Source organism: Mesoplodon bidens (assembly GCF_964165515.1).
Source record: "Mesoplodon bidens genome assembly, chromosome: 19".
NCBI lineage: Eukaryota > Metazoa > Chordata > Mammalia > Artiodactyla > Ziphiidae > Mesoplodon > Mesoplodon bidens.
This window is the reverse complement of record NC_138179.1, coordinates 49,075,368-49,184,954: the sequence shown is the minus strand read 5'-3', so window position 1 is coordinate 49,184,954 and position 109,587 is coordinate 49,075,368. Positions and strand designations below refer to the sequence as shown.

General features: G+C 53.0%; 3 protein-coding genes and 1 pseudogene across 8 annotated transcripts; 1 reads left to right on the top strand and 3 right to left on the bottom strand.

The window, feature by feature from the left end:
• The first annotated feature begins 21,088 nt into the window (after positions 1–21,088).
• Positions 21,089–47,259, top strand: FMNL1 (formin like 1). Of its 5 annotated transcripts, XM_081218860.1 has the most exons (27): positions 21,089–21,425; positions 30,928–31,011; positions 32,612–32,725; positions 33,478–33,551; positions 33,915–33,998; positions 34,335–34,472; positions 36,305–36,413; positions 37,406–37,482; positions 37,694–37,787; positions 38,662–38,736; positions 39,049–39,159; positions 40,269–40,418; positions 40,929–41,030; positions 41,210–41,462; positions 41,716–42,027; positions 42,229–42,353; positions 43,029–43,231; positions 43,690–43,924; positions 44,085–44,153; positions 44,706–44,786; positions 44,870–44,999; positions 45,135–45,298; positions 45,553–45,654; positions 45,804–45,899; positions 46,169–46,289; positions 46,450–46,548; positions 46,802–46,899. In XM_081218860.1, the coding sequence occupies exons 1-26, from the start codon at positions 21,297–21,299 to the stop codon at positions 46,539–46,541; spliced, it is 3,324 nt and encodes a 1,107-aa protein (XP_081074986.1). In that variant the 5' UTR covers positions 21,089–21,296; the 3' UTR covers positions 46,542–46,548; positions 46,802–46,899. The 5 variants fall into 5 exon arrangements, with proteins under 5 accessions (XP_081074986.1, XP_081074987.1, XP_081074985.1 ...); XM_081218861.1 differs by lacking the exon at positions 46,450–46,548 and having other exon boundaries at positions 32,612–32,695; positions 46,802–47,259; XM_081218859.1 differs by lacking the exon at positions 46,450–46,548 and having other exon boundaries at positions 46,802–47,259.
• An 80-nt stretch (positions 47,260–47,339) lies between these two features.
• LOC308607067 (EF-hand calcium-binding domain-containing protein 3-like) lies at positions 47,340–51,566 on the bottom strand (annotated as a pseudogene). Its single transcript has 9 exons — positions 51,505–51,566; positions 51,231–51,316; positions 50,932–51,015; positions 49,171–49,313; positions 48,724–48,811; positions 48,535–48,639; positions 48,115–48,293; positions 47,851–48,009; positions 47,340–47,476 (listed from the first exon to the last, which is right to left on the bottom strand). The product of its transcript is annotated as an EF-hand calcium-binding domain-containing protein 3-like (transcript).
• A 1,471-nt stretch (positions 51,567–53,037) lies between these two features.
• SPATA32 (spermatogenesis associated 32) lies at positions 53,038–65,111 on the bottom strand (the record flags this gene model as incomplete). The annotated part of the gene is made up of 6 exons (XM_081218657.1): positions 53,038–53,215; positions 53,828–54,951; positions 55,141–55,195; positions 56,008–56,062; positions 64,826–64,902; positions 65,020–65,111. The coding sequence occupies 6 exons, from the start codon at positions 65,109–65,111 to the stop codon at positions 53,131–53,133; spliced, it is 1,488 nt and encodes a 495-aa protein (XP_081074783.1). The 3' UTR covers positions 53,038–53,130.
• Positions 65,112–65,911: 800 nt separating this feature from the next.
• On the bottom strand, positions 65,912–108,561 carry MAP3K14 (mitogen-activated protein kinase kinase kinase 14). The gene is made up of 16 exons (XM_081219488.1): positions 108,431–108,561; positions 84,989–85,264; positions 83,696–83,765; positions 82,358–82,568; positions 81,616–82,236; positions 80,909–81,046; positions 75,213–75,342; positions 74,852–74,983; positions 74,302–74,406; positions 72,820–72,983; positions 72,187–72,337; positions 70,026–70,415; positions 69,757–69,863; positions 69,178–69,322; positions 67,904–68,004; positions 65,912–67,541 (listed from the first exon to the last, which is right to left on the bottom strand). Exons 2-16 carry the CDS (start codon positions 85,242–85,244, stop codon positions 67,377–67,379), a joined length of 2,886 nt encoding a protein of 961 aa, XP_081075614.1. The 5' UTR covers positions 85,245–85,264; positions 108,431–108,561; the 3' UTR covers positions 65,912–67,376.
• Between the last annotated feature and the right edge of the window lie 1,026 nt (positions 108,562–109,587).

The window sequence follows — 109,587 nt, the reverse complement described above, 5'->3', positions numbered from 1 at the left end:
GCTTGTCAAAAACTACCTTCACAAATACATTTGTGAGTTTTCTATTCCACTAATTTTATTTTATTTATTTATTTATTTATTTATCTGCGGTACGCGGGCCTCTCACTGTTGTGGCTTCTCCCGTTGCGGAGCACAGGCTCCGGACGCGCAGGCTCAGCGGCCATGGCTCACGGGCCCAGCCGCTCCGCGGCATGTGGGATCTTCCTGGACCGGGGCACGAACCGGTGTCCCCTGCATCGGCAGGCGGACTCTCAACCACTGCGCCACCAAGGAAGCCCCTCCACTAATTTTAAATGTATCTCATTTATTGATAAACTTATCACATTAAAAAATTCTTATCGCTACTTAATACGCTTTAATATCTGATAGCTCTATTGTCTCTCCTTACCCTTCTTTTACTAAAGATTCCTGGATATTCTTAGATTTTAAATTTTTCTAGAGTACATTTAAAAACAGTATGTCCAGATCCCCTCCCCAAAGCATATCTTTATGTATCTATATATAAAGATATAGATAGATAGATATACAGATATAGACACAGATACAGGTATCATGGAAGGAAGCATGTGAGAGAGTTCTAGATGTTACCTAGTTCAATATCCTGTCTTTAGGCTGAATTAAATATCTTTCTAAATCTGTGACTCTCTCTTACATTCTTTTTATATATATAAATTTATTTATTTATTTTTGGCTGCTTTGGGTCTTTGTTGCTGTGCGTGGGGGCTACTCTTCGTTGTGGTGCGCAGGCTTCTCATTGCGGTGGCTTCTCTTGTTGCAGAGCCCGGGCTCTAGGTGCATGGGCTTCAGTATTGTGGGTCGTGGGCTCTAGAGTGCGGGCTCAGTAGTTGTGGCGCATGGGCTTAGTTGCTCCACTGCACGTGGGATCTTCCCGGATCAGGGCTCGAATCTGTGTCCCCTGCATTGGCAGGTGGATTCTTAACCACTGTGCCACCAGGGAAGTCCCTCTCTTATGTTCTTTAACCTTTTTTTTTTTTTTTTTTTGGCCGCACCACGTGGTTTGTAGAATCTTAGATCCTGGGATCCCATCAAACTGCGCCCCCTGCAGTGGATGCGCTGTGCCTTAACCACTGGACCCCCTAGGGAACTCCCAGTCATTGGAATTTTTAAGCCTGGGTGCTGGGGTGGGGGGTGGGCGTGATGTGCAGGTTCAGACAGGGCTGAGAAGTAGAGTTCTAAGAGTTCCGAATGTTCTCTCTGCCCAGCTTGCCTTGGCCAGGTGTGTGGGTGCCTGGCATCTGTCCACATCCCTAGGGGACTCCAAGATGGCATGACCTCCAGTGAGCAGACGCCAGCAGGAGTCAGGGTGTCAGGGTGTTTGGGGAGCCTTGAAGGGCAGACCAGGGGATGGGCAGAGCTCAGGTTAAAGAGCAAGGAGGAATTTCCACCAATCAGTGGAGGGTCCAAGCTGTCCCTGGAGACTCGCAGCCTCCATCACTGGATGTGCCAGGACTCATGAGGAAAGGCAGGAAGTGAGACCAGAAAACATGCTGAGGGGCCCTTCAGCAATCAGATTCTGAAATTCTGCCTGGCAAAGAATCATTGCCTCATGGCCACAGCAGCACCACCACTTGTGGTTTGGGTGCGATGACGATTCTGCCCCATCTGGGCGGGGGTGGGGTGGGAGCTCTGGACTGGGGATTACCCGGCCTCCTGCTACTGGCATCCATCTGTGAGCAAGTGTTGTGTATGGGTCTGCCTGAAGTTTCAGGATCATATGCTATCCTTGCTTCCCTTTTTAGTGCCTTCTTGATTATCTCCTGTCCCATTTTTCCTTGCTTACCCAGAGCAGAGGTAGGGAGGGAGGAGGCCACTAGGAGGCTGGGCAAGGAGGGTTCTCTAGGGCCAGCCGGGCTTCTCCAGTGCAGAGGTGAAGAGCACAGACTCTGGTATTGAACTACTTGGGTTCAATTCTGCCTTATTCTGTCCACTGCTGCTCCCCACCCACTGCAGAATAGGAGAGGCACCTTCCCCATCACCTCTCTGGACACATACGTCCTCCTCTGCTGGTGAAGAGATGCCATGTCTCACCAGAGCACCATTTTTTCGTCCAACAGATATTTACTGGCTGCATTAGTCTTCTAGGGCTGCCATAACAAAGTACCATGAACTGAGTGGCTTGAGACTGTATCGTCTCACAGTTCTGGAGGTTAGCAGTCTGAAACCAAGGTGTGGGCAGGCCGTGCTCCCTCTGAGACCTGTAGGGTAGCTGTCCCCAACCTTTTTGGCACCAGGGACTGGTTTCGTGGAAGACAATTCTTGCATGGTCGGGGCGCATGGTTCAGGTGGTGATGCAAGCAATGAGGAGCGGCAGATGAAACTTCGCTCACTTGCCCACCCCTCACTTCCTGCTGTGCAGCCTGGTTCCTAATAGGCCTCCGACCGGTATGGGGTTGGGGGCGGGGGTGTAGTTGGGGACCACTGCTGCAGGGGAAGAAGCTTTCCTTGCGTCTTCTTAGGTTCTGGAGGTTTGCTGGCAATCTTTGGCATTCCTTGGCTTGTAGATGCATCCCTCCGATTCTTTGTCTTCCCTTTCTGTGTCCAAATTTCCTTTTTTTTTTTTTTTTTTTTTTTGTGGTACGCGGGCATCTCACTGGTGTGGCCTCTCCGGTTGCAGAGTACAGGCTCCGGATGCGCAGGCTCAGCGGCTATGGCTCACGGGCCCAGCCACTCTGTGGCATGTGGGATCTTCCCGGACCGGGGCACGAACCCGTGTCCCCTGCATCGGCAGGCGGACTCCCAACCACTGCGCCACCAGGGAAGCCCCAGATTTCCCCTTTTTATAAGGACACTAGTCTTGTTGGATTAGAGCTCACCCTGATAACCTCATTTTAACTTGATTTACCTATGTAAAGGCCCTATTTCCAAATAAGGTTACATTTTGAGGTATTGGGGTTCGGACTTCAGCATATAGTTTTTGTAGGTGGGGACACAAGTCAGTTCATAACAGTAGGTGTCTGTGCTGTGCCAGGCACTGTGCCAGGCACTGGGGGGTAGCACAGTGATGGACACAGCTCCTGCCCTCATGGAGCTTACCTTCTCTTGTTGTCTTTTTTCCCCTATAGCGTCTTATTTATTACTAACTCTTGTTGATGAATCACACTGGAGTGTTCAAAGCGCTTTCATTCACATGAGTTTCTTTGGGCGATGTGACAAGGTCCCCACTTCACAGATGGGGAGACTGAGGTTTGGAGTGACTTGTTCAGGGTCACGTGACTAAGCAGTCGTAACGCAAATAATGACAATATTCAGCAATTGCTAGATTCCAACCAGTGCAAGTGTCACCCACTACATCACACACTTGATCCCCTCAAGCATTTTTCAAGATGAGGAAATTGAAGTCAGTTACCCAATGTCATGGGCTGATAAGAGGTTGCACTGGGACTTAAACCCAGATGGTCCAGTTCCAGCATGCATGCTCTTAGCCACCACCACATGGCTCACTACAGCGAGATGCAGCCTTGTGCCTTTTTCACTGCCCTCTGCTCCACACCAGCAGGTCAAACCTGATTACTCAATGTGCCCTCCATGCCTAGCAGAGAACAAGTCACCTCTGCTCTTTCTTTCTTTCTATCTTTTTTTTTTTTTGCAGTACGCGGGCCTCTCACTGTGTGGCCTCTCCCGTTGCGGAGCACAGGCTCCGGACGCGCAGGCTCAGTGGCCATGGCTCACGGGCCCAGCCGCTCTGCAGCATGTGGGATCCTCTCGGACTGGGGCACGAACCCATGTCCCCTGCATCGGCAGGCGGACTCTCAACCACTGCGCCACCAGGGAAGCCCACCTCTGCTCTTCCTTATTGAACTTCTCTAAAGCTCTTTCTCCCTTCCTGCTTCCTTCTTGTCCATCTCACTCTGGACACAGTTGCTCTTTTAAATGTTTAAGTTATTACATAATATTTTAGACATAAAACAAACACTTCACTACCCAGTTAAGGAAATAGCAGTATTGCTATTATTGTTGAAGCCCCAGCAGCAATCACTCCTCAACTGCATTCCATACCCTAAAGGGAACCAGGATCCTAGATTGATGACAGTCATTTCCACACATCTTTAGAAACACAACGTTGCTTTTGACTGACAGTAAGGGATTTTTGAGTTTGATTCTTGACAAGGAAACATAGCAGGAATTGGGGATCAAGGTGGAGGTGTAGCTTGAACTGACTCTTTAAAAATAAATAAATAAATAAATGTGTTTGTTTGTTTGTTTGTTTTTAACTGTGTTGGGTCTTCGTTGCTGCACGCGGGTTTTCTCTAGTTGTGGCAAATGGGGGCTACTCTTCGTCGCGGTGCGCGGGCTTCTCATTGCGGTGGCTTCTCTTGTTGAGGAGCTTGGGCTCTAAGCACGCGGGCTTCAGTAGCTGTGGCTCGCGGGCTCCAGAGCACAGACTCAGTAGTTGTGGCGCACGGGCTTAGTTGCTCCGCGGTATGTGGGATCTTCCCGGACCAGGGCTCGAACCCGTGTCCCCTTCACTGGCTAGCGAATTCTTTTATTTATTTATTTATCTATTTATTTATTTATTAACATCTTTATTGGAGTATAATTGCTTTACAGTGGTGTGTTAGTTTCTGCTGTATAACAAAATGAGTCAGCTATACATAAACATATATCCCCATATCTCCTCCCTCTTGCATCTCCCACCCTCCCTATCCCACCCCTCTAGGTGGTTACAAAGCACTGAGCTGGTCTCCCTAGGCTATGCGGCTGCTTCCCACCAGCTATCTATTTTACCTTTGGTAGTATTTATAAGTCCATGCCACTCTCTCACTTCGTCCCAGTTTACCCTTCCCCCTCCCCGTGTCCTCAAGTCCACTCTCTACCTCTGCGTCTTTATTCCTGTTCTGCCTCTTTATTCCTGCTAGGTGGATTCTTAACCACTGTGCCACCAGGGAAGTCCCTGAACTGACTCTCTTTTGAAAATACATTCCGGGGCTTCCCTGGTGGTGCAGTGGTTGAGAATCCGCCTGCCAGTGCAGGGGACACGGGTTGGAGCCCTGGTCCGGGAAGATCCCACATGCCGCGGAGCAACTAAGCCCGTGAGCCACAACTACTGAGCTCGCGTGCTGCAACTACTGAAGCCCATGCGCCTAAAGCCCGTGCTCCGCAGCAAGAGAAGCCACCGCGATGAGAAGCCTGCGCACCACAACGAAGAGTAGCCCCACTCGCCACAACTAGAGAAAGCCGCGCGCAGCAACGAAGACCCAACACAACCAAAAATAAATACATAAAGTAAATGTGTTAAAAAAAAGAAAATACATTGCGATGAAATATTTTAGACACAGAAAGGCACATAGGATGGTAGACTTAACCTCCTCCTTAGGAAATAAAACATTAAAAAGAATCCCCAGGGTTTTCCTGCCTGATCGCATCCTCCCAGATGAACCACCCGCCTGAATTTAGGGCTTATTTTGAGCTGAATCCTGGGGGAGGAGCAGGGGCTTGCAGTCAGGTGGGGGTGGGAAAGGGCATCACTATCAGAGAGAACGGCAGGGCAAAGGCTCGGAGGAAGGAGTTTGGGAAGCGGGTGCTGGGCGCGATGGCAAGCTGGGTACGGGTGGGGGAGGAGGGAGTTTGGGAGGTAGCAGACAGCCCCGCCCTCCTCAGGGACCTCACTTCCGTAATTCCCTCTGTCATTGCCCTAATTACATGGACTCACAGTGAGCTGTTAGCTTCACTCTGAGATCCTAAGGGTAGTGAGCCTCTTAGTCATCTTTGTCACCCCTGCATCTAACACGGTGGCTGGCACAAATGGGGATTTTATTAAATGTATTAATTTATTTATTTGGTGGCGCCGCACATCTCGCGAGATCTCGTTTCCCCGACCAGGGATTGAACCCAGGCCACAGAAGTGAAAGCCCCAAATTCTAACCACTAGGCCACCAGGGAATTCCTTATTAATTTGTTTTCTTTCTCTCTCTCTTTTTGTTTTTTTAGCCCACCGCCTGGCACGTGGGATCTTAATTCCCAAACCAGGGATGGAACCCGTGCTCCCTGCAGTGGAAGCATGGAGTCTGAACCACTGGACCGCCAGGGAAGTCCCCCTATTACATTTAAATTGGTAACTGAGTGAATGAATACCTGTTTAACTGATCGCAACCTGCCTCGGTAAGGGGTGCAGGTGGCAAGAAGAAAGTCTGAATGAGAGTTTTTGAAGAGAATCGTCATCTTCTTCCCCATCAAGAACAGCGTGGCACTGCCTTCATCTATGTTACCAAGCAGAGACCTTGCTGGAAGGCACATCAGTGAGGGGGAGACATCTGCTGTGCAGACAGGTGTGTGATGATGTGATGGATGACCAGACGGGCTTCTCCCAGCTCTGGCCACCACCAGTGTCACTCACAACCCTTCAAAAACTGTTAGCTCTGGAGGTAAGTGAATAATCAGTCTCCCACAGGAGTAGGTAGGACCTATTTCTCTTCCTTAAAAATAACCCCCTCCCCTGTGTTCATCAGGCAGTTAAACTGCTGATTGCTGTAGAGACAGCCGCTTGTTTGCATTCCTAGAAGCCCCTCTCAGGGCTGGGCATGCTTCGGTGGGTTTTGAGTGGTGAGAAGTGCTTTTCTCTAGAGTCTGCATTCCACAAGGGGCCTAACAAACAGATAAAAAGCATCTGCAATTAGTGGCATCTCTTCACACACAAAGAATTAATGTGCTGAAGGCTGTTTGTTTATTCTCTTGCATGCGTCAAATATGCCCCACAATCCTGTTTTGGTCAAACCTTGGCTTAGAAAGCCCCCTTTTTCTGTTCCATGGAGAGATGAAATGCACTAATACAAAAAAAAAAAAAAAAAAAAAAGAATTGAGCAACCGTATAGATAAATCTTAAAAGGTTTTGGATAAACAGCAAGTTATTAAAAGATTTTGGCAGTATGATTCGCAGAAATTTAGGCCATCAGATTCTGAATTTGCAGAGTTCTGATTAATGAAGCCATTTTGTTCCTTCTCTGTACCCTGTAATTCAGTAATTCTGTAATTCATCTCAGATACAGAGAGTGCTGAGTGAGGCTGGGGCCTGCATTATGGCTGTTCCCTCCCAGCCTCCCCGGACTTGAGGGCTGGGGAACAGTGTGTGGGGTGTGCCCTGGACTTGGATTTGGCTTGGGGAGACCTGACATTGAACTTTGGCTCTGATGATTTTACTGGCCAGGTGATCTTTCATTCACCAACATTTGTTGAGGCCAGGCACTAGATTGTCAGCAGAAAGACAAAGATAAATAAGACACAATTCCGCCCCCCCAACTTTTGTTTTCGTTTTTGTTTTTTGTTTTTTTTGCTGTACGCGGGCCTCTCACTGTTGTGGCCTCTCCCGTTGCGGAGCACAGGCTCCAGGCACGCAGGCTCAGCGGCCATGGCTCACGGGCCCAGCCACTCCGTGGCATGTGGGATCTTCCCGGACCGGGGCATGAACCCGTGTCCCCTACCTCGGCAGGCAGACTCTCAACCACTGCGCCACCAGGGAAGCCCTGTTTTCATTTTTTAACGCTGAGGAGTACTTTTAAATATGTCAGGCAATCCGAAAAGTATAAAGGATACAGAATAATAAAATGAACACCCATGATAAGAACAACCTAGCTTCTGAAAGAAAGCTAGAAAAACATTTGAAGTCCCTTGTGCATAACTGAGTCCCCTCTCTCCCCCTAAAATGGAGCCTCTGTTCTGCATTTGGGGTTTATCATCCCACTGCATGTCTGTTATTTGTACAACCTGGGTATGTATGCTTAAACAAAATGTAGTGTTAGGTACTTAAAAAATTTCTATGAATCATATGACCCAAATCTTTTCATAATGTGAACTTTGCACAAAAATGTTTTCAGATTTATTGATGTGATACAAGTAGCTCAATTCATTTGTCTTTTCTTAGCGTATACTTTTTTTTTTTTTTTTTTTTTTTTGCGGTACATGGGCCTCTCACTGTTGTGGCTTCTCCCATTGCAGAGCACAGGCTCCGGACGCGCAGGCTCAGCGGCCATGGCTCACAGGCGCAGCCACTCCGTGGCATGTGGGATCTTCCCGGACCAGGGCACGAGCCCGTGTCCCCTGCATCAGCAGGCAGACTCTCAACCACTGCACCACCAGGGAAGCCCCTTAGTGTATACTTTTTATTGAAGTATAATATTTATACAAACAGGTGCATAAATCATTTGTACAGCTTAATGAATTTTCATAAGGTCAACACACCTGTGTAACCACACCCAATAAAGAAACAGAACACTACCAGCACCCCAGATCTCCCCAAGCCTCGCTTTTAATCACCAAGGGCAACCTCTATCCTGACCTCTAACCTAGACAAGTTGGCTGTTTTGGGACCTTCTGTGAAAATAAACATGCTATATGTACCTCTTCTGTGCTCAGTTTCTTTCCACCAACATTATGTCCGTGAGATTTATCTATGTTGCTCTGAGGAGCAGGTGATCATTTTTCATTGCTGTATAGTATTCCATTGCATGAATATCCTAAAATGCATGAATTCATTCTGCTGCTGCTGTACCTTTGGGTTGTTTCCAGTTTTGCATGGATTATGATGAGTGCTGCTATGGAAATTATTTTACATATCTTTTAGTGCCCATGTGCACACATTCCTCTGGGGCATATATCTAGGAGTGAAAGTGCTGGGTCGTACTGTATGCATATAATTAGCTTTGACAGGAACTGCTAAATGGTTTTCCACTTCTACCAACTGAGTATGAGAGTTCCTTTGCTCCACATGCTTGGCCAACACTTGGTGTCTGCTCTTTTCATTTTAGCCATTCTGGTGGTGCAGGGCTTCCTTTTTTAAGTGAAATTTACTGTGCTGAGCACTTTCTATGCATCTTCTTATTTTACTGTCACATAACCTCATGCGGAGGGTACTGCCATTAGCCCTGTTGTAAAGATGAGAAAACTGAACTTGAAGAAATTAAGGAACTTCCTTAAGGCCACACAGTGAGGACTAGAGCAGGGCTCCCAGGTTTCACTGTCTCCCATCAAGTGGTCTGGAACCCAGTCTGGCACGTGTGGGGGGACCCAGGAAGACAACTGCAGTAACTGAGACATCATGTGAGGTGCAGGGGTCACCCCAAAGCTGAATGAGATCAACCCCACTGGGAGAGTCAGGAAGAGTCACGGTGGAGCACTGGATTGACGTGGATCCCTGGACAAGCCAACTTAGAGTAATAGTGCCCGTCTCCAGTGGTCTTAGTGAGGACTTTTTTTGGTTGTGAGGGCGGATTTAAAGTGCTGGCATTAGCTAAGACTCCTTGTACCTCGCACAGAGCTGGTGCTCAGTGAAGGGCTCTTGTAGGCCTTAGTGATCACACAGGATTCAGAGGACTTCACACAGTTAAATGTTCCTCCCTGCAGCCAGAGGGATGGACCAAATGACCTCTCTAGACCCCTTTCACCCCGAGTCTGGGAGTGCCAGGGAAGAGTGGGAGTAAAGGGCCAGCTCCACCTCCCAGGCAGAGGAGACCTCCGCACGCCCACCCCAGCCCCCTCTACTGCAGAAGGGCTGTGAGAGCAACTCCCTTCCACACAGGAAAAAATAACCTCACTGGGCATCAGGGCATCTCTCCACCCCCCCTCAGCATCCTGTCACCCCCTCTCCATCTCCATCCTGATCCCTGGACCCAGCAGAAGGAGCTGGAGTCTAGGAAAAACAACTCCTGGAGAAAGGCCCAGGGAGGCTGGGGGTGGGCTGACGGGGCGCGCAAGTTTTGAAAGCCCTGGGGCCGCTCTAATGGGAAAAGGAGGAAGAGGAGGGGAGTGAAGGGGGTGGGGAAGAGGAGGAGGAGAGGGAGATGGGGCAGAGAAAAGGGGAGGATTAATTTGCTGCTCGGATTCTAGGGCCAAGGACTGAAGCCTGTTCCTGCTTATCCCCTCCCCTCCTCCACCGGGCGTCATCCAAGAGAGTTGCCTTAGGACATCCAAGGTGGGGGAGGGGGTGCGGGGAAGCTGAGGCCCCGGGAGTGGGAAGTGCAAGGATGTAGGGAGAGCAAGGGTGTGCGAGGCTGCTTACAGACCCCAGTGGGCTGGGTTCTGGAAAACACCCCAAGGCTGACCCTCTCCAGGTGCCGCCTGAGCCCCTGCCAGGTTCTGCCAGCGCTGGCTCAACAGCGACACCTGCTGGCCGGGCCCCTCCCTGCGGGGCGGGGCTTCCCCTCCGCCCAGGGAGCCCAGCGGGTGAGTCACTCCTGGCTGGATTGGCGACCGAGCGTACCAGCTGTCGGGTCAGAAAATGTCGCGGCCGAGGCGTGTCCCCCGGCACCGGCCTCGTCCCTTTGGGTCGCCGTCCCCGGCCCTAATGCTGCCCTGTACACCCAGGACACCGACCGAGGGTCCGCCCTGGGCCAGCCCAAGGTCAGCGTTGGAGCAAAAGAGCAGGATAAAGGGCCCTAACTTCAGGAGGCTCCTGGTTTGGGTAGAGTTTTTTTGTTTTCTAAAAGTTTTTATTTGGAAAAATTTTAAGCTTACAGAAGAGCTGCAATAAGATACAAAGATCCTTCATATACGCCTTACTCAGATTCACCAGTTGTTAAAATTTTGTCCCAATTGCTCCCTCCCTTATTCTCTGTGAAATATGTATTTAATATTTATTTATTTATTGACTTACTTACTTACTTATTCCCTGAACCGAGAGTAGTAAGTGGCAACCGTCATGCCCATTTACCTGTACATACTTTAGCGGGTATTTCCTAAGAACAAGGACATTCTCTTGCATAAGCACTCTTTTCAACTTTGGGAAATTTCAGGTTGATACAATACTTTCATCTAATTTATTGTTCATATTCCAATTTTACCAATGGATTCAATAGGGTCCTTTAGACTATTTGTTTCCCTCTAGTGTACGATCCAAACCAGGATTACAGATTGCATACAATTGTCGTATTTCTTAAGCTTCTTTAATCTGGAACAATTCCTTATCTTTTTTCATCTTTCGTGACCTTTTTTCAGAGTAGACCGCCCTGCCTTTTCTTCTTTTAACTGAGTGTTCCTCATTTGGGGTTTGTCTGCTGTTTCCTTAGGGGTAGATTCAGTCTACACACCCTGAGAGGGAATACTAGGTAAGCAATATCTTATGTTCTTGAGGTGGGATTCTCCACCTTAAGGAGTTCGTGGAACTCCTGAACCTCTAAGGATTAACCCATGAGTTATCTGTGAAAACTTGAACCAGATTTTCAACACAAGTTAAGAATGGCACCATTAATTATGTGTGTGTGTTTTCTGTCTGCTGGTGGCTGGCTTAGATTTTGACCCTCTCTTCTCCCCTCATCTCCCTCCTGCTGCCAAACTTGCCCTTGAAATTCAGAGCTCCCATGGGAGGCATTATTCTTTTTGAAGGCTACTAGGGACCCCTGATTGCCCAACTCAATCGTCTTCATAGTCCTTACCCTCTTGACCTCCTCCCAGGGCTGGAATCTAACCCTCCTCCCTGAAACCTCCCAGGCCCTGCTTCCCCAGTCTCTGCCCATCCTCCCTCCTCAACAAATGATGGAGTGCTGGCTGGGCCTGCTGGCTTCTCTGGGAGTCATCCTTGCAAGTGTGGTTTATCTGGGGAAATCTGCAGGTTCTGGTCTTTGTTGTAGCCTCCCCACACCCCAGTGGGGACATCCTCCCAGTTCTTGTCCTCAGATGGGTCTCTGGACTCATTCACCTCCCTGCGAGAGCTCAGCCTTCTCACGGCGTCCACATCCCCTCTCTTCTTCACTAACATAGGAGGGCAGGACTGGTCCAGTGTCCACCCCCTCAGTCTGGACTGGCCCAGTGGATGCCCCTCAGATTCTAGGAATCCCAAATGGAACTGTTTATTTCTCTCCCAATATGTGACTCCTCCTTCGTCCTTGTCCCTGTTGTGACCCACCATCTCCCCATCATCTCCTCCCCAAACATGAGCTGTTTTTCACCCTTACATCAAAGCCATGTCTTCCCTCTGAAAGATCTCTCCCTCCCCACCCCTCTGCTTCTCTCTCCTGGTCTGTTGTTCTGTTTTGTTTTGAAATCCCTAACTGGTCTTCAGTTCTTCCTTCTCTTTCTGATGTGCCCAGCTGGCCATGTCTCTCTTGCCCCTCCTGCCCCCATCAGCCACCAGCTCAAGTCTCATATCCTTAGCATGTCCTCCAGGACCTTGAGGATTGGGCCTGTGGATCCTTCCAGACTCCCACCCTCCCCCCTCTAATCCCATGCCCCTCATTCCAGTGGCCACTGGACCTTTGCATATGCACATGCTGTTCTCTCTGTTTGAATGGCCATTCACATTCCTTTTCCACCCCCTCCCACTAATTTGGTCAAGTGCTCAAATGACACCATCTTTGTGAAGACTTCCTGACATCCTCAGGCTGTGCAGCCTTTACATCTGGGCAAGAGGGGTGCAGCTCTGACTTCTTCCAGGTGAGGAGCTCACTGGGAGGCCTGCCTCACCGTCTAGACCAGCGCTGTTCAGTAGAATTTTCCGTGGTCATAGAAATATTCTCTACCTGTGCTGTCCAGTGTGGTGGCCACCAGCCACATGTGGTTATTGAGCACTTGATATGTGGTTCAGTGGGACCACATAATTTTAATAGTGGGACCTATTTAATTTTAAATAGTTTAAATCAAAATGTAAGTAGCTACATGTGGCTAGTGGCTACCATATTGGATCACCCAGGGCTAGCACATGCCTTAGGAACCTTTGGTTCCCTACCCAGAGGGTCCCAAGCCTGCTTCCAGGGCCTACACAGGCCACCCTCCAGGTTTATTGTCCTAAGGGCAGACTGTACAGCTGGTGTGCACAGCTCTAGTTGTACAGGTGGGTCAGGGTGCGCGGGCTTCTCATTGCAGTGGCTTCTCCTGCTGCGGAGCACGGGCTCTAGGCGTGCGGGCTTCAGTAGTTGTGGCACACGGGCTTAGTTGCTCCGCGGCATGTGGGATCCTCCCGGACCAGGGCTCGAACCTGTGTCCCCCACATTGGCAGGCGGATTCTTAACCACTGCGCCACCAGGGAAGTCCCTGGTTTGGATCTTAGTTGAGGCATGCAGGATCTTTGTTGCCGCCTACAGGATCTTTGTTGTGGCATGTGGGGTCTTTAGTTGCGGCATGCGGGATCTTTAGTTGTGGCATGTGAACTCTTAGTTGCGGCATGTGGGATCTAGTTCCCTGACCAGGGATTGAACCTGGGCCCCCTGCATTGGAAGCATGGAGTCTTAGCCACTGGACCACCAGGGAAGTCCCTGGGTTGGCTTGCTTTATAACTGTTAAACATTTAGATGAATTGTAAGTGGGCTCCAGTTGACTTCTTGTCCTGGACCCACAAGCGTCAGGAGTGGGGCTGGGGTTAATTTCCTCCTCTGTGGCCCCTGGGGCACACAGAACCCCCCTCACGCCCCCCACTCTCAGCTGTGAGCTCTTCTGAGTCAGGCCCAGTGTTAATTCTTCTCTCTTCCCCGGCGCCTGGCAGGCTGTGGGCTCACCAGACAGGCTGTTGGCTCACCAGAGATTGTTATCGAGTAAAGCGGTTCAGCTGCTTGCCCAAGGCCTTGCCCTGATCTTGGCTTTCATCACAGTGACCTCTGGGTCAGTGGACTGGCTGAGAGGGAGACCTTTGAAAAGCAGCTGTCCCTGGACTGGGGGACATGGTAGGGAAAGCAGGGCCCCCAAACCTGGATTCTTGTCTCGGCTCTGCCACTTTCTTGACCTTGAACAAGTCACATAATCTCTCTGAGCCCTAGTCCCCTCATCTGTAAAAAACTGGGGGTAATAACACCAACCTTAGCATGTTACCATGAGAATCAAACTAAACTAAATAAGACCTTTTCACAGACACTGTGGCTGTATGCAGCAGGTCTTCCATAAATGTCCCTCAGTCAGCATTCATTAAACAATTATTGTGTGCCAGGCAAAAGGCTTTGTTCCCCATCATAGGTGAGGTGACCTCTAGCCTGGAGGGTGGGTCTGGGTGCTCCCTGCGGCTCCCTCAGGCCACCCTCGCCTCTCAGCTCGGCAGCTCTGGGCACCTGTGTGACCCACTTCATTTGGCCACTGGTCGAATGGGGCCCCATCTGCCCTGGTTTGTGTGAACTTCAGGGCCCTGCATGAAAGACCACGTTTTTCACTTCTGGCTGGGCTAGCAGAGCTGGTTGAGACAGACCAACCGACAGACAGACCTATGACGGCTGTGGTTTGTGGCCTCTCGGCTCAGCCAGAGAGCTTGGAGCTTGAGAGGCGAGCAAATGCCTCCGTGGCAGACTATTTCGAAGGTTAAGACGTTGATCTGAGATTAAGATTTATTGTTAACTGACAAGCCCATCCCCGCCTCCCTCAGCTGTCCTTTCAGGGGCACTGTGAAAGTGAGAGGGCCAACCTGAGTCTGCATCCCGGCTGTGCCATTTTCTACTAGGTGACTTGGGCTCCCTCACCATTAGCAGCCTCAGTGGCCTCATTAGGAAAATGGGACCAGAATAATCCCCAACTCACAGGGTTGTTGTTTGTAACTCATCCTTTGGGTCTTCCCTTCCCAGACTCAGTGGTTACCTTCAAACTCAAGTCTTTCACACTTTCTCCTCTCCTCTGACCTCAAGACTGACTAATGAGGACTTCCCTGGTGGCACAGTGGTTAAGAATCTGCCTGCCAGTACAGGGGACACAGGTTTGAGCCCTGGTCCGGGAAGATCCCACATGCCGCGGAGCAACTAGGCCCGTGAGCCACAACTACTGAGCCTGCGCTCTAGAGCCCGTGAGCCGCAACTACTGAGCCCACGTGCCACAGTTACTGAAGCCCGTGCGCCCTACCTCTCATGCTCCGCAACAAAGACAAGCCACCACAATGAGAAGCCCGTGCACCGCAATGAAGAGTAGCCCCTGCTCACGCAGCTAGAGGAAGTCCGCGTGCAGCAATGAACACCCAACGCAGCCAAAAAAAAAAAAGACTGACTACTGCCAAGTTTGTTTTACAGAACCTCCCCAAATATTCTAGATAATTTCTAATTTCTTGTATGAGTTCTTCAACGCATAATTATTTAGAAGTGCATTTTGACATTTTCAAATTCATGGGGCTGCCTTTGATTTTTTTTTTTTTTTTTTTTGCAGTACGCGGGCCTCTCACTGTTGTGGCCTATCCCGTTGCAGAGCACAGGCTCTGAACGCGCCCATGGCTCACGGGCGCAGCTGCTCCGCGGCACGTGGGATCTTCCCGGACTGGGGCACGAACCCGTGTCCCCTGCATCAGCAGGCGGACTCCCAACCACCGCGCCACCAGGGAAGCCCTGCCTTTGATTATTGATTTCCTTTCTTTTGGCCGCCATGGCTTATGGCATCTTAGTTCCCCCACCAGGAATTGAACCTGGGCCCCCTGCAGTGGAAGCAGGGAGTCCTAACAACTGGACCACCAGGGAATTCCCAATTGATTTCTAATTTAATTACATTGCTGTCAGATAATGAGGTCTGAATGATTTTTTTGAATTAGTGGAGACTTGCCTTATGATCTGATCTGTGGTCACTTTTGTAAATGTGTGACTGAAATCAACAGTGTGTTCTCCAGTAGTCAACTAGAGTATTCAAAATATTCAATTAGGGACTTCCCTGGTGGCTCAGTGGTTGGGAGTCTGCCTGCTGATGCAGGGGACACGGGTTCGAGCCTTGGTCTGGGAAGATCCCACATGCCGCGGAGCAACTAAGCCCACGTGCCACAGCTACTGAGCCTGCGCTCTAGAGCCGGTGAGCCACAACTACTGAAGCCTGCACACCTAGAGCCCGTGCTCTGCAACAAGGGAAGACACCACAATGAGAAGGCCATGCACTGCAATAAAGAGTAGCCCCTGCTCGCTGCAACTAGAGAAAGCCCGCGTGCAGAAATGAAGACCCAACGCAGCCAAAATAAAGAAAGAAAAAAAAAAAAGAAATGCATTGAGAAGTCTTGCTCCCACCTCTGCCTTGTCCACCCTGTTTCCCCAGAACCTTATAGGTTACCACTTTTATTACCTTCCCTACGTAAATTCAAGCAAATGCAAACATTTATTCTTATTTCCACCTCTCTTTCTTATACAAAAGTTAACAAGCTATATATACTGTTCTGCACCATATTTTTGCTTCAAAATATATCCTGAGGATCTTTCCATATCAGTCATTCTCTCTTTTTTTTTTTTTTTTTTTTTTTTTTTTACAGCGGCATAGTTTTCCACTGGGGGGATATACCATTTTACCACAGTTTATTAAACCCTTCACCATCCAATATAGTAGCCACATGTGGCTATTTACACTGAAAATTGCAATTAAGTAAAATTTGAAATTCATTTCCTCAGTTGCACTTAGTAGCTACATGTAGCTAGTAGCTACCATATTGTACAGCACAGAGAACATTTCCATCATCGCAGAAAGTTCTCTTGAGTTGCTGGTTGAACTGATCCCCTATAGCTGAACATCTGGCTTACTTCCAGTCTTTAAGAGCTGAGGGATGATGAGTCCCATCCCTGGGATGCAAGAGAGCTAAGTGAGAACTGCCTAGGGAATGCTGGACCTTCAACCTCAGATCTCGAAATCTTGGAGGCTCCTGCAAGAGAAGCACTTTTATTTGGCTTTTTTTGGTCACACAGTGTGGCTTGAGGGATCTTAGTTCCCTGACCAGGGATCGAACCTGTGCCCCCTGCAATGGAAGCACAGAGTCCTAACCACTGGACCGCCGGGGAATTCTCAAGATGAGGGCTTTTGGGTTCGAAGCACAGGCTTGACCAGGGCCTGGAAACAAGAGTGACCCTTAAGGACAGGCTTCATGCTTAACCCTAACCCTCTACTCCCCTCTCCAGTCCTACCAAAATGCAGTCCTATTTTCTTTCATTTAATATTTAAGTCCTGTGCTGGGGAGACAGGTTCAGAAAAGACACAGTCTCTGTCTTGAAGAAAGAGAAAGATCATCACCTGCCTTGTGACAAAGACTTTCAAAGAGGCCTCATCAAAAACCAAAAGGCCTGAAGATATCCTTTGTTAGTTAGGATGGTTGAAACAGGTGATCTCATCCATTGCTGGAGGTTGCAAATTGGTGCAACTTTTTGGAAGTCAATTCCAAATCTATCCAAATTCCAGTGAAAATCTATCTGAAATTTAAGAGCACATAACCTTTGACCCAGCAATGTCATATTTATAAATTTGTCTTACAGATAGACACATAAGTGCAAAACAATGATATGTACCAAGATATTTCCTGAAGGAACCATTGTTTATAGTAACAAAAGGCTGACATGCCCTAGATATCCACTAGGTAGAGAATAGCAAAATAAATTGGGACACAAGCAACCTAAGTGTCCATTGACAGATGAATGCATAAAGAAGATGTGGCACATATATACAATGGAATATTACTCAGCCATAAAAAGAAACAAAACTGAGTTATTTGTAGTGAGGTGGATGGACCTAGAGTCTGTCATACGGAGTGAAGTAAGTCAGAAAGAGAAAAACAAATACCGTATGCTAACACATATATATGGAATCTAAAAGAAAAAGGTTCTGATGAATCTAGGGGCAGGATAGGAATAAAGACGCAGACGTAGAGAATGGACTTGAGGACACGGGGAGGGGGAAGGGTAAGCTGGGATGAAGTGAGAGAGCGGCATGGACATATATACACGACCAAATGTAAAATAGAGAGCTAGTGGGAAGCAGCCACATAACACAGGGAGATCATCTCGGTGCTTTGTGACCCCCTGGAGGGGTGGGAGGGCGTTGCAAGAGGGAAGAGATATGGGGATGTATGCAAAAGTATAGCTGATTCACTTTGTTATACAGCAGAAGCTAACACAACACTGTAAAGCAACTATACTCCAATAAATATGTTAAAAAATTATTGAAAAAATAATAAATTGTGACACATTCCATACGCTGGAAGATTATATAGATTTTGTGGAGGCAGATGTATTATTAAGTGAAAATAGCAAGGTGTCAAGCAGTGTGGAATGTGTGCTATCATTTGTGTCAAACACACACACACACATACACAAACATACTGTTTGTATATATCCAAAGTATCTCTGGAAAGATACATTAAAATTGTTTTTCTTTTAAACTGTACACATGTATTACCTTAAAAAAAAATGAGGCACCAACTGAGTAACGGTGAGCAGGGATGGGGAGGGAGGAGATTCCTGGGGAAACCTGCTCAGTCACCTGAGCTCCGAGTGTGCCCAGTGACTGCACAATCATTCCATCGGAGGTGACAAGGCGACAACAATTCAGAAATGTCACCCATGCTGTGACTCCATCTCTATCACCTCTGGAGGCCTCGCCCTGTCTTGGCTGTCATACCGCCTATGCCCAGCAGGGGGAAGCACAGACCCACCAAAGTATTGGTCCCAAACTTCAAGCATCCCTTCTAGGATTTCCTCCTCTGTGGACCACGATTGGAAAGACACTTCCTGCCAAGCCAACCAAATCTATTAGGTAATAATTGATTAAAATTCCTCCCCCCGCCACCGTTTTTTTGGACCTTACAGTTCTGATCAGCATGAGAGAGAGATAATGTAGGCTTGCTGGGCTGATCATTTTCCACACAACAGGTCCTACTTAGCCCAGGCTTATTTCCATCAGGCCTTGGGTGGGCAGTGGTTGGCAATGGCCTGAGCAACCCCAGGGACCGAGGGTGCAGGCTGGCAACTATTAAGTCATTAGAGGCTCCCCACCCCACTGGGATTATCAGCTGTGGGGCACAACTCCCACTCTTGTCCTACCCATTCAAAGAAGTAGTTCTGAGCAAGAGTAAGCATGAACACCTGGCACCACAGGCTGACTCTCCCAGTCACTCTCCCAGATGTGTTTAGAGTGTGTCCCAAGGACAGAGACTCTTCTCATCTGCCACAGAATCTTCAGGAGTGAGCACAGTCCCGGGCACAGAGCTAGTGCTAAGCAAAGCCTTGTTAAATGGAAAGAGACAGTCACTGAGGAGAACAGGGACTAAATTCTTTAAATAAAAAAGAAGGAAAGAAAGAAAGGGAGAGAGAGAGAGGTCTTAGCTAATCTCAAGGGCAAGAATCCAAGGGCAAGACTGTGGTCTGCTCTAGGCTGGAAGTGAGGGCAGTGGGCACAGAATGGATCACCTTCTTAGCACACCCAAGGAATATCCTGCTTTGTCTTAATTTGTGGGTCCCTGCCTGGGACATGAAATAAGTGATGACATCTCTCACCCACCAGAGGTGCTGGTGACCTTGGCAGAAGAAAGGCTTAAATCAGGTCAGCCTGGGGGAAGGGACTGGCTCATTCCAGGGCCTTCCTTAAGATTAGATAAATTCCCAGCTCCTGCTTAAACTTCGGTGGTTCTGAATTTGAGAGGGAGGGCAGAAGGAAGAGGAAGCTATGGTGGAGGGGATATTTATGGCCCCTGCCTGGCCTAGAGAAAATCCAGGGCTCATTAATGGGCCCCTGGTCCTCAGTGCCTTGGTGGTGCAAGGAAGGACCAGCTGGGGATCCCCACAAATTATAATAGATGGGGGCTTCCCTGGCGGTGCAGTGGTTGCGAGTCCGCCTGCCGATGCAGGGGACACGGGTTCGTGCCCCGGTCCGGGAAGATCCCACATGCCGCGGAGCGGCTGGGCCCGTGAGCCATGGCCGCTGAGCCTGCGCGTCCGGAGCCTGTGCTCCGCAAGGGGAGAGGCCGCAAGAGTGAGAGGCCCGCGTACCGCAAAAAACAAAAACAAACAAACAAAAATCTATATCTACATGTACCTATCTATCTGTCTATCTATCTATATCTATATCTCTATATCTCTATAGATATATAATAGATGGGAGTGGGAAGAGCAACTGAAAGAGAAAAGCCTCAAATTCAGGCTGGAGATTGTGCCCAGACCTGGGGTTCTAACCGCCCCACCCCTGACCCCACCGCAATACTCTCTCATCCTCTGGTCCATCCTGAATGAGAGGGCCGATGGGAGGAAGGGGCAGCAGCTCCAAGGCATCGTAGATTTTGGAGGTGGAGAGAACGGAGGCCTGTTTCTGCCCTTTATTAGCTGTGTGCCCTTCGGCAAGTCACTTAACCACTCTGAGCCTCGTTTTCCCCCTCTAAAATGAGGATATCAATACCTACCTTCCCTGGTCATTGTCAGGATGAATGAAAGAAGACCTCTGGAAGTATTTCTGTAATTGCCAGACATCAGAGATTGTTATTCGTCAAGGCAAGGGAGAGGCCACCGTAGGTCTCTGGAGGCGACAGCGTCAAGATTTTTTCCCCCTCTGCGGTTCCTGCTCCTTTCCCAGCGCGGATGCTGGCTTTAGTCCTCCCCGTTCCCCAGTACCCGCGCTTCCCCTTGACAGCGCCTTGGTGGTCCCCAGATTTTCGCAGCCTGCCTTTTTCCTTGGGCGCCCCCATTCTAAAAGCATTGGGGATGCCGGCACAGGCGCAGAGTTGGTCCAGAGTGGACAGGTCGCGGGCGTCTCCGCTGGCCTGGATCTGCGCCCCCCGCCCTGCTTTGGGATTCTTATTTGCAGATGGTTTCCTCTGGTCTTCAGCTCGGTCCTGGGCTAAACAGAGGAGGGGAGAAGCAAGGGGTGGGGGGCCTGGAAGGGGGTTCCCACCTTCTCCGGCGGGAACCCGAGAGGGGGACGCAGCCCTTGCGCCCCAACGCCGCACCGTCATGGGTCTCCAAGCCGCTCTCGTAAGTGGTGGCAGTCCTCGACTCCGATGATTGCCCCCTCCGTCCCCCAGGCCGTGACCCCCTTCACCCAGACCCCGCCAGTTCCCCGGCTCCGAGCGAGCGGGAGCCTGCGGTTCTAGGACCCCGAGGCGCGGCCGAGCGCGCCGCCGCCTCTGCCTCGCCTCGGTTGCTCCCGCTGCGGCAGGTGAAGCGGCGCCGGCCGCCCCCTCTGCGGCAGGTGAAGCGGGTCGGTAGCCCCCTCTCCGCCACGCCATGGCTGCGGCCGACCCCCGGCCGGCGCCCGGCGCCCTTCCCCTCCCTCCAGCCCGCCCCCCTGGGGCTGGGTGCGTAGCGGCGGCGGAGGCGAAATGCGGTTTGCGAGCACAGGGAGCGACAGCAGAAGTTAGAAGATCGCCGAGGGGGGAGCCCGTGCCGCAGCTTCCTGCCCCCGGCCCAGCCCTCTGGCCCCGGCGGCCTGCAGCCTGACTTCCTCCCCCCACCCCGCAGCTCGCCGCCCGGCTCCTCGGACGGGGCCGCCCCGATGGGACGCCGCGCCCTGGCCCTTGCGCGCCGCTGAGCCGAGCGCCCGCGTCGCCGAGCCCCGCCGCCGCCGAGAGCCGCTGTCCTCCTCGCCCCCCAGGCCGGGAGCCTCATCCGCCCTCCCCGGGAAAGCTGGATTTCCGAGGCTGGAGGCGCCTGGCCGACTGGGTGGGGACCACCATGGGCAACGCGGCCGGCAGCGCGGAGCAGCCCGCGAGCCCCGCAGCGCTGTCCCCCAAGCATCCCGCGGCGCCCAAGCAGCCGATGCCCGCGGCTGGAGAGCTGGAGGAGAGGTTTAACCGGGTCCTGGTGAGTGTGGCCCGCTGTGCGCGGGGCGCGGGCGGGGGGCGGCAGGGGCTCGCCATGCGTCCCCGCCCCCGGGGGCTCAGGTACCGCTTGGAGATCTCCGGCGGCTCGGTGGCGGCCCTTCCAGAGGGTGGGAGTGACAGTGGTTTCTTAAAGAGTGACTTAGCACTCTCCCCCCAAAACTTTCTTCTGCAACCGTCCAGTCTCCCTCCCCAAGATACCCCCTCCCCGAGCGCTTCTGGCTCTAAAGGTCTAAACAAAAATGTCCTGTGCGGAAGTTGGGAGCGCAGCACGCGGGGAGGGGGTCCCGGAGCACCCCCTTCCCCACCGCACGCAGGCCCAGCCACAGGGTGCAAGAGCATCTACTTGTGTCTCAGGGTCACAGACAGAAGGGGTTATATTTTAACCTCCTGGGAGCTGGACGCTGAGTAGAGGTGTTTGGTCCTGATCTGCTGGTGCCTGAGCTTCTGGGAGCTGGGTTGTCAGATTGCGCAGTTGGGGGTGTCTGTGTTTCTCCCTCACTGCATGTCCAGGAGAGCTTGTCTGTAGGTCCTTATCCTGTGCATCCCCTCACACCCGCTGGAGGGATGAAGGTTAGGAAGGGCGGGGTCAGGGTGGGTTGGTCACTCTGTCTTGGGGTGGAGCAGAAGTCTGGAAGCCCCTCTCCCTCACTGTCACCTGCTCCAGGGGACTGGGGGCCTTGGGGACTAGGCCACCGGGGAGGAAGCCATCAACTGAGCCTGGAGGCAGTGGGGACGGATTGGGTGGGTAGGGGCTCCAGAGCGAAGTCAGGGTTCTCTAAGACCTGGTAGAAGAAGGGAGGGGAGATGGCCACTCATTCTCACTTCCCTCTCCCTACGTCAAGCCCGTCCCAGGCTCCTTCTCCGACTAATTGCCTGGTGGCCTCTCTGCTGGCAGCTCCCTTGCCAGATCCTGGGTGACAGGCAAATAAGGCCGTGCTTTTCCCCAGAGGCACTTCCAAGCCCGAGCAGGCTAGCACTGCAGGTCTGAGGGTGGGGGCCCGAGGGAGACGCAGGCAGCAGAGCCACGCAGCCCGGTGGCCCTGTTGATTCTTCGTCTTCTCCATCTCCCTGACATCATTTCCCCTCCCCTGGCCTGCCGTGAGGCCCTACTTGCCAGATCCCCTGTGTGGCCCCTCCTCCCAGTTCCAGGAAGTCTTGTCTGCTGCCCCCTCCCAGGAGAAAGGCTGGGAGGGATTTGAAGGAGCTGTAGGGTGGGGCGGGGTCTGAGCTGTCCACGTGAAGGCACCTTGCTTGATTCGGGGAGAGGGAGGGACGCTGAGGGACACCGCACATCAGGCTAGTCCCCAAATACCCCACCTCTCCACCTGCTTCCCTTGTCCCAAACCCATGGCTTCACAAAGCTGAGCTGAGCGGAGCGAAGGGCGTGGGGGAAGAATGAGCTAGGCGGGGGCCACCTGGGGAGCCTGAGTTGGTGGTGGATCCCTGGACCTTGGCCAGCCTGACTTTCCCCTTAAGTGTGTGTCTATGGATGGGGGGGGGGTGTGGGCTCTCAGGGTGAGGTCCAGGTCCCGGTCATTTCTCTGTTACACACACCTAATGGGGAGGAGATGGGTGAATAATTCAGACCCCTGGAAATTCCAAAAGTCAAGTGGTGAGGTTCTGATGCCTGTGTAGGACTTGACTGCCATGCTTGCGTGTTTTTTGGCCTTAGCTCCGATTGGCTGAGTCTGACACTAAGTGCCACTGGGAGTCCCTGAGAACCAGGGCGTGGAGGGTGAAGGCCCAGAGAGGGGTCCGAAGGTGTCCTGGTGGAGAAAGCAGTGGTGGCTAGGTAGAAATCTAGGGCAGCAGCACCCACTGGGGTTCACCGCCCCCCTCCCCAAGGAACCCCAGTGTGTTTACACTTCCCCCTTCTTCCTGGGGACGGATCAGCCTGTCCCATGTCTTGTATGCACAGAAGGCACCCAACCCAAGGTCACTTGGCTAAGAACCTCGTTGCGCACTCCTCACCGTGCCCTGGGACTATACCCTTGGCCCCTGCCTGAGGCCGGTGGGGGGTGGGGAAGGTGGGGGGGAGATGCAGATTTGGCTAAAACTATAGTCCCAGTGATGGGGATTACAGGGAGTGCCTCCATCTGAGCACTGCCTCCTTGGCCAGAGCTGAGCCCTGTCCTCAATGAATGTCTAAAGAAGAGGGCTTCCCTGGTGGTGCAGTGGTTAAGAATCCGCCTGCCAGTGCTGGGGATATGGGTTTGAGCCCTGGTCCAGGAAGATCCCACATGCCGCTCAGCTAAGCCCGTGCGCCACAACTACTGAGCCTGCGCTCTAGAGCCCGCGAACCACAACTACTGAAGCCTGCGCGCCTAGAGCCCGTGCTCCGCAGCAAGAGAAGCCACCGCGGTGAGAAGCCCGAGCACCCCAGTGAAATGGTAGCCCCCACTCGCCGCAACTAGAGAAAGCCCATGTGCATCAACGAAGACCCAACAGCCAAATACATAAATATAAAATCCTTAAAAAAATTAATAAAAGGAGAAGAACCTCAGACAGTTGAGTGGTGGGCCTCCCACCCCCAGGGATCCCCCATTCTGGAAGGGGGAAGCACAGCCCTCCCCTTGGGATCTAGTCACATGGCCCCAGGGAACCTCTTCCTTTCACTGAAGCTCAGCACTTTCATCCCTGGTGGGGAGTAGGATCCTGAAATCTAAAACCACTCCTTGGCTTCTGGCTGTGGAACTCCTCTTGTGGGTTAGGGGTATCCCGACCGAGGCCCACTGCCAGACAGGAGATGAGGGTGCTGTTCTCCCTTTCTCCCTGGGCAGCCTTTTTCCCATGCAAGAATGGGTGGTGCGAGCTACTTTTCTGAGGAAGCTCTGAGCGAGAGGGGTGCCCTTTGTTAAATGGTGGTGCGGAGGAAGAGCAGGTTGATCCAGGGTTTCCACCTTCTGCCTTAGCAACAGTGGAGGAGTGATGGCTGCCTGCCGCAACGGTGGGAAAACCTGCCCACCGAGCTCCACGCTCTCGCCTCTCCTACACCACGCTGAACGCTGGGTGTCTTCCAGCTTCTTCAGGCCTTCCCCTGCCGGGGTCAGGGTTTGGGGTGGCAGGGCGCTCTTTCCAGGCCTGCCAGAAGTGCCAGGCTTACGGCCTGGCCTAGGACACCCCTGATGTGTCTGGGCAGGGAGGAGCCTGTAACGTAGGGGCAAAGGGATCAAGGGAAGGCGCCGTGATGTGCTGGAGGCCAAGTGATGCTGCCATTCAAGAGGAGAGGAATCGGGCTTCCCTGGTGGCGCAGTGGTTGAGAGTCCGCCTGCCGATGCAGGGGACACGGGTTCGTGCCCCGGTCCGGGAGGATCCCACATGCCGCGGAGCGGCTGGGCCCGTGAGCCATGGCCGCTGAGCCTGCGCGTCCGGAGCCTGTGCTCCGCAACGGGAGAGGCCACAACAGTGAGAGGCCCGCGTACCGCAAAAAAAAACAACAAAAAAAAAACAAGAGGAGAGGAATTTACCTGATGGGGCCTGGCACCCTGGGGTGCCCTTAGCATGTGCCCAGGCTGGTGGGCACTTGTCCAGGCTGTGTGGGGAGGTCAGGGCAGTCCCCGACAGGGTGTGGATGCTGGGAGTCCTGCTTTTCGCTGGACTCCTTCCCTGCTGGGGCTGGGACTGGGGGTTAAAGGCAGAGGTGGGTGTCTCCATTCTGTAGGCTGTGACCGAGGCGCTGCCTCCTCAGGCAGCTCCCTCCTCTGGGGTGGGGCACATGAAGTTTGGCGCACGGAGCTGTGGGTCGCTTAGGCCCTGGGCCTCCCATCTCTGGGGTCTCACATGGAGGATCCCAATGGGGTTGTGGCCCTGTGTCAGAGGCTGGGCTGGGCAGAGGCCGTGGGGTGCCATTCCCAGCAGGCAGCGCTGGCACATGCTGCCCCTGGAAACACAGGGATGCGGTAGGCATGATTCACAGTGACATCTGGGACCAGTTGGCAAAGAGCTGGGGGAGATGGGCAGGAACAGGTGGGGCTGCTCTTGGGGCCACCTCTAAATTTTTCCTGGGAACATGGAGCCCTGGAAGGTGGCTCAGCCCTCCCTGCCTCTGAGAAGGGCAGGGGTCACTCACAGGAAACGCTGAGTAGCTTCCTGGGTTTTGGGGTCATGAAGTTTGGGAGTTGAGTTTTGTCTTTGCCACTTACTACCTGTGTGACCTTGAACAAATTACCCATCTTCTCGGAGCTTCAGTTTTCCTCCTGTGTAAAAAGATAATAAAAATAGTATATGCCAGGGACTTCCCTGGCAGTCCAGTGGTTAACACTCCACACTTCCAATGCAGGGGGCGTGGGTTCCTCCCTGGTTGGGGAGCTAAGATCCCGCAGGCCGTGCAGTGCAGCCCCCAAAAAGAAAAGGGTATATGCCAGCCTGCTAGGATTGTTGAGGAGATTAAACAGAGTGCTTAGCACAATGCCTGACACAGAACAAGTGCTCAGTAAACACTGTCCACTGTGAGGATGGGATGATGTTGAGGCTGATCTGGTCCTCTGCATCTTGGGGCCCTTCAAGGTGAAGGAGCCCAGACCCTGCCTCTTCCCTCCCCCACCTCCGCTTCCAAGACCAACCAAGGGTGCCGTCTTTAGTCTTCAGCCGTCACAGGCCAGGCTGCCCGCCCTGCCATCACGCATGTCAGCCACAGAGGGGCCTAGATGAAAACTGCCTGGTGGCCGGAAACCACGAGAGGGAGGGCCCACCTCTCCTGGTGGGTGGGGCAGCGGTGGCACCAACGGTAGCTGTGTGCACATGGGGAGGGGTGGGGAGGCCTCCACTTCCCTCAGAGAGAGGGTGTGCTGGTGGGGGGGGGTTCCCCAGTGAGTAAGAGCTCGGTGTGGGCAACAACAGGAAACGTAGGGTGCTGGGTGGCAGGAAATGGGGCCGGCTGTTCCTGGTTCCTCAGACAGGCGCGGGGGCCAGGCTGTCTGCAGAAGACCCCTGGGAGGCCAGGACCCATGTTTCTCATTGCTCTGAGCTCTCCTTCTTCCGAGGAAACTGAGTCGTCTTACCAGCTTGCCAGCTAGGTCACCTTGGGCAAGCAGCTTAATGGCTCTGTGCCTCAGTTTCCCATTTGTGAAAAGGGGATTATAATAGATATCTACTTTGTAGGCTTGTCGTAGAGATTTAAATGAGTTAATAGATGGAAAGCCCTTAGCATGGCACCTAGCACGGATTGAATGTTTGGGGGAATATTAATTATTGTCGTTGTCGGTATTCTCCTACCAGCCTGGATTATAAGGGCGGTGCCTGCTGCCCCGGCTCCTACCCTGCTTGCCCTTGTTTCTGCCATGGGGACCCTTCAACCCTGATGGGAGAAGCTGTTAGCTTTTTGGGGTTCTTAGCACCCTAGGGCCGTGTTACCCCACACCCTCCTCTAAGCCTGGGATTGCTTCTAAGAGCCCTAGAAAATCTATATACCAGAATTTTTAAAAGAGGATAACGATTGTTTTTGGAGATGCCCTGAGAGCTCTAAAACCAAGCTTGAAGCCATGTAGAGGTGGGCAGGGGAGATGGATGGGGAAGTGGGGCCGGGGGACAGGACTGTCTTCTGGATCCATCAGGCTGTGGAATGCCTGTGGGGCTGGTCTGAGATGGGCTGGTGCCTAAGTTCAAGGGCATCCTGGGGGTTGAAGGGCTGGGCTTCCCAGGGAGAGGGTGAGCGGGTGGGTTGGGACATAGTCTCAGCTCAAACTAAAAGTGAAACTGGAGGGTGTGCCTGTGTCCACGTGTAGCCGGAGCCCCTTCAGCCTCCAGGGACAGCTGCCCACGTGTCAGTGTTGGGATGGGGGGCGGCCTGCAAGGGACTGGCCTTGGGTGTGCAGAGCTGGAGGCCCTTCTGACACACAGAGTGGGGGCAGGGAAGGAGGGGAATGATCTCCACCCATTCTAATAGGAGGAGCGGGGAAATAGCTCCTTCTCTTGGCCACACCCTGAGAGGTGAACCCCGTCTCCCTCTTCGGAAAGTGTGAGGGGCCGCAGCGTGTGGGAGCTGGAGGCTCAGTTCATTTCTGGCCAAGCCTTGGAGACAGGTCCGCTTCTCCGAATGTTTGCACCAACTTCTGTCCGCCACACAGCCCTCACCTTGGGGTCTTCAGTGGATTCCCCTGACCACCCCCCAACCTGTGACATGCCTCTTCATAGTGGTATGTCCCTGAAGAGTATTATTACGTCAAAACACAGCTTCTAACCTAGGGGCAGGACAGGAATAAAGATGCAGACGTAGAGAATGGACTTGAGGACACGGGGAGGGGGAAGGGTATGCTGGGGCAAAGTGAGAGAGTGGCATGGACATATATATATATATACACTACCAGATGTAAAATCGATAGCTCATGGGAAGCAGCTGCACAGCACAGGGAGATCAGCTCGGTGCTTTGTGTCCACCTAAAGGCGTGAGATAGGGAGGGTGGGAGGGAGATGCAAGAGGGAGGAGATATGGGGATGTATGCATACGTATAGCTGATTCACTTTGTTATATAGCAGAAGCTAACACACCATTGTAAAGCAATTATACTCCAATAAAGATGTTAAAAAAACAAAAACAAACAAACAAAAAAACCCCACACAGCTTCTCACTGAAGTGTTCCCGGGAGCCCTGTGAGTCTGAGGCAGGAGGGAAGTGTGCCCATTTTATGGAGGAGGAAGTTGAGGCTCAAGGAGACAAAGAAGCAGTCAGGCTAGGTGGGCCCAGAGCCTGGGTCCCCTGAATCCTGCTCGGGTTCCTCCACATCACAGCCGCCCCAACCCCTCCCCTCACAGGAGGTGGGTGTCCCCCCCCTCAACCCTCCACCCACACCTGGACTTCCCGGTCCTTCCCTGTCCCATCTGAGGGCCATCAGCCAACCTTCTGCTTGTCTCCCAGTCCCCGGCCCCACGGCGCTGCCTCCTTGCTAAGGGCCCCGAGTCTGGGGGTCTGTCACTGTTTCCAGGATGGCCTCACCCCACTCTGAGTGAGTGGCATTGCTGGTCCCTCTCCTGCTTCCTAGGGTACCCATCTCCTCTGTGGGCACAGCCGAGGAACAGCTGCTAATCAGCGCTCACGCTGTCAGTGCTATTTCTGATTTCCGAGCCTAAATTTAGCCCGTCTGGCAGGCTGGCATGTAGACCCGGGTGCCTGACGAGGCCCAGGTGGGGAAGGGGCAAAGGGGTGCCCTGCCCTCCACCACTGCTGGGACAGGGGCGCTGGCCCAGCAGAGGCCTCCCCCTCCCCAGTAATAACCACAGGCTGAACTGGGGGAGTGGACCTGGGCGCTGGTTCTGGGTTGGCTCAGGGCTCAAAGTCAGCCCGGCTCCCCTCTTACTGGGTTCGTGACCTTGGGCAGGTGACTAAACTAATCTGTGCTGCACCTGTAGGATGGGACTAATAGCAGTGCCAATACTGGTGGTGAGGGTGGAAGGCTGCCATCTGTGAGCAGGGCTGGTAAGCCTTCGGGCAAAGCTGGCACCACAGTTGTCAGAGTCATTATGATGATTAGTTGCTGTCTCTAGAAGTGCCACTGGGGCCATTCCTGGAGCCAGCAAGTCCCCAGGGTGGGTGAGGGCCCAGAAGGACCCATGTCAGGGAGCGGGCGATCTCCTCTAAGGCTCAGCTGCTGAGCCAACCCCCTCACGCCTCTGCGCCCTCCTTCCCCCTCCTTCCCCCGCCACCACCTCCTCCCCCCTGCTGGCTGCGGGTCCAGTTTCCCTGGCATCGCCTGCCTTCTCTCTCTGCTTCCTCCTCCCCCCTCAACCTTGGCCCTCACCCCCACCTCGGCCCTCCCCCACCCTGGGTCTCTGTGGGGTGGGGATGGATCTGGAGGGACCAGGGAGAAAGAGAGAGAGACAGAGACAGAGAATGGCCCCAGGGAGGCCTCCTCCCTGGCCAGGTACATCCTTCTCTGGGCTCCAGGGCCCCTTCCTGGGCAGTCCCTCCCATGGGGCAGGAGCTGTCCTGGCTGTTGGCAGGTTGGGGGAGGGCAGCAGATGAGACCGCAGGCGGTTTCCTCAATCTGGGCTCACTTTCGCAACGGGGTAGAGGAATGACGTATCGCCATGCCCAGCCGGCCCAGGGGAGAGGGCCTGGTGGATGGGCAGTTTCACCTCTCAAGTGGGGCCCCGGCCGAAAAGCTTGGGCAACCGGGGCAGAGGGTACCAAGCTTCCTGTTGTCTGGGGCCGACCTAAGGCAGTGATTTTCGGGGTGAGGTCTGGCCAGAGCCCCCGAATTAGGCCTAGCGCCCGGGAGAGGAAGCTGGCCGAGAAGTCTTGGGTGGGTGTGGCCCCTTCTCTGCTCCAGCTGTGGCCACCTCTCAGGGCCATGTGACTGTGGATGTGTAGTCTGAGCCATCAGAACTAGTGACAGGGGCCTCTTCGACCCTGGGCTGGGGCTCCCTGGGGCTCCCACATCCCCAGTACGGACTAAGCTCCTTGAGGGCCAGAACTGTCTTTTGGAGCCTGGCATATAGTAGACCCTCAATAAACCTGGGGTTTACTGAATGGGGGTGAACTGGCATCATCTGCTGGTTCTTTTAGGTAGACACGCCAAGTCCTGGGGGTCCAGGGAGCTCCTAGTGCTGGAGGCACCTGGTGATTCCATAGCACCAGGTGGGACGCTAAGCCTGTCCTGTGGGGAGAAGTTTGGCAGGCACGTTGTACCCTTGTCATCTGTGGCTGGGGGAGGAGGACCCAGGCAGAGCAGTGCTGACCTTTCTTAGCTCTTGAGGGGAGTCCCAGCCTGGGTCACCAGCACCACAGACCCAGCGTGCCGGCTGCTCTCCCTGGTTCCTGTAACTGGGTGACCCTCCCCTGGAATCCACCTGGACCCTGCAGCCACCGTGCACCGGCTTGGAACTCCCTGCCCATCTGACCTCACCTCCCTCGGTCTGTCCCGAAGTGACCAAGTGGGAGGGGGCCGGAGAGGGACGGGGGCTGCTGGCTGCTGTCCTTGCAGAGGCTTTGTGGTGTTTGTGAGACACTGGTGCCCTGGGCTGGGACCACATACACGTGTTGTTTGGTGGCATGTGGGAATGGGGCACAGTCCATGCCTGGCCACACTTGGGCCTGGCCAGAGATGGGTCCCTGTTAGCTTCCCATGCAAATGGGAGAAGAGATGGTACCCCCTTATCACATGTGGGGAAACGAGCCCAGCGGTGCCTGAGGTCCCAGGAAGTTAGGCTGCGAACCCACGCTCCTGCCTCCACGCCAGTTGTGCCGGGGGGGCGATTTAGAGGTGACAGAGCCCAGGCCCTGGAGTCAGGCAGACTTGGATTCAAATCCCAGTGTCACTTTCCAGCTGTTGGGCCTTCGGAAAGGTGCTCCATCTCTGGGCTTCGGTGGTGTTCTCGTTGGCTAATTCTACTTATTTCCAGGGGTGAGGTGGTGACGGGACTCATATGAATCACAGGCCTCCTAGGGAGTTGGCCTCTAGTGGGTTCCCTGCAAATGCCCGTGCTCCTCTGCCCATCGTGTTAGGGCCCCAGACTCCGCATCTTCATCTTGTCGTCTTCCTCCCCAGAACTGCATGAACTTGCCCCCGGACAAGGCCCAGCTGCTGAGCCAGTATGACAACGAGAAGAAGTGGGAGCTCATCTGTGACCAGGTGGGCGCAGGCCCATTCCGTCATCGGGGTGCCCTGCCCTGGCCAGGCCGGGGCTGGCAGGAGAGGGGACACTGCCACGCTGCCGCAGGGCCAAGACCCTGCCCAGAGGCCAGCGTAGCATCTGGGGAGGGTGCTGAGGGCATATGCAGGACTCTGGAATCCCCCTCTCTTGGGCCCGGGCCTCCCCAGGGACCTTATGAGTCACGAGCAGGGCTGGGTCTGCCCTCTGAACAGCCGGCAGGGGCTGGTCCAGGGTACTGGCCAGTGCGGCTGGGGCCGTGTCCCCATCCTGCTTGCTGAGCTTCCCGGGGCAGCCCCTGTCCACCCTCCAGCTCTGGGCTGGGGAAGAGAGGGGGAGCCCTAGGGCTGGGTATCTTCCCCACGGGAGGCGGGGAGGAGGGTCAGGCATTCCTGTCCTCCTTTGACCTTGGATCCAGAGGAGCTGCAGTCAACCAAGCAGTTCCCCAAGTCAGCCAGCTCCCAAGCGGCAGAGCAGGGACTGGAGGCCCCGTCTCCCGGTTCTCAGCCGCCGCCTGGACTTGCCACCTTCGTGGCTCTCTCGGCTGCCCCAGCCCCTCAGCTGTGGGGCTGCTGTCCTTGGTAGCAGGCAGGACCCCTGCTGTGGCAGGGCGGGGCCTGGCTGCCACAGTGATTCAGAGGGGGAGGGAGGCGGGCCTGTGGCCCTGGAGGCTGCGGGTGGGGATTTGGGGAGCAGGGAGCCTCTCCTGGGAGCCGGGGCTGGGCCTTCGGCCTCTGCTAATGGACCAGGATGGGATGAGCTGGCAGGGCAGGAGTCTGGGGGGTGAGGGCAGGGCTATGGGGAGAGGGTGGGGAGCTGCCTCCGGAGGCTTTGGGGCTGGGGTAGGGGTCCCTGCCCCTTGGCCTGGCATCTCAGGTTGGGCTCACAGAGGCCTGGGAGAAGTGGGAGGTTGAGGGGGGTGGCTGGGCGTATCTGAGGGGTCTGGACTGGGAAGGGTGGGAGCTCCTTTGGGTGGAGGGCCTCTAGTGGGGCCCCTGCCTCTTGTGTGAGTGACTCCTGGAGCCCTGGATGGGGTGGGGGAGTTAAGGATTGTTTTGTTGAGCACAGGTCACGTGCTCGCGTGTGCGCACGCGCGTGCGCGCGCGCGTGCACACACACAGGTGAATGGGACGACTGGGGCGGAGCCCTGTGGGAGGGGCCCCCATCCTGCTAGGAGCTGGGCACTTCATAAGCCCTTCCAGAGTGTTCTTCCTCCTGGTACTCCCACTTCTGGGCTGGGATGTGGCCCAGGGAGGGCACAGGGCTGGGAGGGTGCCACTCACTGGCTTGCCTGAGTCTCCCCCTCCAGGGTGGGGTGTATAGTAGGACTGACCCCTCCACACTCCATCCAGGCTGTTCTAGGCTTGTGGCCATAGACCAAGGGACGGCCTGGCCGGGGACTGGGGTCTTTTCAAGCGGCAGGCGGAATGTTTGGGTTTATGCCTTTGGTATTCAGGGGGGGTCTTAAGGCAGCCTGGGACCTTGGGTCAGAGCTGAGAAAGGGACTCTGGGACAAGGGCTGGCCATTTGCCCCGGGGTGGCCCTGGCTGGTCCCTTGTACATCCTATTCCATCTCCGCAGGAGCGGTTTCAAGTCAAGAACCCCCCTGAAGCCTATATCCAGAAGCTGAAGAGCTACCTGGAAATTGGTGGGGTCAGCCGAAAGGTAGCAGCAGATTGGATGTCCAACTTAGGGGTATTTGTCTCCCCCTTTTCTCTGTCCCTTTCCCCCTGCACTTTCCAAGCTCTGGGCAGCTGGAGTAACTGTGTGTATAGACTTTTCTGCAGGCTTGTGTGGGTACATGGACGAGTGTGTGTGGGTATTCACAGGGGACTGAGAGTGCCCTGGGTGTGCACTTTCACGGGTTCCTCTGCAGCTCCTATTTGTACTCAGATGTGTACATTTGTGTGTACTTGTGTAGTGTGTGTGCATGTGTGCACACTGTGTGCCCAGGCATGGATGTGCGTGTGTGTATTATGTACTTCCTTTTGTGTCCACATATGGATGTATGTGTATCCTTGAGTCTTTGTATAGGGGTGTGTGTGTGTACCCCGTATGTCTGTGTGTGGATATGTGAGTGTCTTATGTCTGTGTACCCACTGTACTTGTGTATGGATACGCACGTGTGTGTGTACCCAGGGTGTTCATGTTTGGATGTGTGTGTACCCTTTGTCCTCACATACGGGTGTGTGTGTGTGCACGTGCGCATTTTATGTCTGTGTCTAGAGACGTGTGTGCCTCTTTCGTGTCTGTGCGCGGCCACGGTGCGCACCCTGTGTGTCTGTATAGGGGGGTGTACGTGTGGCCTGAGTATGCTTATTCCGCTGGGCTGGTGTGTGGAGGTGGTGGAGACAGCTGAGTGTGAAAGGCCAGCTGTCGGGGTGGGCAGGCACTGTGGGATGAGGCCTGGGCTCCACCCACCAGACTCCCCTGTTCTTGGCTCCCAGTTTAAGAGGAGAGTCCAGGAGTCCACCCAGGTGCTCCGGGAGTTGGAGACCTCCCTGAGGACCAATCACATTGGGTGAGCAAGGGCTCAGATTTCCCTGGGGAGGTCAGGGGAGGGGGAGAGCTCTGCCAGCAGGCAGCCCCTGGGTTCCCCTTGTTATCCCCCCATCCCCCCCACAGGCTGTGCCTATGGGCCCCCTCCAGGCTGGGTGTCCTCTCTTGCCCACCCTCTGCCTGCCCCTTGAGGCATGGCTGGGCCGTGGGTCCTGCCCGAGGCCTCTGGCATCATCCCCTGGCGTCACTGGGTCTTCCGAGGCCAGGGCTGGTTGCTGTCTTCCTGGGAAAGGGCAGCCCAGGGGCCCTTGCTATGCCCGTTCTGTGCCAACGCTGGGCAGGACCTCCTTCCTGGGCGGCACTCAGGGAGCCCTGTGCCCTGCAGGTGGGTGCAGGAGTTCCTCAACGAGGAGAACCGTGGCCTGGACGTGCTGCTCGAGTACCTGGCCTTCGTGCAGTGCTCGGTCACGTAAGCCTGGCCCTGCCCTGGTGCCCACCCCCAGAGTCCGTGCCTTCCTGCGCCTCGCCCACTCCTCAGGCCGCTTCCAGGCAACTTAGCCTGGGTCCACCCTGGAGCCCTGCAGTTGGCTTGAGCAAGGCCCCTTCCTGATGGCCTGCCATGGACGGGGAGGGAGGTGGCCTGCGGTGGCCAGCTGGGACCTGCTAGGCCCAGCACAGCGCCAAGAACACAGACTTCTCCTCCCGCCCCCAGTCTCTCCTGCAGATCTGTCTCTCCCTGGGTTCCCCCCACCCCCTCTGAAGTGCCCTGCAGTGTTGGCCTCCATCCCCAGTCTAACCCCCGCAGATACTACATGGAGAGCACAGACAATGGGGCCCCGGGCTCCGAGAAGAGCAAGCCGCTGGAGCAGTCAGTGGAAGACCTCAGCAAGGGCCCGCCCTCATCCCTGCAGCCACAGCCCAGGAGCCGCCACCTGACCATCAAGTATGTGGGCCCCCTGGCAGGGTGGCAGGTGGCGGGGTGAATGGAGAATTCACCCCTGGACGGCTGTACCCAGCCTGCTCCACCAGGGCCCTGGGGGTGGGGGGAGGGGTAGCCTGGCATCGGGGATCAGAGTAAGGGCCTCACCCAGGGCTCGGGAGATGTGTGTGTTAAGAAGCCTCTGGGGTGCACCTGGAGGCTGGAACCTCAGTGGGGTCTGAGGTAAGGGGGGGTTTCGGGGTCGGTGGGACCCCTTTTGTATCATCTAACCCCCTGTTTTCTCCCATGCGGACTCCAGATGCCCCCCTTCTCCCCGGTACGTACGTAGCCGCCTAGGGGCAGGTGCATGCCTGGTCAGCTTCCAGGGTGGTGGTGGGGTTGGGTGAGGTGTTCAACTCAGGTGACACCCCTGGATTCAGCTGCTTCGGATACGTCAGCCCACTCTAGCTTATGACATCCTGCTGGGAGGTGGGGAGAGGGAAGGAGATGGCCCTGGAGCCTCATGTGGACCCCAGGTACCTTCCTTCCCACTGTGGGTCTAGGAAACCAACTTCATCTTAAGCTCCGAACTCTCACAATATATTTCTTTGTTCATTCATTCATTCATTCATTCAACAAACATTTTTTTTAGCTTTTACTATGTACCAGGCAAGGTGGTAGATTCTCAGGTGACAGATTACCCTGCCCTTGGGAGCCTTCCATCTAGTAGGAGACAGTGTGTGACAGGTTGTCATGGAAGTATGACTGGGAACTCTGAGTAGGGAGGTGGCCACTGCCTGGGGCATCAGGAAGGCCTTCCCAGAAGAGATGACACTGGAACTGTGTCTTGCAGATGGATACAGGCTTTAGAAGCAGTGGTGGGAACAGGGAAGGGCATTCCAGGGAGAAGGAACAGCACAAGCAAAGACTCAGAGGCACGTTTGAGCAATGCCGGGAAAAGGGAGATGTGGCGGGAAGAGCGAGGAGTGGGGCCTCCCAGTACTGACTGGCGGTTCTGCGACAATGGAGAAAATCATGTTTCTTTTAGCAAAGAATCAGCAAAACCATTCATAGAGCACTTACTCTGTTCCAGGCACTGTTCTAAGCTCATTTCATAGTCCCAACAACCCTATCAGGAAGGTACTGTTATCACCATTCCTATTTTACAAAAGAGGAAACTGAGGCCCGGGGAGATTAAGTAACATGCATGCCTAGTAATCAGTGAGCTGGGATTTGACCCACGGCAGTCTGAGTTGTCCAGATGCAAGGTAAACTCACGTGGCTGTGAGCGCCACCTTGTGGAGAGCATTTTCATGGCCGTTCACAAGCTTTGGCGGTCTTTTCCCTCTATAAGCTCTCCATCCCCACAATACAGCATCTTTTTTTTTTTTTTTTTGCGGTACGCGGGCCTCTCACTGTTGTGGCCTCTCCCGTTGCGGAGCACAGGCTCCGGACGCGCAGGCTCAGCGGCCATGGCTCACGGGCCCAGCCGCTCCGCGGCATGTGGGATCTTCCCGGACCGGGGCACGAACCCGTGTCCCCTGCATCGGCAGGCGGACTCGCAACCACTGCGCCACCAGGGAAGCCCCAGCAACTCTTCTTAATACCAAGTCGCTGTTAGGGGGTCTTTGCTTCCCTGACCCCCGCCTCTTTACCTCCCCCCGGGAAATGCCAGGCCCCAGACCTAAGAACTGAGAAAGACTTCCGGCCCTCAGCTGGCCTCTTTGGTTGGGTGGACGGGAAGCAGAAGATTCCAGATGTGCCCCCTCTTACTCCAGTGGCCATCTGAGTGGTGGGGGGAATAGGAAGCTGGGTTTGGGACTCTGACCCCTGCTTCCTCCTCCCCACCTGCCCAGGCTGACCCCGGCCCATAGCAGGAAGGCCCTGAGGAATTCCCGCATCATCAGCCAGAAGGATGACGTCCACATCTGCATCATGTGTCTGCGTGCCATCATGAACTACCAGGTTGGTCAGTGGGCCCGGGGCATTGACACTGACTGTCCTCCCTGGGAGCTGCATAAGGTGCTGAGGTTCTGGGACCAACTGTCCCCCACCCTGTCCACACTGGAGAACCCTGGGGATCTGGGCTGTTAGTTCAGGGTCTTGAGGCTGATGAGTCTTGAGGGGAAGCCCAGATTTCTGCACCTTCCTGGTCAGGTCCCCTAGAATACCCTGGACATGGCTGGGGGCATGGATATGCCTCACGTGGGGACTTAGGCACTTAGGCACCCCACTAAGAAAGGCTGCACACCAGGGAGAGCAGCCTCTGGGTTATTTCATTTGGAGGGGTAATTGGTGAAGCTGGTCCCCCCTCACTCAGCTGGCCTTAAAGGACTCACTTTGTCCAGGGTACTGAGTCTTGACACTGGCTTTTGAGCAAACGTATTTATTTATTTATTATTTTTAAAAAATTAATTAATTAATTAATTATTGGCTGCGTTGGGTCTTTGTTGCTGCATGCGGGCTTTCTCTAGTTGTGGCGAGCGGGGCTACTCTTCGTTGCAGTGCGTGGGCTTCTCACTGCGGTGGTTTCTCTTGTTGCGGAGCACGGGTTCTAGGTGCGCGGGCTTCAGTAGTTGTGGCGCGCAGGCTCAGTGGGCTCTGGAGCTCAGGCTCAGTAGCTGTGGCACACGGGCTTAGTTGCTCTGCGGCGTGTGGGATCTTCCCGGACCGAGGATCACACCCGTGTCCCCTGCATTGGCAGGCGGATTCTTAACCACTGCGCCACCAGGGAAGTCCCAGACAAAGGTATTTAAAAAGAGGGACCAGGCTTTGGCTGCCACCCAAGAGGTCGTGGTTGGATATAAAGAACTTCCTGGGAATTCCCTGGTGGTCCAGTGGTTAGGACTCCACGCTCTCACTGCCGGGGCCCTGGGTTCGCGCAGCCAAAAATAAATAAATAAGTAAAGAACCCTGGGGGGTCTGCCTGGAGGAGCTGACCTCTCCTTTCTCCCCAGTCTGGCTTCAGCCTCGTCATGAACCACCCAGCCTGTGTCAATGAGATTGCTCTGAGCCTCAACAACAAGAACCCTAGGTGATTTCCAGGCCCCTAACCTTTCTCCATGTCTAGATTCTCCTCCTACTTCACCCCTTGCCTACTCTGTCCCCTCAGTTCTCAGGACCACTACCCAGGCTCATTCCCACCCCATCAGCTCCCCTGTCCTCCCCCCCTAGCCAGGCCCACATCCACCTTTGCTGCGGGGCCTGCCTGTTTGCAAGGGACAGCCTGCCTCTTCTCTCCCCAGAACCAAGGCTCTGGTGCTGGAGCTGCTGGCGGCAGTGTGCCTGGTTCGGGGAGGACACGATATCATCCTTTCCGCCTTTGACAACTTCAAGGAGGTACTGGAGCCCCCACCCAAACATGTACTTGCCCTCTAGTGTTGCTTGGAGCCCTGTTGCTGGCAATTGTGGCTTCTGCTGGGGGCAGCTAGGGATGCTGGGTGTATTTGGGGAGTTTCCTCATCTGAAGGGAAGGTACAGGGTCACGCAGGGGCACTGCCTGGGGCGACAGGGACAACTATGGGGATCTGTTGAACCTCTGCCCAAACTGGCCTTGATCCATACATCTCGGAGTTGCTGACTCTGGTTAACAGGCTCGCAAGAAGTAACTGCATGAGAATATGATGCATAAGGCAGCATAGGATCAATGCATTCCTTTAATGAATATTTATCAAGGGCCTACTATGTGTCAGGCACAGAGTGGGCACTTGGGATACATTAGTGAACAAAAGAAACAAAGAAGGCAGTGGAAGACAGATAATCAGCGATATAATAAATAAGCAAATTACACAGTCTATGAAGAAATCATAAATGCTCTGGGGAAAAAAGTCAGGGAAGCTGTCAGGGGTGGGGGAACTGGCTGCCACGTGGTTAGGAAGCCTCACTGAGAAGGTAAGGTTTGAGCAATGTTGTGAGGGAAGTGAGGGATTGATGTGGTGGCTGTCTTGAGTAAGAGCACATCAGGCAGGTGGAACAGCAGGTGCAAAGGCCCTGAGGTAGGAATGTGCCAGGACACCAGTGTGGCCAGAATGGGTCAGTGCTGGGGAGGGCTGTGAGAGATCAAGAGGGAATTGAGGTTTTGAGCAGAAGAGTGACATGGCCTGACTTAGATTTAACTTGAGAGGCGCTCACAGAGGCATAAAGGGGGCAGCTGGAAGATTAGCTTAGGAGGTGTGTCACTGGGACCTCAGTGACAGCCATTCCTCCTACCCAGGTATGTGGGGAGCAGCACCGCTTTGAAAAGCTGATGGAATATTTCCGGAATGAGGACAGCAACATTGACTTCATGGTGAGCTCAGGAGCCCAGCCTGGGCCAGGTCACCCTCGGGTGCCAGGAGCAGTTAGGAGCCTGGGTATCTGGGATCTGGGCTCAGCTCCTGCAGATATGTGGACTGAGTGGTTGGTGGGGGAGGGGCGGATGTCAGTGAGGGGGAAGCTGGGAGGAGGGGACGTGGGAGAAATATGGGTGGGACGAAGCTGGATTAGTGGGGTGAGACATGTGGCAAGGGTGGGGGACTTGGGGTTAAACGGGGGTGGTGGAAGTCACTGAGAACCCCCCCACCAAGAGGATCATAGACCTGCTCACTGCCCCGCCTCCCAGGTGGCCTGCATGCAATTCATCAACATTGTGGTACATTCAGTGGAGAACATGAACTTCCGCGTCTTCCTGCAATATGAGTTCACCCACCTGGGCCTGGACCTGTACTTGGAGGTGAGCCCTGCACTCCCCCCCAGACTTAATCACTTGCTTGCTGCAGGGTATGGCTCAGTGGTTAGCACAGGTGCCGGGGTCAGGCAGACCTGGGTTCAAAGTTCAAATCCTGACTCTGCCACCACTTCCTAGCTCTTGTGACCTTAGATAGGTCTCTTCTCTCTAAGCCTCACTTTCCCCATCTGTAAGATAGGAGAATCATAGAAATAATAAAGACTGTAAATGTATAGAGTGGTGCCTGCCGCAAAATAGGCACTCAGACCATGGAGCTGTTGTTGCAGGTGCTAGAACAGGCTCTAGGTGGCCCTCGGTCTGGCTCTGGGAGCACCAGACTCAGAGAGGCACAAAATGGGGAGCACGGAGATATTGGGCCAAAGCAGGAGCTGGCTCATGCTGTATGGGTCTGGGTCATGGGGGAGTTCCTTGCTCTGGGGAAGATGGGCACAGGGCTTGGTACTTCGTGGCTCAGCCTGAGCAGAGAAGTTGTAGCTTTCTTCTGATTTCTTTGTGAGGCGTCCCAGAGGAGCAGGGCCTTTGGGATTGGATTTTTGAAAGCCAGGATCAACAAAAGGTGAAAAGCAGGCTAGGGTGTTATGTCCATTCAATGGAATATTATTCAGCCACGAAAAGGAGCAAAGTAGTGAAACATGGTAGAACGTGGATGGGCCTTGAAAAGCTACACATTATGCTATTATGCTCAGTGAAAGAAGCCAGACACAAAGGCCACATATTGTATGATTCCTTTATACGAAATGTCTGGAATAGGTAAGTCCATAGAGACAGAAAGACTGGTGGTTGCCAGGGGCTGGGAGAGGAGAGGATGGGGAGTGACTGCTAACAGGTACAGGGTTTCTTTTGGGGGTGATGAAAATGTTCTGAAATTAGATAGTGGTGATGGTTTGCACAACCTTGTGAATATACTAAAAACTACTGAATTGTATGCTTTAAAATAGTGAATTTTATGGTATATGAATTATATCTCAATAAAAAATAAAGAAACAAAAGTGGGCTAGGGCTCAGGCCCCTTTGTCTGGGCTCTGGTGGTGATGGGGGGTACTGGAAAGATCCCTCACACCAGGCCTCAACCTGAACCTTCCATCTGGGGACAGAGGCTTCGGCTCACGGAGAGTGACAAGCTGCAGGTGCAGATTCAGGCCTACTTGGACAACGTTTTTGATGTGGGCGCGCTGCTGGAGGACACTGAGACCAAGAATGCTGTGCTGGAGCACGTAGAAGAGCTGCAGGAGCAGGTGGCCCTGGTGAGAGCTGCTCCTGAACTTGGCCCAGCACAGAGTAGGCCCACAGAGCCCCACACAGATATCAGGCACTGGTTCTAGGTGTGAGCTGGGGCCCCCTGAGTTTCACCTGAATCCTTTGGGTGCCTTTCTGAATGAATGAATTGTTCATTGAGCTCCTCCACTGGGCTGGACCTCTGAGGAAGGCAGGTCTCCTCCTCTCCAGGTGCTTGGACCCCAGGCCCTGGTTTGGGTGGAATTGGGTGCCTGGGGCCCCTGCCAGCTCAGTCTCCACTCCAGCTCCCTCCCTCATCAGTGGTGCCTTGGTTTCCCCTCCTGAGAGCACTTCAGTGCTCTCAGGACCTCACCTACTTGGGTTCAAGTGCCAGGCTCGGCTGACCCGCGGCACCCCAGGGCTAAGCACGCCCGGAAGCCTCCCCTAGCCCTCCAGGCAGGCATGCCTGGTGCCGCCCCCTCGGTGCCCATGCCAGTGCCCGGCTGCGGGTGGGAGCTCACCATGTGCTGGTGCCACAGCTGACAGAGCGGCTTCGGGATGCGGAGAACGAATCCATGACCAATATCGCAGAACTGGAAAAGCAGCTAAGCCAGGCCCGAAAGGAGTTGGAGACACTGCGGGTGAGGTTGGGGGGACGGGGGGTTGGGGGGTGGGTGGGCCGGGCCAGGGGTGGGACGGACTCCCAAGAACAGACCATTTGGGGCTTCTAGGCTTGACACCTCCCTCCACCCCGGCAAGAAAATGGGGGCTCTGTGCCAGGCTTGCCGGTGGTTACTAACCCCCTACCGGGGGCTCGCAGGAGCGCTTCAGCGAATCGACCCCCATGGGCACCTCCAGACGTCCCTCTGAGCCTGAGAAAGTGCCTGCCCCTGCCTCGGCGCGGCCCTCAGCGCTAGAGCTGAAGGTGGAGGAGCTGGAGGAAAAGGGGTTGATCCGTATCCTGAGGGGGCCCGGGGATGCCGTCTCCATCGAGATCCTCCCGGTCGCTGTGGCAACTCCTAGCGGCAGCGATGCCCCGACTCCGAGGGTGCCCACCGGCTCCCCCAGCCCAGGTATGCAGGGGCTTCAAGCCGGGTGGGGTAGGAATGGCGGAACCGGGACCTGCATGAGGAGCCTGGGGACATCTCAGGTGGGGAGAGGTGGGAGGCGTAGGTTTGGATTGTGGGCGTGGCTCAGGCAGGTGAGGGTGGGTCGCAATGAGCCCAGTGCGCATGTGTAGGGCGGAGGGGCGGAGACACGACCCCTCAACCTAAGAAATTGACACGCCCTTCTCCCCGCCCCCTCCCCGCTTCTCGCTGGGCTCAGAACTCCCACCTGCAGCAGAGCCGGTTCCCGGAGCAGCAACCCCCCCACCGCCGCCGCCGCCGCCGCCGCCCCCACTACCTGGTCTCCCCTCCCAGCAGGAAGCCACGCCCCTGGCGCCCCCACTGGCCCCGCCCCTCCCAGGCAGTCCGGAGCCCCCGCCCCCGCCGCCGCTGCCGGGAGACCAGCAGCCCCCACCCCCGCCGCCACCGCTGCCTCCCGGCGCTGAAGGGCCGCCGGTGCCTCCACCGCCCCCACCGCCTCCGGGAGGTCCCTCTGCTGCTCTTGGAGGGCCTGGCTCAGAGATGGGCCCGGGTGAGTAGACTGCCCAGGGCATGGGGACGAGGCGAGGGTGCGGTGGGGGGTACTCTGGCTTCAGTATCCTCCAGGACCCTCTGTCTGTGGACCTCCTACTGCCTCCAGTCTGCTCTGTCTGTCCTTACTGGGCCAGGGCCCAGGTTCCTTCCAGCCATGGCACCTACTACTGCCCCAGTGACCACTCCCTCTCTGTCCCAGGAATGAAGGCCAAGAAACCCATCCAGACCAAGTTCAGAATGCCACTCTTAAACTGGGTGGCCCTGAAACCCGATCAGATCACAGGCACTGTCTTCACTGAGCTCAATGACGAGAAGGTGCTGCAGGTGAGTGGTCCTGCCTTGCTGCCAGTGTGGGCACCAGAGGAGGGGGGGACCTGCCTGGATCATGCTGGGCACTGGGGGTGGTCACCTCCTCTACCCCATTTTATGGAGGACATGGAGGCCCAAGACTGGGGGTTAAGCCAAACTGGACTAGTGCATCTCGTAGGCCGTGTGTCCTGACTCCCTTGGAGGCTTTCCCTCCATCCCTGCAGAGGGGCTCATCCCTCCCCTAAGTCTGGCCTCTCTCCTCCTTTCAGGCCCCTCTCCCACCACCTTCCCACAGACAGCCAGGGCCTCAGCCCTTCTAATTACACTTTTCAGTTTTCCAAAAGGGTTGTGTTCTGTTGCCTCCAGGCCATTGCTCATGCTGTTCCTCTGCCTGGAATGCCCTTCCCTTTCCTCTTTTTAACTCTGGCCAATTTGGCTCTTCCTTCAGCTGAAGCGGCTTGGAGTCTGGGTCCCCTGGATGGGGTGCTGTTCCTGCCCCTCCTTAGTGCTCCATGTGCTTTCCCTGTATCCCCCATCAAGGTGCATGGTCAGGCTGGGTACTGGTTTGTTTCTCTGCTGGTGGCCTGGTCAGGGCTGGATAGGTGGCTCTAGCACCAAGCACGGCGCACAGCCAGGAACGCACCAGCCCCCGGCCCCGCCCAGCCCCACCTCCTCTTTCTACACCCTCAGGAGCTGGACATGAGTGACTTTGAGCAGCAGTTCAAAACTAAGTCCCAAGGCCCCAGTGTAGACCTTAGTGCCCTCAAGAGTAAGGCAGCCCAGAAGGCCCCCAGCAAAGCCACGCTCATCGAGGCCAACCGGGCCAAGAACCTGGCCATCACCCTGCGCAAGGGCAACCTGGGGGCGGACCGCATCTGCCAGGCCATCGAGACGTGAGTACCTCTGCCCCACGCTTATAGGCAGCGCAGCCCCTCTGCTAGGCCGGGGTTGTTAGGCAGATAGTAAAAGAGCCCCAACTATGGAACAGAGTCCATCAAGTTTCATACCAATGCTGGTCGGAGAGTAGGGCAGGGAACTGTGTTCCCATTTTCAGGTGAAGAAAAACTGAGGTCATACTGTGAGTCCATGCCCGGATGGAGATGTTCCTTTTGCCTTCTTGCCTCCTTACACTCAGGCCCAGGCATTTACAGCTTGGACGCCGCCACTGATGTATGATTGGGACTCTGGGCTTCCTAGCTCCCAGCTTCCCTTGACTGTTATCTCTTATTCTCTGAAGCTGTTGGCAATAGCAAATAGTTAAGTTCATTTATTCAATCAAGTAATGGGGTAGGAGTGGTCCTGCTCTCAAGAACTGGTGAGTGTGGAGTGATACCAGCCCCTCCCCTCACAGGTACGACCTACAGACCCTTGGCCTGGACTTCCTGGAGTTGCTGACCCGCTTCCTGCCCACAGAGTATGAACATAGCCTCATCGCCCGTTTCGAGCGGGAGCAGCGACCTATAGAGGAGCTGTCAGAGGAGGACCGTTTCATGCTGCGCTTCAGCCGCATCCCCCGCCTGCCCGAGCGCATGAACACACTCACGTTCCTGGGAAACTTCCCAGACACTGCCCAGCTGCTCATGCCGGTGTGCGCGGGCTGGCAGGGCGATGCGGCCTGGGCTGGGACTGGGGAGGAGGCAGCTTGCAGCCTGGTCTCCAAGAGGGCATCTGGGAGTACTTGAGCCTCCTACGGGCTTCCCCGAACTCCCGCCCCAACTTACCATGCCTCCCCCATCCCACCCCCAGCAACTGAATGCCATCATTGCAGCCTCAATGTCCATCAAGTCCTCGGACAAACTCCGCCAGATCCTGGAGGTGAGAGCCTAGGGCAAGGGTCTAGGAGGCGGGGCCCACCCATGATACCTTGCCTGTTCTGGGCTGTGTGAGAGGGAGACCCAGGCCCTGCCCTGAGTCCCTGGGATGCAACAACTATAAGGTTCCCACTTCTAACATCCAGGCTCAGAAGGGCAAAGCTAAGGTGGGGATGGGGGCCATGTTACAACAGCGCACCTCATACCCTTCCTGAGGGTTCATTAGCAGAGCATCGTGTTGTCGGGGAACCAATAGATATGGCTGTGAGGGAGGCGGTGACCCCACAGCCTTGGAGGAGGTGTTGGCAGCACAGTTTTGGGTAAGGATAGCAGGTGACAAAATTGGGTGTGCCATGGTGTTGGCTGTGCACGTGTGTCAGACACGCATATACATGCGTCGTGGACCTGAGGCATCCACGCAGGAGTTCGGTAGGCCCTGAGTGCAGGGCTTGCTCTTTACCACCTTTTCTTCCTGTGCAATTTATACTTTAGGGGGTTTCCTCAGCCCCAGCACCTGGCTGAGCTCCCCTCGCCACCCCCACCCCGCCTCTTGCAGATCGTCCTGGCTTTCGGCAACTACATGAACAGCAGCAAGCGTGGAGCAGCCTATGGCTTCCGGCTCCAGAGTCTGGATGCGGTGAGGGGGGGCATGGGGTCCCCTGGCCGGGGGGGCTGGGGGATGGCTGGTGGCCTGGGGCTTACAGCAGGTCTTCACTGCAGCTGCTGGAGATGAAGTCGACTGACCGCAAGCAGACACTGCTGCACTACCTGGTGAAGGTCATTGCTGAGAAGTACCCACAGCTCACAGGTTTCCACAGCGACCTGCACTTTCTGGACAAGGCAGGCTCAGGTATGGGTGGGGGGAGGGGCTCAGCCCTGGGGACGGATACAGGTTGGGAGAAAGCAACAGGACCACGGGAGGTAACTGGACGGGAATGCTGCCTCTCTGATTCCCTGCTTCTCTACTGGCCCACCTCCCACTCAGTGTCCCTGGACAGTGTGCTGGCCGACGTGCGCTCCCTGCAGCGAGGCCTGGAGTTGACCCAGCGGGAGTTTGTACGGCAGGATGACTGCGCGGTGCTCAAGGAGTTCCTGAGGGCCAACTCGCCCATCATGGATAAGCTGCTGGCAGACAGCAAGACGGCTCAGGTGGGCTGGGGCTGACCCGGCCCGGGAGGTGGGGAAGCTGGGGTGGGGGGTGAAGGACTACCTAGGTGGGGTTGTGTAGCCAAGGTCTGGAGCGCTGTGACCACAGCAGGGACGCCTTGGGGGGATGGGGCAGGAGGGAGCAGCCATCTGCCTGGAGGAGGAGAGATGAAGTGGCCAGTGTCTTAAGGGGGTACAGAGCAGTGGTCAGGCTCCGAGGGGTCTGTGCTGGTGGGGCTGACAGGCTGTGCCCGCAGGAAGCCTACGAGTCTGTGGTGGAGTACTTCGGAGAGAACCCCAAGACCACGTCCCCCTCCATCTTCTTTTCCTTCTTCAGTCGCTTCATCAAAGCCTATAAGGTGTGTGTGTTTGGTGGGCAGGCTGGGACCCCTGCAGGGCATTGCAGCCTCTCCACATGGGCAGTGGGAGTGGTAGGGGTTACTTCTGCTGGGGGGTGGAATAAGGGAAGGGAGGACTCCCCTTACGCAGACCCGCCTTGGCCCCTCAGAAAGCCGAGCAGGAGGTGGAACAGTGGAAGAAAGCAGCAGCTGCCCAGGAGGCAGACACCGACACCCCGGTGAAAGGGGAGGCCCCAGCACCCAAGGTAGGCGGCTGCCCCTGAGCTTGGTACTAGGATCCAGTGATGCTTGGTATCCTCACCCCAAAGATCTGGCCCTCCTGCACACCCTTATTTTTATGGACTGACCCTGCCCAAGGCCAGGATGCCCCAGTAGCCTGGGGTGGAAATGGGTTCCTTTTCCTCAAGCCAGCTCCTCTTACCGTGGGGGACCAGGCAGATGGTCTAGGGTTTAGTGGCACAGGGGGGAAGGGGACCCTGGAGTTGGAGCTATATACCCTCGCCCTCCCCCCCAGTCCCCACCCAAGATCCGGCGGCAACAGATGGACCTCATCTCTGAGCTGAAACGGAAGCAGCAGAAGGAGCCACTCATCTATGAGAGTGACCGTGATGGGGCCATTGAAGATATCATCACAGGTGAGGACTTGGTGGGGCCTGTCCCGTCCTTGGTCTGGCCTATGCTTTCCTCCATCCGCCGCCCAACCCTGGGGGTCTGGCTGCCTCACTGCCTCTTTGCTACTTTTCTGTCTTTTTTTCCTTTTCCCTTTCTCTCCCCTCCTCCCTTTCCAACCCTCAGTGCTCAAGACGGTGCCCTTCACTGCTCGCACCGGCAAGAGGACGTCCAGGCTCCTCTGTGAGGCCAGCCTGGGAGAGGAGATCCCCCTCTAGCCCCCAGGTACCCAGCGGCCTGGCCTCTGATCCCAGTGGCTGCCCACAGCCCTGGGGGCCCTTGGGGGGACTGAGTCATGCTGCCTTCCCCTGGACCATGCATGGCTGGGCTGTGTTGGAGGGAGGTCTGATAAACAAACAGGCTCCTTCCCACGTGCAGACAACCTGTGTCCCTAGAGGGGTGAGGCCTGTGCCCTGGAGTGGTGTCCCAACCCTGGGCAGACTCCGAAAAGGTAAATGTCTCTCCTCTCCGCCTCCAGGTCTGCGGAACCAGCCATACATCCGCGCAGACACAGGTCGTCGCAGCGCTCGTCGGCGCCCCCCCGGACCCCCCCTTCAGGTCACCTCCGACCTCTCGCTGTAGCCACTATTTCTGCAGATGGACTGGGAGGCTGCGGGGGGGCAGGGAGGGTGGCAAGCCAGGACTCAAGGAAGGTGGTCCTCAGCTCTGCTGGGCGGGGCAGTCTCCTCCGCCGAGGTCCCCGACCATTCGCCCACCTCAGATAGGCGGTTGCACCCTCATCTGGCCACTGGGGGCAGCATCTCTGGCCCCTCCCCACAAATGCTGCTTGCAGCACCCCTCTTCCCCCAGTAGCCATACTTAGCCTCAGCCGGAGCCTGGCCTGTAACTTATAAAGTGCAACCTCGCGCCCCCTCCACCCCCCACCCCGCCCCAACTCCGGGGACTCCCCGTGGACCTTATTTTTATACAAGATTAATAAAGACGTTTGCAAAAGATCCGCGTCCGCTCCGTGTCCGCCCCCACCGAGCGCAACCTGTTTCCGCTCAGCAAATGCTTTACTTGTACAAGTTCTTCATAGCAGGTCTCTGCAAACAGGCTGGAGACGGGGAGAAGGGCTGCTTCCGCACTAGAGTTGGAGGGAAGGGAGCCAGCTTCGAATGGCGCGTATACCCTAGCGTCTGGCCCACAAACCCTGCGGAAGCGCGGAGGGGGCGTGCAGAGGGTCAAGCCTGCTGCTCGGGTTAGAGACGCAGGGTTAGCTCCACCTCAGTCCACCTTTCTGCCGGCCCCGCCCCATTTCCGTCAGTCCCGCCTCCTACCTGGGTCCCCGGCCTCGTTTTCTTATGCCCCGCCGTATCCTTAGTCGCGCCCTTGAGTGACTTATTGCATCTCCGCCAGTCAGGTCCCAATTTCTTGGAGTTCTTCTTCCACTCTTCGCCTGCCCCTCCCCTCCCCGTCTGTCTGCCCCGCCCCTATGCTCTCGGTCCCGCCCCACCCCACACATGGCCCGCCCCTTATCTGCATGACCCGGCCCCGCCCGCTGGCCCTGCCTCTTTCGACTTTCACCTTGGCTGAGCCGCCCACGGTTGGGCGGGCGCTTGGGTTGGCTGGGCTGGTAGGACTTGGGAAGTCGGACGTCTGGGCGCGGGGTGCGGTTCCGCGTGTGGAATTCTGACTGCGCCCGCCCGTTCAGGTTAGGTATCTGGGAGTAGGCGCTGCGCGCACCTGGGGCGAGGAAGCCGGTAGGAGGAAAAGGAGCGGCCAGTTCTGAGAGCGGGTCCCGAGAGAGAGTCCCCAGTCCCGCAGGTCCCCGCCCAGCCCGGGGCGCACCCGCTTTGTGCAGTCCGTGCAGCGAGCACGCCAGCTCGGCACTGGAAACGCCGCTAAGGTGCGCGGCCTGGCAGAAGATCGCGAGGCCCGCCTGAGAGCGCGAGGTGCGGCCGTGGCCGCCGGACGCGCCCTTCCAGTTCGAGTTCAGCCGCAGAGACCGCTGCTTCTTGGAGTAGTGGCTTGAAGGAGGAAAGTGGGTAGCCGCCTCACACAGCGCCTCCCCCAGTCCTCTCCATCTCACCGGTGGGGGAACCAAAGCAGGACAGAAAGCCACTTTGGTCTGGGGGCAAGTTGGGGCCCAGGAAACTGACCCAGAATTCAGGGCTCCCGTCTCTGGGGCAGGGACATCTGGGGACTCCTGCAGGGGCACAGTCTGCTCCCCCCATCTTGGGCCCTGAAGCTGGGTCCAGTTGTGCCCACCTCATCACCTCCTGTACCGACTTGAAGGGCACAAAGCCCAGACTCATCAGCTTGAACAACATCTCTAAGAACAGGGTTTGCAAGCCCTGGGGATCACAGACCCGGCTGTTCCTCACCTTGCCTAGGGGCAGAGGACATGGGGGCAGGTAAGGAAGAGCCTCCCCCTGGCCAGGTCCACTCCTGCCCCACCAGCCTTGCCCCTCACCCAAGCACTGAGTGAGTTGGTGGCTGTCAGTGAGGACACCCAGGTAGTCTTTGAAGCTTACGGTTCCATCACCTGGGAAGAGAGAGAGGAGGGGGTGCTGTAGGTGCCTACCCCCTGCCAAAGCCCTACTCTGCATACGCATTAGGGGCTTGCCAGCAGTTCGAGGCATAGAGCATCCAGTCCTGCCTCTGGCCAAGTGTTGTCCTAGGTTGAGTGGGGGAGAAATAGCCCTTGCCCTTGGGAGCCCCAAGTCAGGATGATTATCACAACAGGAATGTTTAGGGACTCCGGGATAGGAGTGTTGATCAGGGCAGGCTTCCTGGAAGAGGGAACTTTAGAATAGGACCAGGCCCAGGATTTTGTGGGCAAGGGAGGCGTTCTTCAGGGCTCGAGGTGGGAGAGGACAGGAGGGCAGGGACAGGGCCACCCACCACCCAAGTCTGCCTGCCGTAGAACCTCACACATCTCCTGAGGGCTCAGCTGGACACCCACATGGCACTGGGCAGCTTTCTGCTGCGCATGTCCATGGTGCCTGTCGGGCTGGAGCTGAACAGTTTGAAGACATCCTGGAACGCTGAGGGTGGGGAGGGGGGCAGGTGGGCAAGGTGAACCACAGGCACATGAACCCTGAGATTCACCCACTCTAGCTCAGATGGGACTGAGGACTTGGGTTCACCAACCCCCTGTGCATTATAACTTAATGGAGAATAGTGGCTGCTGTGTGTTGGCACTTGTTAAGTGTCCATTCAATTCTCATGTCCAAAAATTGAACTCAGGGCCCAGGTTCGATCCCTGGTCAGGGAAATAGATCCTGCATGCTGCAACTAAAGATCCCGCATGCTGCAATGAAGATTCCCGCACGTGGCAACGAAGATCCCGCGTGCCGCGACTAAGACCCGGTGCAGCCAAATAAATAAATAAATAAATAAATATATTTTTTGGCGGTACGTGGGCCTCTCACTGTTGTGGCCTCTGCCGTTGCGGAGCACAGGCTCCAGACGCGCAGCCTCAGCGGCCATGGCTCACGGGCCCAGCCGCTCTGCGGCATGTGGGATCCTCCCGGACTGGAGCACGAGCCCGTGTCCCCTGCATCGGCAGGCGGACTCTCAACCACTGCGCCACCAGGGAAGCCCCATAAATAAATATTTTAAAAACAACGACAACATGCTCACTTCGGCAGCACATATACTAAAATTGGAATCATACAGAGATTAGCATGGCCCCTGTGCAAGGATGACACGCAAATTCATGAAGCATCCCATGTTTTTTATATGTACATATAGCTGATTCACTTTGTTGTACAGCAGAAACTAACACAACATTGTAAAGCAATTATACTCCAATAAAGATGTTAAAAAAATAAATAGATAAAATATATGTAACATAAAAAAAAATGTAATGAACATTCTCAGTTCACAGGCAGTACAAAAAGAGGCCAAATGCTGGACCTGGTCCAAGACTTGTAGCTTGCTAACCCCTATGTTACTGTATATCTGTTGCAATTCTAAGGATCTATAAATATTAAATCATTCTAGCGATCCTATTAAAAAAACCCCAAACAACAACAACAAAACAAACAACAAAATAACTCATGTCCAAGGCCACACCACCAGTAGGGGCAATGCTGGGCTTTGGACTCGGGTAGTCTGGCTCTGGAGCTACGATGCCGAGAGGCTCTAGGAGCCCTGCTGGCACCTGGCCTGTAGTAGGCACTGAAAATTATTGATGATGAATAGAATGATCCTGCTTTGAGGGGTCCCTGCCAGTGTCAGGGCATGATCTTTGCAGGGACATTGGGCTCCCCAAATGTAGAAATGATTCCTTCCAGCCCTACTCCCACAGCTCCAAACCCCAGCGGGGCAGGGACCTCAGATTCTTGTTTTCCATCCTTTCTCCCAGTTTCCCTTCTTCCTTTCATCCTGTTCGTCCATCCACCATCCATCGATCCACCATCCAAATACCTTGCTATCCACCAATCCCATCCCTCATTCCCTCCTTCACACACACACACACACACACACAGCAACAAGCTCTGGGATTGCAGAGATGAGCAAATGAGGCTGGCATGGAGAGGTTACAATACAATCACTGGCTTCTCGCTGTGTCCCCAGCCTCTGGGCAGGCAACTCCATTGTATTCTGCTCCGAGCACCCCCTAGTTTTCCTCCCTGCTCCCAGCCCTGAGGCCCTCACCTGCCAGCTGCCTGGGTGTCAGGGGTAGCGGGTTCTTGTCTGCAAAGCCGCCTCGCGGGAAGGAGGCTGGAAAGGCTTTTGTACCTGCTGCAGAGAGATGCCAGGGCCAGGCAGGCCTTTCCCCAAACCCAGCACCCCAGGCCTGGCCTCAGTCCCTGCCCTCACTTCTCAGACCCAGCGCTTGGGCCTGTCTGTACTGTACGGGTGGCCGCAAGGCCCTTGAACTCCCTCGCCCCCTGGGACGGCTGCTCAGCCCGTGGCTGTGGCCGCTGCTGCTTCTGTCTGGGTCAGCAGGGCACGCGCTGCTGGAGCCTCCTCCCCCGTCCTCCCGGCCTGCTCCTCTCCTGGGTCTCGCGTGAGCAGTCTTTGAGGCTTCTGTGGAGGCCTTGGAGGCGGGGAGAAGACAGGGCCGAAGGGCCCAGCCCACCTGAGTGCTCGGACTCCAGGGGACCTGAGACCAGACCTGTGGGTGCACAGCTTCCCCTCCCCGGACCCGCGCCGCCCCCGCCAGCCTGCACCCACAGTCCTCCCTCTGGGGGATTCCGGGGGCAGTAGCTTGGAGGAGTGGCGGACCTTCCCCCTGCCCTCGTCCCCTGGACGTTGTCTTTGCTGATGGTGATATCTTGGCCTTCCATCCTCTGCTGCCTAAAGGGCAGTCACAGGCTCGGAGGCCGGTCCAGTGTCCCAGGTCCACTGTCCCCAGGCTGGCTTCCGGGTGGATCTTAGCAACTTTTGGCAGCGGTGCCCTTCTCCCTCACCACTGGCCTGCTCCCCTCTGCTGGGGAACCTGCAGTTTTGTCTTTTGTGTTTCTGCCTCCCTTAAGGCATGTAAATTTGTGACTCCACTTGGAAGCTAACAGGATGGTTGAGGCTCAGGGGAGAAGCAGGCCCCAGAGGCCCCAAGTCAAGGCGTGGGAGGGTAGGATCTAGCCAAGTTGGGACTGTGGCCCACCTTACCCCAGGACCCCCAGGAGGGCAGGATCCCTTCCTCCAAACGATGCAAACCCACAAACCACATTAACAAAATACTCTGGGAAGATGCATCCCAACAGCCAGATGACCGTTCTGGCCCAGCCCCTCCCCAGACACTCACCTCTGGGTCTCTTCATCCTTCCTTCCAGCCTTCTGCCCCCTTCTCTGGCCCTGTGGCCCATTCTTAACTGCTCACCCCTTCCTAATCCCATTTTCCCAGGCCCTGGGCACCTCCCTTCTCAGCCCCGTCTCAAGGTGGGGCAGGATTCTGAGGATCTGCAAGGTGGAGATTTCACTGCACGGGGAGCCTTGGCCCAGAGTAGGTCTCAGGGCTCACCAGGTCCCAAGCCTCAGCGCTGCCTCTCCTTCTCTTCCTCCCCAACTTCCCTCTTCCTGCCCATGTCCATCCCCGCACTCCAAGCTCTCTTCCCTCCTTTGCTGCCATCTCCTCTTCCAGAAGCTTCTCCACATTGCCTGTCCTCCCCCACCGTGGGGAGGCTTGTGCGTTTGTGTGCATGTGTCTGGGTCACAGGTACTGTGTTTGTGTGTGCCTGTGTGCACGGCATGTGTGGAACATGCTTCCTCGGTCTGCATGTGGCTATGTCATGTGAATATCTGTATGTGTAACATGCTGGTCAGCTGCTGGGGTGTGTGTGTGTGTGTGTGTGTGTGTCTGGGTTGCATGCAGAAGTGCATCATTACACATGGGCTCTCCCCTACGCTGGAGGTACCTCGGACTCAAGGCAGTGGCCCCTGGAGGACCAATCCTTTAGCTTCATTCTTGCTCTCCTTCAAGCCCTGGACACCACCTCTTTCCCATGCCAGGCCTTCCCCATGGAGAGAAGCAGGAAGAGCTCCTTCCAGAAGCCTTCTCACCTGCCCAGCCCCACCCCCAGCAGGCTCTCGCCTCAGGCGATCCCAACATGCCCCCTTTTACATCTAAGAAACAGAAGCCTCAGAAAGGGCACCACTGAGGCCTTCCCTAGTCACGAGTGTGCTGCTGGCTGGGAGGTCCGGCTGGGTTCGGGGGAAGTGGGACCACCCATGGGGAGTGAGCAGGCACAAAACAGGGCTGGCAGAGCCCTCAGGGGGCAGGGGCTGCTGGGGTAGCTACAGTGGGGGTGGCATCCCTAAAAAAATCGAGACCAGGATGCCGCAGCCAGAGGAGTTCACTGGTCCAGGAGAATTTGCACAAAAAGTCTGAGGCGGGGGCCGGCACTGTAGGCTTTATTGGTTTTGTCTAGTCTTCTCTGGGGAAGTGGGGGACGACAGCTTAAAATGGATTTTCAGCAATAATGGACTCCCTCCCGAACTGCAAGGCAAAAGAGAGAGTGTCACTTGGGCCTCGGTGGGAAGGTCAAAAGAGAGGGGTGAGCCAGAGGCCTCTCTGAGGAAGGCCCTGGGGCTAAGAAGGCCTCTTCCTGCCATGCTGATGGGCGGCTGGTGTTCTGTTGTGTTCATTCAGCACCAGGAAGCACGGGGTGCTGGGGAACCCCGTTTCCTCATTCCTGGCTTGATGGAGGTGTCCTGGGCCCAGAGCTGGGGCCATCGGGTTCTCAGTAGGGAAGATACTAGCCTGAGCATTTCCAGTGAGGGTGAGGCTGTCTGTGCTCTGGGTGAGAAGCCTCCTAACGCTAGGAGGACATTCTAGTTCCCACTTTGAAGCCAGGTCCTTGTCCCTGCCCTGGAGCACTTACCCTCCAGGCCTCCAGCCCTGGCCTTGGCACTGCGCCTCAGCCCACCGGAACCTTGTTTCCAGCAGCCTTTATAAGGTCACTGAGGTTGAGACACCACAGCCCACCCATCCCCCAGCCAGTCCCTCATTCCACTGTCCCCACCCCCACCTGGCTGTGTGAGGAATGGGGCCACCTGCACATCATAACACAGCCCCCTCCTGGGGGAGCTTTGGGCCAGCCTCACTTACTCTTTCCCAGCTCCTTGCGGCTGCGGGGACATGTTTGGGGGCTGGAGAAACTTCACTTCCCCTTCAATGGTGGCCCTCTTGAACCCTGGCTTGCTGAAGTCAAGGTAAGGGTGAGGGAAGTGCTTGTCTTCCTGCTTTGAAGTATCCTGCGGCTCCCTGGCTTCCAGTAGTTCCTCTGGTGGCTTCTCTAGCGCATCTTTAGTGAGGTTTTCCTGCTCTGGCTTGTCCACGGTGGGCTGGGCAGTGTGATCCACAGTGGGCTCCGTGGAAGGCGTCATGGCCATTTGGAGTGGGGCTTTGATCACATGCCCCAAATTGGGCAAGTCCCTCCTGCTGGAGGAGGCCATGGCCAGGGAAGATGCGAAGTTGATCAGCTCTGCCAGGCCGATGGTTTGTGGGGAGGGGGACGGCTGGGGGCTTGGAGGCTGCTGGGAGACTTTGTCTGGAAGAGCTGGCTGGGCACTGGGGGCCTGGCTCTGCTTCTTGGAGCACACAGTGTCCTTGGGGGCCGACGGCTGGTCTGGGTGGCAGGCGGTCTCTTTTGTGCTCTCCTTGATGGGCTGCACGTTGATCTCCTGTTGCAGGCTGTGTTCTGAGGCCTGGACGAGCTTGTCTGCCCAGAAGAGGTGTTTGGAGGTCTGCACACAGATGGAGCAGTGGTCGGTGGACACCGGGTCCTCCTCTGTGGTACTCAGGTAGCTGGAGTTTGACCTCACACTCCATCGGCTGATGTCCTGCTGCATTAGCCCCTCCATGTAGGGGTGGAGTGACTCTGTTTTATACCCCTGTGGCTCAGGGTCTTCACTGAAGGGTTCCAAGTTAACCACCTTCAGCTTGGTCTCTGTGTCCAGCTTGGCCTCGGGCTTGAGCATGACAACCGGGCGCATCTCTGGCTGCGGGAAAGGCTTGGGCTTCCATTCTGGCTCCAGTTCTGGGTCTAGGCGCAGGACCTCTTTGTCTGGGTGCTCCAGCTCTAGCAATTCTTTCTCCAGCTGAAAGGTTTCAACAGAAAGCTGAGGAGGCGCCTGCCCCCCAGAGTCCTCCCCGTCACCCATTCCCTGCCCTGCCCCCCTCGTGCTTCTTCTCACTTCCTTTCCCACGCTTGCCTCTTCCAAGTGACCTGCCTAGAGCAGGGAGGTGGTGTGGGCAGCTGGTGAGGGCGGGTGTGCGTGCTCGTGCCGACACTGGCCTGGTGCTAGGGTACCAGAGTTGTGCAGGCTAGGGGCTGGTCGGGCTTTAGAGAAGACAGGCCCCAAAGAGCCCTGCCCCTGGACTCCCACCTCCCCATAAGATGTGACGCTGCCCATTGTTACCTCCATGTCATCTTCCTCTTGTATTGGTTGGAACTGGTTTTGGTTTATGCCACCCCTAAGACAGAAGAAGACAGAGTGGGTGACGGGGCTCCATGGGGTGGCTCCAGGGGACGGTGTCTGGAGCCCTTAAGGCCCCCTGCCTTGTACACGAGCTGGCAAGATGCCCTCAGCTCACTCCCCTGTCTGTGCCCACTCCCACCAAGAATTCCAGACTCATTCTCAAACTTCAGTGAGTTCTGGAAGCGCCTAGAGAGCTGGCCAAGTTGCCCCCCGCCACCCGCAAAAGAGGGATACAGTTGGTTGGAGGTGAGGCCCAGGAATCTTCATTTTAATCCAGCATTCCAGTGAGCCAGTGCCCTTGAAAGCGGCTCCCCGCAGAGGGAAAAGCCCAGAGCAACGCCCTCTCCGGGACCTGCCTGCTCTCAGCTTGGCAGATCTGAAATGCAGGGGTGCATATGGAGGGTGCCCTTGGTTCTTGTTGGTATTTGGCCGTTGCCCTCAGGGCTCAGCCACTGTGACCCCTCTCCTTCTTTAGGCAACTGCCCACCTTCCCTTGGACAGCTCTGTCCTCAGAGAAAGGCAGCTCTAAGGGGTCAGGTCCCATCCATGTCTTGGGTGTGCCCCAACCCCCCCAGTCCTCCTCCAACTTCAGGGGCTGGGGGCAGAAGCAGAGGAGGATAGTACCCCCACCCCCTGCTGCCTTTTGGCCTGGATACTGCCCTTGGGGAGATTTTGGAAACGGGCAAGATAGAAGGAGATCCTGGGTGGGTACACATGAAAACCTCACAGCCATGGCAGCTGGTGAGGGCTGGTGATCTTGGAGGGTTGGGGAGAGGTCCTACGATGATGGGGGGGACTAGTTCTCACTGTGTATCCACAATGTCCACCGACTCCTTGTCACAGCAGGGAAATCCATTGGCACCTGGCAGGGAGAAGGAGGTGAGGGCAGGGGAGCTGCAGGCGGGGACAGTCCCTGAGGGGTTCTGGAGTCTGGGCTGGTGGTGCTGCTCCAGCCACCCCCTCCCTCCCTGTCCCTCACCTAAGCCCATGTGCCATCCCCTCGCCCATCCTGCCCCTCGTCTCCTCGCCCTCCCTTGCCAGGGTCACCAGCCCTATCCTCCACGTCTGTCCCTCCACCTTCCGTGAGCCATCACTGTCCTCCATTAGGGCGCATACTAACAGTGGTCACTTCCGCTCATCGCGGGCTTCTAGCCCAGGTGTTGTGTGGAGCACTTTATATGCTTTAGCTCATTGATTCAACACAAAAAATGAGAAGAGGTTCATTTGCCCAAAGTCCCTCAGCTGATCGTTCAGGAAGTCAGGACCTGAATGCAGATTTCACTCAAGAAACTCTTTACTCCCCTGTCCCGCATGCCGTCCTACCCTGGAGCCTACAACTGTGTGGGGTTCCCCATCGCACCCCAGATGAACTTCACCTTTCTCCATTCCTGCCCCCCTGCCCCATTTCTCCACTCTCTCTGGCCAGGCTTCAGATTCGCCACTCACTCTAACCCTGGCCTCTCCCGCCCTGAAATCTGTCCTCTCTTCCCCTGGCTTCTCACACCATCACACCCTGGGGTCATCTATCTCCAACTCTGGGCCAGAGTTCTCACCCCAGGCGCTGGATTTGAGGTGAGGCTGACACCCATCTGGTTATTTATGAGCTCCAATCATCCTCTGCAGGAGAGACTGACTCCTTGGGGGAGGCCCCCCCCCACCCCAGTCCCCTTCCTGGAAGCTTGTATCTTTTATTGCAGAAGCTTCTTTTGCATCTTCTGGGGATAGGGGCCACCAGGCTGTCCCATTCTCTGCTTCCTAGCGTACTGGATAGAAGTTGTTGGTGGGGCCATCATGGCAATGGGCAAGCTGGGTCCCTACGAGCCTGGAGTGTGGCAGGAAGTGACAGCCTTGGCTCTGGCTGAGAAGAATTGCTCCCAGGATTAGGCCAGAAGGATTAGAATGTGCTGTGGCCTCTCCTTAGAGATGTAGAGGTTGGGGAGTGTCCTTGAATGGCTGGTGCTGTGCCTGGGATTTGGCTTCCTCCATGTTCAGTCTGGGCCTGGGATCCAGAGTGCTGGGCTAAGAGTACACCAGGGACAGGCTCACAGTGCTGGGCTCAGTGGCCTCTTCAGAACCCATCACCTCCTTGACCACCATGCTTCCTTCGACCATCCCTTGGCTTTCTCTCCATGTCTCTCTTCCTTTGCAATTCTACCTGCCCCAAGTGCTGCTATTCCTCAGGCTTCTGACATCAGAGACTTCTTTTGCTTGCTTTACAAAGTTTCCCTGGGAAATTTAATCAACACCTGCAGCCTTAAACCTTCCATAAACAGCAACTGGATCTGGATAGAAGGGTAGAAATTATTATAGTGTAAACCTCATTGCAGCACTGGGGGATGGAAGCAAAATCTGAGGTTGATTCAACTTGGGGCCTCTGTCTCCAACTTGGAGCCTCTGTACCTAACTTGGGGATGTTTTATTAGGGATTCAAGTGACATTCTGTAGTGCGTGAAATCATTTCAATTTCCAATTTTGGGTTGCTATTATATAGAAATGTATTGATCTTGTATCCTGTAACCATCCTAAAATCTTATTAGTTCTAGTAATTTTTTTTAGATTCCATAGGGTTTTCTATGTAAACAATAATGTTCGTGACTCAACACAGTCTTACTTCTTCGTTCCCAACCTGGATGTCTCTAATTTCCTTTTCTTGCCTTATTGCACTGAGAATAATCTCCAGTAAAATGTTGAAGAGAATTGAGAGTGGATATCCTTGCTTTGCTCCTGAGCTTAGGGGGAAAGCATTCAGTATTTCACCATGAAGTATAATGTTATAATTTTTCTCATAGATGCCCTTTATCAGGTTGAGAAAGTTCCCTTCTATTCCTAGTTTACTTAATTTTTAAATAGGAAGGGATGTTGGATTTTATCTGATGTTTTTTCTGAATTTATTGAGACTATCTTATGGTTTTTCTTTTATATTCTGTTAATATATTATGTAAGTTATATATAGCATATATTATGTTAACCTATGTTACATATTATTCTGTTAATAATTCTTTTATAATTTGTTTATGGTGAAATAAATTGATTTTTAAAAGAAATTTATTTATGGCTGCGTTGGGTCTTAATTGCCGCACGCGAACTTTCTCTAGTTGCAGTGAGTGGGGGCTACTCTTCGTTGTGGTGTGTGGGCTTCTTATTGTGGTGGCTTCTCTTGTTGCAGAGCACAGGCTCTAGGCGTGTGGGCTTCAGTAGTTGTGGCACGTGGGCTCAGTAGTTGTGGCGCATGGGCTTAGTTGCTCCGTGGCATGTGGGGTCTTCCCGGACCAGGGCTCAAACCCAAGTCCCCTGCATTGGCAGGCGGATTCTTAACCACTGCGCCACCAGGGAAGCCCTAAATTGATTTTTTTAGACGTTAACTCAATCTTGCATTCCTGGGACAAATCTCATTTGATCATGATGTACTATCTTTTTATACATCATTGAATTTGATTTGCTAACTTTCAAAAAGGATTTTCACATACATGTTCACGAGGTATATTGGTGTGTAATTTTCTTTTCTTATTATGTCTTTGTTAGGTTTTGATATTCTGGCTTCATAGAATGAGTTGAGAAGTACCCCCTCTTCAATTTTCTGAAATAGTTTGTGTAAAATTGATATTATTTCTTCTTATGTTTGGTAGAAATCACAAATGAAGCTTGTGGACCTGGGCTTGGAGTTTCCTTGTGTGAAGGTTTTAAATTACAAATTCAACTTTCAAAAATAGATACAGGGCTATTTAGCCTATCTATTTCTTCTTTTTTATTGTGGTAAAATATACATAACATAAATTGCCCTTTTAAAACTATTTTTAAGTATACAGTTCAGTGGCATTAAGTACATTCACATTGTTATGCAACCAACACTATCCATCCCCAGAATATCTATTCTTCTTGAGTCAGCTTTTGGAGTTTGTAATTTTTTGTTAAAGGAATTTATCCATTTCACCTAAGTTGTCAAATTTGTTGGCACAATTTGTTCCTAATATTCCCTTGTTATCTTTTTCATATCTAAAGAATCTGCAGTGATGTCACCTCTTTCATTCCTCATGCTAGTAATTTTTGTCTTTCTTTTTTTCTTGTTCATTTTGGCTGGAGATTTATCAATTTTGTTGATCTTCTTGAACCAGCCAGAGATATGTCTGATTCCTGTCTGGTCACCCTAAAGTGACATCTGCCAGGCAATAGGCTCCTGAAGTCATAGGTTCCCAATCAGCTTTTTATGATTTCACTATTACACATGAACAACCAAGCATCACCAGGTATTTGAGAAAACTGCTAACATAGGAGTGACAGACCAAGAGAAAAAAGCACTCCAGGGTACCAGAGGTAATTTGAGAAACTGAAGGAAACTTAAAAACTCTAATCATCTTCAGAGATTCAGAAATGAAGATATTCAACAATATATATATTGCATCCAGAAAACAAGAACAGGATACTATTTTTAAAAAAATTAAGAAAAGAAAGAGCTTTTTGGCAAATAGAATTGGAAAATAAAATACAGAGACTATTCCTAGAAAGTAGAACCAAAATATCAAGGCAATGTGAGAGAAAAGGATCAAAAGGAAATCTAGGGCTTCCCTGGTGGTGCAGTGGTTAGGAATCTGCCTGCCAATGCAGGGGACATGGGCTTGAGCCCTGGTCTGGGAAGATCCCACATGCCACGGAGCAACTAAGCCCATGCGCCACAACTACTGAGCCTGTGCTCTAGAGCCTGCGAGCCACAACTGCTGAAGCCCACGCACCTAGAGCCTGTGCTCCACAACAAGAGAAGCCACTACAGTGAGAAGCCTGTGCACCACAACGAAGAGCAGCCCCCCACTCATCACACCTAGAGAAAGCCCACGCGCAGCAATGAAGACCCAATGCAGCCAAAAATAAATAAATAAAATAAAGTTAAACGGAAATCTAATTCCGGGTTATAGAAAGGGGATTCAGAAAGAATGGAGCATATGGAGAAGAAAAGAGAAATCAATATTTCCCTGAGCTGAAGGATGTCATTGGCTTAAAAAGGGTTCACTGAATGCCCAGCACTACAGATGTCAAAAGATCTTTGCTGTAAAAGTTCATTGCACCAAGAACAAAGGATTCCTAAATGTTTCTAAGTGGAAAAACAAGTCACCTACAAGGGGAGGAGAATCATACTGGCAGCAGAGTTAGCAACAAAGGTTGTCTTTAAAATTTCTGAGGAAAATGGTTTTTAACCTAGAATTTTATATCAAGCCCAACTATCATTTCAGCCATGGAAAACTCAGAAAATGTACCTCTTTTTTTGGGGGGGAAGTTATTTGAGGATGTGCTAAAGCAAAATAAAGGTGTAAAACAAGAGAGTCAGGAATGAAATAGTGTGTCCACCCCTGGAAAGAAGCTAAGTCCCAGATGTTAACTGTATAGAGGCCTACAACCAGTACACATTGGTGCAGGAGAATAGAGGATCCTGAGCAGTAGGTCTCTGAAATAAAGAAGATCTGACAAGGTAGTTGGCTAGATATAGAGGTTGAAGAAAACAAAGACTATAATAAAAGCGAAGAGTACAAGGAAAAGGCCACTAAAAGCTCCAGGAAAAACAAAAAGCTGTATGAGAAAGAAAAGGTAGTTGTGGTACCTTTTCTGGCCCTGCAGTGAACAGTTGTTATGTAGTCACAATAAGGTAAATCCTGTTTATTAACTTTCAACTTTTAGAATCAATATATAAACAAAATTTGGAAAACATAATTATGGTTATGGGACACTATGAATGTTACCGACCTTGATATTAAAAAAACAAAAATACAGGTTAGAGGCTTTGGGAGGTGTAAGGCAGGGAGGAAAGCTGAAGGGAAAGGTAGGGTCACTAAAAACTTCATCTTACTATGTGTGGTGTCAAAAGATATTCTCTAAAGTTGATGAAAAAAATAAAGATATAAGTATATTAAATTTACAAAGGTTATCAGCATATCTAAAAACAATTGAAGTTGGGAGGATGGGGAAGGGTGGTGTCATTAGAGCAAGAAAGTGGTAATGTCTAGAGCTGATAAACCAAGAAAAAGCCTGTGAGCTTGTAGAGAGATAAGAAGGTAACTAGGCAGAAAAGCTGTTCACATGAAACAGGAGTGGTTGCTCTGAGGAGTGCGGCTGGGGGTGTGTGGTACAGGGGATTCTGGTTTCTCAGCACTGAATAAGCTCTTCAGTACTATTTAACCACATGCATATATTTCTCTGATAAAGTTAAAAGAAAATGTTGAGCCCCAGCTACTGGCCAGGCACTGTGCTAGGGGCAGAGGAGATAGTGATGGACATACACAGTCTCTGCCCCCTTGGAGCTTTCAAGCCTGTGGCTGTGACCGCAGGAGACCCTCCAATCTCTATTTCTTACTCTCACTTCTCCTGAGTTCTAGACTCAAACTGCAATCACTGATTACACATTTCTCCCTCAGGGGGCCTCAACTTCACCTTGTCCAAAACACTACGGATTCCTTGTCAAAGCCTGGAATTCCCCTGTTTCCTATTGTGATGTTGCTCAGGATTCGCCTCTTCCTGAAGACCTTCCAGATTCTACCTTGAGGTGCTGAGCTAGGGACTCCTCGTCCAGTTGCCCCCACCCCACCCCTGCGGACTTCCATCTAAGCACACAGCTTCTTGCTGACCCTCAGTTAGAGGTGGGTCGGGTGCGTGGGTTGCTCACTTTGAATCTCTGATCCTCTACACGGAGAGTCAGACATAACATGGATGCCCAGCAGAAGTCTGTGCAAAAAAATGGTTTCCTTATCCCTCTCACCCTGCCAAACCCTGAGGTTTATCCCCCCTTTCTGACCTCAACTTCACACCCTGGTGTCCAGACTCTAGCCTGGCCAACACGGTTCTGCATGTCTGACCTGTCTTCCTTTCCAATCTCTCATCTCTCGATAACTTCTGCCTGATTCATCCTTCATCCTATCACCCCAATTAGAGATCTGGGTCATTTGTGATCCTCTCACTTCCCCAGCTTCTGACCTTTCCACCACTGCTGTTGCTGACCTTCTCTTCTGACACCAAAGTCAACACAAACCCAGGACTCACTACCCCTCAAAACTCAGTTCTGAGTGCTTTGCACACATTCGATCCTCAGAGCCACTCTATGCACAGGTGGCCACGACTCTCCTCTTACAGATGAGGAAGCTTGCACAAGTCACACAGCTCTTAAGAGCAGTACCATGACCTGAACACAAGTCGGACTGGCTCCAAGCCCTGTGGTGCTAACCATTGTGCTGTCTGAAATTTCTTTAGGTCTCTAAATGGACCACTGAACCATGTCCCCCCACCCCCATCCCCACTGGGCATCTCAATGACTGCAGAGTGAGCCTGCTGCATCACCCCTGCCTCTGCTCACATCCAGACTCTAGGGTGGCCTCAAAGATCCTGCATGGTCTGATCTCTGCCTTCTTTTTTCATCTCCTGGTATCCAGTTCCTTGCCTTGCCCCAAGCCTAAGACACCCTGGAGCATGGCAGGGTCTTTTGTGCCCCAGTGCCTTTGCACGTGCTATTTCTGATACTCAGAAAGTCTCTCTACTGACAAAATCCTACTCATGCCTGACAGCCCAAATCTCCATTGTCGTCATCTCAGTGATAAACCTAGCTATCCAACCTACATTTTAATTTTTAGTTAACTCATCAGACTCAGGGCCTAGCACAATACTAAGCACTTACAAATAATAAATGCTAGCGAGGGTGTGGAGAAAAAGAAACCCTCCTATACTGTTGGTGGGAATGTTCTCACTATGGAGAACAGTATGGAGGTTCCTTAAAAAACTAAAAATAGAGTTACCATATGATCCTGCAATCCCACTCCTGGGCATATATCTGGAGAAAACTCTAATTCAAAAATATACATGCACCCCAATGTTCATTGCAGCACTATTTACAATAGCCAACGCATGGAAGCAACCTAAATATCCATGGACAGATGAATGGATAAAGAAGATGTGGTATATATATATATATATATATATATATATATATATATATATATACACACACACACACAATGGAATATTACTCAGCCATTAAAAAGGCTGAAATAATGCCACTTGCAGCAACATGGATGGACCTAGAGATTATCAGACTAAATGAAGTAAGAGAGACAAAGAAAGACAAATCTCATATGATATTGCTTATATGTAGAATCTAAAAAAAATACAAACAAACTTATTTACAAACTAGAGACTCACAGACACGGAAAACAAACTTATGGTTACAAAAGGGAAAGCGGGGGTGGGGGGGCGGGTAGGGATAACATATACACACTACTAGATATTAAAATAGATAACCAACAAGGACTCACTGTATAGCACAGGGAAGTATACTCAACATTTTGTAATAGCCTATAAGGGAAAAGGATCTGAAAAAAAAGAAATATATATAATATATATATATATAATATATATATATATAACAATTACTGTGCTGTACACCTGAAACTAATATGACATTGTAAATCAACTATACAATTAACAACTAAAATAGGAGTTCTCTGGTGGTGCAGTGGTTAAGAATCTGCCTGCCAGTGCAGGGGACACGGGTTTGAGCCCTGGTCTGGAAAGATCCCACATGCCGAGGAGCAACTGAGACCGTGAGCCACAACTACTGAGCTCGCGTGCCACAACTACTGAAGCCCACGCATCTAGAGCCCGTGCTCCACAACAAAGAGAAGCCACCGCAATGAGAAGCCTGCACGCCCCAACGAAGAGTATCTCCTGCTCGCTGAAAGCCCGCGCACAGCAATGAAGATCCAACGTAGCCACAAATAAATAAATTTATAGGTAAATTTATAAATCAATTTATAAAATAAAATGCTGTTCTCTGCTGAGACTAACAAACAAAAAAAAAGAAAAAGAAAAAAAGAGTAAGTCCTGGAGGGGTTACAGTAACTGTTGCAGGAGGGATTTAAGTCGTCTGCATCAATTTGTTTGCCTTAGGCATTTGGGACGGGGGAAAGCTGCTCTCTGGTAGCTGGTTCTTGGCACGTTTTGAAGGCTGGCCCATGTCCTCCTGGGAGCGAAGGTCCTGAGAAGAAAGCCTCCATTTCGGGGGAGGGGGGATCTGAGCCCCCATTATTAGAAACCTGGGAGATCCAGGGCCCTGAGGGGCAAACATCTTTGCTCGTTGGTACAGAGAAGAGTGCAAAGCAAAACGGATGCGCTCAGTAAACATCTGTTGAAGCAGATTGCTTTTCCCTGCAAAAGCTCCAAGCATCAACCAGGAACAACTTGATTTGATTTGGGGGTGGTTCTCGGCAGTTTGGGATGCTTCATGTGTCGTTTCTGGGCACAGGGCCACTGCTCTTTCTGGGTACCCTGAAGCCCTCCAAGAACCCGCCGGGTCTGCGGCCTCCACCCCTCGGTGTGCACGTGTGTACACACACGCTTGTGCACGGCGCAGGGCCAACGCTGGGTGGGTGTGGTGGTCAGGGTAGCACCGCGCCTCATCCTCGCTGGGATCGGTAGGGTTTTGGCTGGGGTCGACCTTCCTTTCAGGCGCCAGGCAGGGGCCCCGGCCGATCCCCGCCCCCGGCGCCCCGCCCCTCACTTTAACTTTTCCCGCCCGGCCCCGCCCCGGCCGTCCCTCCGCGCCCGGCCCCGCCTCGCCGCGCGCCCGCCCGCTCCCACCTGTCACCCCCATGCTGACCGAGGCTCTGTCTGGGAGACGGGGAGCGGGCTGGTGGCTGCTGGCCCTCCGCCTCCAGTGCGCTCTTTGGTGGCGGGCTGTGGAGGGCGGTGGAGATGCCGGGGGGGGGGGGGGGGGGGGGCGCCGGCGTCTGTGATGTCGCCGCCTCTGTGACATCCCTGCCGCGACCCCTGCGGGCAGGGAACAGCGCTCACGATCCCGGCGCGTGGGTGGGCTTGGCGTTGGGGGGCATCTTCCGGGCTGCCCCACCTCGCCCCGCAGCCGGATGCCCCTCTCCCGGAGACATGGGGCGGCTCTGCTCTCTGCAGCAGGCCCAGATTGGTGGGGGGCGGCGACCTGTAAGCCTGGGGCGTGCTAGGCTGAACTTTGCACCTGCCCTGGGCACACTGGCACAAGGCCGCTGCCCCTTCCGTGCGCCCAGGACCCTCCAAGAACCTGCTGAACCTGCCACCTTTACCCCAAGTTGTGCACGTGTGTCCAGTGCACACACAGTGGGGCACAGCTTTGGGGTGCAGGGCCAGACTAGATAGGGCACCCTGTGTGCTGGTGGCGTCCATCCTCAGACAGGGCCTCTCCCACCACCAGGGAACCGACTTTGGGAAAGTCATCTCTGATCACCTGCAGACACTTGGGTGGCTGGAAAGGCTGGGAGTGCAGGCTCACCCCCAGTTCAGTTCCCGGGAAGCCGGGCCTCAGGGACAGAGGAGGGGCAGGGAGTGGGGGGGGACGTCTTTGTTCTGGGCATGTGGTCTGTCCCCACCTATCCCTGCTGGGTCAGTGCCCAGGCCTCGACACCCTCCTGCTCCTCCCCTCAGCCTGGCAGTGTTCTGCCAGGGACTTCCCTGCTGTCGCTGGGTGGGGGATCTTGCCTGACTGGTCTGAATGGATAGCTCAGAGGCAGAACTGGAAGCACCAACCGGGAGGAGTGGTGGGAAAAGCAGCCCCATTCAAGGGCTGAAAACAGTCCTTGCCTACGGGGCAAGACTTGACAAGCTCCCACCCAGAAGGCACGAGGAGGCTGCTGTTAGGACGTGAGGTGCAGCACACAGGCAGGCGCGAGTGGAGACAACCGTGGCCCAAACACACTTATCATTACCTCAAACTTTATTGCCCACGAGGAGTTCTCTACCGTCTCAACTCTGCAGGACCAAGGCTGCAGTTCTTCACGTACGGGGGGCCGGGGGTCTCTCCCTGGGGAGCAGCATGGCTCAATGTGGAGAGCTGGGCAGAGGCCACCTTGGCAAACCGTGGGGATGAGCTTCTCCCCAGACGGACTCTCAGGGGACATCCCCTCACCCCACAACAATTCACAGTTGATTAATGCTACATGAGTGCTGATCAGCTCGCCGGGGAGGAAGAGGCTGGGGTGATGGTAGGGGTGCTCACCTTAAAGAAACCTGAAGGAGGTTTGAGGGGTCACATGCATGGAGAAGGGTCAAGAGCTGAGTCCCTTCACCCCATCTCCTGGCCTGCTTGTGCTCATGCAGAACCACTGGCCTGCCCTCCTGGAGGGCAGCCATGAAAGTGCTTGAGGTCATCAGAGTGCAAAGTGCAGCTGGCAGTGCCCCAGAGACCAGGAGCAGCAGGACCAGTGTGTGTCTCGGGAAGCTCATGTGCGGGTGTTGAGAGCCGTGGCCTGGGTAACAGGAGCGCCTGCGTCTGCCGCCTTCTCTCGAGTCTATCGTGCTCTGTCCTCAGGCCGTTCCCGTCAGGTAGGTCTCACGTCACCCTTCACTACTGCAGATGAGGGGGCTGAGTGCCAGCTGGGTAGGGGCGGTGCTGGGCCTGCGGTTGGGGCTCGGGGCCTGATGCTCTGGGGAAGACTGGAGGCCAGCAGCAAAGGGGTATGTGCTTAGGGACTGAGAACCATGTCACTTGAACGCCTTCTCTGGTCCTTGGCTGAAGCTGAGCTCAGCTCAGGGCCTGGGTTGCGGCTCCCTGAGAAGTGTGGTGTTTTCTCCCAGGGAGACCCCCAGTGTCAGGTATTCCTCCCTCCCTGACCTGGTCTGAAAAGCACCTAGAGATAGAAGGGGGGCTGATGGCCAGGCAAGGCTGGCCAAGGGGGTCAGAGGGCCCCCTCCATTAACCCAAGGGTAGGTACACCTGCTGCCCCAGTCCTGTACTGGGCCTGGGGGTAGGTCATTAGATGCTCATACCTGCCTGGAACCCGAGGGAGGGGCCCGCCCACCTCTCTGGGACCTGGGCCAGAAGCCACTCTCCCCTGACTGCCAGCGAGTGGTCACTGATCCTCATGGGTCAGGCCAGCTTGTCAGGACCAAGGCAGAGAAGACCCTCTTTGTTCCCCATGGGAAGAGGCCTCCTGTCTTCCTCCTCCTCCTCCTCACGTGGGCTCGGGAAGGACACAGGTGGGAGATCCTGGGAGGCGTTCTGCTAGCCCCACCTTACTGTTGCCAGCCTCTGGTCCCACTGCTGAGCCACAGGCTGGCAGACCCCTGGGAGCAGGCAGGCTGAGCCTGTGTCTCAGGGGCAGCGTTGAGCACCGAGAAGGAAGGTCGCTTCTGGCCGAGTGAAGCCAGTGGTGGAAGGCTGGTTAGGGCCTGTTCTCCAGCTGGCCGTGCTTGACCCTCCAGCTCCAGGCGAAGCTGCCATCAGGGGCCAGGGTGCACTGCAAGTCGATGCCCGAGTCTGGCACCTCCATGTCGTAGCGCACGGGCTGCCCGTCCTTGGTCACCAAGCTGAAAGCTGAGGCTGGGATCTGGGGGCAGAGCAAACGAATGGGCCTGAGGGTGGCAAGGGGCACTGAAGGTTCCTAGAAGCGCGGTGTTGATGGTCTCCTGCCGTGCTGGCAGACACCTCCCTCCAGCCGAGTAGGCGGCCCTGAGGTATCATCTGCCTTTCATTCTGGAACACTTGCAGAATCTCACCTGGCCCAAGTGTGGATCCTGAGGACCCTCCAATCACCACGGCCAGTCTTGCCCTGGGACCCCGGGGGACATCTGGGGCCAACTATTCCCTCTGGTGCCATTTCTACTTATTCAAAAGCCTCCTTCCTGGAGGACTGGGCTAGGTGCACTGGGTTCTGGGGCTCTGCCCCTAAGCGTGTACCTGCCCCCTTACCTGGCTGCTGATGCCGGTTGCGATGTCTCCCACCTTGACCCGGTGGAATTCCCGGATGTGCAGGTGTTCGCCATTGAGAGACTGTATTTGGACTTTCACACCTAGAAGGCAGGTAAGGTGACCATCAGGAGAGTGGCTGCTAGCTCCCTAAGGTGCCCTGTGTAGGGGGAAGCAGGGTGGCTGTGGGGAAGCTGCAGAGATGACATGGAGGGTGGAGTGGCTGTCATGTTAGACCCCTGCTAGCTCTTACTGGCCATTTCCTGTCAACACCAGGAATTTGGCCTGCACAGTGCCAAGATCTAAGGTTGGCTGCTGTGGGGAAGTAGTATTTCAACTTACAAAGCAGAAAGGAACTGGAAACAAAGATTCTTAAATTAGATTGTGGGCAACTTAGATTGTAAGTCCCTGAGGTGGTGCGGCCTGTGGCCAGGCATGCGGGCTTATGCCATGATCTCACTGTCTCCAGGGAACCGAGAGCTGATGAAACCCTCATTGTGTCAAAATCACAACATGACCTCTGCAACCACGCTTGAAAACAGAGTTCTACATATGTTGTCCTTCTCATCCTCTGACTTCAAATGTCAGAGGAGGATCTCAGCAAACCTACTACTGAGGTTTTTTTTTTTTAATATTTATTTATTTTTGGCTGTGTTGGGTCTTTGTAGCTGTGCGCGGGCCCTCTCTAGTTGCGGAGAGCAGAGGCCACTCTTCGTTGTGGTGCACGGGCTTCCCATTGCGGTGGCTTCTCTTGTTGCAGAGCACGGGCTCTAGGCGTGCGGGCTTCAGTAGTTGTGGCTCATGGGCTCTAGAGCTCAGGCTCAGTAGTTGTGGCACACGGGCTTTGTTGCTCTGTGGCATATGGGATCTTCCCGGACCAGGGCTCGAACCCGTGTCCCCTGCACTGGCAGGTGGACTCTTAACCACTGCGCCACCAGGGAAGCCCCTATTGCTGACTTCTTGATTAAAACGCTCATGGGGTCCTGTTCTTCCTTTTCCCTTTAGAAGACATTAATTGCTCAGTTTTTGGACTCCAGGCCAGGAAAGACTGCTCTCTGCCCCAAGCTAGAGGCCTTCTGGGACTCTATCAACTGCTCACAAGGGTCAATGGTCCTTGACTGCCCCATGAGGAAAGGCTCTGGGTGATCAGGGCCTTTACTCTAAACCAACTTAATGGCCAGGTACCTCAAATTCTGGGTGCCAGGTGCCTTCGTCTCCCTTCCTCACTGTGCCCCACTCTCAGACTCCCCAGTCCCAGGCGGATCAGGGGACTGTACCGTTGAAATAGCTCGGCGTGTCGGTGGGCCGCCCCCGGGCCAGCACCATGTTCCAGCTGGAGCTGCGGGCCTCCGCCTGGCTGCTCCACGAGTGCACGCCGGAACTCAGGGTGTCCCGCGAGCTCTGAGAGGCCTTGGACGGGTTCTGAAACAGGAGTGGGCACAGACTCAGGCCCCCGGGCTCAGGGAACCATCTCTGGCCTTGGTCTGATTTGGCGAGGAAGTGCCCATGTCCTAGGCTGGAGCGTGGCTCTCCTGAGCATTGGGGCTCAGCACAGGGCTGAGCTCCTGAGGGGCCCTTGGGCTGGAGGAGGGTGAACAGTCATTCTGTGGGGACCAAAGCCAAGCCTTTCCCCTCACTATCCTAGTAGGCAAACCAGTCCCTAATTCCCAGGTGTGTTGGAGATGGACTGTCTCATTCTGAGAAACCAGGACCCCTGCCCCAGTGAGGACCCCTCCCAGAAGGAATGGGCACCCCTGTCACCTGCCCTTTACCCACGACTTGCACACGGCCCCTTCACTGGCCGGACACAAAGCCACCTGCCCTGTGCCCCGGCTCCTGGTCCACGGCCGACTCACCTTCTCACTGTCATCTGACAGGGAGAGGCTGTCGATGCTGAGGCATGAGAGGATTTGCTCCTGTTCCTCCAGAGAAAATGGCTGCGACAGGCTGTTCAGAAATAATTCTGCAGAGAAAAGCAGAAGACAGCTGTGAAAGACTGGGAGGGTCCGGCTGTGCCGTCGGCATTCTGCACAGACTGCTGACCCTGGGGAAGAGGACGAAGCCCAGGCCTTGGTGCAGGGCCCAGGCCCGTGCTCGGGGACCTGGAGGCCGTGGCTGCCCATACCTATTTCCAGCTGTTGCAGCTCTTGCTCGGGGAAGGTTGCCTTCCGCTCTGGTGAGCTGGAGTTCTTGGCTGGGGCCGGATCCAGGGAGGACAGAGCCAGTGGTTCCCATGTCCCGGACTCTCCTTTGCCCCAGTGCAGGCTGGGAGACTTGTTCTGCTCTGGGGGCTCTGGGGGTGGAGGAGGCTGGAGCTTAGGGGCCCCGCCTGCTGCGTCCTCGGCCGGCTGGGGCCCCGGGGCCTCTGGTGAGAGCTCCCCTGGCGAGAGCTCCACTGGTGGGGCACGTAGGGTCTGGTGAGGGTGCCCTTGGCTTGGCGGTGGGTGGGCTTGGAGTGGCGGCGGATGTCTTGGTTCTTTGTACTCTCCCCTCCAAGGGCTCCTCAGACCTCCCACTACAAAACAGAGAGCACACGTGGTGAGGTGGAAATGGGCCAGGCCAGGTGGCCTTTCCTGAGCCGAAGAGGGCCAGAAGCAGGCAGTGAGGGTGGCCTTTTGCCCGGCCAGGACATGACTTTGGAGGGCAGTGTGTGGCCTCCAGAGGAGGCCTCTTCCATAAGATGGCCCCGATGACGGGACTAAGACAGCATTTCTTTTATTCCATTTTCCTCCTAGGTAACAACTGCAAATTTAAAAATTACAGAATTGGCTCCAGAGAAGGACTTTGTTAATATTAATAGTAAAGAGAAGATTTAAAAATAGCTCTGGGGTCATGCCAACTCACAGTTCCCAGGCGAATGGGCCTTGCTGACCCTCCGTCTCTCTTACCCCTCCCTTCCCGATAGTCAGTGCTTCCTGAAGACACCATTCCTCTGGAGTGGGGGGCAGTTCAGCCCTGGGGCCATTACAACTACCATCTATGTTTGGCGTCAGGGGCTATGCAAGGTCTCTCTTCTGTTTTACTTATTCCCTTTCGTTCCCATAACCACTGTCTCTCCCTTGCCACCCCCTACCCCGCCCCCGGCTGATGTTCTCTTATGTTCAACGTGTCATTTTGGGTTTGATCGAATTCTTGCAAAGCATGTGTTGGTTTTATTTATCAATTTTTTAAAATACATTTATTTTATTTTTGGCTGTGTTGGGTCTTTGTTGCTGTGCGTGGGCTTTCTCTAGTTGTGGTGAGCAGGGGCTATGCTCCGCTGTGGTGCGCGGGCTTCTCATTGCAGTGGCTCCTCTTGTTGCGGAGCACGGGTTCTAGGTGTGTGGGCTTCAGTAGTTGTGGCACGTGGGCTCAGCCGTTGTGGCTCGCAGGCTCTAGAGCGCAGGCTCAGTAGTTGTGGCACGCGGGCTCAGTAGTTGTGGCACGCGGGCTTAGATGCTCCGCGGCATGTGGGATCTTCCCGGACCAGGGCTCAAACCCACGCCCCCTTCATTGGCAGGCAGATTCTTAACCACTGCGCCACCAGGGAAGCCCTATTTATCAATTTTTAATTTACAGAAAAGGCACTGTGTTCCAGGCCTTGCTCTGTTGGTCCTCTTTGCAGCCAGCACTATGGCTTGAAGATCCAGCCAGGTTGCCCCGTGAGCACTGAGTTGCTTTAATTGCTGTGAGCGCTGCGTGGAGCATCCTCCACCCCCCACCCCCACCTTTGGCCTCTCCCAGCTCCCAGGGAGGGACACCCGACTCCCTTCCCACAAACGACACTGCAGCGTGCATCCGCAGGCGTGTCCCCTTATGGACCTGGGCAGAGTTTCTTTGGCGGTGCGCCCTGGAGCAGGGTGCTGGGTCCTGGGTCTGCAGACGTCTGCTGGAGTGCTGCCAGGTGCTCTCCAGCAGAGCGTAAAGGCCACTGTCCCTCATCCCCACCAACACTTGGCGTGGAACCAACTTCCTGATTTTCCCCACACAAATGGCTAGAAAGTGATACCTGGCTTTATTTTACATTCTCTGATACTGAGTTCAAGCCTCCCTTTATATGTTGTAACCCCTTGCCCCATCTCTGAGCACAGCCTCTGCATCAAGACACAGTACTAAGCACAGTACACGGCACAGTACTAAGCACTTTGACTCACGGGACCTCAGTCTTCCTAACAAGCCTGAGGTTGGTGTCATGCTCATGCTCTAGATGGGGAAACCAAGGTTCTGAGAGGCTGAGTACCTTGCTCTTGGCCACTACATGACCCCGCCGCCTCTCTCGACCCCTGCAGCCAGCATGGGGCTCTTACCATGCTGCAGTGCCAGGCTGACCTTCCCCCCCAGCTCTGCTGCAGACGCTCGGTGGACAGGCTCTTTCCTGAGCCCCTCCTGGATGGCCTGGGCTGTGAGGGGGGCACAGGAGGGCGGGATCTCCCTCACAGGCGGAGGCTCGCTGGCAATCTGGGGGTCAAAAGGCAACATATGAAGCCTGCCTCCCCGTCACTTCCTGGCCCCCAGCTTTCTGTTCTTGCTCCCCCTCCACTCTCCCCTGCCCTGCTGTGCTGGGGTCGGTCACAAGGACTAGAGTGGCCTGGTCTAGAGTGAGGGCTGGGACTTTTCCAAGAAAAGGTAGGACAGCACAGAGCTAGGGGGTGAGGCACCCATGACTCCCAGGCCCAGCCTGTCAGGAGGCAGGCAGAGGTGGACCGGGGTGTGGACGCAAGAGAGCCCTGAACCACAAACCCAAGAAGACCCCTCACCTAGGATCTGCCCTTGGACCCTCAGATTCGAGTAGCCAAGTATTTTAGTCAGGATCCCACATTTATGATGAGGCCTCTGCTTGCTCCCATCTGCCACTGAAGAGCGGCCAAAATGGGAGGCCACATCAAGCCTGCAGCCTGGGCCCCGTGGCCCTGCTGGCTGTCCCAGGTGCTGTCACGGACCTTGAGGCACAGCGGCCCTCGGAAGTACTGGGTCCAAGGGTGGCAGCCATTGAGCATGTGCAGCATCATGCAACAGCTGCTCCAGATGTCCACCTTGGCATCACAGGGCTTGCCCATCACCACCTCTGGCGCCATGTGGGTCTCTGTACCGGGGATGTAGTCCCCTGAGAAGGTGAGGAGAGACAGAAAAGGCAACCGTGAACTCTGATGGGCACAAGCCTTGGCAATGACCACCCGAGTCAATTCATGAAACACCCTGACTGTCTCAAAGTACCTTAAATAGAGATAAAGCCTCCAAATCAAACTTGCTGGGGCTGAGCCAAGTCGGGGATTGTCCTGGGGACCAGGACGAAGAATATATCATCCAAAACACAGGCTCTGCCCTGTGGACCAAACCCTTAAAGTGCTTTCCAAAAGGGGGGAGGGGCCTAGACACTGGAAATTCGGTTGTAGAAGACTGATTAGTGGTATGATGTTCCTAAAATGTAGGTTAAAAAAAAAAAAAGGAAAAAGGAAACTTATATGCATAAAAGACTAGAAAGATTGATGCCAGATGTGAACAGTATTTTCTTCTGGTGGTTTGTATTTTTTATTTTTGCTTAGCTTTACTTTCTGCAAAAGATATTAGAAAAGATATTTTTGTAATAAGAAGAAAACACTACAGTTATTTCAAAGTGGAGGGCAGGTGCCCATGTTCAATTTACATCTTCAGAATTACCAACAGTCCTTTAACAACAAAGAATCACTTCTAAAAGACTCTTTTTCCTTTGGTCAAAATGAAATAATTTTATGCTAATGCTATAAATAAAAAAGCAGGGCACAAAATCGTGTTATAATGGCCTTAACTATGTACAGAAAAAAAAAAAAGACCTGGAGGGAATTATCTAAAATATTCATGATTATCTCTCTGGGCAAAAGGAATGGTGAGAATTCTTTTTCTCTCCCCTTCCATACCACTTAACACTGTGGTTGCCAAATATTTTACAGTGGGTATGGATTATTTTGATAATCAGAAGAATGTAAGTTAAAAACAGGGATTTCTTCAGCTACTGAGCCCCAGCCCCTTGGTCAGCCTTCCCATTTTGCTTTCAGAAACTGTGCTCTCAGAGGCACAGGAGGGCTGAGGTCGCCGGGTGGGAGCACAGCTCCCCAGAAAAGGCTGGATAAGAGGGGTGGAGCTCCGGGGGCTCTGAGGTAGGAGACCTGGGGACCTCAGGCGAGGCACCCAGCCTTTCTGTTCCCTACCCTGTATAATAGGAACATCAGAAACAAGCACCTGATACGCATTGTTGCATTTAAGCCTAACAACAAAAGCCTCATGATAACCTAGGGTTGCTGTGGGGCTGAAGTATCTTGGTGGACCTAAAGTGCTCACATCTCTGATTGCCATTAAGGAAAGTACAGGAGAAGGCGCATGGCTAATGCGTAGTAAAGGCTACTAGCTATTATCATTGTGGGGAGCGGCGGTGGGGAGGGGCGTACCTGTGAGCAAAGACTTCCCCAGGCCATCGGGTTGAAGGCACACAGCATGGCCAAAGTCGCAGAGGGCTGCGTGGCTCCCATCGCTGGACAGGAGCACATTGTCGGCTGCCAGGCCACCCCCGGGAAGAAGAGGAACAGGTGAGTCACCAAGGGCCCCGGCCCAATCTGCACCTCCGGCGAGGCAATTTTCTGGCTGACCCTGCATGGCAGCTGCTGCTTCTGATTAGTTTCATTAGTCATGGAGGGAGGGAGGAGGGAATCAGTTCAGCCTGGAGGCAGGCAGCAGGCAGGATCTCTGAGGGTGAGGGGACAGTGCCACTCAGCTCTGCTGTCCCCACCCTCCCCCAGTGGTCACCAGTGTGGTAGGAGCTTGATCTGCTGTTCTCTGTGGGCATCACCCACTGGAAACTACAGTGCCAGGCTGAGCGCTGGGAGAACACACTTCCCCTTCCTACTGGAGCAGGCCCAGAAGACCTGGGAGGAAACCAGGCAGGGTGGGGTGAGGAAGGAGCCCCACGGGGTCCAGGGCCACAGGCGCCCTGAGCCTTACCTTTCACATCTCCATGTAGAATCCTTCGGGTATGGAGGTATTCCAGCCCTTCCAGAGCCTGGCCCAGGTAATAAAGGGCCCGGTCCTCCGGCAGACAGCCCCTCTGCTTTATGAGCTGGCCCAGCGAGCCACCTAGGAGACCAATGGCCAGTCTTTACATGGGGCTTTTCCAGGCCTGCAAGCCAGCCAAGGGCAAGTGCCTTCCAAGGGCAGGTGGTAGAAAGCAGGCCTTTCTTGCCGATGTCACAGGGTCAAGAGATTAAAAACGGATTGACTGGAGACGAGGGTCAACCTGGGCAAGACTCAGGGAAACCCTTGGCTCTGAATGTGGAGGGAGAAGGAGCGGCAGCTGGCTCCTCACCTTCTAGAAGCTCCATGAAGATGTTGACCCAAGGACCTTCCTTCACAGCTCCATACAAAGGGACGATTCTGGGTGAGGTCAATCCCGCACATGCCATCAACTCCTCAGCCCGAAACACTTCAACTCGTACCTGGAAGGGCCCAGAGGTGGGTGTGGGTCAGGGTGGCGGACCAGGGCTGGTTCCCTGGCATCCTGTCAGGACCCTTGAAGCTCCCTGCACAGAGGCCGCTGATGTTCCCGGTGACAATTCTGAGGCCAGGCAGGGGCCCTGGTGGGCCTACTGGAGCCTTAGAGACTAAACTGTGCCCCCTGGGGGTCGGGGTCAACGCCTACTACTCGATTAAAGTTCTGCAGTGCTGATGCCTATGGAAATATAGTCACAAAAACTACAATCCTTATCCAGGCCCCTGGCATGCTGCCCACCCTCAGAGATCGGCCAAACACAGAACTTTCTTTTCCCCAGCCCAAATGTCTGCACAGTCTCTAGGTCATGGGACCTCTTTTGTATCAACATCCACTTCTACTCTTAAGATGCTGGGCTTCTGTAGCCAGAGTTGATGCGGCCAAGATTCTGGCTCTGTCAGTGCCCCTGGATCCTCGGCATCCTTCTCAGCACTTATTATTTGCTCATAATTATTTGCCTTTTCCCCTGAGGGCTAAAATGTCCATGTAGATGGGGCAGTGCTTGTTTACTCTGTTTGCAGCTGTTTCCCCAGGATCTGGGCATAGGAGAGGATTCTCCTATGGGGAGGGGTTTGGCCAAGGCCCCTCCTACAGGGGACTGGCAGGCCAGGGACCACCCACTCCTTTCTGCAGGGACCAGCATGACATGGAGGGAAGAAATAGGCCTTGGGTACAAACAACCTGGGCTGAGACCCTGGCTTGGCCATTTCCAAAGGTAGATCACTTCCCCCAAGCTATGTGCCTCCACATGTGAACGGTGGGGACAGTGGCATCTGCTCCAGGGTAGAGTGGGGATCTGGAGGGGTGATAACCAGCAACAGGCCTGGCAACTAGTGGGTGCTCAGGAAATGCCAGCTCCCCGCCTCCTCCCTCCAGCTCAAATAAGAGCAGCTTACTGAATGCTTACACTTCCTAATAGAGACTTGTCCTTTCCGGCTGCAGCTGGTTCTCATGTTAGCCCTGAGAAGGACCACCAGGGGGCATGAGTGGTAACAAAACTAGCCTGGAAGCCGTCAGTCAGGGCCTGGCAGTTTTCTTCCGAGACCTGCTGACTTGTGCAGCTTTTGGACTTTAGCCTATCAGTGGAAAATGTCCCTCTTTTGGTTCCTTGCAGAATATCTGGTTTGGTTAATCAACTCACATGAACTTTGACTCCCTGTCAGTGTTTCCAGCTCTGAACCTGAGTTGGAACTAATTCGCCAACCGGACTTGTATTAACAAATGTCTTTAACCCTACTGCTCCCAAACTGAGGGGTGAAGCACCCTGGGGCACCACAGAGAACTTGGAAGGGGGCTACAGGGTATTTTGCATTTGAGGGAAACAGCAACGATTGACATTTGGGGACACCACACAAACTACTAGCGTGAGACAGTTCAGTTTCAATGATTGAACTGCATTCTTCTGATGACGTATCTTTATGAAGCTAGGTTTTTGGAGGTTGTTGTGACAAAAAGGTACTTCAGGGGGATAATGTGGAGCAGGAAATGAAAGTGATGGCGTCCAGTGATTTCTAAGTTGGAGAAGTTGTGCCTGCCCAACAAGGCATGCATCCTGTTAGTAATTAACGCTTGTTTAAGAACAAAATTTATCTCTCAGTTTATGTGTGTTGTTATTCAAATGGCTACTAGGTTATTAGGATAAAGACTTATTATTGGACCCAATTATTTAATAAATGGAACTGGTCAGTACTTATTTTGGCCTGGAGCACCTTGAAAAAATGACTGAGACATTAAGGGCTGTGAACCAAGAAAGTCTGGGAGCCTCGGCTTTAACTTTGAAGAAATCCGTAAGTCCTCTGGAGGGTCCCAGGAATATTAAAACCCTTCCCAACCACCCAGATCACAGGGGGTTGGAAGGGACACTTCAAAACACAGGGTGCATTAGAAGTCTGGGCCAGCCCCAGGGACAGCAGGCTGAAAGGGCGGTCCCAAGGGAGAAAGGAGGGCCTTCTGGTCCAGGCCAGCTGCCCGTCCGGCCACCTCTCCTCCCTGGACTTCAGTGTCTTCGTCTGTCAAGTGAGGGCTGGCCTCTGATGAGGATGTTAATTAGTGCGGACTAATATTTAATGCCCACTTAACACGTGCCAGGCACTGTGCTCAGCACTTCATAAGCATTAGTCGTTTACATCTTACGATAGCCTAGGAGGTGATATTATCTCATTTTACAGACAAGGAAGCTGAAGACTAGACCAGTAATCTGCTCAAGGTCACTGGATATAAAGTAGCAAAGCTGGGATTTTGGTGGGGGAAGCCTGACTCCAGAGCTCCCAGCTACCCCACCTCGCTGAAGGCCCTTCCGGGTATATTAGCTTTTACACCCGGGGCGTTTTTACCTACGTTCAGGCACGCGCCTACCCAGGTGGAAACATGGTCAGCAATCACCTAACTGCCAAATCCACAAGCCACTTCCCTCTGCTTAACTGCCTGCCCGCTTTACACTGCGGATCGCTTTTTCCTTCTTGAAACTTTCCCTCTTGTTTTCTTTAGTATTCGTATCCATTTTATTTCATCGGTAAAAACGGGAGTAACAGCAACTCTAATAAGTTCTTTTAAAGATCCCAGGAACATAAATATGTAAGGTGGCTAACACAGTATTGGGCACATAGCTTTCCGCCTTATTTCGTCATCACCATCGAGATATTCTCCCCTCGGTCCTTGTACTGATCTCCTTCTTAACACTTGTCCCGGCTGACTTCACCATGTCCCCGGCTGATGGCTGCTTCTACCACCTTTACACCATGTATGTGTCCACCCCCCATTACAATCTGAGCTCCTTCAGGTCAGGCGTGTGGATTCCACACCTCTGTCTCCCTGGCACAGCGTCTGGCACAGAACAGGTGCTTGGTAACAACAGCTGGCTGGACTTGGCCAAGGCCACCCTATCCCGGATCAGGGCAGAGGCAAAAGGAGGCTCCCAGAACTCCATGCTCGAGCCAGATGTTCTCAAACGTACAGTTCTTAACCCTCTTTGAGCCACAGACCCCTTTGACAATCTAATAAATAAAAAATGTGTGTGTGTCCACACGTGCCACACACATACACACTTTAGAATAAAGTTCCAGGAATTCATGGATCTTATGAATTCATCCACTGACTAGGTTAAGAACTTACACACTGGCTGTTAAAAAGCACTGGACAGATGTATATGTACCAATAAGGAAATCTATCCATGATACACTATTACCTGAAAAAACATGGTACAGAACAACAAATGAGTGCAATCTCATTTCAATAAAAGAAACAACTACATGTTTGTATGTGCGTAACAAGTCTAAAAAAGATTTATGTCAAAAGCTGGTTACCTCAGAAGGGGACTGGGCAACAGAGGGACTTTTGCTTTTTGGGTATCATTCTTTTACAATGAGCCTCTATTAATTTGAAATTAAAAGTAAGCTCAAACAAAACCCTAACCGCCACCCCCCCCACCGCCCCAAACCCTACATTAAGCCCGGGACTTGTGACCAATCAACATCTGACCTGGGGCCATGAATGTTCTAGAAGGAGGGCCAATGGGGTGCTGATGTCACCACATGATACTCCACATCCTGGAGCCTCCCTAGGGAGCGTCAGAGGGTGTGCAGACTTGCTCTGACCCCCTGTGCGGCTTGACCTCTGATCCTCCGTCCCCACCCTCCACCCCGACCCCCTAGCAGGGAACAGTTTCTGAGATCTTCCAGCTGAAAACGCTAAAGGACACTACTGCCTTCCCTACCCCGCTGCCCTGGAGAGAAAGGAGGGGTGGTCTGCCTGACCAAAGGCAGCTGTGTGGGCTGCCAAAAGCCAACCCCGCTAAGATCCTGGATGGGGGAGGCGGAGTTCTGAGAAGGGCTGGCTCTGGTGGGCTGGGGCAGCGGCTCTGGGGCTGGCAAGTCCGTGCCTTGTTCTTGGAGCTTGTCTGACTGCCTCGGGGAGGTGAGAAAGGGAGTCTCTGTTCTCTTCTACTATATTAGGGTTGTTTACCTTGTTGCCTGGGACTCTGAGAACCTCAGCAGGGGAACAGCTGAGGAGCCCGGTGACTAAGCTCCCCAGCATGGGCGCTCATCTCCAGGACACTTCACACTCTCTTGCCCTCCTCCCACCCGCCTCTCAGGAGGAACAGCTGAGCCTTCTCCGGTGGCCCGGGGAGGGGACTGCAGCTGAGGGGGTCAGGCACGTGGCCTTGGCATCCCAGCAAAACACGATGACCCGTGCTGGCAAGAACTAAGCACGTGTTTCGGCCGGTGGGGGTGGGCAGGGGTGGAGCTGGCTTAGTTGACACGGTATGCCTGAAGCTTGGGGTAATACCTACGGATAGTCCCCTCTCTCATCCCATCACCCCGAGGCCCAAACTCTAAAACTCTAACACCTGGTCACGCACAAGCCAGGGCAGCCAGGTTTACTCACAACACAATCTGTACCATCGCCCCTTAAAGTCACAGGCACCCAAGACAGTGGCGGCAGCAGTGTCTACTCTGCATGGGGCCTGAGCGGGATGGACCTGCCTGGGCTGGCTATTTGGTCCTTTTCCTTTTGGGGATCAGAGTGTCCTTGACAAAAGCCATTGGAAAACAAGGTCCATCTTTGAATTAGCTTATTTCACGCCGCCCAAGGGCCAAGGAAATGGCCCATGGAAACGTTTCTGATTTCCATCTTAGGAAGTCCATGGCGCTAGCCCTCAGGCTGAGTTGGGGTCAGGGACAAGGTGGCTTCTAGTCAAGGGGAGAGGAGAGGAGAGGAGGAGAAATGGCATCTGAAGGAGAGCACGGCTGACACCCTCAAGGACTGCGAGGCCTGGGCAGTGTGATCTGACAGGAGGCCTCAGTTCCAGGCCCAGCTGTGCAGCTGTGGGTGAGGTGCACACCCTCTCTGGTCTCCAGTTCTAACATCAGTGAGACGAGGGAGTGGGAGAGGTGACTCAGGCCTCTGCCTCTAATCAAAATCCTAGAAGCATGAGTCTTCCTCCCCTGTCCCTTCCCGAAGAGAGGTTCAAAGCCAAACTCTACAGTCGGACAAGCCCGGGGCTTCTTGCTAAGTCTCGTTTCCCATAATGTCCATCTCGCAGGACCTAGTGCCTCCGGCCGACAGGAGGCACAGCTCAAACTCAAGTCAGACCTGACTCCCAAGGTGCACGGCCTCCTTTGGGAAGCGCCTGTCAGGTGGAGGCTATGCACTTGCTATTACCTTCTGGTCCACTACGTAGCTTAGGGGTTTCAGCTCAACATGAATTTCATGACAATCCAACCATCTTCCAGGTTTTGACTTGCTCTAGGGGCCTGGCATCAGGAGTGGCCCAAGCTGCGTGCACACTCTCGTGCTCCCTCTCACATACACGCGCACCAAATGCGGCGCCCAGGCGGGGACACGTGACCTGGACTGTCCCCTTCCAGCTCCAGCTGACCCAGGGCAGCCAGGATAGCCAGACGCCGTTAACGAGTCAGACCCATGGCCTCCCTGTGCTAACCTTGAAAGGAAGCAGAGGGAATGCGACAGGCCTCCTGCCCGCCTTCTCTCCTCAGCCCCGGAGCCCGGCATACCTTTTTGACGGCACATTGGAAGCCGGTTTGCTTGTCCTCCATCCTGTGGACCTCTCCGAAGGAGCCTCTGCCCAGGCAGGGCTGGCGCGTGGCCCAGTGGATGTCCTCTCGGTACTCATAATCCACCGGCTTGAGTTTCTGGGGTTGGCAGGAGACAGAGGCCAGTTTCAGTGGCCAGGGCAGTGGAGGGACGAAGGGTTACAGTGAGGAAGGCTCTCCAGCTGGTGGCCCTTGCCAGGCTGCTGGGCTGAGCCCTCACATCCAAGAATACCAGCAGGTCTGAGGCAGGGCTCGGGGTCGGGGTGTGGGGACGGACCCCGAGAGGGGGTTGCAGGAGTCAGGCGAAGGCAAAGGAGAGCTTCACGGGCTGAGGCAAGCCGATCCTTGCGATGAAGAAACCTCCTCCCCAGACTTGTGATTGTGGGACAGAAACGAAATTGTCAACCGCCTTGACCATGAGAAAAAATGACTCAGGAGCTAAGTGGTAGAGGAAAGGGAAGGACAGTGAAGAGGGGCGGGGGACAAGGGATAGTGTCAGAGATGGACGGGATAACACCCAGAAATCTAAGTTTGGGAAAATCACATAACATTACACAGTGACCCAGGAAGAGAACTAGAGGAAAAGGGGAAGGGAAGCGGGTAGTGAAGGTGGACGGCCCTGGAGGTGGACGCGGTGGTAGGTGTACGTGTGTTTGGGGACTACTCGCCTCGATAAGCAGGACCCCCTCATTGTCCTCGGTTTCAGGGCTGGGCTCCCGAGGCTTGGAGCCCCCCACCAACCAGGTCTTGGCCAGGCTGGCCAGGCTGCGGGCCTGGCCGGAGCTCACGCTGCCTTGCAGAGCGTGCACCAGGTACTCCTCCACGGAGAGCTTGTCACTCGAGCCATGAGACGGGCAGCTGGGCTTCACGTGTGGGCCAGGCAGGGGCTTCTGGCCGTCTACACAGGCCAGTCTGCCCAGGGGAGGGCCGGGCAGGGGCTGCTGGCTGTCTACACAGTTTGCCAGTTTGCCTAGGAAGAAGGACTCTAAGGGGTGAGGTTTCCAGGGCTGGAGAGGGTGGAATGGGAAGGGGTGGGGCCGTCTGCTGTAGGGGAAGGGGTGAGCGGGCTGGGGCAGGGGGCCTATGTCCTGGGGGTGGTGGAGTTTCCACACGTGGTTTAAGCACTGCAGGGGGCTGATCAGTTTGTGGAGTTCCGGTCGAGGCAGCGCTGGCCGCAGGCCCTCCCCGAGTTTCTTAAACCAGAGATGGCCGAGGCCTGGCTCCTTCAGAGGCTTGGAGAACTGGGGGGTGTTTCTAACATACGGGGTGCCTAGCGGAGACTCATCCTCCTGCGGGGGAAACACAGCTGTTAGGACGCGGGGCTGGGGCCAAGGCACAGGTGATGTTCCGAAGGCCCCTGAGCCCAGGGGGTGCCCGGCACAGGGGTCTGGGCGTAGGGGCGGGTCTCACCTGCACCGGGACCGTGCAGCTCTCCTGCTCAGGGGTTCTGGGGAGGGGTCTGGCCAAGGCCACTCCTGCCTGAGCCAGGGACTTGGAGCTCTTCTTCTTGCGTTTCCTCCGGGCTTTGCTGCGCCGCTTCCCCTTCCAACACACGCGGGCCATTTTGCCCTCGGTCGAGTGGGCCACATTGTTGGGGATTTGATCAAGACTCTCGGACTGGCTGTCAGCAAGGGGACACAGACACGCATTCTGAGTGTGAGGGGGCAGGGAGACAGAACGGCTCAGGTAGCTGCGGCTGGAGTCATACATACAGACCCGAGGTCAAATCCCAGCTTGGTCAGGACTTGTGTGAACGTGGGAAAGTTCCTGAGCCCCAAAGCCCTTTAGGCTCCTCATTGATAACATGGAGGTGGCGTTTCCTGCCAGGCAGGGCGAAGACGGGGTTTAAATGAAATAGCTCATTTAAAAAGCCTGCCTCGGTGCCCGGCCCCACGGCAAGCTTCCGATCAACAGTGGTTGTTACTAAAGTGAGGGTGCACACGGCTCTTCTGGGTGGAGGGGGAGACATGGTTCTCTCCCTGCTCTCCAAGGGGGGCTTGCCCTTGAGAGGTCCCGGAAGGGGGGCATGTGGCTCAGAGGGCCACAGCCCTCGGGAGGCATTCTCGGCTCTGAGTTGGCTTCTGTTGCCTCCAAAGCAGGGACAGCTTTGGTCACTTTCCCGTTAGCAGTTCCCAAATTCCAACGATAAAGAAGTCCACCTGGTGGTAGGGGAGGAACCGTTTCCAGGTTCAACCTCCAGCTGCCAAGAATCTTCTTTGGGGCTGGGGAGGCTGGGAACAGACGGAGCCGCACTTGGCCTCCTTTCTACAGGGCCGCCGAGCTACAAGCCTGTCCCTGCCTGTTTCCAAGCCCTCATCCCTCCTTGGGTGTGTCTCACAGAAGGAAAGACACAGCAGGTTTCTCCCCGAGTTAGAGCGGCTTCTCTGGGCCTGCACTCGTGGTCACGTGCCAGTGGCAAAGTGCCTCCTGTTCCCAGCATCCTCCCTACTGATGGGAACCGAGGGGGAGCAGCAAGGACTCCGAGGAGGAGAATAAAAATAAAATGTCAAGCTGATGTGACCCTGATGTGACCCAGAGGTAGTCACCCACACGCTGGGAAAAGCTTTTGAAAAGCTTATTTGGCTGCAAGAGCAGCTCAGCGAGGACGCCTGGGTGGGTTCCAAGAGCCGAACCACAGGTGCTGAAGGAAGGAGCCGGGGGTCACTTGGGAGCGGCCTGGGCAAGCAGCTGGGGTGGGGACGCCCCCGCGGCAGCTCCCTGCCACCCCACTCAAGCTGACTTCCTTACCTGTACTGTTTCGAGCCAGCGATGAAGATCCGTTCTGAGAAGGTGGGGCTGAACTCTTGGCTATTCTCACCTTTTAAGTAAAAGCAAAGGGGTTGGATGAGCAGAAAGGACAGAAAGAACAGGAATTCAGCACTTAGGAGAGAGGCACGTTGCAGATAACCCTCCCGGCCGCTCCTCCTTCCCAGACCCCTTCCGCCTGGCGGCTCACCTCCTCTCACTGGCAGCCTCACCCCTCCCTCCCAGCCTGAGGGTCAAGGCACAGGGCGTGCCTACAATATGGGATCACAGGGTGCCCACCTCACCTTCACGTACTGTGAGGTGTAAGTGAGATGAGCTATATAAAACACTCAACTAAGTGCCTGGCACACAGTAACAGCTCCACAAATATACACTATTACATATAACGCGTGTGTGTGCGCGCGCGCGTGTGCAATACTACCATTACTATGCCACTCACTCCACTTTAATTTTTATTCTCTCATCTCTCGTCAAAGGCCAGCCAGAAGGAAGCAGAAGATGAGGGGAAGGATGTGTGTATGTGAGAAAATACCGTTATGAGCTGTAGGTCTCGCCAGGCTCCACCCCAGGAAACCTCCTGGGGTGGAGGGTAGGTGTGGGGCAGAGAGGGGATTCCTGGCCCTCCCCATGCCCCTGGGAGTTTCTCAGGCTCCGGTGGCAGCCACTGTTCTGTTCTGAGCCATCTTGAGGTATTGTGAGTGGAAGCAGAAAGGGTCAGCCTGGGATGCCCCGCAGACCCTGCATCGGCCCTGCAGGCCCGAGGGCAGGCGTTCATTCTTTGGCGGGGTGGGGGGCGGCAAGCACCAGTGTGGAAGGAGGTGAAGGGCCCAGGTCCCAGGGTCCAGAGAGGCTTTCCGGAACACTTGGCCTTTCCTGCCTGGGCCTCTCCAGAGATGCACAGGCTGCCCAAGGTCCCAGCAGAAGGCCTGCCTGATGGTCCTGCAGGGAGTGCCCAGGACCTTGGAGCCCAAGCGTTCCTGTCTCCCAGCTCCCTTCCCCTGCTCTGGTCATGAGCAAGGCCTCTGTCTGCCACTTCTTCCTTCTTGTGCTTCACTCCCCTGCACTGTTCGAGCTCCCACTTCACACTGATCCTTGGCTTAATTCCCAGGTGTGTCTTGCAAGTCTTCTATGGTAGTCACCTTGACTTCCCTCTTCCACAGGGGGACCCTGAGCCCAGCCCCATCGGTGCCCAACCACCCTTGCACAAGTGCTGCACCCACCTGCAGGCTCCCCACTTGCCCTCTCTGCCAACACTCCCAGCCCAGGGCTCCTTACATTCGGCCTGGGCGATGATGGAGATGGCGGCCGGCCCGCCCTCGGAGCCTTCCTTGGCTGTGCCTTTAGTAATCACGTCGTTCAGGATCTCCCACTTCCCGCAGAACATGGGGCTCTTCTCCACGGCCTCGAGCTTGTGGACGGAGCTCTGCTTCGTCTCCGTTGCCTGTGTCTTCTCCTGGGCTTTGGCGAACTCCTTCTGCTGCCCGACCGCGGAGCCGGGGGCGCCTGGGCAGGCCATTTCCATCACTGCCATCTCCCAGGCTCACGCTCACCCTGTGAGAGACCACACACAGAGCAGGTCACCCCCAGCCCCCGAGGTGCCCAGGTCAGGCTTGGGTGGGAGGAGAAAAGCAGGGGGCAGAGGGTCTCTACCTCCTCACGCCACACGTAGCTATCCTCCAAATGTTCCAAATGGCAACCTCACCATTGTTCCACGTGGGGTGAGCCCCCCAGCCCTACTGGCCCCTCCACCGTAAATGGCCCCTCTCTCCGCCCCACACGGGGAACTCCAGCCCGCCTCCTCCAGGAGAGACGTGGACCAACATCTGGGTTGGTTCTTTCTTGCCTTTATAAATAATGGCTGAATCTTTTTCTGTTGTTTGTTTGGTGGTGAACTTTGCTTCCCCAGAACAGGGTGGTGGATCCTATACTCCAAAACCATCAGTCACATCACTGATTCCACACAAGCCTTGCTTCGTAGAGGACAGGCCTGCACCATCCATGATGGCTTTTCTCCAAGTGGAGAGAACCAAGGTTTTGTTTTGTTCCCTAGCTAGAGGTAGATATATGTATGTATATGTGTGTGTGCACGCGTGTGTGTACATAGGCATCCAGATGTGTGTGTGTGTGTATATATATAGATTTGTGTGTATATTTATATAAACATTACATACATACACATAAATGAAATCTTGCAAATTGAAAAACCAGCATGCAAATGGCAATAGCAGCACTTGGCTCCTTTCACGAGATGCATCTGTTTGTGGCTCTCCAGAAGGAACTGACATGCTTCCTTCTGTAATGTCCAAACTCATTTGCTGAAAATCTCTCCTAAGTATCATTTTTCTTTCAGGCAACATTAGTAGTGGAATTTATATTAGAGCCCCTGACACCAACCGGCACCTCTAGAAATATGAGGACAAAGCACAAGGCGTCACCTCTCTCTGGGCTCCATCTCTACCAGCTCTGCGTTCCCATAAAGCCAGAAGGGAGAGAGAGCCCACTGTTGTGACAATCTGTGCTAACAGCACGTGGGCTAGAGTTGTCATGAAAGAGAATGGCACCGCCCTGAGATTGTTACCATTTGGGAACCTTTTTAAAGACTGGGGCTGTGGACTCCCAAGGGCAGGGCCCTTCTGGGTCGTGACTTGCTTGAGACAAAGCCTGAGAAGGCATCAACTGCAGACAGGCCTTCAATAAGCGCTCTCTGATTGCAGCCTGGTCCTAAGGCTGTTACTAACAGATGAGGTCTTCCCTGCGGTAGCTCCATTCATCCCGGATCACTCCTGAATCTGCTCTTGCGCGAGAAAGGCAGACCGTGGGAAGCCGACCCTCCAACACCTCTGACCTTCTGCCGGATCAGGCTGGAAGCTTACAAGAGACAGTGGGATGCTGGGAAACACTAGGCTGAAACCTCCTTCCTACTGCATCTGCCTCACCACAGTGGCTACGAAAGGCTGAGTCAGCTTGACTGGGGTGTGGGTGTGTGGGGTGCCTTCAAGGGCCTTCTAGCTTTGAACTCAGCAGCTCCAGCTTTCAGCCTGGATGCCTGGGTGTGGTCCTGCAGGCCGGATGCTCAGGAGGCTGAATGGGTGGCCTCATTGTTTCTTGATGACCTTAAGAAGTCTAAGGGGTGTTCTGACTTCAATTAGGTGAAAGCCCTCCAAGGCAGGCTGTTTTACTTGTAACCATACTGTCATCCCAACCCCACACCTCCACAGCTCCTTCCATCTCCAAAAAGGACTTGATCCAGGGCCTAGAGTAGGGCCCACCTCTCTCAGCCTCTTTATAAGGGAAATGAGATCTTAAAAACAGACCCCAAGCCCTCCAAACCTAATAGTATTAGAAGCGTGCCTATAGGGACATTGCTTTAATCTCCCCATTAAAAAATTTTTTTTGGTTTATTTGGCTGCACTGGGTCTTAGTTGCAGCATGCGGGCTCCTTTAGTTGTGGCATGCATGTGGGATCTAGTTCCCTGACCCTGCATTGGGAGCACGGAGACTTAACCGCTGGACCACCAGGGAAGTCCCTCTCCTCATTTTTACTTGAAGAAACGCAGGCTTAATTAGGCGGAGACTTGCCCCAGATCGCCCAGCCTGTGTGGGGCAGTGCAGGGCCAGACCTAGTGGGCTGTGCTGCCCACTCCCCAGTCCCCTGGGCTGCAGGCAAACACAAGGAGGAAAGTCTTGGTCCTCCCCGGGCAGAAGGCTTCTGAGGGTCAGAGGTGGTGTTGCCAGTGTAGAGCAGAGTGGGGCATAGATGAAACAGCCGGTGCTGGCTGCATGAGGGAATCAAAGGGCAATGCTGAGCATCGGGGATGAAGAGAGAGTTTCATCTGACGGTGAAAGAAATGAGGCCAGCAGTCAATCTTGCTCCGAGGGCAAGATCTTAAACCCAACATCTTAAACCCAGATGTTTAGAGGTCTACAGAGCTGCACTCAGGCTCAAGTGGCCTGTCCTGCCCGACACGGCTCATCCTGAGCTGGAGCTCCTCCAGACAGGCTGTGGGGCACCCCCTCCCCCAGAAGCTGCCCTTTCACCTTGGTGGCTAGGTAGGCAGCTGGCCAGGGGCCCTGATCCTTCCTCCAGGAGCACTCCAGGCTCCCTTGTCCTAGAGAAGCCGAGGCTGAGGCATCTGAGCTTGGGGCCTCCTCCTTCGTAGTTCCCTGATGACTCATCTGGCAGCCTAGCAGGCAGAGAGAGGAACAAGGTGGCCTGAGAAGCTAACCCAGCAGCTGGCAGCTGAATCTGTGAAGGGCACGGGGAAAACAGGCTGACCCTCACCTCCCAGGGGCACGAAATCTCGGCCCGGGAGCTGTACAGCTTCTCCTGTGTCTGGCTTCCCTGTGCCACATGACCATGACTCAGACCCTCACCGACAGTCTCCAAGTTCAGGAGGCTATTTTCAGGACGCTTTGGCCTGAAAGCAGCTCTCCGACACACACACACGCTTGCTTCTTCACCCTACATGGGTTCTGATCCACAAAAAAATGGGGTTCTGCGCTAAGCCTGGGGCTGCTGATTGGGTGGCCTGCCCAGCTCTGGACTTTGGTCCCTGGCTCGTTGCCCCAGCCCAGAGCCCCGCAGCTTTGCCCCTTCTTTCTCACTCCTGCAGCCTGTGGGAAGTGAGGACTAAGTGGGAGCCCGTTGTGTCTCTGCCTTTGAAGGCAGGTCAAAATCCTGATCCATTACTCAGCTGGACTCTCTCCACAGCTCCACTCAGGCCCCAGATGCATTCTTCCCTCTGCTCTGTGTGTCAGAGCTGAGGACATGAGCAGTGACAATAGCCACACCCTCTCAGCTCACCCACAAGGCTATGAAAACACAAGGGGAACGGAAAGGGGCCGAGCGAATTCAGTATTCTTTCAGGGCCTGATCCACATACACTGCCTATTCTCTCTTCTGTGGTGCCTCCATGACCCCCTGGAGGGATCCGGGGGTAGGAACGAGTGGGATGGAACCAGATTAACCCTTGGGCATATCTGTGTGACATGCCTGCATGTCACAAGGCTCCTGGGCTCAAGCTCAACTCCCTCACCAGCTAGTAAAGATCTTCTGTCCAAGTTGAGGTGTCCTTAATGTGGGTTCAAGGATGGCTTCAGGGAGGTCTGGGAGCCCTAGAAACTATTCTTGTATTTTTCCAGGGAAGAGGTCCATAGCTTTCATCACATTCTCCAAGGGTCTGACATTCCTCAGAAAGTTGCTCTAGTCTCCCCAGAAGGTCAAGGCCAGGGCAAAATGCTTGTTCTGGCTCCATATTTTTACGCCGAGGGAAAGCTCCCTAATGTAGGGCCTTCCTACCTGACTGCAAGTTAGAATAACCATCTCAAACGCACTCGCCCTAGGTCTACTGAATCAGTCACTGGGCATTAGGCCCAGCATCTGTACTTTTGACAAGTTCTCTGGATGATTCTCATGCCCAGAGGCCGGGGACTGCCATCTGACCCCTGCTCTATACTGTAAGGCTGCACTGTCCAATATGGCAGCCACTAGCCACATGGCTATTTACATTTAAATCAATTCATTTAAAATAAAATTTAAAAATCAGCTCCTCAGTTACAGTAGCTACCATATAGGACAGTGCACACAGAGAACATTTCCATCACCGCAGCAAGTTCTATTAGACAGTTCTTTTTTTTTTTTTTTTGCGATACGCGGGCCTCTCACTGTTGTGGCCTCTCCCATTGCGGAGCACAGGCTCCGGACACACTGGCTCAGCGGCCATGGCTCACGGGCCCAGCCGCCCCGCGGCATGTGGGATCTTCCCAGACCGGGGCACGAACCCGCATCCCCTGCATCAGCAGGCGGACTCTCAACCACTGCGCCATCAGGGAAGCCCTATTAGACAGTTCTTGTCTAAGACTATGATAGCAAATGCTGTCTCTGACAGCAAAATTTCTGTTCCTAGGATTCTGGGACAGGAATGGAGTTTAGACTAAAGGAGTGCTTGATTAACTGGAAGGTACAAGAATAATGTTTAAAATTTTGATGACAACCTTTCTAAAATGTATCATATTTCAGTTCCCTGTTTTAGTAAGGTCAGTAAAAACACTAGATTAGGAACCAGGAGATATGAGGTCAAACCTTGGAAGCTTTTTTTAAAAAGCAGCAGGACCATTTTTATTAAATGAAATCCACCTCAACTCCCACAATATAAAAGAGCGAGAAACGTGCAACTGCTATGAAATTCACATTAGAAACAGCTGCTCCACTGAAGAAGGTGGGCAAGGGCCACACATACTCATACTCCCTTCATCCACCACAGACCTCCCCAGAATCCTAGGTCTCCAAGGAAAAGAGTCTGAAAACGAGTGGCCTAGGTCCTTTTGAGGTTCCGTCTACTTTCCCAAATGCCACTGATTTGTCAGGATTATTTGAGGGCTGGATGACTCCAATTCAGAATGATAATTGTCAATATTTACTAAGCACCGCCATTATTTTATTTTATTTCTTTTGCAGTACGCAGGCCTCTCCCTGTTGTGGCCTCTCCCGTTGCGGAGCACAGGCTCCGGACGTGCAGGCTCAGCGGCCATGGCTCACAGGCCCAGCTGCTCCGTGGCATGTGGGATCTTCCCGGCCCGGGGCACGAACCCGTGTCCCCTGCATCGGCAGGCGGACTCTCAACCACTGCGCCACCAGGGAAGCCCTAGCACCGCCATTATTAATGTCAATTTCAGATGTGAAAACTGAGGCTTAGAGAAGTTCAGTAGCCGGCCAGAACAGTCACACAGGGACAAGCTGCAGAAGCGGGGCTGAACGTGCACTGCTGCTTCCCCAGCCTTCATGCTAAGCCTTGAGCAGGCCACTGAGTTTCTTCTCATAGCTTCTTCAGAGCAGTTTTGAGGGCTGAAGGAGGTAGAGTACTTGACATGGCAATCAGCTTGCCTGGCCAATAGAAGCTGATAAACGCCCTCACTGAGACAATGGGACTTCTTTGTTTCAGCATCACCCAGCCAAGGTGTCAAGCCTTACCTAAGGCACTCAACACTTTGAGCCTTGATTCGCTGTATATCAAAGAGAAATATAGGGCCATCCTGAAAATGTCCACTGAGGGGCCAGGGAAGAGCAGGGCAAATCCCTCTCAGGATATTTCATCTGGAAATAAAAACGTGTCCTTCTCTGAATGCCCAGAGGGGACACATCACAGAAGCAGAATAACTCAACTTCCTTAATAAGATGTTAGTTGAAAACCAATCTCATTCTGATGCTTCCTCTTTTAAGCCTTCAGCTTGCCTGGCTACTAGGCCACACTGGGCCAGCCTCTGCCTATCAAGAACAAGGGGTATGCAGGAAGGGGAGCCAAGGGCAAGTGCCGGGCAGAGTGAGCTGGCCAGGCGGACCCAGAGATCCCCATGCGTTCTCAATCCCAGCTCCCTTTTCTGCCCTGCCTACCCTCCCCAAGCCCCTACCCTCAGCCTCTGTTCCAGCCACACTGCTCCTTTCACTTCCCTGAGCAGGGCAGCCATGGGTGAGCCTGATTCTTTTCCTCTGCTCATCCTGTTCCCTGTAAAGAGTGTCTTCTTCCTTTATTACTATCTGTCCAGATCTCACCTATCCTTTATAACCTATCTCCTCAATGAAACCTTTTCCGGTAGGCTCCTGCATTCACTCAACAGGTATTAAATGACAGTCTCCTAAGTGCCAGGGACTGTCATAGTCACTGCCATTCATTAAACATCTTCTGTGTGTTGGGCATGTGCTCGGGGCTTTATCCATGTTACTGATGAACCTCACAGCAACACTGCAAGGCTGGTAATATTTTTACAGATGAAGAAACTAAGGCTCTGAGAGGTAAACTGCCTGCAGAAACTAAAAAGGCCCAATTTATACAACCAGAGCATCTAACATGGGGTTAGGGCTAAAGGCAGGACACTCCTGGTGCTTTCCCCTGGAACCCAAGGATCCTTAGTTCCTTTCTAGGATAAAAGCTTGTTGGCAAAGGTACCTGGAACTTCAGGAACTGAGCAATATTACTACCCATGTGCATATTACTACCCCTATTTTACCTGCAGGATCTGCCCACTGTTGGTAATAATTTCTTAGCCTGTGTAGGTAGGAAGGACAAGAACTAAAAATGTGGGGTCTCATCAGTAAGGGCTGGATCAGCAATAAATTGGTCAGACTTCTAGTGGAGTTACTCCAGTACATGTTCCTGGGATGTTACCATTTTTCACTTGATTAGTTTTAACAGGTCATTTCATTTTCTTAATACAATTTTAAAAAATCCACACAATACACAAACACAGCAACAAGAGTTCCAGGAAAGATGGTACTATCTTCAGGGAAAGAAGCACTGAAGGTTGTGCTTTGGCAAGCAGAAAAGTAAACCAGAGAAAAAATGGGATGCAAGAAACAATGGTAGGCATAGGAATCGATATGACATGTTGGTCAATTTAATTAACAATTGAATGTAAAAAAATTAGTTTCACCCTGTGAAAACCATAATTCAAAAAGAGACATGTACAACAATGTTCACTGTAGCACTATTTACAATAGCCTAGACATGTAACCAACCTAAGTGTCCATCGACAGATGAATGCATAAAGAAGAAGTGGCACGTATATACAATGGAATATTACTCAGCCATAAAAAGAAACGAAATTGAGTTATTTGTAGTGAGGTGGATGGACCTAGACTCTGTCATACAGAGTGAAGTTAGTCAGAAAGAGAAAAACAAATACCGTATGCTAATGCATATATATGGAGTCTAAAAAAAAGAAAAATGGTACTGATGAACCTAGTTGCAGGGCAGGAATAAAGATGTAGACATAGAGAATGGACCTGAGGACAGGGGGTGGGAGGGGGAAGCTGGGGCGAAGTGAGAATAGCATCAACATATATACACTGCCGAATGCAAAATAGTTAGCTAGTGGGAAGCAGCAGCATAGCACAGGGAGATCAGTTTGGTGCTTTGCAATGACCTAGAGGGGTGGGATAGGGAGGATGGGAGGGAGGCTCAAGAGGGAGGGGATATGGGGACATATGTATGCATATGGCTGACCCACTTTGGTGTAAAACAGAAACTAACACAGTATTGTGAAGCAATTATACTCCAATAAAGATCTATTAAAAAAAGAATTTAATCTACATAAGCACATATGGTCTACATTTTAAAAAAATTATTTTATAATGTAAAAGAGAAACAGAAATAACTTGTTCATTTTACCACTAAAAACAAAAACTACATTTGATAGCCATGAACATTTCGCCAAATAGAAAAATGTCCAAGAACAGGTAGGTGAAACAAACAAATCAATGGAAAGTATTTCTCAAACAGACCAAAATTATATGTGATTAAGTGAGGAAACTTTTAGATTGAACAATATGAAATCATCATTTTTTTTTTTTTTATGTGGTACGTGGGCCTCTCACTGCTGTGACCTCTCCCGTTGCGGAGCACAGGCTCCGGACGCGCAGGCCCAGCGGCCATGGCTCACGGGCCCAGCTGCTCCGCGGCATGTGGGATCTTCCCAGACCGGGGCACGAACCCGTGTCCCCTGCATCGGCAGGTGGACCCTCAACCACCGCGCCACCAGGGAAGCCCGAAATCATCGTTTTTATAAGTCAAAAATAGTAAACAATCCAGTAGTTTGTATTTTTCTATCAAATATATAGGATGGTTTCTACATTATACAAGCCTTTGAGAAAATAGCAAAAATAAAGAAATTTTAAAATCTCAAAAAAAAAATTAGTTTAGGGCTTCCCTGGTGGCGCGGTGGTTGAGAGTCCACCTGCCGATGCAGGGGACACGGGTTCGTGCCCCGGTCCGGGAAGATCCCACATGCCGCCAAGCGGCTGCCCGTGAGCCATGGCCGCTGAGCCTGCGCGTCCGGAGCCTGTGCTCCGCAACGGGAGAGGCCACAACAGTGAGAGGCCCGCATACCGCAAAAAAAAAAAAAAAAAATTAGTTTAAAGCACTTTAAAACATTAAGTTTTCAAGTCAGACAATCGGGATTTTAAAAGATCCCTCTAGATGCTAACTAAAAGAGACCAAACAAAATTATACAGAAAGATTGAGAACAAAGGATGCAAAGAGATATGCCAGGCCAATACTAACCAAAAACATTTAATATTAATATCAGACTAAACACTTAAGACAAAAAGATATAACAATCACTTATATGCACGCAATAAGGAGCCTCTAAATCCAGAGACGTGGCAGGTTGAGGCTTTCTGGATGAGTAAGGTCTTGCCTTTGGAGTGTCCTGTCACACTGCAGAGAACTGCAGGATCTTATAACACAGAATTCTTTGAACATGTATTGGTCTGCTGGGTATAGGGGCTTTGCTGAGCACTGGGTATACACTGAGGAAGAAGATACAGCAGCCCATTGAGGAGCTTACAGTCTACTGGGGAAAGAGACAAGTAGTCTCTTACTGCACAGAGATGCAATGACAGGCACAGACACATAGCAGATGCAGTGGGAACACATGCAGGGACAGCTAGCCCAGCCTGGTGGGGATCAGGAAAGGCTTCTTAAAGCAGGTGACACCTGGGCTGAGTCTCAAGGGGTGAGTGAGAAGTTCCCAAGAAAAAAGGAGAGGGTATTCCAAGTAGAGGGGATGGCAAAAGTTAAGGAACAGGGGTGAATCTATGTGGGAATCACAAACAGCTTGAAGTTGCTGGTGAGCAAAGCTTGTCGAGAGCTGCAGGAGGTGAGGTTGCCCGTGGAGTTCAGGTCATGGAACTGTGCTTGGTCCTGATACACCCCCAGGGGTGAAATTCTCAGAAGAGCGAGAGGCGTCTAATTCAGGGGCAGAGATCCAGAGGGAGGAACCTACAGCGTAAGGGCAGATGGTGGATGTTGGGCATTAAATGAAAATCCTGTCATTGGGACAGAACTCTCCACCATCTGCCCAGCCTGGGCTGATAAAATCACAAGTTACAGGCCTCTGGAAGGCTTGCTAATTTCCCCTTCGGCAGAGAGACGGAGTGGGCACTGGGACCTAGAAACAGACGTCAGAGGAAGGAGTACCCTGAGTGAAATGCAGCTGGAGGAATTTCAACACTTGCCTCCTCGCCGGCTTGAGGCCTGCTTCCCAGGAGAGCAATTTCTGCATAAGCATTTCCCATTAAAGAGGATATGAAATGTGAATGTAATACATTAATCATTAAAATCTTACAGGTCAGTTATAAAAAAGAAACCTGTCACGCCCACAAAACTTAATCTCTCTGCCAATTCCATAGGTCAAACTGCCAGGTAGATGAAATGTATGGAATAAAATTTATGACCATCCCTAATTCCCACCACACATCAAGGTTAACCAGCCCTGTCTGTCATACAGAGTGAAGTAAGTCAGAAAGAGAAAAACAAATACCATATGCTAACACATATATGTGGAATCTAAAAAAAAAAAAAAAGGTTCTGATGAACTTAGGGGCAGGACAGGAACAAAGATGCAGATGTAGAGAATGGACTTGAGGACACGGGGAGGGGGAAGGGTAAGCTGGGACGAAGTGAGAGAGTGGCATGGACATATAGCTAGTGGGAAGCAGCCGCATAGCACAGGGAGATCAGCTCGATGCTCTGCGACCACCTAGAGGGGTGGGATAGGGAGGGTGGGAGGGAGACGCAAGAGGGAGGAGATATGGGGATGTATGTATATGTATAGCTGATTCACTTTGTTATACAGCAGAAACTAACACAACATTGTAAAGCAATTATACTCCAATAAAGATGTTAAAAAAAAAAAAAAAAGGTTAACCAGCCCCACATGTGCAGGAACACCGCTGTCTACAGGTCCTTTCAAATGTTTAAGACAAGAAGTCACCTCACTATTCTATTAGCACAGGCCTTACCCACTTCCAGCTTCTCCTTGACCCCTCCCATCTCACAATGAGGCCAAGCTAATCTTAAATCATTATGTCCTGAAGATAACCTCAAGCTCAAAGACATCTGTTGGCTGTGCACTGCTTATGGGCCTGGTCCCAAGCCTGTGGTCCATAATCTGTCTTACCACTGTTTCCCTAAACACAGGGTTTGGCTCTGGCCAGTCTGATCTCTCCACACCCCGCTGGCTACTCAGATCTACAGGTCTCCATGTGTGCTTCGTCATTGTGTGGGCCATGCTGCACATCCTGCTTGTCCTTCCCAGGCGAAGCTCAGGCCTTCCACCTCCAGGAAGTCCCCACTGATAGCACCTGGTCTCCTTACTCTCCTCACCCTCACTCCCTTTACTCGTTAAATAAAATAATGTAGGTGAAAGAACTCTAAATGTGATAAATCATCATACACCAAGGGAAGATAGCCATTTCTTGTGCGCACAACTCCATAATTGCAATCTAGGAGGTATGGAGCAGATAGAAATATGGGAAAAGATGTACAAAGATGTTCAGTGTATTTTTATAATAGTAAAACACTGAAACAAAAATGTCTAATTACATGGGGAGGATAATTATTAAATAAGTCATAGTACATCCATTAAAAATGCTTACAAATAATATTTAACTATATGGAAAAATGCTTATGGGATACAATGTTAACAGAAAAAGGATACAGAATTATATCTAAGGTATGATCCCACCTAGCATGTGTCTGTATATTTTATCAACATTTATAAAAATGCAGACACCTAGCACAGACATGCAGCAATGGTTCTCCCTTGGTGGTGGTAATATTCTTTATATTTTTCTAATTTTTCCACATTTTTTGCAGTGAGCAAGTACTACTTTTCCCAGTCTTCATTTTTTCAACAGATGTTTCCAAGTGGTAAAAATAAAATACAGAAGGGATAAACAATAAGAAATATAAGTCCTTCCCACCACTCCCCCATTCTTCTGAGGGGGTCTCCATTACCAGTTTCTTACATATCCCTTCAGAGATGTTCTCTGCGGGATATTACTTTTATGGTGAAAACAAGCTATAACTAAAGTAAGGTCTCTTGGTATGGGATGAGAATTTAGGAGGCATCTGGTCCACATCTGTGACTGGGGCTTCATAAATACGTGATGACTGCTTCCTCACCCCGCACACACACACCACACACACAGGAAACCTTGCCAGAACCTTGGGGGCTGTCCAGTGAGTTCTGGCAGCAGGGCCGCTAAATCAGAAGCTGGAGATGGGTAAGCTTGTCCCTCCTCGTTTTGGTTTTCATTTCACTCTCTTTCTAGTTTTCCCCGGGGGACTGTGAGTTTCATCCGTTGGGACTCAAGAAGCAGGAAGGTGCTCAGCGATCGCTGTGCCAGCCGTCCTCAACTCTGATGGCCAGTGCTTCCCTGCTTTTACTTTATAACCATCCAATGACAAGTGTATGCAGCGGTGAAGATGCTGGGTAAGACATGCTAGTGGGCACAAGTGGCCCCATAAAGAGCAGGAAACAGCAGAACTGGACCTGAGAGAAAACCACTGGCCCCTCCGTGGTTGCTGATGTCAAGGGGTAGGATCTGAGGGCTGGTCCCAACCCGGGGAACCTGAAAGAGGCAAGGGTTTCAGGCTAGTATATCTGACGCTGCTTCCTTGTATATCTGACACTGCTTTAAAAAAAATTATTTTGTTTTCAAATACAAATATAATACTTGTTCATTATAAAAAATTAAACAATACAAAAAGTGTATATATTAAAAAAAAAATCCCTGCACCATTCCCTTCTCCCTGCAATGTTAAAAACAGGTTTGGTGTAAACCCCTCTAGTTCCATTACTGTACATATACGAACATAGAGTTTGGGACTAATTTTTTTTTTGCTGTACACGGGCCTCTCACTGTTGTGGCCTCTCCCGTTGCGGAGCACAGGCTCCGGACGCGCAGGCTCAGCAGCCATGGCTCACGGGCCTAGCCACTCCACGGCATGTGGGATCTTCCCGGACCGGGGCACAAACCCGCGTCCCCTGCATCGGCAGGCGGACTCTCAACCACTGCGCCACCAGGGAAGCCCTGGGACTATTTTAAAAATAAACATAGGATTATACATACATAATATTCTACACGTTGCTTCTTTCACTTAACAATAAATTATGAATACCATTCCATTTCAGTATATGTAGATCTATCTCATTCTTTTTAATGGTTCCATAAGATTTTATGGTACAGATGTACTATCATTACCCACTTTTTCTTCTATGGATGGATTTTCAAATTGTTTCCATTTTTTATTCTTGTAAGTAATATTGCAAAACAACACCTTTATTCACTTCTTTGTGCACTTTTCTTTTCTTTCTTTTTTTTTCGGCCATGCCGCGCAGCTTGCGGCTTGTGGGATCTTAGTTCCCTGACCAGGGACTGAACCCATGCCCTCGGCAGTGAAAAATGCAGAGTCCTAACCACTGGACCACCAGGGAATTCCCTCTTTGTGCACTCTTACAAGTAACTCTAGGTGGTAAATTCTGGGATCAGAATTCCTGGGTAACCCTTTTCTTAGTGGATTAGTGGCCCTTTCTTCTCTCCTGTTTCTATGTGTCAGGGAAGTAGGCAGCATCCATCAGTTAAGGACAGGTGGTTACCAAACACTACACGAGTTATTTGCTAGAAAGACTATCCTTGCCCTCAAGGTGCTTATAATCTAGTCAGTGCAAATGGGTGGATGGATAAATAGATGATCAAGGAATCTCAAAATGACCTTGGGATCAGAAGAGCCCTGGACATCATCTATTCCAACATAGCACTCAATGATCCTGAGGGATGGCCATCCAGCTACTTAACAGGATGGTCTTGGCATCAAAAGATCTGAGTTTGAATCTTAGTCTTAACATTCTGGTGTGTAACCATGGGCAGATCACTTAATGTGAGACTCAGGTATCTCATCTGTTAAATAAGGATCCTCAAACGTACATAACAGGATTTTACAGGAAAATTAAACACAAGGAACAATGTTTAAATGCCCAACAGAGTGCCTGGCACACAGGGGATGCTCTAGAAACATTAGCAGAACCTCCAGTGAGAGGGAAGCTGTTACAAGATGAGCAGTCCTTTCCGGGACTGGAAGTGCCAGTTGTTTGACAGTCCTCGCCTGTGAAGAGCTGAAACCCACCAGCCAGCAGCCCTAGTGTTGGAAGGAAAGTCTGGAACAGGCACTGTCAAAGGAGGAGGGGAGCATCCCAAGAGCAGGGAGGCAGAAGCGGCCAGCAGGAAAAGGACCACCCATGACAGGGGGGTTCTTTGTTTGTTTGGGTTTTTTTTTTTGGCTTCGCCTTGCATGCAGGATCTTAGTTCCCTGACCAGGGCTCGAACCCGTGTCCCCTGCAGTGGAAGCGCAGAGCCCTAACCACTGGACCGCCAGGGAATTCCTGAGGGGGTGGTTCTTTGAAGAGCATTCTGCACACGCCATCCAGCCTCTCTCTCCTGGCCGTGCCTCAGCTCTGAATGGACTCAAGAATGACCCACCAGTGCACAATGAACAAGGACCCAGAACTCCTCGGCACCTAGAGCCGAAATCAGTTGTCCTGTGGACATCTTTGGGTGTTTTCAATAAGCTGCTGCTATATGTATACACAGAATTACATGCTGGTTGTCAACAATAATGACAGCTATTATTGTTTGCTATGCATTAGGTACATTAGGCAATGTGTGCTATGTATTACATGTGTGTTACTTCTTGAATGCTCACAATAACTCTAGTGTCATTCCCCTTATACGGAGGAATAAATCAAGGCTCAGTAGGTCGAGTAATTTTCCCATGGTCACACTGCAAGGAAGTGGCAGAAGCAGGATTTGCACGTGGGACTCTTTTATGTCAAAGTCCATGCTCTTAACCGTGACACTGAATCCATTTTCAAACGATTCAAGCTTTAAAAATTGGGACCCGAATGCAGAGGCTGCCACAAGCCAAAGGTTTATTAGTGAGAAACCCAGGGACTGACCCAGGAGGAAGCATCTCAATTAGGAAGCATAAACACAGCCAGCCTAGGTTTTGGAAAAAGCAACTTTAAAATGGCAACGGGGATCAAAGACTCCAAAGACTCCAAGCATGCAGCAGGCCTGTGTTCCTCAGCTCACCCACGCACAGCTGGACCCATCCCAGGGACCAACAGTATGAAAAAGTTCAAATTCACCCTTCATTTTATAAAGCCTGGCTCCAGGCTTCTTGAGCCTATTTTACTGTTTTTTGTTTTTGTTTTTAATAGCAAAGCCTTGAGCATCAGTTACTAAACTCATAAATATGGTTATTACTTTGTCTCCAGGCCCTGATATAGGCACTGTTTAAACTTTAAAAGTATTACAATGACATTTTCAATTCAACTTTCAAATCCTTTGCATGAGGAGAGCCAATGGCATATAGAAGGGATGCCACTGGGGCATCACTGATCCACAGAGGCAGTTACGCAGGAGAACGGGGGGCGGGGTGGTATTGAGAAAAACCTCAACCACTTCATTTTCTACACTCCACAGCAAGGAGTGTTTCATGTATGTTATATACAAAAGTTTCATAGGGTCCCTGATAGCTGTAGGTTGGGGTGTTCTGTGTAACTGAATATTCTGATTAAGTGGGGGCTGCAGCAGGTACCACTCAGTAACGATCAGTTTCCAAAGATTACAGTGCGATTAAGTGCCCTCATCACTAAAATCGTGCCAAACACAACCAGCTTTCTCTGATGAGTCAGAATGTACTTCTGGATCTTGCCAAGCCTTGAGGTCATCATTGCAAGCAAGGTCTGCTTGTGAAAAACTCCTTATTTAACTTTTTGGATTGGATTCTGAGCAAGGAGCAGTGCCCCGGGCTACGGTCAATCCTGCTGCAACACAACCACTTCCCTCCTCTGTTGGTAACTCTCCTTTTCACAGGTGGGACTGGCTTCAAGCAGGGTCTACCTGTTTTCGGAGATGGAGAAAGACGGGTTCAGCCTCTTTGGAAGGGAAGAGGCGTCAGGTTCATTGTAGGTATTGGTTACTGGTCCTGAAATTGAGGAACTAGTTTGAGGAACTTCAGAATAAACAAGAAACCCAAACAACTTGGCTTTCCACAGAAGGCTTCCAACGTACGGGGGTAAATGGAAGGAAGTGCACAGTCCAGCTCCGTCCTTTGGCGGTGGCACCCTGACCACGGCCTCGTTTCAGATGCTGCCCTACACATCCTTTGACAGACTGGCCTGAGTGAGCAGCTTGAGGACATGTCCCTTTCAACACAGGGTCACGTTCTTATCCTCACCCAGGAAGGGAGGAAAGGGTTTGGGACCTGTGGTATGACAGGGAGTGTTCGCAGAGGATCTCTGGAAGGCAGACTCTTTATTAAAATTTTTATTATTATTTTTTAAAAATTTTATTTTTGGCTGCGCTGGGTCTTCATTGCCGCGTGTGGGCTTTCTCTGGTCGTGGTGAGTGGGGGCTCCTCTTCGTTGCGGTGGGAGGGCTTCTCATTGTGGTGGTTTCTCTTGTTGCAGAGCACGGGCTCTAGGCATGTAGGCTTCAGTAGTTGTGGCACGCGGGCTCAGTAGCTGCGGCTCGCGGGCTCTAGAGTGCCGGCTCAGTAGTTGTGGTGCATGTAGTTAGTTGCTCTGCGGCATGTGGGATCTTCCCGGACTAGGACTCGAACCCATGTCTCCTGCATTGGCAGGCGGATTCTTAACCACTGCGCCACCAGGGAAGTCCCTCCATTTCTAATCTTAATTGGCAATAGCATCCTCATCTGAGGCTGGCAAAGCCCCCTTCCTCCCAAGCCTCCCATCTATCCCTAGTATGGACCAGGACTAATTCTGTTCTGATAAAAGGAAAGGTCGCAGTCAGCAGAAGGTGGGTGGTGGATCTCAGATACAACAGCTCTTTGCACTTATGGGGGCCACCATCTAGATGTGACATCAAGCTTTGCCCACAAGAAAGAGCCTCTTCACTGAGAGGAGCTGGACGGATCCCGAGGGAATGATGCCCAACTACTCTGGGTTTTCTGGCTACCTGCACACCGCAGGTAACACAACAGGAGGAAGATGCAGGGAGCTTCTTGGTGCCCAGTGGGTTCACAGCCTCTCAATCAGTCATTCATAGCTACTGGAGATCCACTTTGGGTAAGATACTGCCTGGTGAGGTAGGACAGCGACCTACAGGTGTAGGCAACCTTTGAGACTTCCGGGTAACCCTGCCCAGAATTGTATTTTCTTATCAACCTTCACCTCCTTTTGCTTACACGAACCTTATGGTACAAGACAGTGTCAAATAAATAGCTTTCTGTTTACTTTTTCTTAGACTCAGAGCAGCTGCCGCTTTGGCTCCACCCTCCCCAGGTCTGGCAAAGCTTGAAGAAAGGCCGGGAGTGATGGGATTGGGTGTGGATATGAAGGAGGAGATAGTTAAAAAATACAATTCCTACTCCAGGACTAGTTCTTTCGTTCAAGGAGCAGCACAGCACAGTGCAAAGAGCGTGGACTTTAGTTCAGATTCTGCAATTAACTAGCCGTGTGGCCTTGGGCAACTCAGCTTCTTGGGGTCACCATTTTCTCGTTTGTAAAACAGAGCATGCAAATGGTTATGATCATTCCAGGCTATAACTCAAAGAGCTCTTTCTTGACAGAGTGGTTCAGGCCTAAGGTCACTTAGCCACGCCCACCCAAAGTGACTGCTGGCTAGTCCAGATGGATGAGGTGTGGGTAGGGGGTGCTGGAGGGGAGCCTGCAACAGATAAAGGAAACAAGGTAATACTAGCTCTTCCCCTGTGGCTTCAATAAAGTCAAGCCCACCTGGTGGGGTGATCTGGACATTGCTTAGAGAGGTCCTTGACCCTCAGCAGTCAAGTTCAACACCAGCTGCACTGGTCTAGAACACAGAGTCTGAACAAACTCTTTGCCTGGAAGCACACCTGGTCACAGCTTTAGTGGTAAGAGGGTCAGAAGGCACAGCACCCAGAAACCGGGTGGAAGAGATGGCTCAGGAGTTCCCTCTGCCGTTTCTTCCTTTTCTTTTTAAATAAATTTATTTATTTTATTTATTTTATTTTTGGCTGTGTTGGGTCTTCATTGCTGCGCGTGGGCTTTTCTCTAGTTGTGGCGAGTGGGGGCTACTCTTCGTTGTGGCACGCGGGCTTCTCGTTGCGGTGGCTTCTCTTGTTGCGGAGCACGGGCTCTAGGTGTGGGCTTCAGTAGTTGTGGCACGTGGGCTCAGGAGTTGTGGCTTGCAGACTCTAGAGCACAGGCTCAGTAGTTGTGGCACACGGGCTTAGTTGCTCCGTGGTATGTGGGATCTTCCCAGACCAGGACTCGAACCCGTGTTCCCTGCATTGGCAGGCGAATTCTTAACCACTGCGCCACCAGGGGAGCCCTGCGGCTTCTTTCTGAGTCCAAACACTGGCTCCAGAAGTGTGGCAGGCTCAGAATTCCAAAGTTTCCTGAAAGCCAGGGTTGAATCTAGCCTTCCTAATCACTGGAGCTCTTCAGAGCCTCCAACTCAGGTGGCGAAAAGGAAGGCAGGTAGAAAAGGGTTCCCCAAAAGGCCTTTCACACCAAAGTATGGTATGTATCTCTCTGCCTTTTGCCAAGGGGTTTCCCAGCTCCCTAGAGCCAAAGCTCCCCTCCTGCTTCTTTGTTGACTCTCACTGGAAGTGGGCCATCTTCCACCCTCAAGGTGGCTGGACTCAAGAGTGCAGTGACACTGCTGATCTGGGCTCTGTGCCGGGTCCACATGAACCCCCTGCCGGGGGATCCATCTCTCTGTCAGTCCACAAGCCCCCGGAGCCTTCGGTTTGCTTCCTTACCCCTGCCTCCAAAGCCCTTGGACCGAAATGAACGTGATCTTTGGCAGAGGGCTTCTCAACAAGGTCTGTTTCAAGACTTCCTCTGCGACTGAGCTCGGGAATAAATCGCCTGTCACCTACACCCCTGCAAGGGTGACTCACCTTCCAGAGAAAGTACTCTGCTCACCTAAGCAAAGCTGCCTGGAAAATGACTAAGGCACCTATCAAATGCACCCTGTGGGGCCGACCAGTTACCGAGCTGGGCCCAGACACACTCTGCCTCTCACCTCCAGCCTGAAGTGAAGTGTGGAGCTGCCACTCCAGATCTGCTGGTTTCATTTTCATCTGAACCGAGCCCCACACGAGGCTTGACATCCGGTAATCTATTTTTTCTAAAAACTAAGTTCACTTTAGAAATGACTGTTTGGCCACGAAGGCAGCTTCCCCAAGAGAAAACAAAATGTTATTTAAAGGCAACGTCAGCCTGGTGGGAGCCTGTATTTTTGTTTTGTATTAAGAAGCGGAAAAAAAAGAATTTAAAATATAATGTGAAACTGGTTTTTTTCTTGGGTGATTTAAAGGGAAATCTGCAAGTCCCTGACTGCGGATCCAGGGCCCCCAGACTGGCAATAAGGCGACAAAGCGTAGTGAGCTGAGGCTGCCACATGGTGGTGGGAACCTTGCCCCACAGAACCCAGGTTTCCCTCCTGGTCTCCCAAACAGAGAAGAATGAGTCCTTGCTGACTTATATTCTACACAGTGTTTTCCTTTTGTTCCCCTCCAGAGTTAAGGCTGGGACCCACTTCGCTGCACAGGGGACACAGGACGGCCCTAGAAAGGCTCAGCTCTGCGTCTTGCACAGAGTCCTGGGAGGGCCGAGGGTGGCCAAGGGTTAGGCTCGCCAACTCTGACCAGGCAGAGCCGGAGTCGTTTGGAGGGTGGTAAGGGCAGTATTTAGTGTAAGACAGGGAAAACCTGACAGCTAAACCCTCTAGACAGAAGAAATGTCCCCCGGGAGGTCCTGCTGAGAAAATGACTGCCCTTATCAGGCAGTGTGACCCTTCCTGACGTCATCTTACAGAAAACAGGTCTAGTCAAAGTGGTAATCGGCAACTACTAGTACTGCGATTACTACTACAACCACCATCAGCAGTTATAGCCATTGTGTCCTATGGCTTATTCTGTGCCAGGCACCGAGCTCAGCACTTCACATGCATTCTCTCCTTTTCTACCCAAAACAACACGACGAAGTATTTACAGACGAGGCACCCAATGCTTAGAGAAGTGAAGTGATTTGCTTGAGGTCACACAGGCAGACAGTGGCAGACCTGGACCTGACGCAACAGCCTAAACCCCCAAGTTGGATACGAAGATACCGTGGACTTGCTCTGTCGCTCCGGGCAAATCACCTGACCACTCTGCTTTAATTTCTGCACCTGTAAAATGGGGATAAGCAGACTCGCCCAGAGGATGCTCTATTCATCTTTTAGACTTTTGTTAATAATTATTATGGACAATCAATATCAACTAATAATTAACTGTTAACACTTATTAATTAACACTTGTTAACATAAATAGATAAATAAAGCAGCTACCCTGGTTTACTTATATTCAAAACTGACCTGTTTTGGAAAAAAAAAAAAAAAGAAAACAACTTACCCTTTCATGAGTAAGTTAGTAGAAGAGGCAGTGAACTAGATATCAAGAAACGTGGGTTTAGCTTCTAGGCATGACACTGATTTCCTGAGTAATCTCATCCCCTTTATTTCTCCTTACTAGGTCTCACATTCCTGATCTTTGTCCCTGCCTTTCTTTACGGGAGTATTGTGAGAAAATACAGAAAATAGCCACTAAGTACCACTACTCTGGATGCCATATAATTTCAAGGGATTTATATCAGGAGGATAAGAGATTAAAGGGTATAAAAATAGCAAGGGAAAGGGGATCTTTTTTTTTTTTTAAATTGAAGTATAGTTGATTTACAATGTGTTAATTTCTGGTGTATAGAAAAGTGATTCAGTTATACATATATATATTCTTTTTCATATTCTTTTCCATTATGGTTTATCACAGGATATTGAATATAGTTCCCTGTGCTATACAATAGGACCTTGTTGTTTATCCATTCTATATGTAATAGCTTGCATCTGCTCATCCCAAACTCCCAATCCAACCCCGCCCCCCCACCTTGGCAACCACAGGAAGGGGATCTTTTAAACTATTGATAGAGTACAAAGAAGGGTGCACAGGCTGCTGAGAAAAAGTGACTTTTCTCTGCATTGTCACTCAGGCAGAAAGACAAGGCCAGAACTGAAGACCCCCAGTCCAACATACTTCAGTGTCTCGCTCAGCTCAACTGAAATGTTCTACCACACAATCTGCCCTAGGTTTGGCCTTCCATTTCTAATCTACTGCTTTCAACATTTCAGTCAGCATCACCGAGCAAATGCAAAGCCTTCACACGTGCATCACTCTAAACGCTCACCTACCCCTTGACGGTGCTCAACCCCCATTCCTTTCCCTGCTGAAGGATCTCAGGCGTGCGGCGGCCAGAGAGGCTGGCTTATCCTTAAAGCTCCCTAAATCCACTGCCAGGGGACTGTCCCCTTTCCCGCCAATTTCACACTGGTGCCATCAAAAGTGCCCATAAGGCTCAGATGTTTCCAGTTTAACTGAAATACTAAAATGGGGCAAACAGGAAGCATCAGACACAACTGCGGTAGTGACTTATTAATCATGAAAGCAGAATTTTAGTTGCATTTTAACCTTTTGCCAGGAAAAAAAAAAACACCTCTGAGTTGATGGAAGCCATTGGTACAAAAGATGCTGCCTATGTGTGTATCAAGCTGACTTACACTTTTGATTTAGGACTGAATTTGGTTTTAAGATTTCTTAATTACTCTCCCAGAAAAAAACACGTGTCAGGTCAACCAACATGAATCTCTCAGCTCTTCATCGAGGCAGGCAGGCCTGTTAGGAAAGCTCATGTGCTGTCCATAGAGACAGGAAAAAAAATAGGAAATTAAAAGTGACTTTGCAGGCCAAAGTGATAGGACACTGGTAAGAGGGTGCCAACAATGAGGAAAACAACCCTGGATCGGGCTTCACCTCTCTCACATATCTACAGATCTCTCACCAGACCCTGGTCAGGATGAACTGTTACCACGCACCAAACAAAATCACAACAGCTGCCTGGAGTTGGACAACCAATCAGGGCAGGACTGCTTCTCAACATTAAGTGATATACAAACACTCCAAGCAGATCACAATGGAGTCAGTGTTCAACAGGAGAACCAAAATGAGGAACCAAACCTCCGTCTGTTGAGGCGAAATGGCCAACCAGACATTTTTGTTTAATAGATGAAGGCTCCTTTGGCAGGGTCTCTGCGGTGCCGCTCCCACAAACTCTAACTGACAATACCAGGGGCGAAAAACCCCTTTCAGAGCTAACTGCTCCTTATACTCTGAAAACAGTCAGAAGGCGACCTAAAGCTTGGTGGCTTACCGCTGTCTGATTTCGCAAAAAGTGCTGGAACATATACCTGGGTATATATTTCTAAAATTAAAGTCAGAGACTAGTACTTTTACTCTGAGACCTTCTGAGAAGTTCACCACACCCTTCAAAATAAACGAGGATGTCCTCAAGGTGTCTGAAAATCTCAGATGTCTGGCATTGCTGCACCAAAGGAACTGACTTTGACATCACTTAAAAAACACCAAGAGTAAATCCAAACACTTTGTAAAACAAGCACCTGTTCTCTCATGTTAAAAGCATAAATACCCCAGCAAACACTTCTCCCTCTGTCCTGCATCTTAAGTCCCATAATGTGGTCCTGGTCCAGGGGAAGGAGCCTGGGAAAGACTCCAGTGGCCCAGGTTCAAGTCTTCACCCTGAGTCCTAGCTATGAGGCATTAGGCAAGATCTATTTACACTCCCGCCCCCGACAAACACACACCTGCCTCAGGTGCCTCACCTCTAAAGCAGGACAATACTAACTATCTTACCACACAGACATCTGAAGGAAAAAGGAGGTTACAGGTATGAAGATACTAAGTAAAAAACACATCACTAATGTTAAGATACTATCTCCCTCTAATCTTTCAGAAAGACCATGTTTCTAGTCAAGGGGTTTTCAACATTTTTCCTGGAATAAACTTCAGACTTCTATTTTGTATTAGGCCCCACCTCTCATCATTTAGCTTCATTTGCTTTTCAAGATCTTAATCAAGGGACAGGTACTCACTGTCCCCCAGTTAAAAAATAATAATTTGACCATTTACACCACTGATTTCTGTCTCTTTTCTCCATTCATCCCCTAGTCCACCCTTAGGACTGAGAGCAACATTTTAACTTCAATTAGGAAAAAACGGCTTTTTCTGAAGTTACCCAGCACCGAGGAGGTTCCCGGGCAGGTGGGACTCTCTGTACTTTACAAGTCGCCTCCTTCTGCCTGGTGCCCGGTGGCTGCAGGCTGCCAGGGCCACGATGGGCTTCCAAGATGGGATATTTTATCTGAGCCGACAGATAAAGTCCTGAGTGGAGTGGACAGAGAATTACAGAGGGGTCAGGGAGAGAGAGAGGATGCTGCGAGTAGCCTGCACTGCCCCGCTGGGTGCCAAGGGCAGGTTCTGTCTCTTCTCCCAGGCTCGGGGTGTGACCCCAGAACTGCCCAGGAAAGGCCTGAGGTTTTCACTGCCCGGACAGGTGGGAGGGCTCACGGACCCGGGCGTTAGGCACCTTCCGCCCGCTGCCAAGGTGAGCCCTCATCCTGGGGGGCATCCAGGGAACAGAGCAGGAGGGGCAGGCCTGGCGGTGGGGCGGCTTGGCGCGGAGGAACAAGGATGTTGGAGAAGGGGAAGCAAGGCGTCTCTGCGCGCGCTTCGGGTGAGCGTGTGGCCTGCGGGTGTGCTGGTTGAGCACGGCGTGAGACCGTGGCCCCGGCAGCGTGCGTGAGGGAGCGCCGGCGGCCGGCCGCCAGGGCCGAGGGCCCGCGCGCGAGTGGGTCCCCCGGCCGCGCCGCCGACCCCCACCATTCCGGGGCGGCGGGCCAGGCCGCAACCCGGCCCCGGGTTGAGAAGCGACCCATCCCCTCTGCCCCTCGCCCCGGGACTCGCTCCAGTCACCTACCGGCCGAGCGCCGACCTCCCCCTCCAGCGAGTGTCGCGCTCCACTAGTCCACGATCTCCCGCCGCCGGTCGCCGACCACTGCTCTCAGGGCCCACGGTCGCCCCGCCCCACCTCGGGCCCCGCCCCCTCACCGCCTCCCCGGCCACCCCCGGGGTCACGCCTCCGCCGGCGGCAGCAAATTTGCCTCGCTTCGCGCCTCCTTGCTTTGGCCTCACCTAGACCCTTGGCCCCGCCCACTCCTCCAATCTAACCAATGAGACAGCGCGTACCAGCCAGTTCTGTCCTACCGCCCCAAGCAACGATTGGTTAATGAGGCCTCGTTTCCAGGAATGGGCACTATTTCCGGACAGTGTTTATAGAGAAGAGATTGCTGGGCGGACGGATCGACAGAAGGCGGAGGCTGTACGGGTGTTGGTGTAACTACACATGCGCGCTCGGCTTCTGGCAGTCTTTCGGGTTGCTTTCTTCTGGAGGTTACGGGAAGGAAGGGTGAGCGTGCGCATGCGTGGGCCCTCCCCCGCCTAGGACCTGGTTACCTAGGAGACGGCGAGGCGTGCTCTCTCTCCAGGCTTTGGTTGTGTTTCCTCTTTGCTCCGGGCCGTAGCGGCTGAAGGAGGTGTGTAGGTTGTGGAGGGAGCGGGGCGGGGCAGGGGTGTGTATTTAGAAACACTTATATTGAGCACTTGCTGTGAGCCTGGTGCTGTAGAGTCTCTGAGGATAAGATAGGTGCCTGCTGCCCTCGAGGAGGTTGGGGGGCTAAAGGCCTACGCAGGTCAGACCTGTGTGTTGAAACTCAGGTCTGGTGAGAGCGTGCGGCTGGCGTGGGGCAATCCCTTTGCACAGCCAGAGAAGCAACGTGGTGTGAGCGCTGCGTGAAGCATCTCCTCGCTGGGTTTACAGGTTATGGAGCCAGAAAGAAGACTAGAGCTTTACTTATTTAAAAAAAAAGGACTTGGACAGAATGGCCATCATCAAAAAATCTAGAAACAATAAATGCTGGAGAGGGTGTGGAGAAAAGGGAACACTCTTGCACTGCTTGTGGGAATGTGAATTGGTACAGCCACTATGGAGAACAGTATGGAGGTTCCTTAAAAAACTACAAATAGAACTACCATATGACCCAGCAATCCCACTACTGGGCATATACGCTGAGAAAA

Excerpts from the sequence above, each read along its gene's own strand:
- FMNL1 (XM_081218857.1), top strand. The coding sequence starts at position 32,986 with ATGGATGTGCGTGTGTGTATTATGTACTTCCTTTTGTGTCCACATATG. Across the intron at positions 33,999-34,334 it reads TTCGTGCAGTGCTCGGTCAC|ATACTACATGGAGAGCACAG; the intron begins GTAAGCCTGGCC and ends TAACCCCCGCAG. Across the intron at positions 40,419-40,928 it reads TGCAGGAGCAGGTGGCCCTG|CTGACAGAGCGGCTTCGGGA; the intron begins GTGAGAGCTGCT and ends CTGGTGCCACAG.
- MAP3K14 (XM_081219488.1), bottom strand. The coding sequence starts at position 85,244 with ATGGCAGTGATGGAAATGGCCTGCCCAGGCGCCCCCGGCTCCGCGGTC. Across the intron at positions 82,237-82,357 it reads GCTGCACGGTCCCGGTGCAG|GAGGATGAGTCTCCGCTAGG; the intron begins GTGAGACCCGCC and ends TTTCCCCCGCAG. Across the intron at positions 75,343-80,908 it reads TCCAATGTGCCGTCAAAAAG|GTACGAGTTGAAGTGTTTCG; the intron begins GTATGCCGGGCT and ends GGGCCCTTCCAG.